General features: G+C 41.9%; 2 long non-coding RNA genes across 2 annotated transcripts; one reads left to right on the top strand and one right to left on the bottom strand.

Moving 5' to 3' along the window:
• The first annotated feature begins 27,429 nt into the window (after nt 1–27,429).
• On the top strand, nt 27,430–34,119 carry LOC102548093 (uncharacterized). Its single transcript, XR_001839828.3, has 3 exons — nt 27,430–27,563; nt 31,233–31,363; nt 33,813–34,119. It is a non-coding gene; the product is annotated as an uncharacterized LOC102548093 (long non-coding RNA).
• A 40,043-nt stretch (nt 34,120–74,162) lies between these two features.
• On the bottom strand, nt 74,163–130,113 carry LOC134480374 (uncharacterized). Its single transcript, XR_010054795.1, has 4 exons — nt 129,976–130,113; nt 127,152–127,293; nt 125,139–125,190; nt 74,163–75,662 (listed from the first exon to the last, which is right to left on the bottom strand). It is a non-coding gene; the product is annotated as an uncharacterized LOC134480374 (long non-coding RNA).
• Nucleotides 130,114–144,179: the final 14,066 nt, after the last annotated feature.

Genomic DNA, 144,179 nt, shown 5'->3' with positions numbered 1-144,179 from the left:
GAAGGGGGCATCAGATTCCATTACAGATGGTTGTGAGCCACCATGTGGTTGCTGGGAATTGAACTCAGGATCTCTGGAAGAGCTGAGCCATCTCTCCAGCCCCACTTCTGTACTTTTCACCTTGTTGACCTCTGGTCTGTGGACTGTGGACTTTCTGATACTAGAAGAATGTTAGAGACGTGGAAAGGCTCTCGGTAAAGGAGACAGAGCTGGCCATAGTGGTACAAGCTTACAGTCCCAGCACTCAAGTTCTGGAGGCAGAAGGATCATCATGGTTATGCCAGCCTGGTCTATACAACTAAGATCTTGTTTTAAATAAGCAAACAAGGACTGGGGATGTAGTTCAGCTGTGGAGTGCTTTTCGTTTCAGGAGGCCCTGGTTCAATCACTGGCACTGGAAATAATAGGCAGGCAGATATATGAGAGCTACCTGTCTACAGGCGTTATGTATTTTAAAAACTTCAATAACCATACTGATAGCGGTTTCATGGAGGAGAGACAGGAGTCTTATTAGAGAGTCCACATAAGTTCTCCAGTGTTACCTAGCTCAACATGGCAACAGCAGAATTTAAACCTACATTACACTATTTTCCCTTGTATAAGGGTTCTTATTTGAGACCCGCCTGCACCCTTATTTGGAGAGTAAAACTGATAACTCATCCCAGTGATTAGGGAAACGTCTCTAACACACAGGGTAGAAGCTGAGTTCATTGTTGTTTATCTTTTCTCCCATCACTCTCATTAAGGCTGGAGTTCAGACATTTTCTCTCCAAGGTTGTATTGTCTAGCCCACAGGATCACCCACCCCACCCCATTACCTCGACCACCTAGCCAAATGCCAACTTTTAGCTGTGATTTTTTTTGACCCTAGCCAGCCAGGCCAACGAGTGCCCCTGGAGCCAGCAGCAGAGACAGAAGCAGACCCAAACCCTTGAAGTGTCTGTTCCTTAACAAATAGTATCATTTAGACTCTCTCTCCTACAGGTCAGCCACTGTGTATCCATCCACCCGAGGTTCCAAAGGCCACCTCCTGCACTCTCTTTCCTGTTCTGGAAAATGACACCGAAACGGTAATGAGCTTAGAGGAAGCCAGACAGACAGGAAAGAAACAAGCTCTTGGGTGTGGGTGCTTGCGGAAGACTTTGGGGGACCATCTGTCCCCTGGGAAAGCGCTTATTTGATTCAGTCCTGGCCAGCAGCTATTCTCAGTCTCATTAGTGGGCAAGAAACATGGGGATTCATTTCAGAGTGGACTTTAACTCGGACAACAGGGGCGGGGAGTGGCTCCAAGAGGCTCCTTTGACAAGGGCCACTGATGATGTAAGAGGTGTTCTAGTGAGGATTTCCTGGAGCAAAGACAGAGCTGATGGATATTATTTTTAGTTAGTACTGGTATTTTTAGTGAAAGTTCAACAACTTTTCCATTTTTGGGTGTGTGGAGGGAAAAGAGATGACTTCCTAGAGATAGTCATTTCCTCTGCTGGGAAAGAGATTTAGAGGTGCTCCGGTGTTGCAGGAAGTGTCTGGGGATGGTAAACACTGCTGACATAATGGGAACACAAACTGTTGTGTCAGGGCCCACATTCCTTCCTGACCTTTGGACCCAGGTTGGAGGGGTTGCGCTTCCTGTTTTTGGCTCTTTCCACTTCCGGGATGTACTCTGGAGAATAAATCATAAGAAATGCTCGAATAAGCACATGTAACTACAGACACCAGACAGTACTCTGGTGGCAAGAAATGCTGACTGTGCCCTGGTAGCTTCCAGAACTGCTGAGTCATCTCTCCCTCTTCAAGGTGCTTTCAGAAGCCAAGTCAGGTCGGTTCCAGAGTCACACTGCCATAATGCTCGTCTGAAATCCACTTGCCTGCCAGAGATCCCCTTAGTGCCTGGATCGCATCCCTTCGGCCCATCCCACTGATCTCCTGTGACTCTGGTTCCTCCCTCTCCCTATGTGATGTCAGCGAGGACGACCATCCTGTGCCTGCTTGTGGTCTTTCCTGTGTGGTCCCTCCTCCACATATCTGAAGTAGCTGCAGTCATAGAAGACACGGGGCCAACTTAGCACGATTTCCTCTCTTCCTTTTTCATGGTAGACGCTGTTAATTGGCCATGACACCTTAACTGCCAAAGGTACACATAGGCGACCACACAGTCTTCCTCCACACTGCCCTTCAGCTCTCATGACCAATCAATTGGAACTGACATTTGACATAAAGTCAATTTGCATCTTGGTGCCCATGTTCTTTCCCTAAAAACTACCTCTGACTGTATTTCTTCACCAGCGAGAGATTTTCTGTCACTTTGGTACCTTCAAAGTGCTTTCCAAACTCCCAGCAGGTGACTGGATCTTTCAACACTCTGACTTCTCCCTCCCTGCTTTTCCCTGTAAAGTCTTTTGTGGGCTTTTTGCTCTTTTCCAAATGCTCCTGATTCCCCTCCACTCTTCTCTCTGCACAGACTCTTCTTGCCTTCGTCTTCGAGTTCCATCTGCAAAATTTCACTTATGGTTTTAAACCCTCACAGCCCTTTCTGTTATGTTTCCACGGTTTCACGGACAGAATTATTTCCCTCTCCAGATGTTTGCATAGATTCCTTTTCTTGTCTCCGCTAAGCATGTATTATGTTAGGTGTGGTGGCCATATCTTTAATTCCAGCCCTCGGAAACAAATAAAGAAGGGTTATGCACGCCAAGCCAACTCGGTCACATCTCAAAAACAAACAGACAGAAATATGCATTACTATGCAGCATACATGTCATGACTTATTGCGATCATTTGCATAATTATATTGTTATAATTTGGTTATGAATTTATTCATGAACTCTATACGTTTTCACTGCTTTCTGTGTGTTGTGTTACTAATAGGTAGATGAGTACACAGACGGAATGTGCATTATATGACACTAATAACGAGCATTATTGATTGAGTGAATAAACGATAACAGTCGCTCTAGAAGATAGAGCTCTCAGACATTCTTTTTATTGGTTGGATAATGCTGTGTGTTAGAAATATTCCATATGCTTTTGGCTAATTTCTTCTTGATGGACACTTATTTTGTTGTTGTTGTTGTTGGTGGTGGTGGTGGTGGTAGTGGTGTGTGTGTGTGTGTGTGTGTGTGTGTGTGTGTGTGTGTGCAAACACTACAACATATATTTGGTGGTCAGAGGAAAATGTGTAGGGATTAGGTTTCTCTTTCTTTGGGTCCTAGGGATCAAACTCAGGCCATTAGACTTGGTGTCCAAGACCTTTACCCCCTGAAACCTCCGTCTGGCCCATGACACTTACTTTGTTCCCTGTCTTTGCTGTTATGGTCCTCACTGTGACCAGTGAGGCACAAGCATACATAAATATCTTCACAGATGATATCTATTTTATAGGACAAAACCTCAAGAATGGAATGGCTAACATTCCAAACAAAGTATGTTTAATTCCTCTTGTCTTTCCATTTTTCCATTCTCCCCTTCTCAACCTTCCTTTGAAACAAACAGACAGACAAACTGGCCCTCAGGCTGGCCTTAACCTTCCTTGATCCTTCTGCCACTGCTTCTAGACACACACACACACACACACACACACACACACACACACACACACTCCCCAAAATGAGTGTCTGTCAATAAGAAATTAGCCAAAATCATATGGAATATTCATAACACATAGCATTAGGATTACAAGATCGAATTTCAACGCCCAGCATCTCTTTTTAAATTATTGTCAAACTCCTTTCCTAAACCACTATAACACTGCGCTTCTGCCATGCTGTGTGTATGAGTAACTTTTCTGTCCCTTGCCACCACTGAGTATGATCCAGGCATACTTACAATTTGCATTTCTAGTGACAATAAATAGCCTCTCATGTTACTGGGGGTGGGGCATATGTGGGTGGGAGTGCATGTAGAGGTCAGAGGTCAACATCAGATGTCTTCTTCAGTTGTTCCTCACCGTTGTCACAATCAGGTCTCTTAGGGAGACTGGACAGATCTGCTGGGCTTGGCTTTTATAGGTGAATGATGGGTGTGGCACTTGGGTCTTCATACTTGTGTGACAGGCACTTTACCCACTCAGCTGCCTCACCAGCCCTTCATTATTACTCCCTTTGCATTCTGTGGTGGTTTGAATATGCTTGGCCCAGGGAGGGGCACTATTAGGAGGGGTGGCCTTGTTGGAGTAGGTGTGACCTGGTAGGAGGAAATGTGTCACTGTTGGGGTGGGCAATGCGACCTTCTTCAAATCATGTGAGAGCCAGTCTTCTCCTGTCTGCCTTTGGAACAAGATGTAGAACTCTCAACTCATCCAGCACCATGCCTGCCTGGATGCTGCCTGCCATGATGATAATGGACTGAACCTTTGAACCTGTAAACCATCCCCAGTGAAATGTTGTCCTTAAGAGAGTTGCCTTAGTCATGGTGTCTCTCACAGCAATGAATCCCTAAGGCACATCTCTTTGAGCATGTAAACAATTGTCAGTTTAGTTTTGTTCTTAAATTATTTGTTCGTTAGCTCTTATCTAGAGTTTTCTTTTTAAAAATTCTTTAGATAATTACAGTTTTTACTTTCTTTTCATCTTTTCCCTTTTGCAGAGCTGAGAATTAAACTTTATCTATTTTACCCCAGATGGATTCCTTGATTAATCTGAACTATTTTAAAGAATTGTTTGCATGTTATAGGGATATCTTTTAAATATGTTTCAAATATTTTCTCCATCTCTTCTGTTGTTCTGTGGTTTTATTTTCTTAGCTCTTTTGCTATGCAGGGCCTTTATATATTCAAATATATTCAATATATTCAAATATTCTTGTCCTTTCTTATCTAATTCCTTAGTTCCCTATCTTGGGTATTTTGCTAATCATATAAACAATCTCCTGTGATTATATGTGATATATAATATATGATGAATAATGTATAATATATAATACAATGTAGGATATATACTAAATATAAATATAATATATAGTACATATGCAAACATTTTTTTCCAACTTTGGTCTAGTAGAATTTGACTGGTTTACAGCTGGTTTTTATCTGAGCTGTGATTTGATGAACTAAGAGACATTAGACTTCCTACATTCATTGTGGGACAGGTAGTTGTAGATATCTGAAAACCCAGGCAAATCTGCATGTTCTGCCTTCCATATTTTCACAGACACCTTTCATTGAGAACCTATCCAACTCTTTCAACAGTGAAAATAACTCTATTCTACATTATTAATTGCCTTTGCACCAATAAACCTGTAATATTTTATAAACATGCACTATGGCATGGTATTATGTATTTATTTGGAGTACTGGAGATTAGACCCTAGTCTCAAGAATGCTAAGCACATGTTACAACCCTATCCCCTGGAATAATTTTTTGTAAAACTTAATCACTTAGCTTCCAGCTTTTCCTCCCTTTTCTAAAAATCCTATGCCCTCATCCAAAGGGTGAAATCAGAAGTTCATCCTAAAACCTTCTCTCCCCCTCAGGATGACTCGATGAAATTCAGTAACCAGAGTCCACTGAGCTGCAGGGACTTCTGGGGAAGAGTTGTTAATTTTCCCTTTCTCCTTCCTAGACCTCTAAACAAACATTATTATATCACCAAGATATGCTACCTGCCTCCATGGCATCAATCGGCAAGTTACTAGATCCAGGAAAAAACACTAACAAAATGGAAGATAAAAATTTGATCAACATATATGAAACACCTAAAGAAACCCATGACTTTGTATACTTAATAGGCAGTAATAAAAATATCAAATTTTTAAAATGAGGAAAAGGGAGATAGCAGATGGAACAGGACGCAGTGTCTAAATGATGGATCAAACTTGGTATGACATGAATCTTTCATCTATTAAAGGAACCAGGAATTTTCCTATTAAAAAAATCTATTTTAAGTACAGATGTGGTGGTGTGCCATTAATGCCACCACTGAGAAAGCTGAGTTGGGAGTGCACTTCAACTAGTAGTGAGACAGTAAGAGCCTGTCCCAACAACAAAGACAAAAGTGTGTGGAAAATACCCATAAGCTATTTTAGATGGGCTTCCCTATCTCTTGCAACTAAAACTCTTAATACACGAGGCCTTTCTTCTTAGTTGTAATGATTTAATCATGCTTCTCAACAAATTCTCAATGTGATATAATTTCCCAATTATCATTTGTGGTGAGGTATCTCAGCTTGAACACAATCCTCCTTCATCACAGTAACTGAGAAAATCGAGAAACACTGGTGAGCAGGTGTGGGAAGCTGTCACCTAGAAACATTTGCAGAAAGACAGGGCTAAGTCTTTGTAGAGAGGTCTGTCTGAAGAGTGACAGATGCAGGCTTGGAAGTTTCCCCTGCTGAGGTGGAGACAATTCTAGTCTGGGGCTGTGCCTGGTGTTGGAGCCTTTTAATAAAGGAAACTGTGCAAGATTTTTTGAAAAGTCCCTTCTAGTGTTTTGTTACCATTAATAACCTATGACACAAGAATGTCAATTCAATGTCTCCAAAGTTGGAGAACGTTAGAGTAGAAGGGAAGAGACACGGCAGCTGTGGAGAGTAGGATCATACAGGATGGCACCGTAGAAGAATGAGATGTGATTAGTTGGGCAGATGCATGTAGCAAGACATAGCAGGACTGGCAGTGCGGCCCACAGGTCTCAAGGCTGGAGAGGGCTTGGGTGGAGAGGAGAGCTAGTGCCACAGGATAACTCAATGCCTGTCTCATGGGCCTGTGCCAGATGCCTTCTGGAGACTCCCTGGAAAAGTCTGGATGGCAGGGGATGGGGACCAAATTTAGAAAGACCTACAGTCTGGGTGACAGACGAGAGACATGCCTCATGGACTGTTTTACCATCATAAATGAGCTATAATGGCAGGTCACAACACATGGTGACTGTGTCAGGCTGCTGGGGGTACCATGCCTATTTCTTTCCTGGCTTGCTTTCCCCGGTCATACTATCTTGCTAGAACCTTGCTCTCTCTATAAAGACATCTTCTGCAACGTACACGAGGCAGAGCCTGAAAGTCCCCTTACATACTGCAAAGGCACCTTTGAAACACATTCCCACAGCTTTCTATACCTGGCCTGCCCATGTTACTCTGTCACACTCTGAACAACGTGTGTTCCTACTCCATCTTCCCAGAATTGAGCAGGACAAGAGCCCCGTAGAATGTTTGTAGAATGGTCAACTGAATTTTAAACAGTGAATGGCTGGGGATGTCATTCCATGGGTAGAGAGCACTTGCTTAGCATGCACAAGGCCCTGGTCTTGATCCTCAGTACCACATAAACCTGGGGCAGGGGAATCCTTGGTTGCATTTCTAGAAGGCAGGAGGTAGAGACGGGAGAGTCAGAAGTTCACCATGATCCTTGGCTACATAATGGGATACGTAAAACCATATAAATAAGTAAATTAATTAATTAGCAAATTAATTAATTAATACTGTTCTTTATGTGTCTTTGATGCAGAGCCCTGTGGAACCGCTACTCTATTAATAATAGTTTAGTGGGTTCAGTGCTGAAATGTTCTGAATGCTTCTGCTTTCCTGGATATCTTAGACTATCCTCCTGTTATTTTTCTCAATGGGAAGGAATGTGGCTAGAAACTGAGGGTAACCGACTAGATTTGATGATCAGTGACCTTAATCTACATTGCCACAATTGATTGTCCTTTTGTGAGAACCATTTTGCTGAGGACTTGGTACTTACTTCACAAACAAAATGCCTCATTCAGGAATGGGAATTGGGGTAGATTCTTCCCCAAAATTGGATGTCAGTGGATTGCTTTCCTTCATCCATGCATTAGTGTATGAGAGGAAGGAATCGTGATAGAAGAGAAATGACTCTACGGATGCCTTGAAGGTCAGTGCTATCTTTTGACCCAGCTCACTTACAAGTCTCCTCACTACAGCCTCACACCATGTATGTTTTACAGCCTATGTCTTGTATGTCTACAGTGGGTCTCTCTTTATTAACAAATATTTGGAAGCTCTTCCAAATTGGGATCACATCCATGTTGACTCAGTCAGCTAACTTGGTTTCCCCTTTTACACCACCATTAGCAATCCAAGGACTCCTTTAAGATAGAGAATGCCCTAAGAAAACTTAATGTCCTGATCAAATATGCAGTATTTGTATGTCCCAAGAAAATGTAAAAGAAAAACTCACAGGTTATGATGCTCATTGAAAAAATAAGAGTGGAGTTCCTTACTGAATATGAGGGGAAAAAATCCTTTGAGGTCTGAATGCTCATTTTCCTTGATCATTTAAATAGCTCTGGATGCCTTCTAGTCTTTAAATGCATTCTTCATTACTGGGGACCCTTTCCTGAAAGTGGACATATTTTATTTAGCAGTCCATCTATCTCTTCTGAGCACCCTTCACTTCCCACAACAAAGCCCGAGGACAAGTTTAAGTTTTCACAAGGTGCCTAACAGAATAACAGACCTGATGGGTATTCTGGCACCTTCAATTTTTCTCTTAGATTGTCACTCTCAAAGTCCTAACGGCATTGGCAGGAAGAAAGGTTTGCCCTTAAGGAAACAGATGCAGATCTAACACCCATACAAGGGCCCTGAACATGTCATCAGAGTGGTCCTGTGATGTGCCTCATGTGTCTGGAAGTCACTACTGAACATCACTGATGGCAGGCCCGGGCTGGGATTCAGGAGTACGGTGATACAGGACTAAGATAGGGCTTCCCGGGGGAGTGTAGCAGAAGGGGGTTTAACTGAACAAAGAGCAGAGCTTCAAGTATTGTTGGGCTGCTGTATAATAATCCTGCGTCCCAGCCCAAAATGTGCCCCTTATTTTCTAAATAAAATGATTTTTTCCAAAGATAGATGCCTTTAATGTGCCAGCTGCTCCTGAGTGCACGAGCGAGTAGTTTCTCAGGTGCAGTGTCCACTGAATCAAGGAGATCTGCTGGCAGAACGCTTCAGTGGCCATTGGATGCTGGCACTAGGGATACCTGCCAGCCCCCAACTAGCAGTTGCCCCAGTTTCTCGCCAGGCACATGCCCTGTGGGAAAATGGCGTACTCCCAGTTCTCTGGCACGAGAGTGAGATCAGCCATACACCTCACCAGCACCCCGAGACGAAAGTGAAAATAAAGTGTGAGGAATCAAAGGGAAGTTGCAGAATGTATGGCAGATGTTGTTAGGTTTGTCTAGCGAAAGCCCACGTGCCAAGCGCATGATGGATGACATTAGCAAGAGAGGTTAATAGCTCTGGACGGTGCTGCCTGGGCTTTTGAAGAGTACGCACAGAACAAATGCTAAGGCCGCAGCAGGAATGGCCAAATGAAGCAAGTGGGATTTTCAAAACAAATAGCATGTCATCTGCCTACGGAACATCCACGTAGAGGTGAAGCGAAGGCAGAGATAGTGGTCTCCACCGTTGCTGGGGCCTGGAGCCTGGGGCCTGGGATGGGGGTGGGGGCGGGGTGGCTGGAGTAGGAGGAGGGGTAGGTGGAGGTCAAGAGAGCATTCTTTGCTTGCTTGTCTTGAAGGTGGCAGCCTTTTGAGTGACAAGGAGGTCACTATGAATTCTGAAGGAGGCAGTGCCATGCCTAGTTTACATCGTGAATATTTTGGCCTTAATTTATGCTGTGAGCAATGGCTGAGCCCAGGTCTCTCACGTGCCCACAGAAGATGATTTATGTGTGTTTCATGTAGTCAGACTTTAATTATTCACATGACTATCAATAAAAAATAAGGGCAGAGCAGTGTTAGATGTGAACAGGTTAGTGGGGGCAAACAGCTGATTGTGACAAGCAGACTCTTATCGGGAGGGGTGGCAGCTGCCCTTTCTTCCACATCAGGCTGGAGAACAGACTCTTAAGCGGAATTTACACTTTCCCTCCCCTTTCTACAAACACGCAAACGGCCAACCTGTTAATCAACTCCCTGACGGCAGACAAATGTCTCTGGGAAACACATGCCAGATATCAATTGTTATTGGCCGAAACTCAGTAGCATGGAATGAATTGGCGCTGCCATTCTAGTCCGCGCAGTGCGATTGCAGATCGATAGTGAGTCACTGAGCATCCCCGTGTGAGGACCAGAATGCTGAGGCAGGGACAGCACGATGAGTTACGGCGCATATTAATCAATGTCTAACCGTCCCATCGATATGACTTCCTTCCCACAACCCGCTATGCGGTGTAACTCTTTTATGGGGGTCTCAGTCAGATTCCTACAGGTATTAATATGAAGGTTTAGAATGAATGACCGAAGAAGTCCTAGTTGGAGGACCGTCACACTATACTGGTGTAGCTTGCCTCTGAGTAGTCCTTACAGTTTATGAAGCAAAAATAAATACATAATAAACAGAGGAAAACTAAACAAGTTCATATGGAATATGGCCTTTCCCCCATATTCTTAAATTTTTTTTTCTTTTCTACGTTTTATTTCTTTTTTTTAATCTTGTCTGTTGGGGGTGGATGCATGTGGAGACCAGAGGACAACTTGCAGGAGTTAGCTCTCTCTTCCTCCATGTAGGTCCTGGGGATTCACTTCAGGTCAGCAGGCTGGTGTAGGTGCCTTTATCCACTGAGCTGTCTGGACCACCAGGCCCTGTTTCAGCTCTTGGTCTCCTCTTATCAGACAAGTTGCCAGGGAAGCAGCTGAGAGACAGAAAGAGATTTCCTAATCGAGCCAGGACAAAGGTGACTACTCTGAGATGCAGATGTTTGAGGATGAGGAGCTGGGCAGGACCTGAGCGGGTTGCTATACCACTCCCACACTGTTGCTTGCCTGGTGGCTGGTGGCTTGAACCCACCAGTTTACACAACACAATCCATTCCCTCTATCCTTGGGTAGCATTTTTCCTTGAAGATAAATAGTCCATTCTCAGTTTCTTTCTTTAGCTACTCTCCAACTCCTTCCATCAAAGTACCTTTCCCAACCCTCTTGACGCCGTCAAGACAGGAGGATGAAGAATTTGAAGCCAGGCCAGTTGACATAACAAGGTCCTATCTCAAAACAAAGGAAAACTCCCCCCCCCCTTTTTTTACGCTAGTATTTGTATTTTAAAGCCTGTCTCCTTTTTCTCATTTTTCCACCCTACTGTTTTGAGGATAAAAGAAATTGTACTTTAAGAGGAGGGGCACCTGGTGAGAGCCACAGTTGGGTTTTTCTGAAGGGGAAGCCCAAGGAAGTTGTTCTAGTAAGGCAACCCAGATTCGTGGAAGTGTCTCAGTGGGGAGGCAGTTTGCAAAGGGGAAAATGACTGGTGACATAAATGGAAGGTGGTCGGTCGGAACACACAAAGCAACAGCTGAGTGGCTTTCCCCTTATGTTAATGCCAGCCCCATTGGGAACCTGTTCTGAGGAGCGATGTGGTTTCTTAATCAACATTTCCCCAATTAGTGAGACTCTTGATGAAGTAAAGAGACAACGTAAGAGGAGAGAGAAGGCTGAGCATCCCGGGACCTTCCACAGGCTCCCTGTCGGCCCCCAAACCCAGTGAAAGGCAGGGGCCTGTTGTAACTTGAACCTATCTCCAGAGGATGTAGTGCCTCTGGCTCCTGAGAAGCTCCGCATCCCCCCAACCCCGACTGCCTTTGAAGCCCTGTGATCTCCTTCAAGTCTTTGCTGATGAGAATTATTTGGAAATGGTTGGAACAGAATGACAGCCTGTTCACCTGGATCCAGCTGAGCCCAGTGGTTCACAGGGAGCTCCGAGACTTGCCCTGATTTGAGATTCAACTTAGAAATCCTTGGTTCTTTTTTCAAACTCTCGGGAAACATTCCAAAACCAGGCTTCAAAGTAAAATTACCCACACCTCTTCCTTGAGAGTGAGCTAGCAAATGGAGTCAGGAGGCGGCCACACTTTGAAGGCTTAGGGTTTCTCTGTCAGTGCTGACCCCTGTTGTACAGAAATGAAAGAGAAACATCGAGGTGTTTATACTAAGTTACTTTTTCATAATAATGTTTTCTTGTTCATATCTTTATTTTCACTGCTAAAAGCATTCCTACCATTGTCTTGATCTTCCTAGTAATGCAATGTAAACAGTACAGATAATCTGGACTCCGACTTACAGACTAGGAAATCAAGATTCTGGCAACTATTTTTCTTTTCAGTAATAACTAAAAACCATGGAACTACACAGAGGTTTAAATACAGACACGTCTTTTTTAATGCTGCCTCATAAACTTTAGATACATTGATAAAGGAAAGTCATGGAAATGTAACTCTCGTTTAAGTGCCTTTTTTTTTTCTTTCTAAAAATGTCTTCTTAGCTTCTAAATCCAAAAGATACTAAGAAAAAGATTATGTGGTTATATCTTTTCCTTCCCCAATGCCAAGTATGAGGCAGGCTCTTTAAATCATTCAAGACAGCTAAGAAAATCTCCTATTTTTAAGTTCCCCAAGAGAAGAAGATTCCTCAACCCCTATGGGTAACTTTTCCTGGTGTTTAACATTTCTCAAAGTCAGGAAATTCTTTCTGGTGTCCTAAATCCCTGATGCTGTGACTTGAGCCCGTTTCCTCCCGGTTGGTCTTCGGTGGAGATGCTGAACAGCTGTCTGACTCAACATAAGGGATCATTTCAAAGAGAAGGCTGTTAAGTTGCTCTATAGCCTCATCTTCCACGGCCCCCATAATCCCATGCCTTTCACTAGTTCTCATAGATCTCATTTTCCAGCCCTTTAACCGCGCCTCTGCCTTCTCCCACATAACTCAGGTTGCTGTTGAGACGAGGGGAGGAGCGGGTGAAGGACATTTGTTCTTGCAGTGAGGGAATCTAAAAGCAAGAACAGGCATGGCTCCTCCTTAGGCCTGGCTAGCTCCCCCTTCTCACGTGGAAACGAAAGTGGCCCGAACTGGCACTCTGAAGTCAGATGTTCTCTAGAGACTGGATGGGATGATTAATGACTGAAATATCAAAACGCCTCCAGAATTATAGCAGGGCATTTGACAAAATCGTTCTAGAATTTATCTATGTCCAGTGTCCACTTTTTTTTTTTTTTTTTGTACTGAGAAGGACTCTAAAACTTTCTTCAAAGTTGTATTCTCAGAAAATAAGTAACTGGGTTATTTTTCTGGGGTAGAAATTTTCTGAACATCATTAGCTACTTAACCATTCATGTGTTTCTTATATTTTTGCTTTAACACAAACTGGCAATCCACTAGGACACACACAGACTGTGATGATTTGAATGGAAACAGCCCCAATGCGCTGATAGGGAGTGGTGCTATTAGGAGGTGTGGCCTTGTTGGAGTGGGTGTGGCCTTGCTGGAGTAGAGGTGACCTTTTTGAATTAGGTGTGGCCTTGTTGGAGTGGGTGTGGTCTTGTTAGAGTAGGGGTGGCCTTGTTGGAGTAGGTGTGGCCTTGTTGGAGTAGGTGTGGCCTTGTTGGAATGGGTGTGGCCTTGTTGGAGTAGGTGTGGCCTTGTTGGAGTAGGTGTGGCCTTGTTGGAATGGGTGTGGCCTTGTTGGAGTGGGTGTGGCCTTGTTAAAGTAGGTGAGGCCTTGCTGGAGTAGGGGTGGGTCTGTTAGAGGAAGTATGTCACTTTGAGGTTTCAACTACTCAAGCCAGGGTCAGTGACTCTCTTCCTCTCTCTTCTTGCAGATCCAGAGATCCAGATATAGAGCTCTCAGCTACCTCTCCAGCACTGTGTCGTGTCTGCCTACCTGCTGCCACGCGCCCCACCATGACACAAAAGAAAGAAACTTCCGAACTGTAGGCCAGCCCCAATTAAATGCTTTCCTTTATAAGAGTTGCTGTGGTCATAGTGTCTCTTCACAGCAATGGAAACCCTAACAAAGACACAGGCTGCATACAGTTCCATGACTTTCATCCTGTATTTCACATCTAGCCATTGATTCAATACCTAATCATGATAAGAATCACATTGCGATCAAGAGCACGAAGTCAAGCAGCTGTAAATAAAAGAACAAAAACTGTGCGTTAACTTTGAACTTCTTTATGTTCTTACTGAATTCCTTGTGAAATGCCTACAGGCATTTTTGGACCAGGTCTGAACACCACAACGAGGATATAAAGTCCAGTGGGAGGGATCCATCAAGGAGCGGTTATGCTTGGTATAGAAGCAAGGTTAGCCTGGGCACACAGCGGGCCTTTGACCAGGGGATCGAAACAGCAAAGTGATGCCTGGGAAGGCATAAAGGTGGCACCTGACAAAAATCTGAGGGTTGAAAATCCTGACATTGTATTTGGAGTAAGATGACTGAAGAAAAACAAATGAGTTCGAGAAGGTGTCAAGATAACTGGTCAGCATCCCGCCACCTGGCCTCAGTGGCTTTTGATAATTCACAGCAACGTGGTGCGGCTGGCCACTTTTCTTCATTTATGCAGCCAGAAACGTTAATGCTATAACGAATGTCAATTTTTATTGTGAAAGGTGATTGATAAAGAAGATAGAAAGTTTTTTTTTTTAAAGAAGTATCTATTTCATAAGACGTATTCACAAGGTCACCAAATGACCTTTCCCCAGGCAGAAAACAGTGTCTTACTTGTTTATTTTCTTCATTAGGACCAAATGACCCTCTTCAAATAATGTTGTCTCATTTCCCTAGCCTCTGGGGCTCCTCCCCAGGGGGTTCAATAAGAAGGAAAACTCTGGGGTTGCTAGTAACAACCTGAAATCTAATTCTCCATCCCTGTCAAGACTAACTGTAGGGAACCAGATTGAAAGCCCAGCCTCCCTGTTCTTCTTGCTACTGGGGCTCTGCTTATAACATACACTGAAAAGTAATACTAAAAAGCCATAAATTAGAAGGAAATACGTGAATACTCTTCACACCTCAGGACCCAAGTTACAATGTATCAAGAGATAGACCCCACAGACTTAGGGAGGCCTCATCCTGGGATCTGCTCTTATACTTAAACTCTGTTTTAAGCATTGACTGTCATGGTAACTTGTCATGGTAACTGAGTTGCTTGTACTTTAATGAGAATTCCATAGACTTTTCAAAACAGAGCTAGGTACTACGTATATATAAAGTTCTGAGCACAGCCTATGTGACGCAAAGGCTCAGTAAGTGCTTGCTAGTCTCTCTCTGTCTCTCTGTCTCTGTCTCTGTCTCTCTCTGACACACACACACACACACACACACACACACACACACACACACAGTCACACTATCATCTTATCTCAGGCAGTGTGAACAGAAATGAGGTGTCTGCCAAGAGCCAATACCTTCCTGTTCTTGGCTGTTCCTTATCTTTTGGAAGGTGTTCTTTCCTCGAATGGTTTCTTTATCCATGAGCCACTCCTGCTAACAACCATTGCCCGTGATTTTATCACCTAAATGAGTATTTGGGTCGTTATCTAAATCTGCATGAATCAAAACACGATAGAGTGGAGAAAAGAGCATTGGTTGTTGTGTTCTGGATCATTGTGACCTTGTGTACCTGGCATAATCAGACTTAGCAGGCCTGACAGATGACCCCATGTCTTGGGTTAACCTTCACTTCATATATATCATTGGTTTTTCTCCCAACAATAGTATACACAACTATAAATAAATATCACCTGGATAAGGCCAGAATGCCAGCGGACAGTTTTGTCGGCTCACAAAGAATGATACCAAACTGTCTGATGGAGGAAAAAAAGACTAATTCAGATGATTGGAGAACACTGGTTTTAGGTCGTTTGTCCCTGTACACTTCACCCTTAAATGATGTATGTCTTTCCTTGAATCTTGGGAAAGACTCAATGTGGTCTTTCCTATCTAAAGGCGAGAGGCAGCTAAGAACACACCAGGTCTTTATTCTTTTTTTTTTTTCCTTCCTTAAATCTCAGATCAAAGCAAGAAGAAAATCCCTGGAGTTCAGAGCTCCTGGGGTGCTGGAGTTTAGAATCAAATCTCTTCATAATTTTCTTCTCCAGGCACTTCCAGGGGAAAATCATTTAGTCTTGGTACAAGTGAAAGACTTGTTTGGGTTTGACCTGCTAATTCTCCCTGAGTTAAACTGCTTGTGAATAAAGAACCTTTTAAAGTCGATCCAGGCTCAACCAGGAAACTTAAGCTCATTAAAGAAAAAAGACCCTGAGTGGAATCCTCTCCACCACCCTTAAAAAAATGCTCTCAGGATAATAAGAAGTGACTTTTCAACCTAACTATACATCCTTTGGGGTGTGAAAGGGTTAGGAAACAAACCCTTGAAATAGGAAAAAAAATTATCCAACATCTTGAAATTTTCTTTTTCTGTCCCAGGTTTAAGAGTAACTTTGAAACTCATTTTAAATATTATGATATAATTACATTTCTCCCTTCTCTTTTTTGCATTCAAAGCCCCCCACATACCCCTCTTTGCTCTCTTTTGAACTCATGGGCTGTTTTCTTCATTAATCATCATTGCATGTATGTATGTATGTATGTATGTATGTATGTATGTATGTATATGTACATGCATATGTATTCCTAAATGTCTTCGAATGTCTTTGAATGTACGTTATTGCTGGAATACCCACTGACCTTTATCTGATGACCTTAAATTCACATATAAGCATGACTTATCCTGTTTCTAATATTGTAACAATTATCTCAGATAGTCATCCTGCTGAGAGAAAAGGGAGTGTTTTGGTCCATGCTCCAGTTGGCCCTGTTGCTTTTGAGCCTGAGGTAAGGAAGAAGAAACCACTCAGAAACACTCATACCGTGATAAGAATATAGGGAAGAGGGGCAGGGAGGAGAGACAGGATTGACGAGAGAGAGATTCAGAGATTTGGATGCTGTTTACCCTCACAAGCATATCCCCAAAGACATGAAAATGTTCTACCAGGCCTGACCTCTTAAAATTTTCACCACCTCCCATTAACTCCAAACTGGGGACTGACTATAGCATCAACAAATGGTCTTTGAGAGACATTCAAAATCAAAGCAGTGACATCCTCCCTTTCTTTCTTTGTGGTAGCTTTTACTGTTACACTGTTGCCAGTTTCTAGTCTTGCTAGGAAAGCATTTCTGAGCCTGCTATACTTCCTGATTTCCTACTGCACGCTCATTAATTAATTTCCCCCTTTAAAACAATTTGATGTTACTTAAAAGCCAGGCTGTGTTTTCTGCTCTTTACCTTACTCTTTGGAATAAAGGCCTAGATGTGTTTTCTGAAGACTCTGATCTCAAGGCTGCATCCTACCTGGAATTTATGGGACAAACATAGGATGTGCATGTAGAGTAGAGTGGAGTTTGCCTGTGCTCTGTGACCTTTCACAAACGCTTTCTCCTAAATGTCAATTTGCTGGTAGAATGGACATTAGATGGGGACACCACCCGTCTTCTGTCATCCTTCTGCGTGTGTATGGGGAAACGTCTGGTCCTCCATTCATATTGATCTCTTTACATTCAAGAGCAAAGAATGAAGGTAGGTGGACTACAGAAGGATTATAATATTCAGATCTCACCCCACAACCCTCCCCTATTACACATATACACACCTCTCTCCCTCTCCGCACCTCCTCTCTCCCTCCCTCCTTTGTCAGGAAGACAATATGTTTCCTGAGAAACATACCACATGCCTTTAATCTCACTCAGCACTTGGAAGGCAGAGGTAGAAGGATTTCTATCAGCCTGGTCTACATAGTGAATTTCAGGCCAGCAAAGGCTACACGGTGAGGCTATGTCTCAAAAAAAAAAATCTGAAAGGAGGGAGGAGAAATGTTTATTAAGCTACTGAGAAGGAGATAAAAAGGGGCAGAGAACACATTGGAGATGGCTTATAAGACACATATTTAAGAGGAGGCTATTCTTGTTTTAAGTGATAGTCATCGTATACAAATTGTCCTAATCTAAATAAATAAATAAATAAATAAATAAATAAATAAATAAATAAATGACTTAAGGGAATTCGTAGACTTGTAAGTAAAGACCCCTGATAGATGCAAATGCTTTAGATTGTGGCTAGGTTCACAGGGTCACGTGCATTTAATTTTCACTCCAAGCTGTGTCATGTGATCTCCCATAGCTGCAAAGAATCCTAGGAAGTGGAGTTTGTTTGATTGGCAGACTGTGAGCCTGAACAAAAGCAGGACTGGCTAGTGTGGGGCCTGGAGGCTGCGGCAGTGTTCACATCAGTGTACCTCGAGGAATCGCTAGGGAGATTGAAGGAGATGTTTATGTTGAATGCCTGATGTTGAAGGCACTTGTGTAAGCACAATCATCACATGTCTATGATGGTGCTTCATCCCTCACACGGATGTGGGAATAAACTCTGGGCAAAAAAAATCAAGCACATGTGGGTTGCTTCTACAGGGCACTCTTCCCCCATCCATCAGCACTCTCAAACTCTATTCCTAAGCCTGAGGAAAATTCACATTTTGTGCTCCAGCTTCTTTCCCTGAGTGTGCTCTCCTGGGTGCAGAAACACAGGCTTGCCAAGACCTCACTGGCTTCCTCTGGGCTTATCTACATCTGAATATAATAATACATTGATAAAATACCTTGTCAAGCTCCACAGCGATTCTCTGCCATGTAGTCTCTTTACACCCTGCTTCATAATTAAAATTGAAAGAACACAAGCCTGCTGGACCTAAAGTACAGTGTGTCTTCCATGGAAGGAACGTCATGTTTGATTTCTGGGTCTAGACCCATATGCTGGCTGGGTCCCGGGGCCTTTGTTTCATGAAGTAATTCAACCTCTTCCAATTTCTTATCAGGTTTACTAAGAGTGTGTGTGTGTGTGTGTGTGTGTGTGTGTGTGTGTGTGTGTGTGTGTTTTCTCGAGTGTGCATGCACATGTGCGCACGTGTTGCTATTTTCCAACTTCTGCCAGGGGGCTGGAGGGTGGGGAGCCTTGTGACAGGGTGAGCATTGGTAAACAACACTTATGTGGAAAGAATGACCTGGGAAAGATGCTAGACTGCCATCCATATGTTAGTAAGAAGAATGCACCACTTCCCACAGTCATTCCCATGCTATTTATGTGTGGTAGAGCTTATTTAAAATATCTTGTTGCTTGCATTTCTGGAGAACTCAGTTATCTGGGAAAGAGAAGAAAGATATACACATATATGTATCCTGAAGAACTCTTCTTTTCTAGTATAAGTTGTCTACCATTGAGTCCCAGAAGCATCTCCTGGCTTAGAGCATGTAATTCAATCATGAAGCTGTTGGTCTCCTAAATTTGGCTAGACAGTGCTTGTCTATATGAAAAAAGAAGGAAGCTGATTCTTTCCCATTTACCTTCAGCTTTCTGTCCCACCAAAACCCCAACAGAGTCAGAATCTAGTCTTTCCAAAGAACAGTTTGTCATAGTTGATGGAGAGAAGCCATGTCTCCTGCAGGCCAAGGTTCATTGCATTCTCTTCAAGAGAGGAAGACAGATGCAACGATTTGTGTTTTTGAGAACATCTCAACTGCAAAATCTTTCTGTGCCTTCCAAAACCTATCTGGTTGAAAGCCAATTTTCAGGTGTTAGAAATGGCAGTGTGAGTAGCCATAAAGGGTGCAACCAAGAGGCAGGAAGCTCATGTAAGATAAAGAATACACTTAAGTCTGGACTTTTATTGTGTCAAATGGCAGGAGCCATTTCCAAACTATCTTAATGCAGAAAGAAGAATTAAGGAAACATGTTGCCTTGTAAATGGGAGTTCCAGAGATCATTCCAAATGCTGTAGGCAGTGGCTGCCTCCATGGGCACAATGCATTTGTTTTTCTCTCTGTCCTGGATTCTGCTGGCCTCTTACCTGGCTTCATTCTCAGCTGAACTATCTCAGTGAGACAGTCCCTGGTAAGCTGAATTTATGTTGCCTCTTATGTCTGAGCAATGCCATGGAAAGAAAGTGTGTTAATAACCTATTGAAAGGAAAAAAAAGTGCAACAATCACAAAATTCATAAGAAACATGTGTTTCTTATGTGGGACAGCATAGGTATTTCATTCCTCACCATAGATGTAGGGAAGATGTTTCTCTAAGAAAGTATTTTTCAAGTCAAAAGCAGACATGCAAATAAACAAGTCCCGCTGCATAAGCCTATCTTGAGCCCTTGTTTGTATCATGCTTAACAACTATGTCATTGACCAAAGTAAGCCACAGGACCAAGTCCAAAGTTATAGGTCAAGGAAATGTTCCAAATGCTTATTGGAAGAATCCTATCGTTAAATGGCAAAAGGCATAGATATAAGGAGGCAGAACTTGAGATAAATAATTCAACGACATAAGATATCTCTTTTCCAAAGCCAGGTATAAATTTCAGGTGAATATAAATGGGATTATTTGAATACCATGCTGATTTTTAAACTAATGTGAAGGATGCAAATTGGGACCTCTGAATGGCCAACCTGAGTGGTCCAGCACATCCTGTGGAATAGATTGACAGTGGACCGCAGTGCAGTATAAATAATAGCACCTGAGAACTGTAAGCGAAGGGTGTGAGGGTATCAGGAAGAGAATGGGGGACAAGGGACGCCAAGACAAGAGTCTGATCAAGGCAACAATTTTATTTTTTCCCAAGGCTGAATTTATACCATAACAGGGGTAACAGAGGGATGGGGGAAGTGTGAAACATTAACGAAGGCCAAGGACACAATATTCGTGTGGTCAGGGAATCGACTGATGTTGACAGGATGTCAGAAAGGTCACAGGTTTGTCATATCTATTAGTCAGCAGGATGAATTTTATCATATTATTATTTTTCTTTACCACCAGATTTGTATTAGTCTTCTGCAGCTGGCTGCGGATTTTCCATGAACCTAGTCATACTTAATTCTAACATCAACAATGGAGGGTTTCAAGGGCATCACTCCCAACAGAGAACTACATGGTATGCAGGGAGACACGCACAGAGAAGAGATATGAGAAACCATGCATAGTAGTGAAGAATCATGGCTGACACTATTTGTCACTAGGAGAAAGACGGAGTCTAAATAGACATATGCAGCAGAGCTCTTATTCCTTGACCTTGCAAGGACTGAGACACAACAAAAAGAAGAGACCCACGCCAGGAGTCTTTCTCCTTAACACTACCGTCATGTTATGGATCCCCACACCTGTTCATTTACATTTATGCATTCGCCCAGTGTCTTGAATGGCATTTATTCCCAAAGGCGCCATGCTTTGGCACTCACTAATGTGTGGCTGAGCGGTGGATCTTCTAATAGGTTGAGGTGGTTACATCACTGGACTCACTACCCTCATGAAGAGTTAATATGGTTCTTCCAGGACCCTAGTTACTTCCCTCAAGAGCAGATTGTTACTAAAGAGCAATTGCCCCTCCTACCTGATCTCTCCTTTTGTGACTGTTCCTAACATGAAGCCATTTAACATGACATGATAAAGTAGGGAGGTCTTTATCAAAGCCTATCATAGTGCTACCAGGATCTAAGACCTCAAAGACTGTGAGCTCTAAAACCCCTGACTTTATATATTACCTATATTTCCATTATCAGTGGACTAAGAGATGTATGCATATATTCATATGGCTATAACTTTGCCCTTGTTATAACGTTGATATTTTCTAGTTTTCACTGTTAACTATTAAAACAACAAAATATCCTCAAATTTAATGACTTAAAGCTACAGCATTTACTTTATTTGTGAACCTACAATTTGGGCCTGGCTGATACAAATTAACTCTGTTCCAAAAAGTGCCAGCTTAAAGGCTTTCTCTGAACATATGTGGAATCACTTAGATTACAAAAAGGACATTGCTTTTCATGACCTCTTCTTGAAAAATCTCATAATGTCATCTTTATTGTAGTCTGTTCATCAAGATGATCAGGAAAAGCCAAAAATGTGTTTAAGAAGAAGATATGGTCTCTATATGATTTTAAAACTAATTATCACTCAATACAAATTAGTGAGGTTCATTATTTTCTTAGTTGAGGTTTTTATTGTTATAATAAAGACTATAACCAAAAACAACTAGAGAAGAAAAGGACTTATTTCATCTTATAAGTCTCAGGTCGTACTCTATTACTGATAGAAGGTAAGTCATGGCAAGAACTCAAAGCAGGAACCTAAAGGCAGGAACCTGGAGAAAGGGCTGAAGCAGAAGCCATGGAGAAACAGTGCTTACTGGCTTGATCATGATTTGCTCAGTCTGCTTTTTAGATATAGCTCAGCACCACTTGCCCAGGCTTGGTAGCAACAGTAGTTTGTAAAAGGAAGCATTCGTGTTTGAAAGTGATGTCTAAGTGAGTGGCAGACAAAGTGATAAATCAAAGAAAAATTTGACAGAATAGGATATGCCCAATTCTCATGAGAAGAGAAAGGAAAGGGAAGCTATTTAAGAGAGCACAGAAAGAGAGAGTAGGAAGCAGTTTTACTGGAACAGTTTTATAGAGAGAGGTTGAGAGAGAACAAGCTAGACAAAGGTGAAGAGAGAACAAGTCAGGGAATGAGAAGGAGCCAGAAGATCGGGACAGGTTGCCAGAGTTAGTCTGAGGCCAAGCAGATCAAAAGTCAGAGGTCAAGAGAGAAGCCAGATTGAATCAGTCAACTTGGAGAGGAGTTTGAGTCAGAACAGCTGAGTTGAATCAGCCAGCCAGAGATCAAAAAGAACTGGGAAGCAATGAGTTTATTCGGCAATTAAGTTTCAGAGGCTGAAAACATACTAGGCTTAGATTAGATTGTTCAAAGACCAGCAGCTTCTAGGACTAGGCCCAGGTTAGCAGAGTGAGGCAGTAAGTCTCTAAGATAACAATTGCTACAGGAGAATAAAAGTTACGTTTCCAGTGCCCCACTAGCTTGCTAAAAGGCTTGGAAGGTGAATTTTCTCAATTTAAGTTCCCACTTCACAAATGACTCTAGTTTATGTCAAATTGACAAAAACAAAAACACAAAACAAAACAAAAAACCAGGAAGGATATGACATTTTCAGGCATGCATCACTTTCGCCCCATTACTGTCTGCCTCAGGTCTTCTTCCTCCCCTCGAACTGTACCTTTTGGTAGATAGAAACATTGTTGCACAGGAGTATGTAGGACTACAAATAGAGAGGGGTTGCTTATTATATAAAATACAGTCTGTCGTTGTCCTATCCCCTTCCTGCTTTGATCTGAGTTGGAACAAAATCTGACATTTGAAGTCATTCACATGACAGTTAACATTAATTGGCTATGGAATTTTAGCTAAGCCACCTGGACCTTAGTTTCCTTCTTCCTCTCTTTTCTCTCTCCCTCTTTCTCTGTATGGATGTTTTGCTGGCATGCCAATCTGTGTACCACATACATGCCTGATGCCCAAGGAAGCCAAAAGAGGATATGGGATCTCCTGGAACTAGAGTTTCAGGGGCCCCAACAAGGATGGAAATGTTACCAAAATCAGTTCTTGCAAAAATTAAAACAAATGGTTTTGGTAAGGATCCCAGCCAGTAGAACGTAATACTCTTTCTTTCTCCACAACCCGTGCAGCTATGACCACAGTTTTTCTCTGGGTATCAGGGCATATGTAATGTCATACCCCAAGTGAGCCTGGAACTGACATTGGACCCTAGAAGCAAAACTCAGTGCCTTTGCAGTCTGCAGAGCTTTTAATCAAAGCCAGCAGATTTTAACTTAATTAGTGAGTGGGACACATTGAGGTACTAAGAGTTAAGTTTAGTTTGAAAATAGGTTTATTATAAAAATAAGCTCAAAATTGAGAATACTATAAAAACATAGATATCAGAAAGAAACAATGTGGGGCTGGAAAGACGGCTGGGCAGTTACAAGTATTTGTTCTTGCATAAGAGCCAGGTTCAGTTCTCAGAATCAACAAAGAGGCTCAGACTTACTCATAAGTCTAGTTTCTGGAGCTCTAATGATTATTTTGCTGGCCTCCATGACCAACAGGTATGCATGTGGTATACATATATACATATAAGCAAAACGCCCATACATATGAAATAAATAAGTTTGTAAGTAATGCTTTAAAAAGAAACAATTTTTCCAAATGAAGTCATGATCTAAATGTTTTCTTTCTAATACTTCTATTTGATTTGTATGAGTTAATACAAAAATGTAGTCTATTGGGCCAAACATGTATTTTTGGGCTTCGTTATAAGCCCCCTACAAAGAGTTTTTCTTTTGAGACCTCTCAAATTTTTCTTTTCTCAACAGATACAATTTTCTTTTTATGGGAGATAAAAATCTTTTTGCCAGTTCCCTTCCAGAGTCCCTCCTACTTTTAATAAGGAATTGCATTCTGCTCCGAAAGACTAACCAAATAAACATGGCCATTCTTTCTGGAGGCAGCAAACTGGGATCCTTGGAAAGCTGATAGTCTAAGCCATAGATCATTGCCTGGGCCTCTGTTTTTGAAAATCAGAGTTCCCCAGTGATGGTCCTTACACAATTGTTCAGGTCTAAAAGACATCAAGAGAAAATGATGTTTGCATTGAGTCATCTTAAGATTTGGGTTCAGAACACTTAGAGAGATATCTCTAAGTCATTCTAGAAAACAAAATATACACACTGACCTTATCTCTTCAGATTCTTTAGGTTGGGATCCACTAAGAACAAACGCCAAGCACTGACCAACACTTTACCGGGAGTTAGGAGATGCTCGGTATAATAGAGAATGAACCCACCTTATTAAGTGGTCCTCTAGACAGGCTCCTCTTTTCTCCCCAGCAGGAAAGCAAAGGCCCATGGGGAGGCTGGCTAGTTGTGAAATGACATACATTTCAAAATTGTTTTCCAGATATCCCTCAACAACTTCTTTCTCTCCTGAAGTGTGAAATTTAATTACCCATGTTAGACATGCATTCGTGATCACATATTTTTATTGCCTAAAACTCTTCAGTCTTTTAAAATGTAAGGACAGAATCCCAGTTACAGAAAAATCTTTGACATCGGAGATTTGTACAAGAAATGATTTACTGGAGGAGCTGCTAGTGAGTATTGATTTTTCCTTTTGCTGCCTTTTGGTGATGTTGGGCGTCCACTTGTTCTCGGGGTTTGCTTGTTATGTTGACCAATGAGTTTTTATTAAACTCTCATCTTGCTGGGGTCTACTCTCAAATTCATCCTAATCTGTTGCCAATCCTATTCTTTGCTGCTTCTCACAGAACATGAATCTTCCTCAACCTCTAAGGAAGTTCATGCCCTCCCCCGGCATTTTTCAATCTCGGTTTCGCTTCTCTCGAAACAGGGTGACCAGGAGTGAAAATGAGACTCAGCACAGGGACAGAGGCACACTACAGTTTCGAGAGGAAGCCAATTAGATGTGAAATGACCAGTCATGGTTTCAGCCATCTCCTCCCTTTTCTGAAGGAGATGGAAATGTCACACTAGGCTAATGGTTTTGTTCTTAGGGAAAGCTCAAGTTAGCCTCAAAGTGGCTACGTCTGACCACGAGGGCAAAAGGACAGAAGATGCGCCCCACTGGAAAGTGGTGATATCCATCTGAAGTGTGGTTGCCGAAGCTCTTTGGAAAATTCGGTCTGGGTATCAGAACACAGATAGGGACCATGTACAGGTCTAGGGGCTGTGCCTACAGAGGAGAGGGCAGACGGCCAGGAGTCAGGATAATAAAGAGGGCATAGATACGTGATGCTTTCGCAGAGCTTAATTTGTGCCAGGGACTACTTGGAAGTTCACGAAGTGGTTAACTTAATTTCCCCAAAGCCTTTAAAAGTGGGAACTGTTATTATGATCATTTTATAGAGGACATAGAACCTTGGAGAAACTTTTCTATAACTCGATAAGCCAACGATTTAACTTTAATTTCTTCCATACTATTAGGCCCTTTGTTTTAAATTCATTCTTTTCATTTAACCTCCCAAATAATTTTATGAACACAGCACACTTCCTCTTACAGGCAGAAACTAAGACCCAGAGAGGTGAGCTCACTTCTTCGAGTTCACATACATGTAACCCAGAGTGAACAATCAGGCCCTAATCCAGATGCACCTGAGACATCAAACAGCCTTTCTCAGCACAGAGCTGATGGCTCATGGCACCCACTGTCCTCTCCTTGTCTAGAGAAAGTGAATTTGCCCATCAATATCTTGCCCAAGGCAAGGGGTAAAATCCTAACGTGCCCTCAGAACCCGCATCTTTCTCAGTTCCTCGCTTTTCTGTCTTTGGACTTCTTTAGTGCTTAACTGGACCACAGCTTTGGCATTTCGATCACTGCCCTGCCTTCTAAGGAAGCTCAAATTGCCTTGTTAGTTCTTAGAGGAAGCCGAGCTTGTAAGCAATTGCTGAGTCCAGCAATAGCACATTCTCAAAGGTCAATAATGCCAGAAAAGCCGGGAGGCAAGTAGAATGTAATGGTCTGAGGGTACTGTGGGACACCCCTCCACCCGCCATCCATTCACCACTTGCCAGCCCTGCAGCCTGCACCGTCCTCCTTCCATCCTGTACCCCATGCCATTGGCCTTTCATCTAGAATCCATTGTTTTTTGTTGTTATTGTTATTGTGTTTGGTTTTGTTTGTTTCGAGGTAGAGCCTTACTCTGTAGCTAGGCCTAGCCTTGAGCTTACAACCTTGGATGTGTGTGTCACCATGCCTAACTCCTCTCTTATGCTTTTGTTTGGTAACATTATGTTTATTCATTTATTGGGATTAGGCAATATGCTACAGCGTGTCTGTGGATGTCAGAGGACAATCCAAAGACTCAGCTCTCTTTTGAGCATGTAGTTCCCATGTTTTGAATTTAGGCTCAGTGCACTTTTTACCTATGAAATATCCTATCACCCACTCACCCACTCTTGATGGGTCACCCCATCATATCAAAGTCTCTGCATCCCATGAAAAGGAAACCCTCAGATGTCATGGGGAGGCAAGAGCTAAACCTCTTTTAAGAAGTGCTCACCAAGGACAGTACTGGTGTGTGGTGTTTCACAGAAGTTCATTCATTATTAAGATCTCATAGATGTGAGAACTGAACATCTGGGCTACTAAATAACTTTCCTAAAGCCAATAGAGAGTGCCATGTTTATTGTTCACTTAAAGTGCTGCTCTGAGGAGCGCCGGACCCCAGTCCTATCCAGCACTCGGGTCTGGCTTTTTCCTAGGACTGCATTCCTGAAGACAATGAATGGGTATTTTCTACCTCTCTGCCTTGTCATTGAGGGACCGTTATCTGTGTCTTCCGTTCATGATTTCCATGCTGTCTGTAGGACTTTCCCATGAGGAAAAGGACCAGGAGAACAAAAGGCCTGTCAGTTATTTCCCTTTCTCTTGGTTTCTGGTGTCATGGAGAATATAGTTGTCAGCCTCTGTTTGCAGTACGTGTGGCTAAATTTCTCAAACCTGCTAACTGAAGTCCATGTATGGCTGAGTCCAGTGAGCAACAGAACAAAAAGCTACAAATCATTTCTATAGAACATTAATCGAAGGCCTCTGGACTGTAGAATCCTTCTCTCAATTAGAGAGCTGTCTCGGGAGTAATGTTCTCTCTAAAAATCATGATATACACAGCTCTATAAATCGATAGAAGACTTGTGACCATTAAACTTAATTGATACTGAATTTAGAGGAATGTGTTTCAATCATGTTGCCATTTTATTTGAAAATTAGTTTCTGGAATTATCTCTTCTCTTCTCTTGACATTCGAGGACATGTAATGCCCCGGAGTGACATATCTACAAGCAAGGGGGACGCAGCTCTGAGCAGAAGGCCTCAGAACAGAGCAAACAAACAGGAGATGTTTCCTGATGCCCTGTACAAGAAGATGTAAGACAGGAACATAAAGGTGGGTTTTAACTGAAATCAGAGACAACTTGTTTTATATTGTACTCCACGTTTCTCACCAATCATGCCCTATGTCACTCTACAGTGTGTCAACGTGGGAAGGGGGCCACAAGGATGGTGCTAGGGAAATAATTGACTTTTAAAATATGTTCTCAGACATGTGCTGGCACAGTTGTTTCCTTGAGATCTTTATCAGAAAGAATGCTAAGGAGCTGAAGTCTGCGACTGGCTGTGAAAAGCATCTCTGCTAAAGAAAGAACAGGGGTTGGAGAGGTCTGTCAGTGCTTAAGAGTGCTGGCTGCTCTTCCCGAGGTGGCTAGCTCCATTCCACCTTCCTACATGGTGGTTCCCAAACACCTGTAATTCCAGTCCCAAGGAATTCAATGCCCCTTTCTGACCTCCTTGGTGATCACAGATACATGTGATCAAAACACCCAAATATAAAAAAATAAAATAAAAACAAGGGGAAAAAGTTCTTTGAAAGTAAAAGTCAAAGACAGCCTATAGTTAGGGTATTCTCGGGGCATATGTTCATACATGACCTGAAGTCACAAGCCTCATTGTATGAAATGCCCTCCCTCTACATGGTCGTGTCATGTGACCTAGAGCCCTCAGTGAAACAAAGTCAAAGAAAAAAGTACTGGAAAACACACAACTGGGATTTCAAACTGGCGCAGCCACTGTAAAAGTAAGTGTGAGTAACTCTCAAGAAAGCTAAAAATAAATCTACCATTTGGCCCAGCTGTACAGCTCCAGATACCTAGGCTCAGCTATGACTGTTTGCTCTCTATTCGCAATGGCTAGAAAATAGATACAACCCTAAATGTGCTTTGACTGACAATGGATACTCAAAACCTGCTTCATATATACCATAGAAAACTATTCTGCTGCAAAGAAAAATGAAATCATGAACTTTGCAGCTCAATGGATAAAACTAGGAAAGATCCTACTGAATGATGTAATCCAGACCCAAAAAGGACAAACATCACAGGTTCTCTCTCCTCAGAGTCTCCGGGCTCAGATCTTTAGATGTAAATATTCTAGAATAGTTGCAGAAAGCAGGGTACTTAGGAAGGGACTATGGCCAAGGAGGAGCAGGGGACAATAGGGAGGGAAATAGCAGGCTACAAGTGATCTGATCAGGAAGTGGGAAAAGGGAGGCTTATTTTGAGAGTGAGGGTGAGATAAATACAGAAGGAGGGTGGAACAATAAAGATATCTGAATAACAATAAAGATATCTGAAAAATCATAAGAAATCATACTATGTTTTTTACAAAAATTCCATTATACATAGAAGTCAGTGCATAAAATATACATATATAGTTTAAGTAAAAATTTCTCATCTGAGCTAACAATGCTCCCTCTAAGAGCCAGGGACAATAATAAAAACCCTAACACCATCCACGAGGAGCCTTCTTTTGAGTTGGTCGGGTTCTCTAAGAGATTCTCAAATGTCACAGGCTATATTGCTCTTGCCCTTGGTTGCCCTCCAAGAGCTGAAAGGGAGGTTCCTATGCCTGAAGACTCTGCACACCTCAGAAACAGGGCCCGGAAGCTCCTAAGCTGCAACTGACCTGAGAGCCTCCTCCCTGAGGACTAGGTTTCACAATAACAGAAGGAGCCGGGCAAGCTTATAGAGGAGAGACAACCAACAACCTTACCCAACTATGACACCTGTGAATCACAACAATCAGCAAGTCACAAGAACCCTAAAGGTGACATAGTGGCACACATACCCCGGCAGCAACCACCAGCTCTCTAATTGGACTTCAGACCCATTCAACAGGCGAGAAATCTGATACTGGAAACCTAGCCAACGCTGGAAATCTTGGAGAACCTATTACTGCCCTCTCACTAAACCAGCATAATTCCTAATGACATGCTAAATACTTGTTCTTACACCTACAAATAAATATATTCCTCCCTACCTCATAACTGAAACTTACCTGTGCAACAGACAAGAGATTACCTCAGAAAACCACAACCAATCAAAATGTAAAGTTGTGGAGCCCAGTCCCAGCTGGGACATCTACAAAAACTCCCATAGTTAAGGCCAAAGGAACATTTCACGGGAGATGGAAAATTTGTAAGAGTCAGAGGATCAGAGAGTTTGCTGTGAGATTGTATTTCGCCCATAAAAATCTCACCAACATGGCTGCCTACACATAAATAGTATGAGGAAGATGGTCATAAGCAGGCTGAAGGCTCAGGAGTCCTCTGCCCTCCAAATAACAGACAACTATGGAATTCAGAGTGAAATAGAAATCATCTTCTTAGGGAGGAGGGTACCAACTGGTCACCCAGTGTCAAATGGTCATCCCTGAAAACAGACACACACATATATTATACCAACTGACAAGTTTATATTAAGAATACACATGCACATACATATCCATGTACATATGCTCCAACAATTAATGAAAAAAGAGGCTATGAGTTTGAAAACAAAAAGAGCAAGGAGGGCTATGAGAGGGTTTGGAGGGAAGAGAGGGAAGAAATGATTTAATTACATTATAATCTCAACAATAAAAGAAAAAAGTAAAAAAAAAATCCACAACTGCTTGCATCTAAGGTGCCCAAATGCATTTATTTTATTACCACATTCCAAATGCGTTCATGGGAGATAGAAAATTTGCAGGAAAAAAAAAGACCTGGCTTTCTTTTATTGAGCAAAATAATAAACCCACGAGAAAAATGTTTTCCTCAAAATCTTCTGCAAATGCGTTATGCATATGGTAATATTTTCCCAAATGGGCCATTCTTATGCCTCGTATAAAGGCCTTGCTAAACATATGGTTCTTCTTCTATCTATTCTATTGCTGTCTAGAAATGCTATCTTATCTATGCCAATTATTAATGCCACAGAACTAGGCTTTCTTCAAACCTTTTTTCTCTGAGAATTAAAATAGGTGATTGAGGATCATTGACTTTCTCATTGAAATTTCTCTCATTTTCCTTACCCCTCATTTTCTGTTTTAAACTAGTTAGCTAGTTAGTTTTCTGTATATGTTTGTGTGCCCATGTATATGAATATGCACCACCTTCATCCAGGAGCCTGCAGAGTTCAGAGGTCATAAGAGGCATGGGATCCCCATAAACTGGAGTTATATATAATTGCGAACTGCCTTGTGGGGCCTGGGAACCAAGTCTAGGTCCTCTGCAAGAACGGTTTGTGCACTTAAACCACTTGAACCATCTCTCCAGCCTGACCTCACTCTTTGCCTAATACTCTGTAAATACCAAAGAATATATGTCTTTCTGGCTAGAAACAAACCTATACTGGAAACATCTCCCATTAGGACAGTAGTTTTTATTTACGTTGACTGGCTATTTTACTCTATATAAAGGTACTGGCTTGCTGTAAAACAGCTGGAATATTCAGTTAGATAAAATTAGATAGTATAATGAATTTACTTAACACCTAAATACTTAGTTATTAAATTTTCAACTTTTTAATACATTATTTTTTTGTTAAGGTGACCATCATAGAATATAATTTGAGATAAGACAGTATTTTGAGTCAAGCAGTGAATTTATATATCTGAAAATTATAATATCCATGCTGGTAAGCTATGCACTGTGTACCTCACTCTGTTTCTCAGCACGCCGGACCACTGCAGAAGACATCACCATTACCAAACAGATGATATGTAATATCTTTCATTGCAGGAGCACACAATCCAAGAGGGACTGAATACCGACAGAAGAGACTGCTTTTCTTCTACTGTGGAATATTAACATTTGTCATAAGAACAATGCTACCAAAAAACAAAAGATCAAGGGCGAATTAATTTCCACAGGTTTGGGATAGCCAGATAATTCTTGATTGGTGGGAGTAGGCATATGAAGAAATTTCTAGCCTCTGGTGTCTATAAACACAGTAGACATTAGATTCTTTAATTAACATGGATTAGAACAATACGTAAACTTTTGTAAGCAAGGAAATTGATTCAAATTGAAGTACCTGGCTTTGGGGAAAGAAGTGTGCCGACTAGGTCTTTATGACTGCAGAACAGGAAATGAAGAAGAGAAAAATGAAAGTCAAATCAAGGACAACATAGGACAAGTTTTCTGAGCTATGAGGACAAGGGGGCCTTTATTTTTAGTCATGACCTGGAGCATTAGTAAAATGTACATTGTTTGTAAACAACTCATTTATGTCATGCTCAAAAGAACTTCCTTTGAAGGAATAATTGATTACACTATAAAAACGGTCTGATTGCCAAGTCTGCCAACAGACTTCCTGGGTGCCCCTTTTGCCTCATGACACCATGGACATCACTGCTTTGGAATGTGTGGGTTGTTGATGCACTGCCCCACATAGTGGTCATTAAACTGTCTTCATCTCTTCATAACTCTAAGAGAACTTCTAGGTGGGCTATCAGACTAACCAAGCATAGGTCACATGTCCACCCCTAGTTTTCTAGAACATATATCCAGCCTTCTGTATACCAACTACAGGTGTCTCCAAATAAGAAAGGGAATTCATTAGGTGATCAAGTAAATTCAACAAACGTTCATTGCAGTATTACAGATAACACCATAGACTGGTGGCAGGTCGAAAGAGTAGAGGCAATTTCTAAGGAAGAATGCTCAATGTCTCTATGAGGGGAGGAAAGAATGTAAGGGAGGGAGAGACGGAGAGAGCGATAAGCATGAGCATTATTGTCAGGAAATCACTTATACATTTCATTTGCATGTGTACTCAGAGTGTATAAATGCATATTCAAATTACATGTCATATGTAAATAGGCAGCTGTAACTTTTGTTATAAAAATTTGTATTTAAAGAATTTTGGTAGCTTATTTGGTGGCAGTTATTAACTCTTTGTAGTCAACATGGAGCCAAATAATTTAATTCTTTTCTGCGTGACTAGGTCTGAGGTTTCAATGAGAATAATATGTTATATAATGTACATAAGCAGGATCAAAAGAGTTTATGTACAACCCTAATGTGTCTTTAGACTATTCTACACAGAAAGTACCAAGGATACAATAAAATAATGCTCAAAGCAGAGTCCACAATCTCTATTAGCATTGACATGGTCATTTTAGCACAGCTAAGCAGCTTTGTGGCTATAAATTTGAATCTTAGAGAGACAAGCAAAGCGTTGTTACTACTTTCTAATTTGAACAGAATGTGAAGTTGATGGCAAGTGAAAACTCACAAATACGCCTGGAAAATTTATAACATGAAACATTTCAGCCATTGCCAATATTTAAAGGTTATGTCCATCATGTTGGGAAGAGGCAAAAGTTTTCACCCTTTCCAAATAATTGGGCATCACACTGATGGGTAAAATTGTGCACGTCACTGATTCCTGCACCAATGCAGGGAAATTGACAGACACTGTTTAAAAGAAGCTAAAGTTTCTTTGCCTCGACATGTCGCGCCAGGAATAATTACACAACTATTTTGTTACCCTCAGCTCTGTGCTGTGTATTATACCAGCCGCTGATTCTCCCAGAGTTCCTTTGTTTGTTTTGCATAGCACAGCAGTTCTGGGAGATGGTATTTGTGAAGCGGTTGATGCTAGCACACATCATAAATAAAGCCAGAGCTCAGTAACACTGATAGACCCTGTCTTTACTGCCAGGGGAGCATTTACATTTGACTCTCACTCTCTGTTCATTGCTTTAGAAGTCAACAGAAAATTGTAGGCTAATAGGTCAGAAGTCAAACAATGTTTGTTACAACTATCAGGTAAGCCTATACTAAGTACATTTGAACCGACATCAATAAATTCTTTAGTACCCACTGTGCATGTATGTCTGTAGGTGCACGTATGTATGTATGTGTCCATTTGTGTGCATGGGTAAGTATGGACATATATTTGTGTATGTACGTGTGTGTGTATTTGTGTGCATGTGCATGTGCTCATGTTTGTATGTGTGGGCTTGTGTTTGTGTGAGTGTACATGCATGCCTGAGTTTGCATAGGAGGCAGCAGGCTCAAGATATTCAGGATATCTTTAGTGATATCTGCTCTTGACAGATGATATTTTTCATACAGCATTTCACATGTGCAGAGGGATTTTTCCAACATGTGTTAAGCCCCAGAGCATCGGTATAAGGAAGGGCAATCTCGAGTTATTTTTCTATGCACAGGGCACAACAATTAAGAGGCTTAAAGAGGTCTGTAAATGGGTGGCTAAAGGATTAAAGTCTAGAGGTTTCAACCCTACTATATTCTTTCCAAATCCACACTTGAAAGAAGTTAATCTTTCGCTTGTATTATCTTAATCTATAGATCCCCACGTATCCAGTGGGACCAGAGACTAAAGTGAGATCCCAGAAGTTGAAAGCATGTGTCTACCATGTGACTTGAGTGACAGAAGAGTCCTCTCATCTGAGTGGTTTGTGCCACTTCATGCCACCACCAGTCTAGCTCACTCATAGCCCTAGAGAAAGAAGCCTGAAAATGGAGGGCCAAAAGACACCAAACCTCCTTCCCATGAGGCCACAGGAATACATGTGTCCGCATAGCCTTGGCAGGCTGATTGTGAAAGAAGACAATGTCTCCAGTTAGGAAGATAATGTATTGGAGTAATAAAGAGCATTTTGACTTTTGTCATCAGTGTTAACTAATACTGAAGGGCAGCTGTAGCTATTGAGCTTGCACAGGTGCAGGGCAAGGCTGGGGATCTTGTTCCATATTGCAATAATTATTACCAGGCAAACCAGTTGGAATGAGAACCGGATGCCTCTTATTCTTAAAACTCACTTCAGACATCCCTCTGGAACTGACAAATTGCCCAGGTGAAAGTCATCTCCTGCCAGGTTTCTGCAATTTTCTCAACTTCACACAAGTTTTCATTTTCTTGTTTCTTGTCATGAACATAGAAAAAGGAAAAGGGCCACCTAATACCGTTGGGATGGCATTTGCAGTTCTGCTGCAAACTAGGAGTGCTGGACAAGGCAGGAGAGGGTTGTCTTTTACAACAGGAATTTGGAACCTGTCAGCTGCTCTGTAGCAGGCTGACAAATAACGGTATGGGGTGATTTCTATCACGAATGGGAAGCACTTTTGTTCCACAGCGATAGCAAGGCATCGCTGACTTAATAGTACTCTGTGCCAACTGGGCACACTTCCTCAGGAGGTAACTAACACAGGTCTGACAGCACAAGGGCAAGAAGTAAAACCTTGCAGTCATAAATTATTAAGCATTTTTATCCCTAGAAGATGAATCAAGCAAGCTGAGTACGGGTAAGCAAATGCTCGCAGAGATCTGACATTGCTGCATTCAGACAGCCATTCTCTGCTCTTACTAATGAACTTAACGTACCTGTAAATACGTGTAGCTGTAAGAAGCAGGGTGCAGTGTGCAAGTGTGCCAGCAGTCAAGCCATGAAAGCTTGATGGACTCTTTAGCATTTTGGTCTGGGCATCAAAGTTCCCATAGTCAGGAATGCTGAGCTTATTATCCTTTGCGTAGGTGGTCAGACCAAGTGGAAATTGGCCTATCCATCTCAAATCCCCATAGCAATTCTTTATATAATAAAGTAACTCTTAAAGCAGTAAGGGTAAGAGTTGATATTCAACTCTTGTTGAATATCAGTGAACCTTTTATTTCAAGAGATTTGTGACTGACAGAAATGTGTTTGGCATAGGTAGGAGAAGGTTTGACTAAGAGTTGCTGAACTAAATAGGGGTTTGCTTTACTTGTATAGGAAGAATTCTGTTTGAGGCATATTCTTGTCTCATTTCTATTTTTATGATAAAATACCCTGTCAAAATCAGTTTAGGGGAGGAAGGGATTAATTTCAACTTAAAGGCTACAGTCCATTGGGTTGGGAAATTCAAGGCAGGAACTTCAAATAGCTAGTCACATTACACTCACAGTCAAGAGCAGAGAGATATGGGTGTATACATACTTGCTTGCTTGAGCTTGAACTTATCTTGATTTCTCTATTCTTAAATAGTTTAAGAACCCAAGCCTAGGGAATGATATTGCCCACAGTGGGCTGGGTCTTCTAACTTCAATTAACTTAATGAAGGCAAGCTCTTATAAACATGCCCACAGGCCTACTCAATGTAGACAAAGCCTCCTTGAGACACTTCGTACATGATTCTTGGTTGTGTCAAGTTGACAAAATCAACCATCCCAGAAGTGATGAAGTTTGGTATTGATCCCAGGGCATCATTAAAACAGTCTCTACAGCAGTGGTTCTCAACTTTTCTAATACTGCGACCATTTAATACAGTTCCTCATGTTGTGGTAACCCAAACCCATATTTTTTGTTGCTTCTTCATAAGTGTACTTTTGCTGTGGTTGTGAATCATAATGTAAATACTTTTGGAGATAGAAGTTTGCCAAAGGGGTCATGACCCCACAGTTTGAGAACTGTTGCTCCACAGTGTCTACTTTTCTTCAGCACATTTGACCCAATGTCTATGGGTTCCTGGTAAGACGTCTGCTGTAACCTCACCCATCATGTCTTCATGAAAGCATGGAAGATAAGGAGCAAGGGGATTGTTATATTGTTATAGCTGTCCCTCTTACCTAGTCCAGCTTTCTCAAAGACTCCCACTGATTTATGACTATATTTCATCAAACTCACTAGGCCATGCACCACTGTAAACAAATGAAGCGGAAAGAAGTGCCAATTTTATTTTGATATTCTTTATAGTAGTATTTGGTGTCAATGAGGGGGCAGAGTGTACCTGGAAGAGAATGGGGGACAAGAGATGTGAAGAAGGATGCCAAGACAAGTCTGATCAAGGCGACAATTTTATTTTTTCCCAAGGCTGAATTTATACCATAACAGGGGTAACAGAAGGAGGGGGGAAGTGTGAAACACACGCAGGCCAAGGACACAGTATTCGTGTGGTCAGGGAATCGACTGATGTTGACAGGATGTCAGAAAGGTCACAGGTTTGTCATATCTATTAGTCAGCAGGATGTTGGTTTTTCAGAAAGGTTACAGGTCATCACATTGGGTATCTTAACATCAGATGTTATCATATCATTATTCATCCTGACCACCACATTTGTATTAGTCTTCTGCAGCTGGCTGGGGATTTTCCATGAACCCAGTCATACTTAACACTAACCATAATAATAACATCAATAATGGAGGGCTTCAAGGGCGTCGCTCCCAACAATTTGGCAAGGAAAGCACAGGGTTACATTCGGGGTTAAGTACTTAACAGGGTCTTATCAATGGGTCCAAAATATAATCACAGGTTTTATTTTTTAAGACACTCCTTTAACTAACATCTCTATACTTACCCTTCATATTAGCTATGAAATGGCCTCTTTTGGGGGCATACTCTCTTTTTAAGATCCATTTGCATTACAATATGCAGCAGAGGAGGGGAGTGAGCAGGGGGAAACCTCTAAAGTCCCAGAAACCTGGAATGTGAGAGGCTACCAGCTCTCAATGGGGATGGCAGTAGACAAAATGCCCAACAGTAGGGACATGGAACTGGAAGAGACCACCTCCAGTACATAGACCGCCTGGCCACCAGTTGAGGCAGGGATTTATCCACCCACCTTCAAATGTTTTAACCCAGATGTTTTCCTGTCTAAATGAAATTCAGGGACAAAAATGGAGCAGAGATCCATCCCATGCATTCATGCCAAATCCTGACATACTGTGTGTGCAGACAGGAGCCTGGCATGGCTGTCCCCTGAGAGGCTCTACCAGCAACTGACTGAGACAAATGCAGAAACTTACAGCCAACCATTGGATTGAGGTCACGAACCCCATGTGGAAGAGTTAGAGGAAGAAGTAAAGGAGCTGAAGAGAATTGCAACCCTAAAGGAAGAACAGCAGTGTCAACTAAACATGATCCCTCAGAGCCTTAGCAACTAAACCAAGAAACAAGAAACATACATGGGCTGGTTAATGGCCCCAGGCACTGCCTTGTATGGCCTCAGTGGGAGAGGATACACTTAAACCTGTGGAAAACTTGATGCCCCAGGGAAGAGAGATGCTGGTAGGGGTGAGGTGGGGTGGGTGGCCAGGTGGGGAGCCACTTTCAGAGGCAGGGGAGGAGGGGTGATGTGGTGAAGAACTTGGGTAGGAAGGACCAGGAAGGGGGGCAACTTTTGGAATGTAAATAAATAAAATAAGTTAACTAAAAAAGAAAGAAAAGGAGCTAGAGTTCAAGGTTAAATCCTGAATTCTCAACTCATCCTTCCTGGTCTTCCTGGAGATCTTATCCAGACAATAAGCTTCTCAATCATTACATTTGTAAATGTAAATTTCCAGACTGGACTACATCTCTAGACTTCAGAAATGCTATAGGACAGCAGTTCTCAACCTGTGGGTCACAACCACCTTGGCACATCTCTAACTCCAAAACTATTTACATAACAGTAGCAAAATTCATAACAGTAGCAAAACTACAGTTATGGAGTAGCAACAAAAGTAATTTTACAATTGGGGGTCAGCACAACACGGGAACTATATTAAAGGGACGCAGCATTAGGTAGGTTGAGAACCACTGAACTAGATCACAAAGAAAACTCAAATTCGGCATTTTTATAAGTGAGCACTTGGTCTTCACCTGTTACTTCTCCAAGCCTTGTCCTCTTTCAAGGTTAACTGTTTAGAGGTCAAAATCTAGCTGCAAAGGCCCTACTGTTATTTTTTTCTCTCCTAGATCCGATGTTTTATCTCCTATAATTATCTTCTCCATCTTCATAGCTGTGGTCCTTGCTATGCCACTCCGCTCAGAACTCTAACGTCTTCCTCCTGTCCATTCCCATCCTACCTACCCCTGAACACAGTCTCTATGTATTTGCTGGATGAACCCAAGTCTGACCCGAATTATTTTCCTCTTCCACTCAAAACCTTTCAGAAAATAAGAAGCATATCCTGACGTTGGTTTGAAGACCCCATCGGGATCTGCAACTGTTCCTGTCTCCACGTCGTAGTCTGCTTTCTTCAGAACACCAGATACATAGGCCTCCTTTCTCTGTGTGGCTCATACCTTTGTGGCTATGGATCCCGCACAATGATGTTCTTTCTTTGAGGACTGCTGTTATTCCTGTCTTCTTTGTGTAGAGCTAATTCCTTTCCTTTCTTTGGACATCAATTCAAACACTGCTTCTTCAGGAACATTTTCAAAGAATGTCCTCACAGACGTGTCCTATATGGGCGTTATGCCATGGCAGAACGCCTCCTATAATAGAGCACACCCACACTGTCATTTTGAATTGACCTTGCAATTATTTGGTCAAGTGACTTTCTTCACTAAGAGAATATGAGCACCGTGAGTCCAGGAGCAATGTTCTTCCTCTGTACCCTTAGACCTTAGCATGATGTTTGATTCTTTTTTGACAGCTACTACATTTATTGGATTAGATGGGAAAGGGGAGCGGTGATTAGCCAAGGCTCTTTTGCAATAGCTCCCATTTGCTCTTCATTTGCCAAAGAAACATTAACTTTCCGATAGATTTTTTTTGTTTATTTTGAAACTGTGGTTTAATTTCAATGTTTCTTCCTCCCCTTTCCTTCCCCCAGACCTTCCATATACACTTCCCCACCCTTGTTCAAATTCATGGCCTCTTTTTTCACTGATTGCTATTGCATACATATATGTATTGGTATTGCACACATGTTATATTTAGGAATAGATTGTGCAATATGTATATATACAATATGTATACGTGTTCAATATGTATATGTATATTGTACACATGTATTCCTAAATACAATGTGTTGAGACCATATAATGAGCTTGTATGTACATTTTCAGGGCAATTGTTTGGCACTGAACAACCAGCTGGTGTGGTCTTCCATGAAAAAGGCCTTCTTCCTCCCAGCTGTACTCACGTGCTTGTAGTTCCTTGTGTAGGGTTGAGTCCTCCTGCAATTTCCCCACCCAGCATCCCTGTTCACTGGTGTTTCAGTTTCAGCTCATGTTCGGCTGACCATGTTGTTGAGAATTTACAGGAATAACTTTTGGTATTACTAAAAGACACAGTCTCACAGCAAACTCCCCCATCTTTCTGCCTTTTAGTCTTCTTGCCCTCTCTCCCACACTGTTGCCCAAGCCTTAAGTACAGAAGTGTTTTGTAAATGTATCCACTGAGATGAGGCCCCACAACTCTGCATTTTGGTTGGTTGTGGTTTTCTGTAATGGTTTCCAAACATTTATTAAGTACCTACCATAGAATCGTAATTGAAGTAGAAAGACACACGAGACAGGGTGCTTGTGGGGGCTGCATTCAATTGTGAGACAGACATAATCAACTGAGAATACAAGTTGAAAGTGTACATTTCTACCTACTTCAATGCTCAGACACAAACTTGACAGCGGAGTCCTTCCCCTATCAGACAGAAACATGTCCTAGGGACTTGCTGTCTTTGTTTGCTGTCAACTCCAGGCACTTCCCTACCTCAAGACTTCTTGCTTCGATTATTTCAGCCTGGGCCCATAGAATGCAATTATTCACCATTAAGTTGGCTGCTTCCCAGTGAACTTACAAAGGGGCTAAAGCTCATCCACAGGTTAAGCTTCTGCACTAGGGAAACCTGTTTGTAGGCAGGTTTTTGGCACCTACTGTTGCAGCTGGTGTATTTATTTTAGAGGTTTCTCTCATTGAGGAAGAACTTCCTAAAAATGCCCATAGACTGCAAGTCTTCTTATTTTTAGACCTGAAATAGTTTCTTTCCTGCTACCATGGTACCGGCCTTGGAAGAAAGTGGTTCCTGAGACAGGAGACAAACTTGTCGGCAACTCAGAAACAATCTATCATTTCTCTGAAAGTAAAATAGATTCCATAGATGGCTGAGAAATAAATGTGCTACAAGGGGCCAAACTACAGTGGTTTTGTAGTTTGCTATGTATTATGAATGAAGTTCGGGGAATTCCCTTGTAGAATTAGGTGATTCCTTGTCACAAATCTACTTTGATTAGGTGTGCAGAGCCTTTGGCTAGCTTCTTTGATAGATGTAAAAAATCCGTGTTACACAGCCCTAAGTTCTCTAGGGACATGGCTTTTTAGCATCAGCTACCACACCTGCACATCCTAGGAATGGTCTCAGTGAAAGAGTGCACATTCCCTCTGCTGTGGACATGTACCAATCATTGGTTGGTTGTCATATGAACTTCTTTTATTTGCTCCTCCCCCTTTAAATACTTCTCTCTTTAGGCCTCACTATCTGTCGCTCTATTAGAAGAACAATTACCCATACTGTTTCTCAAATTGAAGCTGGTTGGGAGTGAAGAGTCCACAAGCTCTCTCCTTCTCTAGTGAGACAAGAAAGACCACTAGGATCTGACTGACACACTGGATGGTGAGAGATGCGGTGACACTGGACCGCCAGCTTAGTGCTGCTGAAGGGCAGGGGCTGTCTTTCTAGTCTTGTGAACCTTCAGATAGCTGGATCCTTGCCACTACCGTGCTACTTTAGACTCATAGCATGAACATAAACCTCATGATCCTTCCAAAAGGTTCCTTATTAGGATGAGGTTGGTCAAGATAATGAGGGTAGTTTCTATAACTTTCAGTTCTCAAGGGCTGAAGAACTTACACACACACACACACACACACACACACACACACACACACACGTGAGCGCCACTTTATTTTATATTTCATTATGACATTTTATCCACATGTGCCACCAGATTTTGTCCTTGCTCTCCCTGTCCCCTTTGCCACTGCTGGCCATTTCTCTTCTTTCCCCAGATAATGCCCCCTTCTTTATCTAATGCCACATTTTTTCCATTACTCTCTATCCCCTACCCTCTTAAAACCTCTTATTCCTCTCTCTCTCTCTCTCTCTCTTTATTAACTTGAGTATTTCTTATTTACATTTCAATTGTTATTCCCTTTCCTGGTTTCCCGGCCAACATCCCCCTAACCCTTCCCCCTCCCCTTCTAAATGGGTGTTCCCCTCCCCATCCTCTCCCCATTACCGCCCTCCCCCCAACAATCTAGTTCACTGGGGGTTCAGTCTTGGCAGGACCAAGGGCTTCCCCTTCCACTGGTGCTCTTACTAGGATATTCAATGCTACCTATGAGGTCAGAGTCCAGGGTCAGTCCATGTATAGTCTTTAGGTAGTGGCTTAGTCCCTGGAAGCTCTGGTTGCTTGGCATTGTTGTTCATATGGGGTCTCGAGCCCCTTCAAGCTCTTCCAGTTCTTTCTCTGATTCCTTCAATGGGGGTCCCGTTCTCAGTTCAGTGGTTTGCTGCTGGCATTCGCCTATGTATTTGCTGTGTTCTGGCTGTGTCTCTCAGGACTCTTATTCCTCTCTTATGATCCCCTTTATAGATTCATTATATACACGCACACAAATATGCACATATACATATACACTTTTACCTGCATATATATGTTCTGCTTGTGAGACAAAACCAACATTATCTGCATTTCCAGGACTGCCCCTCCCCTTTAACATGATTTTGTCCATCTCTATTTTCTTCCAAATGTCCTAACTTAGTTTTTCTTTACAGCTGCATAAAGTTGCAGTGTACCACTTGTCCTTAAAGAAATCCATAGAGGTATGATTCTGTACTATGAAGAAATTAAAAAAAAATCCTGGTCATATGTAAACACTTCCATTTTCAGTGGAAAACTCCAATGTGCATTTTACAATACATTGTAACTTAGTCAAAAATGTGTGGCCATATTGAATGAAATTGGTTATGTGATATCCATAATAAATATTACAAATATAGTAATTTAAAACAGCAAAAATGATGCTGGAGTGATAGCTCAGTAGCTAAAGATATTATTTTAAATATAATATTCAGGTTCATGAGGACCTGAATTTGAAACACCACCGTTCATATGAAAGCTGAGTGCAGTGTCATGTGACTGTAATCCACGTGACAGTTTAGTTAGCTGGAAAACTTTGAGTTCAGTAAGAGACTTTGCCTCAAAAAATAAAATGGGGGATGAGGAGACAGCTCAGTGGTTAAGAGCATGTGCTGCTCTCGCAGAGAACCAGGATTTGGTTCCCAGAACCCACATGGTGGTTCACAACCATCCACAACTCCAGTTCCAGAGGATTCAATGTCTTTTTCTGATTTTTGCTGGTACCAAGCACACATGTGGTGCACATACATAGATGTAGGCAAAATACCCATACACATAAAATAAATGAGTCTCAAAATCAGGTGGGAGACATTTCCAAATGCATGTACACAACTGCATACACACATGCATTCACATGTTTGCACACATGTAACCCACACATACGTTAACACCTAGTATTACTGGACAATTTCTCTCCCCTGTCTATCATATAGACAAGAATCTCAAGATATTGGCCAATTTGAGCTTTCATCTGGTGGTTCTGGAAGATAATCTCCTGAGATCATGTATGTGAGATTATTTATGTTGCTAGCAGGTCTTACATTCATGGGATTACTTATCTAAGTGCACCCCCCTACCCCCATTCCTTACTGCAAGGTGGACAGAAATTTGTTCTCAGCTTCCGGAAGTGGCCCACGTTCTCAAGCCCCACCTTACCCCCATCTCTGAGGTCAAGAGAGGGCTGAGTCTTTCTCACATGTAGATCTCCTCAGATGTATCCTCCTGCTCTCCTGCACTCTCCCATCTGCTACCCCTCTCTGTCTCTTCTGTTGAAGAGCTCATGGGATTATATTGGCCCATTCTGATCATTCCAGAACAGCTGCTCTGCCTTCTTGTCCACTGGCTGGTAACATTAATTGCATTTGTAAATCTCCTTCACGATTCTTAAGTTTTTGATACTACAACCAAGGAATATTAAGTTTGGGGGACATCTTTAGAATTCTGACTATCACACTGAGTTCATGCTCCGTGATTTTTACCACCTGACAAAATGCTTCCAGGAAATAAAACCAGAACAGAATGATTGTAAACATATGCTTTAAAACATCTTTATCAGGGTTGGGGATTTAGCTCAGTGGTAGAGCGCTTGCCTAGCAAGCGCAAGGCTCTGGGTTCGGTCCCCAGCTCCGAAAAAAAGAGAAAAAAAAAAAAAACAAAACATCTTTACCAAAATTATATTAAGCTAGGTAGAGCAAAACTGCTCACAGAGAGGCCCATCATTGCTGGATGGGTACAAAGCACACAAAAGAAAAGAATCTGATCTCATTAGACATCGTCACTCAATGGTATAATAACACTTATTTCATTTTATTTTGTCCAGAGAGTAGAGTCTGAGACAAATTACCCCAGCATATTTCATAAACGCATTCCTTAAAATGAGATTCCAAGTTTCAAGCGATATATGAGTTGACTTTAAACATTATGTTAAACACTTTTGTTTAAGTATTTGTATATTTCTTTTTTATGCAATTTCACCAGGGATTTAGCTCAGGAAAAATCTCAATTATTGGTTTCCTTGAAAGATCACGGCAAAGTCAGTTTACTTGGCATCCTGAGAAGCAGAGGTGATGGGCTGGGATGTCGAAGTGAGGATGGAGAGCTAGGTATGGTGGTGAGCGCTGTAATCCCAACACTGAGGAGACAGAGGTAGGAGAATCAAGAGTTCAAAGCCACCTTGGAGTATACAGCAGGATGTGTCCAAAAGGAGAAACAAAGCCACGCTGGGGGAAGGGAAGGAAGTCAAGGAGGGACATAAGTATGTAGGTGATGAGTTGATCAGTGGTGCACTCAACAACCGCTGGACTTTGGACATGCACCTCAGTGCTTTCCAGGAGTGATGGGACAAAGCTTTTCATCTATGGACTCCCATTCTCCACTAATCTGTGATGACTTCACACTGCCAAGTCCCAGGTTACATGGGCATTACTGAGGAGTAATGCAAGCTGGAACCGGGCCAAGATGTTAGGACTCACGGGGCTCCCCATACTACAGCAGTGGCTAGAGTCAGAGGCTGGACCAGCAGCAGCTGAGTGAGAAAGCACAGGTGTCCAGCATTATACTATAGTTTCCTTTAAATGCATACTTTATGTAGACACAGAATATAAACATACAACTGCAGTACATACAGTGCAGTGTAGTATTCCGATATGCACTGATCCAAACCATTGAAGAAGCAAAGAAAAAGGTGGGATTAAATGTGCTAGAAGTTATGACTGAAGGAGAAAATGGAAGGGCACCAGGGGAGACTGTGAAGGCATGGGTAGGGGAGGCAAGTGTGACCCTGAGTGGAGACAGGCAGGGAAGGAAGGAGGATCATGTGATCAGTTCTCAGACCATGGGTTAGTTCTAGACTCTGTTTGGGTTGCCGTTGAGAGTCCTCAGGTCCAGCCATACTGGTTTTATCCCAATCAATCATCTGTACCCTGGCTTTCATTCTTTAGGTTTCACATTTCCAGCCCCCAGCTCCTGCTTCCTGCGTGCCAAGCAAACTTCCTACTCTTCCAGCTCCAAAGCACTCAGTCAGCAACACTCACAGTCGACATCTCTGTCAGCTGAGCCACATTAAAATACTCTCACTTGCAGAAAAACATTACCACTGTAACACGGTACCATGGGTATCTGGGCCTATTTGAAGAGCATCTCCCACGAATGAAAGCAGATGTGGAAGAGTCATGTTCTCATGACTACCTGTGGTTGACATTTCACAGAGGTGTTAAATGCATGGCTGATGTTTTGGAAACCTGGTTTCTGCTGAGAAACAGATATGCTATTCACACTCCTTCAAAGTGGTGGTCCTTAGAAACTCTAACCAGAAGCAAGGAGACCCTTGTGCTCCCAAGTCAGAGAAACAAATGACTTGGGGGCATTTTTTTTAAAAAACAAAGCTTCAATACTTGGCAAATGCATGTTTCTTTTCCTTTTCTTGCTTTAATTTCCACATTCTGACACTCCCCACCCCGTAACTCCTCAGGGACTTCTGCTTTTCCACTCACTTGATGATTCTCTAGTCAGCACAGGGGCTTCCTTCACATAAATTTGAATGAAGGAAAAGTAAATGTTGTTAACTGAATATCAGGAGCGCCCTTGAGGAGGTAAGTGTTCTGAAGGACTTGTTTGTCTGAAATGGAGGTGTATTATGCTGAAAAGAGCAAGTTTATTGAGTAGCTGCTTATTTAATACCTCCTTTGTTGGGGCAAGTATGTCTATATTTGTTTAATATGGATAAATTTATTTTATCCATTCTCTCTGTGTCCTATGTGCAGTGAGTAGAGTGGGATCCTGTATCTGTCATTATAACCCACTATAATCTTATTTATAACCAAACCTGTAAATACAAAATAAGTCACATGAATGATCCTAAGGCAAAGCCATGTGGTTTTCCTTGCAGATGATGTTAAATTAGGAAAAATGTGGAGTGATCTAGGAATTCCCCGAATGCTTGCGGTGTGTGAACATCTTGTGAAAAACATGGATCTATTAATGTATTAGTCAGACAAATATTGAGAGGGATGGGCAATGGGCTTCAGCCAGCAGAGGCTTTGAGGAGGGCAGAGGAGATTCAATTTCATTGCTTTTTGGATACTGTCCCTGAGCCATCGCTCCTTTTCACCTTCTGGCATGTCATGTGGACTTGCAGAAGACAAGGATGGGATTTTTGTAAGGAGGTGCAATTTTAATCCCTTTCCCGTCACACCAAGTAGATAACTCAACATGAAACACTCGGGAAAGGGCTGTAAACTTCGGTGTATCATGTAGCTCTGTTAAAACGTCCAGATGTGAGCATTCAGATGCTGAGCTGTGCGGTCTGGGTTACTGGGTTGTTGTGGCAGCAGAAACATAGACATCATTTCATATCAGTTTTATTCTTCATGCTTGGTTGTCTCTTAAAATGTGAATCAGAGAATCCTCTAGAGGCAACCATCTGGGTGTAAACTCTGGCAAATTTGCCTGTCCTCAGCCCCAAAGGATTGCCAATACTCATCAAAGTCTGAGGTTACAGATGTACCTGTCCACATCTCTCCTCTTAGAGAGCAGGATTTGGAGTGGCCAAACGTGAGTTTTTGAAAAGTAAAGACATTGTCCAAGGTTATCTTGTGGGGCTAGTCAGAAATAATAGACTAGAATTAAAACCAATCCACCTGCCTTTTATTTCAGTATGTCAATGTTTCAATCTCTCCCTTGGACATTACTTCTGTACAGAACTCACATCCACACAGAGTTTTCTTAAAAGGCCTATATTTAAGGGTACTTAGTAGCTCAGCTATTCAAATGTCCCCACTCCAGTTACCGCTGCAGAGAAAGAAAACAAGGGGAGAATTTAATGCCAATTGAAAGCTGATTCAGAGCATGTAAAGGTGAAAGTGTGTGGTCCGAAGGCTTAGCTGCCTGTTGAGTTATTTTATTCAATAACTCAAGTAGCCTGTTGTGAGCCATGTTAGCACTATTAACACATCTGGAGCTGGTGGTCATACATTGGGGACTTTTTAGAATGTAAAAGTAGCTTTGTAGGCAAACTTGTGTTCAAAAGAAATACTTTGGAAGAACAAAGGCTAACTTTATAGAGTACAACCCTCTCTCGCTGACTCAGTTCCACTGGGCTTTTGATGGAGCGTGTGTTAAACCTATACACTTATGTGGCATAGTAAAATTTGTTCTCCTGTTCTTGATTATGTGTGTATGTGTGTGTGTGTGTGCACATGTGTGCGTGCGCGTGCATTTTTTTAAGTAGTCCTTTGGATCTCTGAGCAGATCCAGATCAAACAAACTAATGTGACAGTCAACAGTGGCTAGCCATACTCTAATGACTTTCTATTCCCAAAGCTTCTCCCCCCCATCCCTGCCCCAAGCCACCAAAGCTAACTTGTGGGATGGCACCTGTTGGAGCCTTATCCCAGGTTGCTGATTGTTACTTACTTACTACATGGAACACGGTTTCACTCTAAAGACTTCTATAGCTTCTTTTAATCATTTAAACAGACCAGAATCTGGTAGGAGCTGACTGCTAGAAGTTAGTAGCCGGAGGTCAGAGAGAAAACAGAAGGTGTTGGAATGTGTTCTGTGTGTCTGTTTTCATCTACCCCTCTGCATCTCCAGGTTTCTAAAAGTAATTTCTAGAACAAGAGTACATGATGCCTGTCAGTTGGGAGAATCTAAATTCCCACACTGAAGGTTTAGCTCTTAGCCAACAGTCTTCTCTCTACTGTGACTCCCTTTTGCATCTGGTAACTGTGTGCACAGGCTAGCAGGCCCAACGCCCAAGAAAGCATGATCAAAATGGATCAGGAGCAATGAAGTGAAAGAATAGGTATGTTCTCGCAGGCTTTATTGCTGGGCTGTGCATTGTGGAGCTTCTCTGAAATAAAGGCAAGGGTCATGGGGCTTGAAGTCACAATTTACCCTTTGTTTCCTTCTCTAAGGATCCTCTTTCTTCCTTACTGCTTTTCCAAAGAAAAGTGACAGTCATGGGCAAGGATAATTTCTGAACCAAAACACAGTTCACCCTGAGACAAAACAAAAGAGAACTGAAGGATGCTTATTCAGGAATTTATTTCCAGAAGTTGGAGAGGCAAAGGATTAAAGACATCAGGATGCCAAGAATGTGCTCACAAGTCACTGACCTCTAAATAAACACCTGGGGTCTCCCAGATGTCCAGGTACCCTGACAAGATTTAGTACCAAGCTACAGTAGCCTGGTGTGGCATTGGCTCCCATTCTGAGGCAGTGTCCCTGGAGAACCAGCATAGCCAAGTGTTATCATGACAATGTAACCATTTGATCTGACATTCACAGTCAGTTCCTACCAGGATCTGGTCTGTTTACATGATTAAAACAAGCTATAAAAGTCTTAAGAGTGAAACCATGTCCCCCAGCCATGACTGAAGACTGGTTTACTAGAGACAATACTCTAAATGTTGGCTCTCAATTATGGCTTCCTTTTTCTCAATGTCTGAGGAGGCTGGAATTTCTCTCAGTTGACTCCAGGCTTGTGTGACTTTGTGAAAGGTGTTTTGTCCTCAGGAATATTCTAGTTCTAGGAATATTTATCAACTGTGAACCACACCACCTCCATTTTGTCATACTATCCTTTGGAGCGTTCAAAGCACATTTGGACAGTTGCCTTATTAATGCTCCTTTGTGGAAAGTCCCTAAAATAGCACACACCTACTTAGTGTTAGAGGCCCTCCTAACTTTTCTTTTGCTGTTTTATGAGTTCTTCTTTCTTCTACCATTCTCCACCCTTTTCTACCCTTTCAACCCCTAACACTAGATAGGAGAAACAAAAGGATAGAAATGACAGGGGGCAACATGATTGTTAGACTACTTCCTGCTGATTTGGGGCATCCAGTTCTTTGGGGCAAGTTTTGATGTTCATTGTCAGGATATATAATTTCTTCTTGTTGTTTCTCCTTTGCACACAATTACTTAGCAAACTGTGACCAACAACAGCCAACAATCCACCTTCTCAGGGACCTAGCATGCATATACCCTCTAAAAGGTCCCTGGAATTCCAAACATCACACAATCCCAACTGGCAGAATCACTTACCTGGTAAAGCACAAGGTAAAGCATAGTTAGCTGTGGACAATTGCAGAAGGCCCACATCCTACACCTGGGATTAAAAGGAAAACATATCTTTAAATATTTGTTTCTTAAATAAATCAAATTTTCAGAATTCTCACTGGAGGCCTTTGTCTCACTGATACAGAATGTGGTAGTTTAAATATGCTTGGCCCAGGGAGTGGCACTAGTTGGAGATGTGGACTTGTTGGAATCACTGTAGCTTTATTGAAATAAGGGCATGGGGCTTTCAGACTCATCCTAGCTACCTGGAAGCTGGTTGGTCTTCTCCTAGCAGCCTTCATATGAAGATGTAGAACTCTCAGCTCCTCCTGCACCATGCCTGCCTGGATGCTGCCATGCTCCTGCCTTGATGATAACAGACTAAACCTCTGAACCTGTAAGCCAGCCCCTATTAAATGTTGTCCTTATAAGAGTTGCCTAGGTCATGGCGTCTGTTCACAGCAGTAAAACCCTAACTAAGACAGAGAGTAATTTGCTGACCCCGGTTTGACCTTGCAAAGCTATTGAGATCTGACAGGATCAGAACAGAAGGTAACGAGGCTACAAGCTTAATTAAAGGAAGAGTTTTGTTCAACCCATGTTCCTCTCCTGCTCCTCCCTCCCTTCACCCAGCAATGCTCACATTTGCCAAGAAAATCACATTGAGGATGAGATTATGACCTAGTGATCTCATTTGGGATAGGACATTGTCTCATTTCAACGGGCTGGGAAAGGCAATGTCTTTTTAAGCTCTGGAGGAAATTTGACTAGTGACAGAGCAAAATTTAGCCCAGACTTTTTGCTTTTCCTATTGTTTTCCAAGACAAGAGGTCCCCAGCCAGCTATGTCAGGAAACCTAAATACTTTCCAAGTCTGTAATAAACAGCCTGCTGGAAACCGTGCCTCCTCATCCATGAATTAGTGTTATCCATATGTGTCCTAGAAGTAAGATGTAGACATACAAGGAATGAGAAAATTATATGAAGTCTTCCTATTTCAGTGTGTGCTTTATTCCCCCAGGCAAAGAAAGGATTTCTGCCCTCTTCACAAAAAGATGGAGTATTCAACCCCTTATACCTATTACTCAGTATTAAAAAAGATTTGGCTACTAAATAGCCTTTAAAGTTCATTCCTCTCAGCTTTCTGTTCCAATATGCTTTTGGTCACTTTCATTCATCTGCTCATGGCTGGCTGCCTGGATTAATTTTCTGGACTGAATACATTTTTTTGCATTACCAACATACGGTGACAAATAACCAATCTGACTCATCAAAATGCATTAGAATGCAGTGTTCCAGCTACTGAAGGACATTTGAAATTCAGCAGTCTTCTGATTCTTACTGCCAGTGATGGTAAAAAAAAAACAGCGAAGAAGTGAAGATGATACTTGAACCCGTTGTGTGCCTAGAATCTGCATTAGCCATGCTCCTGCTGCTGGTCCAAGAAAGCTTGGACCCACCTCTGTTTGTTTTGTGCCTCTTCACGTATTTTTCAAATTAAAAGCTGAAGTGTAACTGGAATGATTTCTGAGAATCCTAGCGTTGCCCAGACTAGATCAGTTATCCCAAACAGCAGCAAGGGACTATGTTTGATACCTAGTGCAGTTTCAAGTATTCTAAATATACCGTTTCTTTTCTAGGCCTGTTTCCATATTATGTACTCCAGCATGGGCCTTCTAAATCAGGATGTAGTTAAAATAAACCTACATTAGATGCAAATGAATATGTTGCAAAGACCATGCAAGTCTCTAACCGAGCACAATGGGCATCTATTGAAAGAATCTCTTCATATATGCAAGGAGTCACTGGAAAGTGGATTCATACAGTGTCTCTTTGAAGAAAAATAAGAGTGATTTTTACAACTATGTGTTATCAAATACATGTTGGGAACAGTATGAATGCAAAGAGCTGTCACGGGGTCAGAGTTCCAAGAACATTAAACACAATTGCTATATGCAATTGAACATGCCTTGAACCTTTTAAAAGTTGATATGCTAATGAGTGGCTTGTGATATATATATTTTTTCAAATAGTAGTTTTTCTATGGTTTAACCTCATTCCTTCTCAGGGGTTCTTAGACACCTATGTTTCTGTCATTACATGCTTGGAGCTCTTTTTTGTACAAGACTCATCGGATTAAGGGCCTCCTGAGAATCCAGGAAATGCAGGTGCAAACATTTCCCACAGACTTTCTTCCTAAACTTAAGTGACCTGTTCTTTCTCCTCTTCTTTAATACCAAAAGAGCAAAGCTTGCTCATGGTTCACCTCTGAAGGGAGAAACCTCTCTTATAAAACACTACGGAGCCCTTTGCCATCACAGCGTGTGAAACAGACACAGGTGGGCACTCGGCTCCTTGCACAGTGGGGCCCAGAAACTCATTTTCACTCCACGAAAGCTCATGCCTGTGCCTCTCAAACATTGCTGAGGAGAAATGTTCTCCCAATCCAAGTGAGCATACCAGGCCTGCAGCGTTTGGTCAGCTCAGTGAGAGCAAGAGCGATTACAGGAGATTGTATAGCTCAGCGTGTCAGCCTGTGGGAGTTTGGGGGTCTGGGCTTTGGCTGCCTATGTTTAAATCCTCCAGCTTCAAGCACTTTACCATTTGTCTAGCTTTGGGAGCATTTGCTTGATCTTTCTGCACCCCTGCTGCCATATTTTTGGTGGTGACGATAAAGAATCGTCTTGGGAATACCTATGAACCACTCTGCAAGGCACTGAACCAAGAGTTAACCTTCACACTTGTCAGTGTCACGTGGAAATATTCAGGCAAAGGGAAAAATAATGAAGTACAAAATGGTACCTCCTCATTTCAGGGATCTACAGTGCAATTGGAGCAAAGGCAAATATAGCCACTGTATAGGAACGGCTGTGGGACCCCAGAGGGTGCAGATTCATTAAACTTCAGGTCTTGTCTTGTTCAGGAACTTCATTTTTATATGAGGCTTTCATTTTCTTTTTAAATGTTGTGTAACAAATACCAGAGATGTTGCAATAGGTGTACATCATGAGTAAACAACGTATTTTTAAATGTTTTGTAGAGAAAGTATCCATGTTTTTTTTTTTTTTTTCTGTTTGCTATGTCATGTATCCTAAGTAAATCAAGTAAGTAGTATGGAAATGGAAATGCTTTATTAAAATACTTTAAGTGCAATGCTATTATAATTGATTTTAAAAAAAGAGGAGGGAAACATTGGCTACAACACAGATAGACTTAAATTTGGATTAGCTAGGACTAATAGCAAGATAGGTCAACACTGCTATTGCATGGGGTTGGGGTTCTAAGTTTCTTAAAAGGGTTCTGTTAGAGAAAATTCTTTCAACACCATGCCATGTGTGTGCTTTCTGTGAGAAAGTATCCAAGCTAGCTAATGCATTCTATATTAGAAGCATAACTTATTTCCTTCCATGACTAAAGTTATACCTTCAGTTCAGACGAGTACAGCAGCCTCTGTCATGAACACAAATTTCTGTCCATTTGCAAACTCCTTGAATACTGAGTTACATTTTAACATATCTAAAAATCTGATTGAGTTTGGGAAAATTTGAATTAGAACTCAGCAAATTTTAACACCAATTGGGTCTGATTATTTGAAGAGTTTTGCTATTTTTGTTTCGAGCGTTCCTTGACAGAGGCAGAATAGACTGGGAAGATGGCTTTGATCTTGTCAGTCTCTCCTTGTCACCTCTATGCTGGGTAAAGGGTGTCTCTTGAGCAAAAGAAGGTAGGATTTTGAAATACCATCTATCTAGCCTATGTAACAGTGACCCTGCTTGTTCCCTCAATAAGATTATGCCAAAGCAGCCGATGACTGGATAAGAAAATGCCTCTAGCAGAGGTGAGGGGCCCAAAGGGCTTGAAGGAGGTAAGCATATGTCATTAGTCAGAGAATTCAGATTAGGTGGTAATTTTGGTCTGAAAAGAAATCATATGTCTCAAAGGTATAGCAAGAAAAAGTTGAGTAAGTTCTGGTGGGGCGGAGTTGGAGGAGAGCAAGATAAAAAGACCAACTTGGGGCCAAGGATATGAGAATGTGATATAATGAATAGCTATTTGGTCTCTCCCCTGGTTCTTGGCATGCAGCTCCCTAACCCTTTGAAACTCCTTAAATGATGTGTCATTTTGTGTGTTGCTGAAATGACTGATGTCTGGGAGCTCCTTGAGAGCCTCAGGATAGGAACTGGTTGCCAGGGGAACCAATCATATCATTAGAAGGTCGAAACTCTCAGTCCTACTCTCAGAGCCCCTGGGAGGAGAAGGAACTGAAGGTCAAGTTGCTTGCTAGTGGCCAATGATATAATCAAGCTTGCTTGCATGAAAGAACCTCTGGAAACATTGCCAAAGCTTCAGAGGGCTTCTGGGTTGTCAAACACACTGAGGTGCCTGGAGGGGACATAGAAAGTGCTCATACCTGCCTGATAGCTGTACATCTCTCTCTTATAAGTGTGCCTTTACTGTATCCTTTATTATAGTGTGCCGGTAATCATAAGTCAGTGTTTCCTTGATTCTGGTGAGCCATCCTAGCCAATTAATCAAGCCCAAGGCAGGGGCCATGGGAATCTCTGATTTGTACTTGGCCAACCAGAAGTATAGCTGCCAACTGACTACTTGTGACTGGCTTACAATGTGGTGCAAGCCTGGGGGGGTCAAGCACTAATCTGTGAGATCTGAATGTCTCACAAGAGAAGTATACCAACAGCGTTAGATTGTGAGACACGGAGTTGGTGTTCTCTAAAGAACTGTCTGATGTATGTGAAGAAGCCATGCCCCATCCCCCCAACACACACATGCATATGTATATAATATGGTGAGTAGGCAGGGGTAAAGTCTTTAGAATTGTACTGAGTATATAAAGCATGAAGATGTTGGTTTTCACCTGTCTCAAAGAGGATGAAATCAGAGAAACCATAGAAGGACACAGACTGAAAATGGAAGAGAAGCCCGACAAGGATGACGTTAGCAGCTAATATTGATTGAGCACTCGATGTGTGTTCTGTTCAATGTGCACAAGGGGCTGTATTCTCTTGGTTTGCATAAAGGACCTGTTAGCTTTTCGGGCCATATGGTCTCTATCATAGCCATTTGGCTTTGCCTTTGTAGCATAAAACAGCTATAGACAATATGAAAATGAGCTGGAATGGCTGACTTTGGCTTATGGTAGACCAGTAGACCAGATGTAGCCCAAGGGCCACAGTTTGGCCCAGTCACTGCTCTGGGAGGTAGGTGGTATGATTCTCTGCATCGCAGACACGCAGAATGGGCCTCAGCTGTGTGGAGGGAGAGTGCTTTAGTTCCTGTTGGTAGAACACTCATAGAGGGCAAGGACGAGCTGCACCCAGAAGAGAGACCTGTAAAACGTCCAGCAACTAGAGTGGCTGACACTATGCACAGGGAGCCAGCAAGCACCTGACACCTCCACACTGTAACTGGAGATCTCCAGGGCCAAAATCAGAATGGCTATTTGCGGGATTTGTGAATCCTGTAGTTTGGGAGAATTCTGGGACTGAAGACATTAGGAGGAAAGGCACTCGTCTGGTGGGGACTTCAGCTGCATCCTTTGGAGACACATCTTCCTGATCCATTTCTCTCTGAGAAGACATGGGGACTGGTGTTCAGTAACTGGTCACAGTCTTCAGTGACAGACAGTCTTGCCAAATGCCTCTGTTTTGCCTACTAACAAGTGTACTGTCTTGGGCATTGGACAGATGGGTCCCTAGCTCTGAAGAGCCTGGAATCTAGAACAGGAGGTGCAGCAGATTTCACATTAGCACAGATTTTCTGAAGTGGCTCTGCGTCTGCGTCTTGAAGATGAACATATTGGATCATATATTTGCCTTTGAAGTCTTGTGTTTGACACTCCTTTAAGGTTACAGTCCTCTGCTGCTGCCTAACTTTGGGCATTTTCAACCTCACACTGATAAAGTAAGTGTCAGAAATAAGAAAGAGGGCTGGTGTTTTAATTGACGAAAGTCGGAAATCTTCAGTAACAGACACACAGAGAAAACATGGGAGAAAGCATTTGTGAGCCCATGCTTCTGAGTTCTGCCACAGAACACCAACACCAACACCAACATGACAACGATTTCACCACTACTGGTCAGTTGTTATAGCTGTGGGAATCCATAGATGTTGGTCTACAGTTGGGACAAGCCTCACGTTGTCTTTAGTAGCTCTCATCCTATTCACCTCAGAATAAAACAAGAAACAACGCACAAGTTAAAACAGCGCTCGCAGTCTGCTAACTTTTCCGAGAGCCCCACCTTGTTTTAGAGCAATGCAAACACTTCCAGCTGGCATTGCTTTGGTGCACCAGGGCACCAGAGCTAGGGCTTTGCTTGAGAATGAAGAGTCCTTGTTGGTGCTTAGTAGAGCTTTTAATTGGACGTTTCTGACCTGAGTCTTCCATAACCCCCTTATGTTTGAGGTGTATGGCTAGTGTGGATTCGACTTTGAACTCCAGTAATGTGCAGTATAGACAGATCCTGTGGTCAATATAAGAGGCCATGAGCCATATATGGTTGCTTTGAGAAGATTAAAAGTTTGTCTCTCCAGTGGCCTTAGCCACCTTGGCTGACTGCCATTGTATGGTGGCCACATTGGAAGCCCAGACACGGAACATGTCCACAGCCTGAGGAACTTCTCTGGGAGGGTATTATCAGCATAGACTTGTCATATAGACGCTCACCTTGTAACTTGTCCTTCTGAGATCCTACCTTTAGGAACTGACAGCCACGGGCCATTATGGCGCCAGTATGAAAATCATTCCTGTCTTTACTGCACTTCAGCTATCGGGCTTAAAACCACATATTAAAAAGGTAAACCTGCATGAAAAAAAAAAGAGAGAGAGAACAAGAATATATAACAAAGTACAACAAAACTCCATCATGACTATTTCAAAGGATGGGAATATGGGCATTCATTTAGTTTCAAACTACTTGTAATGAACTGTCCGGCAGTTTTGTCTGCCCTCCACCCCTACAATGTAGCCCCCAAGAGGCACTTGCTGCTTGAGTTCCTAGAACTAGCTCTGCCGGAAGCTCAATCCAGTCCAGCTGGACTTCCCCATTATATGAGCCATTTAAGCTGATTTGAATTAGGTTTTATTGCTTATCACCCAACAAATAGTAATTTGCCACTTTCATGATTTTCTATACCTTCTACAGTGTGCATGCATTACTCCTAAAAGACGAAAATATTAACATTCAAAACTTACACACAGTCGACAGCCCTCTACTGTGTTTTTCACATCAACCATGCTCTGGTATTCGAGAGCTCTTACAGAGCGGCATATCTGAATAAACCAAAGCTGCTTTGCAAAAATCCACAAGGACCATGGCAAAACCTGCCAAGATAACTTTGTTTATTAAAGGGAAATTTGAGACAACTGTTACTGCTGAATTGTTTTGGAGTTCTGGCAGAAAAACTCCCCCAAATTCTGATTGGAAGGTCTTTGGTAACTCCTATGGTCAGAGTGGGTTGTAATATACAAAGTAACATCTCACTTGACCAACAAAACACACATTAGCATAATTTATCATTAGAGAACATTCTCATCTGCTAATCTGGCTCAGTCCAAGGATACTAAATCACAATTTTCCATTCTAACAAATGAGCCTATTTGCAAGTCTTCTAACACACATAGGTTTGGCACATGAAAGGAATCTACATGACTTGGCTCTAGGCGCTGGCTAGGGAGCTTGCCCTGGGATGGTATTTTGGTTGGCGATGCTACTGAGATTTTGAATCACCCCATTCAAAAGATCCTTCTTCCCTCTTAATTGATTGACTGGCAAGAGAGTCACATGAACACTTATAGCTCTTTACCTTTCTATTTTGAAACTCCACTAAGCATCTAATGTGTGTGTCCCCTTACCTATAATTGTTCATGTAACTGGTGAAAAGCTAACAGAAAATGGCCCATTGCTGAGGGCTCCTTCTGTGTTTCTGGGCTCTTTTGTGAGTGTTTTTGGCAGTGGGCTTGACTAGGACTTTGAACACATTAATCCTTCCCTTGAAGTCACACATTCCACAGTTTGCTTGGAGGTGGCAGGATAATGTTGGCTGGAATAAGTTGCCGGCTGACCCAAGCTCCCCGAGGGATTTGTCACTGGCTTGCTATAGCAACCAACACCATGGCTTTGTGCTCCCCCTTCCAAGGGGGAAGGCTGACCCTCGGGCAGGGTCATCTAAGGGTAGGACCACTATCTGCAGCTGTGCAGAAGGAAGTGGTGACCTAAAGGGATGGGATGCTCCTCACACAGCCCCTCTTCCTACTATTGTTTCTCTACGGACTTTCCCTTCTCAGCTCCAAGAGGCAGAACTCTTCTTCACCCCTCCAAACTGGCTCCCACTCCATAGAAGTTCATGTCCCAGGTTCCCAGTGTGGCTTGCCAGTTCTACAATGTCTGTGGCTTGTGTAAATTTGGTATTTCTCCCAGCTGTTGTCTTGTCCAAACAGCACCACTGTGGTCAGGGTACACATCTGTCAGGAGGTATTTAAGCTTGCTATCTCTTTGGCCCCTCAAGCCGTCTGAGGCTTGGGCAAGGTAGGATTATCCCCAGTGTTTGTAAATGAAGACGTTGTTGTATTTCTTTCTTACTTTAAATCTAACAAGACTTCCTTGTTTTTCATTTGACTTTATAGTTCCAAGATTTGCAGTGAATGAACGTCCCAAAGGAAATAAATGGTGGCAGTGCTCCGAAGAAGTGGCGTTAAAAAAGTTTTTCAGGGTGCCTATCATCAAGAACAATTTTATTAATTATCTATGGTTGGGTATTCCTACTCAATTTCTTCAAGTGATATTAAAATAAATGTGTTCTTATTCTGGTTTTCACTGGGAAAAATAGTCATATAGTCTGAATTTTGTCATAATTGTTAATGATAATATTAGACTATTGTGGTTTTTGTATGCTAGATACTATGTTAAGTACTTCAGGCAGAATAGAATATAAGATAGTGATAGAGTCTGAGGGTTGTGATAATTAACAATAATTGTTACTGTAATGTTTTCATGTATGCTAGACCCTGTGCTAAATAATACAAGTAGATTTTGTCATCTAAACCTTAAGAACAATGCTGCAAAGCAGCTCTGGTTTGTTTGGTTTGATATTGAGACAAGGTTTCTCTGGGTAGCCATGGCTGGGATAAGAGGCTTGCACCAGCACCCTACACAAAGCATTCTTTATAAAGACAAAAGTGACTATAGCAGAAGACATGTGAGAGGTGGTTGAGCATTTATTAAGAGCATGGAACTTGTCAGAACGCAGAGAAGAGTCAGTTTTGTGCTAGACCACCACTGGGACACTACTTCTATCACAGCTCTAAAGCTCAGGGACTGTCTCAGAAGAGAAAGCCAGCCTTTCCGTTGCCTTCATCTCTTGGTTTTTCTCTTTGAAAAATGATGACACCTTAAAGGCTATTCTAAGTGTGAGTGAGATCATCTTAAACTGTTAGTTTCTAGCATACTGAAAATGTCTGGTAAGTGTGAGCTTGCTGTATTGGGTTCTAAATTGAAATACTATGGAGCCTATGCAACCATAAAGAAGCTATTCTGCCCACACCAAAAGAAACTTCTGGTTGCCCACCTAATCGGTGCTCACTCTGTTGAAGTTTTCAAGTCTGTTTGATTTTAGAAGTAGTTGTCCATAAATAATTCTTTGTTTTATTTCTTTTTAGGTTAATTTGTTTTATGTGTATGAATTTTTGACAGCATGTGTGAATGTATACCACATGAATGTGGCTGGTGCCTAGAGAGGTCAGAAGAGGACATCAGATCCCCTAGAATTGGAGTTACAGATAGATCAAACAATTTTGTGGGTGCTAGGTCTTGCGCTTGGGCAATCTGCAAGTGTTCTAAACCATGGATGCATCTCTTAGTTCCCCCAAATACTTTCTTTCTTTTTTTTTTTTCTTTATTACTTGTATTTCTTTTTTTTTTCTTTTTTTTTTTTTTGATTTTTTTTTTTTTTATTAACTTGAGTATTTCTTATATACATTTCGAGTGTTATTCCCTTTCCCGGTTTCCGGGCAAACATCCCCCTCCCCCCTCCCCTTCCTTATGGGTGTTCCCCTCCCAACCCTCCCCCCATTGCCGCCCTCCCCCCATAGACTAGTTCACTGGGGGTTCAGTCTTAGCAGGACCCAGGGCTTCCCCTTCCACTGGTGCTCTTACTAGGATATTCATTGCTACCTATGGGGTCAGAGTCCAGGGTCAGTCCATGTATAGTCTTTAGGTAGTGGCTTAGTCCCTGGAAGCTCTGGTTGCTTGGCATTGTTGTACTTTTGGGGTCTCGAGCCCCTTCAAGCTCTTCCAGTTCTTTCTCTGATTCCTTCAATAGGGGACCTATTCTCAGTTCAGTGGTTTGCTGCTGGCATTCGCCTCTATATTTGCTGTATTCTGGCTGTGTCCCCCAAATACTTTCTTAGACATGGTAAAGGAAAAGATTTATAAAAATTCTTTGTGGGTGAGACAGATAGAGCTTACAAGATGATCACCTGTCAATGAAGTCAGCCTTGCTGCTGACTTAGAGCTCCTCCAGGTTGGTTTTTCTTCTTGCAAACCTTTTTCTGTGAGGGAGGTGGTGTGCAAAGTAAAAGTGATCAGGTATCTCTCTCTCTGAAAGGCCAGAGCTTTTAGAACAACAGTTCTCCACCTATGGGTCTCAACCACCACAGGGGTCACATATCAGATATCCTGCAGATCAGATATTTAAGTGCAATTCATAACGGTAGCAAAATACAGTTATGAAATAGCAACAAAATAATTTCACGGTTGGGGTCAGCATGACATGAGGAACCATACTAAAGGGTCGCAGCATTAGGCAGGTTGACAACCATTGTTTTCGAAGAAGAGGCAGGATAGCATGGTAATCAACAGAGACTTTAGGAGTTGAGTGCCAAATGAAGGCACGGCACCCTACCCCACTCCCACAAGTGGTTAGAGAAGCCCACCGGGCAGGAGAGGAGGTGCTCAGAGTCGAGGGACATCTGTCTGCACAGTGCATGAGGGCGCTCGGGAGGTTTGGCATGTGCTGGGAAAGGGCTGTGGGCGGGGCACCGATACACAAAAGCACACCTTGGAGCCGGGAGAGCAGGTGTCTGGCACCTCAGATCTGCAGCCGGTGTCTTACTTCAGCTGACATTTCAAAGGCATAACGTTAGTACACATCTCTGCCAAGGATTGCGATACGAGATTTAGACAGCCTGGGCCAACCTACCCGCTCGGTGTGGAAACTGGGTTTTACCCATACAATTAAAGAGAAGGTAAGAGGACCAGAGGGAAAGGCTGCCATTTCACTGTGGTCAGTTTGGACCATAAAGTTTGTTTTATAACAGAATTCTGGCTTGCCAGACTTTTATTTTCCTGGAAAAAATAAAACAAAAACAACCTCGGCACAGATCTTACCCTCTCTTTTCCCATCTAAAATGACACAAACTTTGCTCCACTGGCCACCACCTGCCATGTTGCTGGTTGACCTCTGCAAGGTCAGACATCCACAGAGGAGATGAGCATGCTGTCCTGTCTGAGAGGTGATGAAGAAGAGTCAAAGTCGAAGGCTTGCTCTTCTTTGTTTAACGAATGTCAGATCATGCCTCCACAGCGCTCCTCTGCACGCTTGGTGAAATCTGCTCCAGTTGACTCTAGAAATGGATTGGTACGAGCAGGCCTCTCAGGACTCCTGCTTGGAATTTCATTACTGAGATTCCTCAGGTCATTTCCCAGGAAAGATATCACCCTAACGCCGGCAGGCCAGTCACACTCCACAACACTCCACAGGGCTGACTCTCTGAGCCACCTTGTCAGCCAGAGCTGTGAGCTACACCTTCCCAGTGCTTCCGACGCCAGCAGACACATTGGAAGTGAAGGAGTGCCATTTTTCTTCAAGAAAAATTTGTTTCCCTGGAGACAGGAGTGCTAGCAGCCTGGAAGGGTCCTCTGACTGGAACAGAATTCCCATTAACAAAGACTCTGGGGGACATGATGGTGAGAGTTGATGGCTCTCCTGAGCCAAGGGGGAGATGGGCCCTTGGTTCTTTTCATGCTGCTTAGTGATCTGTGTAGGAGTATTTACTGCTGAGAAAGGCATCCTGGCAGAAGCACTTTCTTAGATCATGATGACGTCACCATGTGACAAAATAGAAAAGTACAGGACAAGCTCTCATACAATTTAGGTATAGCCTAGACCCAGAAGTCACCTCTTGCAAAAATGTGTGCATATAAGCTCTGTAGTGCCTCATGCATCCTAACTGATGGGGCCTGGGTTACAGTTTTGGTATTTGTCTGCCAGACACATAATTTATTGAACATTAGCTTTTATTGATAGTGTGAGATCCATAGTTCTCATGTTAGTGGGCACTTTAATAAGGTGTTCTCTGAGGAACTAAGCAAATGGGACCCGGCTCTTGTCTCAGAGGTGTTGAGTGATCCGAGTTCCCATAGCTGACCCCTAGCAGGCCTAAGCCTATATATTTTCCTTTCATATTGGAGAGAGTGACTAGGAGCTCTAGTTGCTATATTTTTTCAAGGCCATTTAATAGCCAAGAGTCTCTATGGCTTTTAAGAGCCTACATGCCTCCTGCTTGAACTGGCATTTGGTCTTTAGCTGTGACTTCAAAGTTTCTTTAATCCTAAGCCTTCCCTAGTGATGAGGGAGCTGCTTATCCCTAAAGACAGTGCAATTGAAGAGGCTCCAGCGATGGTCCCTATTGAAAGGCTCTATACTCGCTCTGATGGCTTGTATCAGTTTAAATGCTGCATTTTGGAAATCATGTTTTATTTTCCCAAGTCTTGATAGTGAAAAACTAAAAGAAGAAACTTCAAATGCGCTTAAAACTAAAGACCTTTAGTAAATAGTTTTGGAAACTTAGAAAAATATTCAGAGAGCCCACATCATTACACATTTTCATAGGGACTGTGGGTATGTACCCAAGACCTGCCAAAAAATCAAGCCAGTTAAAGTCCATGCATAGAAGGGGAAAGACTTACGAAGCCCCACCTGTAGCTGAGAAGCTGTCTGCAAACAATGACCATAAGGGGATAGCCAGTTCTCTGCAAGGATCTGGGCACCTAGAGGCTGCCTATATCCTGTGGATGGCTCTGATTATGCCCATGTATATAAGGGCAGCACTAAGTGAACTCAGTTAAGGAGGGAAAGGTAGCAGGAGTATGGGGAAAAAATGGAGGGTGGGAATGGGTGGTAGATTTATCAAAACACATTACATGCCCCTATGAAAATTTCAGACGATTAAAAATAGTCAAATGACTGTGAATTCCTTAAGAATGGGCATGCTGGCACCATTGCCCTCTAGTCCTTGCAATGATGCCACCTGCCTAGCGTGTGTTCATGGTGTGTTTGCTGGACAAGAATCCACACTTCAAAACTGTAAATTCCCCAGCATCAAAACCTTTTACAGTACGTAAGACCCCTGGCTGCTCTGTCTACTGGCCGTCTGACCAAGACGTTGGGTAAACAGCATTCTATATTTTAGATCTCTGAGCCCTGTCTGAACCCCTGAAGAGTTGAAGCCGAGGTCATTTTTAGGTTTTAAAAATGGAATGACTCTGATGTCTATGCCCTCTGTCTCCTGACTATTACACCAGGAACTATTCAAACTGTCCCATGTTTGCAGGCATGCCCATGAAGCTGAGTCTGGGAGGATAAATATAAACGAAGGTTTCAGATAGCCTGCTGTCAGTACCAAATGGGTTAAGAAAAACTGTCCTTCCTCAGAAATGAGGATTTTGGAACTACAAGTAAGAACTGAGGGCTTGTATTCTATACAGAATATGTCTTCCCCTCTGAAAAGGGGACCATCAAAATTAGGATTGCTTCCCTGAGCTATTTTGGCTTACTTCCTCTTCTTTCTGAAATATCTTAAAATAGAATTTGAATCAAAGACTTTTCTACATCAAGTCTCTCAAAGGATTTGGTTGGTAGTTGGTAAGTAAGGTTTTAAGCTGCCTTCTTTCATGTGCAAATGGTTGTTAAAGCAAGCTGCTGTCTCCCAAGGCAAAGTACCCTCCTACTCATTCATTCACTTGTTCATTCAGTCGTTCATTCATATAAAATACTTAGCTTGATATCTACTGTGATAAGCTCCTACGTAATCTCTCAACGGTGTAAAGTGACAGCAAGAACTAACATCAGAAGGCTGCAAGCCAAACACTCACGAACATGCAAGGCTTAGGACATAGCCACATTCGGTCAACATATGACCTCCCTCCATTGACACAAGGGACCTGGCCTGTGTGTCAGAAGCTCCCCAGACATCAGAAGACGCTTTGACTTCCAGTCACACATAGGAAGCTGTGTTATTACCGAGGAGTAGCCTTTGCCATTCCAGAGAGAAAGCAGAAGGGATGGGGACACTAATCAAATGTCACCTTCATGTGGCTGCTCAATTCTGAAGGAGCTCATGAAGGAAGGCACAGGAAGCTGTTATTTAGGGATAGAAAGGAATAAAAGCAGCAGGAAAAATCACCCACGTCCAATACCTCAGAAGCACTAGAGGGTCAGTAACATCAGTCGGAGTCTGGGTTTGGCATCTTCAGGAGGATAAAAATCTTCCCAGTGCCCCCTCCTATCTAATCCTCACCTCTAGTGTATTAGGATCTCTGTTATCAGAACTGGACAGGAAGGGAGAAGAGATGGTGCCGAAAGAGGATGAAGTGTGTGTGTGTGTGTGTGTGTGTGTGTGTGTGTGTGTGTGTGTGTGTATTGGCTGCTAGGGGAAGGAAAATATCTGTTTTCTTTGGGATGTGATCCTTGAGAAGTTGACCGTGCTCCAGTGGAGGGCCCCGTGTTCATGTTCATATTGGTTGCACTAATTAGACTCCATGTGTTATAAAAAAGAAGAGAGAGAAAGAAGACCATGAGTGGAAAGGAAGATAAGAGAGGCAGTTCTTGACAAGGGACAGTGCAGGAGGAGTTGGAGGTGACTATGACGGAAATACAGTGTATGGACGAAATCTTCAGAGAATCAGTTACAATATTATACTTATATTTAAAAGGAGGAAGAGTAGCGCTGTCGGGGAGAGTACATCAGACTCCACCTAAGAAGAATTAGAAAGGACAGAGGAGACGTCAGGGGAGTTTACTTGAGTGAGAGGAAATAGTGCACTGGCTTCACATAGAGACATGCACCAAACTATTTACTCTCCTCTCCCTGCTTTGTCAGCAACACTTGGGCCACTAACAGTGATGGAGGATGGGTAATGACCAAGTGGCTCATTCCCAGGCTCTGGATCCTGACTGGGAGTGAGCAGATGAGCAGACAGCAGCCTCCCCAGGCTGCCATGTGGTAGGCCTGGCTCCATGAAGAACCCTTTGTTCTTCCTCTCAGTAGCCAATACAGTTGCTCTGTGTTTTATTTTCAATTAAATTCCTACTAATCCCGAACTACAGAAACACATAGCTGCTGGAACGCCCCCTCCCTTCTGAAAACAACATGGTCTGTAGAGAGACCTTTCATTGTACAAGCCCCGCCTTGTACACGCCATAAAAGACGCATATGCCACCGGTTTGCCGACAAGGACTTTCAAAAAGGTGCTTAATGGGCCCCTGGACCCCGGGCTTCCAAGGCGGCCTGTGAATAGAGCCTCTTGTTAGGGTGGTTGCTATAGCAAGCCCTTGTTTTTAATTCAATTGCACAGTAAATAATACTTTATCCACAGTGGGACACAAATGGTCACTATAAATTGCCTACCCTTCATCTGGTCAAAAAGAGGCATTTGTGCTTTGAGGGATGGAGCAGAGCACCTGCGTCCTTCGCTTATTTAGAGTTCTGCCATTTTCCCACCTGGTGAGCTATTGAGGCTTAGTGAGTTGTAAATACATGTATCCCCCCTGAAAATCAGATTTATTAACATTAAAGAACATTTTAAACAAACACCCCCCTGTTTGTTTGTATTGGAGTCTAACTTGTGAATTTCTACTCACTCACGGATTACCCCCCCCCCCCATGCTCTACATTCCATGACACTGAAGAGCTGGAGAAAACACCACAGCACTAAGAAATAGAAAATGTGGTTTGGTGAGCTTCTACACCACATGATAAATAGTTGACAGCCTTGGGACTCTCCGATTGTTCTGGAAACATGAAAAAATGGGGAGTGAACCGAAAGAAATCAGAGGGGTTAGACAAAGGGGGTACCCTCCTGGTAACTCACAGCTGGGGGCGGGGGGTGGTCAGGAATTATATGCTGCTGAGGACTAAAAATAAAAGGAGCATAGAGGTTAATAAAATGGGGACATAGTCTTCTCTCCAGACACGGTGAGGTGAAAATTACCTATCACCTGCTGGAGTAGATGTGCGAACAGGCCAGTGACCGAGTGTGTGGCAGGGAATATTCTGTACCTGATAAGCAGCCTGAAGCAGGCTCTCCAACAGGCTTCCGGGCAGAGCAGCGTCTTGAGGCAGCCTCATCCTCATTAGAGGACAACAGCTGTTTCTTGCTATAATTAGCTCACAGTTCAATAGTTAGCGCCAGTCTCTTACACCTGTATCGCACACAACACGGAGATTACAGAAGCACATGTTTTTTTTTGTTTTGTTTTGTTTTTTTTTTTCTTAAATCACCTCCACTTACACACGTTGTTAAGCATCTAATAGAAAACAGCGTCCCTTCCCTAGTTCCTTCCCTCCTTGGATCGCTTTTTAAAAGCAAGTTGGGGAAATCTGGGTTTTTTTATGGGCCCCAGTTCCCATTTCCAATCTCACCTCCATGCTCCATAGAGCCCCTGAATTAAAGAGGGTCTCCAGCGCTGTCAACCAACCCACCATGCATCAGGCCATAAAATCTTATTTTCAACCACCTGCGGGATGATGGAGGGAAGAGGAAACTGAATGGAGAAAGGGGTGGGGGTGGGGGTCAGGGGCGATCCAGCTGGCCGCTGAAGATGGCTTCCACAGAATTCTTTGCGGGGTGGAAGGGTGCAGAATCTCGGGTCATTTCCTGCCGGGTCTGAGCTGCATGTGGAGAGGACCTCCATAATCACGCTGTCTCACAGTTCCATTAGTGTCAGAACTCATTAGGAGACCAATCCACTCGGCAGCAGTGGGCATACAAAAGAAAGAGCGGGCCAAAAAGTCTACAGACTGACTGTTCTGTAGTTGTTAGAACAGGGGTGGGGGCGGGCAGGGAAGAGGGATTGTAAAATTCCCGGCTGGGTAATTAGAGTCAGCAGGGAGGCAGGGAGGCAGTGGCAGGCCTCTTTTGTCTCTCCTGGTGGTTTTAAAAGATTGGCCGGGGTGAGAGGTGTGGGGTGTGGGGGTGGGGGTGATTGGTGGATTAGGGGGTGCTTTTTTCTAGGTGAGACCATGGGCCCACCGTCATCATTCATAAGGAAAAAATGGTCATCCATTTGCACCTCATTTCTGAGTGACGCTGAGGAGACAGACTCCGGGACCATTGTTACTGAGATCTGGGTAGAGCACGGAGAGGACGTGGGGTAGTTAGTCACCTTGGGTGTGCTTAGCTAAAAGCAAATGAGCAGACATCCTGACAGTCTGTTCTGTTGGGGCAGTTTCAAGCACCCTGTGCATTTGACAAGGGAACCCAGTAAAGGCTGTGGAGGTGTGAAAAGGTATGGCGGTATTATTCTCTAGAACAACTACCTTGGGCTTTCCAGTGTGTCTTTCAAAACGTCAATAAGGTCAATGAGGGTTACACAACAAATTGGCACAGCTCGTCTGTCAAACCGTAATGGCAGACTGGGAAGATGACTCCGTTCTTTGTAAAGTGCTTGCAAGGCGGTATTACTGTCTAGCCCAGCTATCTTTGGCTTTCCAGGATGGCATTCTGATTTTCCTCAAGTTCAACGGCAGTGATTTAGGCAAAATAGACACAAAACAGCTGTCTCTGGCTGTTGAACTTCTCTTTCATGGCAGTTCTGTCAAATACAAAGGCTTACCCAACCAAAAGGGAATGTAGACGTTTAGTAACTGAAGAGTAATCTATACGCAATGAAATTCACTCATCTGAAGTGTGGAATCGATGAGTTTTGACAAATATGTGCCTTTGAGGCCCCGCATTCAATCCTTAGACCCTGTTTTTGTTTTTGTTCTTTTTTTTTTTTTTTTTTTTTTTTTTTGTGAATAAAGCCTGCAGTAAGTGGCTGGCACTTGTAACCCCAGTGCAGGAGAGGTGTGGGGAGGAGGATTTCTGGGGCTCCTTGGCCAGCCAGCCTGCCTAGCCCACTTGGCAAATTGCAGGCCAGCGAAAGACCCTGTCCCCTCCCTCTGTCCAGTAGGGTAGATAACACTTGAGGAGAAACATTTGACATTGTTTTCAGATTTCTACCACGTGCACCCACACGCACGTGCATATGCAAACACATGAACATACACATGTGTGTGCGCACACATAAACATGAAGGCATGCTGCTGCCCTGCTTGGCTGAACTTGACTTTAACATGTCTGTCCCATTCTTTAGGCTTCATATAAGAACAAGACCAAAACCCAGACTATGGAATATGAGGGATGCACTATGGAGAAGCCAGTTGGTTGCTGTTATTCCGTGCTGGCTCATTGAGGTCATCATTCAAACTTCATTTTCTTCTATCATTCTAAAGAGAGAGAGAGAAAAAACCGGCCTAAGAAACCATTTTGAAGTTTTGAAGCCAGAGCCTCATTTTCACAAACACCTGAAACCAAACTGACTGCTCCAAGTCTGCATTCCGTTTCTCTATTTCCTTTGTTTAAAGTCTTGACCTTAACTTTGCTATTATGCATTTTGGGATTTCTGGAGCCCAACTTTACCCAGAGGGATAACAAGGAAACAAATACGCTTAAAAATACGTTTTCTGACCTAACCCTACATCCCAAGGTCACTACTGAAACACACCATATTGAAAATCTGCAAGGTCTTAAGGCCAAGCTCATGGGAAAATCAGAAAAACTAGAAGCTGTGAAGGACACAGATCTGCTGAATATATTAAGCCTGTGTGTGTGTGTGTGTGTGTGTGTGTGTGTGTGTGTGTGTGTGTGTGTGTCTAGTCCTCTAAGGTAAATTTATACCATCCATACAGATGTACTCTTTTCTGTTTATTATCCCCAACTGGGCAATGGAGGTTAATGTCGTGCAAAGGAGAAAAAAAAAATCAAGACTTTGACAGCACTCCCTCAATTTTATTTTAAAGCAACACAAAGAAAATGAAAGCTTGTTCATTGGGGCCAGCATTTCTCCCTCCCCAGTTCCACCCAGACTGGATCATCTTAAATCTGATTTGGGATTTGAGTGTTATTTGGATTAGCTCATTAGTGGAGCACCATTCTGACAAGCCACTAATCTGAGGCACTGGTGCACGGCACCATGACAGTATTATGCTGAAAATGAGAAATCTAATGAGATTGGACAGGTCCTTGTGCAAATGATCGGCCGGTATTTTGTATGACGGCCCACGAGCTTGGAATGCAGGATGCGGGCAGATTGAGGCATCAGACTTCCTTGACCTACGACTGGGCAGCTCTAGAGCCCACAGGTAAAGTCTACTGAAAGACAGCAGCTATGAACCATTTCTGAGCAAGGTCTGGGGAACCCCAAACGATGGCCCAGATTAAAAAGTGATAAATATACCAGGTGATGACATTGGGGGTGGAGGTATTAGCTGTCGGAGAGAGAGTTTTCTGGTGAGATCCTGATAGGTTCTGGTGTCTGTGGAGCACAAACAGGTGCAAACAGGAGCAGTCACAGGGCAAGAATAACTGGAGGCTGGGGCTGGCCACTGAGCACATTCCAAGGGTGCTTGCCCCGTACAGGCAACGAAACCCCATCACTGTCTTCCCGCTGTCACAGTGATTTTTCTCTCCTTCTTTCACTTGCAATTTTAGTCAATTTTAAGCTAAACAGAACATGCTGGCTCCCTTTTGCTTAGAAGGGGCCTGTTGCTGAGATCAGAAAATGCTAGACTCCAATAATGCATGATTTATAACGTCCAGATGTGACTAAGGGGCAGCAGACAGCACACAGTGGTTGGGGACTTGATGCCTCCCCCATCTCTTTCCCTCCTTGTTCCCTCAAAGAGGAAAACAAAAGTTTCCCTGGCATTTTCTTGCCTGTAAGTGGAAAATCAAGCTATTAACAGAGGCCTGCAGTTGGCCCCCTGGGATAGAGGGTTGTTTTTTTTGTTTTTTTTTTTTTTTTTTTTCCTTCATGTTGTGCTACTCTGCCACCTAGTGGTGACTTTTAGTATTCTGTGAAAGGCCTGCCTGTTAGTAGATGCTTCTCAGTTAAAAATTCTTCCTTGAGCCAAATGGAAAAGTCAAGGTCAGTCGTGCTATCAAAGGTCGTTAAAATGAACAGGTATGAAGCATAAGAAAATACACCTTTCGTTCATGTTAATAACATACCAAGCCAGTAACATGAGTCTTTTGTTTTTTCTCACCAGGCAATGACTGGTTGTTCAATGAGTGGTTGTTTAGATATAAAAGTCTAGATATATTTAGTTTAGACATAAAAAACTTACCGTTAAACTGTATATAAATGAATTGAAGACAGAACTGGGTTCTATTCAGTTATTGTACTTTACCAAAAGTATTGGAGGAGATAGTCTCTCTGAAACTTAGGCATTTTAGCTTTGCTTCTGTCCGAGGAATCTTCACCAAGAGTGGACCTGGACAGGTATTAAATAAACACCAAGCATTCTAGTCCCAAGATGAGGTAAAGAGAGCAGGGACAGCTTCCTGCTGTCATGGGATCTTAAGAAATTTCTAAAGCAGATGGAAGGATTGTGGAGAGCAGATGGAGAAAGGAAAACCTGCACGCGAGAAGTGCGCTGTCCCAAACACTTTAACCTTCACAGGCAGAACACAAAAGGCAAGTTCAAAACAGTCCCCCGAGTGCAAAAATCTAGAAAACCCGAGGTCTCAGGATCTCTAGGAGATGACTGAGAATAGGGTGTATCGATAGAATACTACATTGTCTAAGTGAGCAAGTGAGAGGAGGGGGGAGAGAGGGAGGGACGGGGAGGGAGGGGGAGGGAGGGAGGGAGGGAGCATCAGGTCTGTGAGTAGCAAGGAATAAGAGGTTTTCAAACCCCTTCTGCAGAATCCATTACGTTTTTTTTTATTATTTTATTTTGCCTTTTCTCCTCGACTCCTGAAAGGCCTTTGCCATCCAGCTGTACCCAAGCAGTCATCTATTACTTCACTTAAACACACACCGAAAGAGGTGATGTTGATTAATCAAAGCAGAAGCAGCAGACACGCTTTGGAAACAAAAAACTCAGTGCTTCAAACGCAGTGCCCATTGGCCATTGGGAGCTCTGTTGCCAGGGAGATGGTTACCAGGCATAGGTGCCTCCAGAGCGGCTGCGTTTATGGAGGGGTGGCCCTGGACAGCTTATTGGTACCCTTTGGACTGATGTCACGAGCGAAGGCTTCTCAAATATTTAATTTTCCCCGTGTGTGTTGGCAAGAAGGGACTGTGCTATGTGACTGCTTTTCAAAGGCAGGATTAAGGAAGGGAAAGGAGAGGCATTGGGGAACCGGAGAAGTGATCGAATATGCCGGAAACAGAATGTGAAGAGAGAGGGAGGGACTTGGTTCGTGGCAGAAGTCCAGAGACAGTACAGCCCAGTAAACCTGAACTAAGGTCTGAGTTGGTTGCAGGGCAGACACCTGGGTACAGGGAAGCCACTGTGGTGTGACATCTAGAGGGATGCCTCACACTCACATCACAGCCTCTCTGTGAGCGCCTCCCTTATCCACTTCCATGCTCACCCACACAAGACCTTACTTACGTCATAATACCTGACTCCAAGATAAGAAGTGGAACTGCAAATGCTGGTGTCTTTTTGACAGAAAAGGGGCTAGGATGTGTGTGTGAGAGCTTTTTTCAAACTCCTTCCTACTTCCAAATTTGTTCTTCCAGGATCTTTCATAGAAGTCGCTAGAAATCCTTCCTCCATGTGTAGCTAATATTTCCCAGCACCAGCTCCACCTGAGGAAATATTTTTGGATGAAATGTTTGTGCACAGGTGTAACTGCAGACTCAGGTGATGCTGAGAGCATCCAGGAGACAAGGAAGTAAATAATAATAATAATAATAATAATAATAATAATAATAATAATAATAGAAAAACATTTCTTTTAGTCTGAGAAAGGTAAGTGCTGAAGTCAAGACTCACAAAAACTAGAACACTGGACAGTCTGGATGGATTTCAGGTAACCTAGGATGGGAAGCCCAGTGGCCTGACGTTTGGAAACTGTAAGGGTTAAAGAGTTAGAATCAAGCAGTGTCTGGCTGTAAGTGTTGTTGGAGGGGTCACTCCAGGGACCATCTGACAGAAGCAGGTGTTTGGAGTGAGAGGTGAACTGGGTGTTTCTGAGAATGACTCCCTGTTGTGTATGTGTGTGCCTGCCTGTTAGGGAGCTCGGGGCTGAGAATAGAATGAAGCAGACCAGAAGGCGACAGGTCCTGAGAGAGGAGGGCACTTGCTGATCAATCCAGAATCCCTCAGCACTTTGTCTGGGGCCAGTTAGGGTTAATATGTAGTACATAATTAATATGGAATTTCCCGCCTTTAACTAAGAAGGAAAAAAACAGAATTATAACATGGTTGCTTTTTTGTTATTAACTCATGAGAAAGCAAATTTCATGGAGCTCTGTTGGAGCATTCCGGTGAGCAGCGAATCATCTAGAACATCGAGGGCTCTTTACCCTCAGTCCAAAGACAGAGGTGGGCGGGGTGGGAGCGGAGCCCTCCAGGACAGGGTGATGGGTTTTGCATGTGTTGTCAGGTTGCAGCTGTGGCTGGCTGACATGACAGCACCAGGCCACATGGCCCCATTAGGAAGAGGTGAGGCTGTGAATTACTTTCACAGCCTGGAAATGACTTCTCTCATTCATCCAGTGAGTTATTTACATCTGGATTGAGTGTGAGGGCCTATGAGTCTATTTCTTTATCTTTGAGGATTGGTGAAGGGTGTGTGTGTGTGTGTGTGTGTGTGTGTGTGTGTGTGTGTGTCTGGTTTATGCAGAAGGCTGTGCCATGTGAAACAGTTGAAGAGAGAGAACTGTTTCAAGGCCTCAGTGAGCAGGACTTTCTCCGTGGACTCTTCCACACAGGAGGACTGAGAAAGTAGGTGTGCTTTATCTCTGGTATAAACACTTGCCAGCCATTGCAAACCCTAGGTGAGGCCTGCAGGCGTAAGTGTAAATGCATGTTAATAGGGGGGGAAGACTTCCTTGCCTGAAAAGTGTCCATTGTCTGTTGGAGGGGAGGGCAGGCACTGTCTGTAAACAATAAATCACTTTTATACTTTGATCCAAATCACACCAAAATTGGACAAGGTATTTACTGACCACCCTGCCTCACTGGCACTTACCCAATGACATATCTGGCTTCATAAAACCTCAACCCGAGGAGAAAAGGTAACAGCCTTCCCTGCTCTGTTTAGTTATCTTAGGAAGAAAAAAAAAAGTAAACTACTGTCTTCAGTCCCATTTAAATAAAAACATTCCCACTTCCCCACCTGATTGATGCTTTTCCATTTATTTTATAATGTATTTTTCCCTCAGCAAGAGATTGTTCTCCAGAATGCTAGAAAGGAAATATTTCCCAAATCATGTGCTGGGATTGGTTGGTGGGGGCCTAATCAGATAGTACAGATGGTCAGGTGGGAAGATGAAATAGGGTGGGGGACAGCAGTGATTTGTCACTGTTCTCAGCTGTGGATAAAGACGAGATTTGCAATGCCAGCCTGCCTGCCACATCTCGCAGATGGAATAAAACTCGCTCTCTCTCTCTCTCTCTCTCTCTCTCTCTCTCTCTCTCTCTCTGTCTCTGTGTGTGTGTCTTTCTCTGCTTCTCTGTCACACACACACACACACACACACACACACACACACACTCCTACCTCTTCAGATCTATCACTGACAGAACAGTTATTAAACAAAATCTCAGCCCAGGGAATTAATAATCTCAAAGATTCATTTCTTTATCAAATCCTGTGGCCTGAAGGAACAGTACTTTGTGCTTGCAGAGGACCAAAGTACATTAATCACCTGAGGGGAAAGGAGGGGTTTCTGCTTTTTAATACTTGTCAATGAAGGGGAGGAGGAGGAAGAGATGGAGAGAAGAGAAAGGAGAGACTGGGCTTGATCTCAGAAAGTGTTTGCAAACGCACAGAGGTCAGACCTGCTTTCTGAAGAGTTCCTGGTGCCAGCGGACTGGAGGAGGGGTGGGAGCAGTAGCTGTGATGGCCAGGGACAGATTGAAAAGGAGGGACTGAAGTGCTTTCAGTATATCTCCACATCTGAGAGTCCAGGGACTCTGCCTTTGCAATCAGCCAGAGAAAGATCAAGGGGGATCAAGGAGGACAGAAGCCACAGCTGTGGTCTCTGGGCTACTTCACCACACCACAGTGAAGACCACTTTTAAAGCACAACTCCATGCTACACCCACTTGGGCTCTAGCTGTCATGCCCCAGCATGAAATCATACATGAAGGATATGAGGTTGGGGCAGGAAAAAACCTCTCTCCATTGCTCTTGACCTTATTCACTGGGACACTTGTAACTTGTCACTCTTGTGAGCCAGGAGGAGACAGAAGTCAAGAGGCTCCTGAGAAAACTCAAAGGAACTCATCTTGGTGAGGCAGAATGATTATGAGCACCACAGACTTCAGCTGTCAATTTGCACATCGCAGTGATCATCAGCACAGACAAAGGGTGTCTTCATCTAGTGTGTGCATTCCTTGTTCTGAAAGTCTGGTTACTGTGTGGAGGAGAGCACCCCCTCCTCGAGTTTTCTTCAAAGTAGCCAGGTTGCAATGACAAATCATAGCTGCTTGTTCGTTGACATTCCTGTTACTCTCAGGATTCCTTTCCCATCTTCCACTGTCAGCCTCTGCCTCCGTGACCATCTCCCACACAGGCAGCCCTCACCCAACTGCTTATATTGGGCTCCAGTTTCCATGAGAAAGTGTCTTCAGACAGCAAAAACGGAACACATACAAGGACACAGATGATTTCTCATCAGAGCCCTGTTTCCCACACAAGACCCAACCTGACAGTATTGGTTATCAAGTCACTTTACATTGGTGGCAGGAAGAAGTTAACCTTGAGGGTAGGACATAAGCCTGCCAACAGCCAAGGTCGTTTGACAGTCAGTTATTACTGCATCCAGTGTCATGGAAGGTAAGCCTATTTAGGAGTATTTGTAAGACTCCAGGGTTAGGATTGGCTTCAGGAGATGAAACTTATTCATTTGATTACAAATTCATCAATATATTGAACATGTTGTCTAGCTCATCTTTATCTCATCTTTTAAATCTTTCATTTTATTATTTATATAATATGGTATATTATATATATAATTATAATACTATATATAGTTGGAAAATAAAATATGTGTCTGGAAGTGAATCCTCAATCATTTTTCAATGGGTATTGGATAGAGAGCTTTTGAAGGCCACTGTAGCGATGGCTAAGAATGTTGGTTCCTGTTTGAGGTCATGTTTGCTTTTCTGTTGTGATACAAGCCATGACCAAAAACCCCCTGGGAAGGAAAGGAAAGGATTTGTTTCATTGTACAGCTTTCAGGCTAACAGGAAGGAAAGTCAGGGCAGAAAGTCAAGGCAGGAACCTGGAGGCAGGAACTGATGCGGAAGCCATGGAGGAGTGCTGCTTACTGGCTTGTTCCCCATGGCTTGCTCAACTTGCTTTCTTATAGCACTCGGAACAACCTTGCCATGTGGCACCAGTGCACTAGACCATCCTCTATCAGTTATCAATCAAGGAAATGCTCCAAAGACTTCTCCACAGACCAACAATGAGACATTTTCTCAGCCTATGTTCCTGTTTGCGCTTGACTGTGGCTTGTTCCCAGCTGACAGAAATCTAACCAGCACAATTGGCTTGCTGTTCACAAAGCTCAGCAACATACTTGATCCTGTTACATCTCTGCGAGATCTCCTTCTAAATAGGACAGGGTACTGTGAATATTAATGAGGAAAAATCTAGAACACACACAGAAATGTGGCTAGGGTGGTAAGCAGTTGATAAAAGGTTGATGTTGACAACCGATCCTGTATTTTGGTCAGCGTAGGTACAACCACCATACTAAATGTTGTTTTGGTTGTAAGGGTTTGGAAGTTGACTCTTTTGACCTTTCTAGGCAATGAGTTCTTGGAAAACAGTGTGAGAATTCCAATATTTATTTGTCATTTCTCTGTCTTGTTTCCTGATGTGATCCTTCACCCTGAGAAATGGCAGCAGTGATGGCAGGTCACCTTGATTCTGCCTTCCCCAGAGATGCTTCTGCTGTGTCACTACTAAATAAGAGACTTGTTGTGGCTCTAAAGATCACTCCTATGACTTCTCTTCTTAGATTGCCTAAGAGGTTTTATTTTATAGTCCAGGGAAAGTATCAGCACTCGATAATTGCAACAAAAAGTTGAGTCCGTTGCTAAAGGAAGGAGGATACTGACTAGTCAATGGCTGTCTGAACAGAGTCTCCTGTTGATCATAGGTAGAAATTAGTTAGTTTTTGATGCTTTTCGATTAATCCAGTTACAAAGGCAGTAGTTGGTTGGCATAAAACTTAACAGTGCATTTTGGGAGATGGCAAGTCTTGTTGATTGGCTAGGAACTGCCCCTGGGATGACTCAATGATGGAGTAGTTGAGCCTCAAAGTATGGACGACCAACAGCTTGCTTATCACGCAGCATACTTCAGTAAAGTCAGTGGCCATGGATCAATTAGACTGTAGTGATTTACCATTGACTGGCCAAACAGCAGGTATGATGTGGTCCCTGGGAAAAAAACAAAAACAAAAACAAAACAAGTAGGTATCACGGGGAAACAGTTGCCATGCTACAAAGTAATAAGATGACTTACATCCCTGATGCTAGGAAGTGGGTTAAAAGCTATAAAAATTCATTGAAAACAACAACAGGGATATGATAAGAATCAGAACAGGCTCGTCCTAGAAAATTACTATTTTTGCAATGCACAATCAATATTAATTGAACATAGCAGGAACAAAAAGTATGTACTATTTATACATCTCACTAGATGAGCAAATTGGGGAGTTTTTAGCCAGCAGCAGACTATTTGACAGTTTTTCAAGATTAGGTTTTGGTCAAGGGGAATTATTTTTAAAAAAGGTAGGGTTCAAGTTCTAAACCCTGGGATCCTGGTCAGATGGTCCATGATCTTTTGAGATCATAAGATACATACTTGTTTAGGTTCTTCTGTTATTTACCAAAGCTACATGATCATGAAAATACAGAAATAGTTTATTAGAGCCAGGGTAAAGGATAAGCCATGCCAGAAGGAAAAGTGATAGAAGACAGATGTTTTTCCTAAGCATCAAAACTGGATGTCCTAAGGCAAAGATGGGCTCCGTGGCAGCCACGGGTGGTCCTCCTTGCAACAGCAGAAGGCAAAGCGTGCAGATGACTTAGAATAAGACCTGTCAATGGAAGAACTACGATGTATGCAAAGAGAGAACAAGGGGACATTTAAGGATAATGAGTTACCCACTGGCTAGTAAGGAGGCATGCCTAGGGATAAAGAAGCAAGGAAAGGCACGGTGGAAAATTGGCCAAGTAGAAGTAGAACCGGGGAGGAGGGATTTACCCCGTCTGTGCTCTTAGTCACAGAAGGGCACAGTTATTCCAGGAAGAAAAGAGTAAAGCTCAGAGGAAGAGAAGAAAGAGTACATGGCCTCTCTGTTCTCAACACTGACCTTCTGTCTGGACTTCCCCCAGCAGACTGCATGGCAAGATGGCTCAGGTGGTACAGTCTACCGGAGGGTCAGTGCAGGGAAGATGAGGAATGCTGGGAAATGAATGACGTTGGTTGTGAAAGAAAATAACAGCCACATTCCCCAAGTCGGGAAAGAGAGACTAGCAATGAATCAGTCTTTCTGCGGTTCTTTTGGGGATTTGTGCACATGGTTAAATTCCTAGAGATGAAAGCGATGCTTCTAGTTTGGTGTGTACATTTGGGAGTCAGAGCTACAATGGGGTCTCCCCCTTTTTTTCCTCAATGTGTCAAATTATGATGCTCAGAGGAGGCAGAGGAGTGAGTGGACTGGTGTGTTTTGTGGTGTTGACGCAATATCAAGACCCTCTGCTCCAGTGAATCCAATAGAACCTCATTAAGAGACATAGCAAGTGTGGGAGTTTGCCCCGTATGCATAACCAGCTGGAGTCCCCGCCTCCGTCCAGAGGCAGGGTTTTGTGAGTTAATGGCGTGTGACGCACAAAAGGAGCCGTGAAGGGAGCAAATCTCTCTCTAAAGTGAACATTTTATAGAAATCCCATTTTTTCTGGGCCTCAAAGCCAGACTGACTTAGTGGATTAAGCTCTGAGGTTTTGGTACTAGGATGGATTTCAGGACAACACCAGCCTACAGATTTGAGGGGGGTGAGGGGAGACCCACAGTGAAATTCACTGGTGACTTCTGGATTATTTCCTCTGCCCAAGGCTGTGTCACAGAAGTGTGTTGAACTGACTTGGGAGGTGGGGAGGCACAGAGTGGAGGTACTGAGCTATTGGAATAAGATAACATCTACTGCCATTTCTGTTGGATTTTTAACCCGGGGCTCTTGCCTGGTGCCAATTCAGAGAAGAACAGTCTTATTTGGTTCATGCCAGTAGAATGCATTTTTTTTGTCAGTTCCAGACAAACTTTCATAATTACTTCTGTCACCTCAGGATGATTTTTCCCTCCAAGTCACTTCACACAAGTCAAAAAGCAGGTGCCTCTTGCCTTAGATGCATCAGGCTTCAAGCACCCACAGCCCCCAGCACAACCAGCTGCCGTGGTCCATATGCACATGCATTTTCACTCAGAGTGAGAGTATGTGATGGGTAATGCCCAGGGTGCCGTGCAATCAGTGTGATTCATGTGAAGACTGTAGACTAGGCCTGGCATAATTAAAGTGGCATCCTGTCACGGATGAACACACGCCCTCTGTTCCCCTCTCCCACTTCTTAGCTGAGATTCCATTTCTGGGTCTGATGATGAAAAGCAGAAGGAGGAGCTATTATAACCTTATTCTCTCTCCTTTTTTTTAAGAGATTGAACTTTTAAAAAAGCGTTTTAATTTTGAAATTTATGTTATTTCTATGAATACACTGTAGCTGTCTTCAGACACACCAGAAAAGGGCATCGGATCCCATGTTGTAAGTCACCATGTAAGTGGCTGCTGGGAATGGAACTCAGGACCCCTGGAAGAGCAGTCAGTGCTCTTAACCACTGAACCATCTCTCTGGCCCTCATAACCTCAATCTTAATTCAAAGGAGTAGTTGAGCTGTCTCTAACAATGCTCTAATTTTCTGTTTGGACTCTACAATACACCTAACCTCATAGTAGACATTAAAGGAAAGTATCCAGACTGTTTTATTCTGAGGTAGTCAGAAACAGCACAAGAATCTTGGAGGCTTTTAAAATTGAAACCATGTAAACATGTTCACGGTTCAGACACTGGGCTTTTTTATATGCCACCTCATTTGGAGCCCAGCAGCTCTAGGGCTAAGACTAAGATAGTAGCTCACTGATGGAAAAACTGAACGCTGTCTGTTTTCCATGCTGCCCTTCACCTGTATTGTGCGTGAGCCTGGATGCATAAGATGCTTCTCATTCCCCCAGCCCCGATGAGTAGCCTGCACTGCTGAGAATTGTTTGAAGTTCTTTTAGTACTTTGGAAAAGCAAGGCAATTTCCCTGCAAGGTCTGACTTGCTATCTTTTGCTGTTGTTGTTTTGTTGTTGTTGGTTTTTTGTTTTCTTTTCTTTAGGTTTTATTCTTTTAATCACTTTATTAATTCTTTGAGAATTTCATGCAATGTGTTTTGATTCTATCTCCCCTGAAACTTCTTGAACCTACCTTCTCTACGGTCAACTACCTAGCAACTTGGGGTTTTCTTTCCTCCTCCTATCCTGGCCATGGAGTCAAATTTGTGTTGCCCGACTACTTAGTCCTAGGAGTGGGGCTTGACCTGGAGTGTGGTGACCCTACCAGGGGTCATATCACTCAAGAGAACTAACTTCCTCTCTCCCAGCAGCTATCAAATGGCCATAGCCTCAGCTAATGGTAGAATTTCATGCAGCCTACCCTCATGCTGGGATTTTGTCTGGCTTTGCTTGTACATACTGGATATCTATCCTTTGGTTGCTCTGATTAGTCCCACAATGATGTGCTTCTTTATTCCATTGACGAATGTTGACTCAGTATTGGGCTGAGTTGATATAGGACAACCAACTGGAAGGCTTTTACATTAGTCTTAAGAAGAGAGAGCACAAGTTTAGGCTTGGAGAGTAATAGTGAAACAGCAAAGAGTATGCATTTAAGAGCTATGTTGGCAGCAGATCTGACAAGATGAGCTTTGCGCCAGGTTCTGAGCTTGGCCCTCAGGCTATAGTGATAAATAATACAAATGAGATTCTCACTTTTCTCTCATTGGGGCTACATTGTAATAAAAGAAAACAGTAGATAGTGACATACATTTTAAAACACAGGGGTTTTTTATGTCTTAAAAAAAGAAATGAAAGCATAGCTGAGAAAATTGGAGGAAGAGATTGGGTACATAATTGGGTGGTCTTCTCCTGGATAATACCCCACGAGGGTGAGATTTGGAGGCTGGGAAGGAACTAGACAGGTAGGGAGCTGGCAAGTACATTCCAGGCAGATGGAAGACCTAAGATGCTGGTTTCAAGGCAAATACCTCTCAGGAATTGTCAGGCAGCCTGAGGCTGCCAGTAGAGAGGGGAAGAGTTTCCACAATCATGTTCAGCTGGATGTGGTGCTAGATTTTATTCCAAATAAAACTTGGAGACAGTAAAGAACTTGGTGTAGGTCATAAGATGAGATACGATTTTTATTTCAAATTGTTACTCTGACAAGTCTGTTAAGAATGCCCTAGAGGGGCTGGGGATTTAGCTCAGTGGTAGAGCACTTGCCTAGCAAGCGCAAGGCCCTGGGTTCGGTCCCCAGCTCAAAAAAAAAAAAAAAGATTCTAGAGTTGAGTCCATAACCATCATGGTGGGGAACTTCATGGTGGGAACATAAACACACACACACACAGAGAGAGAGAGAGAGAGAGAGAGAGAGAGAGAGAGAGAGAGAGAGAGAGAGTCTAATTGAAAATGCTGTAGACTTTTGAAAGCACAAAACCTGTTCCCAGTGACACACCTCCTCCAGCAAAGCCACATCTTCTAATCCTTCCCAAACAGTTTCGCCACCTGAGGACTAATCATTCAAATATATGAGTCTATGGCAGGCATTTTTGTTCAAACCCCGACCAGGAGAAATCAAAAACATATTTCTGTTGTCAATAATTGGATGGAGAACAAGAAGATTTAGTGAAATGAAGAGGGAGGCAGATCATAGGTTACAACTCGTTTCTTCCATTCTGCTTGATCTATATTCTAACATCACATTATATAACAGCCCTAGATTGAGAGTGAAAAGATATGTACGTGTTTCCAATTAGCCCAGGAATCTCAATTAGTTCACCATACTTCAATTTTCTCATTGTTGCTTTGGACTCCAACAAGCAAACCATGCTTTAAATTGTATTTGTGTATCATGCGTGAAGCTGAGGTTTCTCAGATTCAGTACTACTTTTTGAGTACCAAATCAGGAGGAAGGGACATCAATACTTATAGCTTAATAGTAATGTTGGTGATGGAATTTGGGTGGCAAATCATTTGGTCTCCACAGTAATAGTAGCCATAGACCTCCTGCTAACATGCCAAAAGAATCACTGAAATCCAGAACTAGAAAGTTTGATATGTATTACTGTTTGTTAAGCACCAAAGACTGCAACTATTGGAGGATATTAGTTAGACATAGTTATCATATAATTAATTTCATTTGTTGATTTGCATAAAACACTGCTTATAAGGTTTTTCAACTATAGGGTATGTTTACATATACCCTTCTGTCCTGAGACTAACATTTTGCAAAGGCACTTTGAGAAGTGTAAAGTGCTAAGCAAATGCAATGCTATTTATGCTGACAGGTCAACAAATTCAATAGTGGGGAAAAGGATCTCTTCTCCTGTGGTAGGCACCGTTCGAAATTCTGGGAGCCCTTTAGACTTTGGATCCTTATGCTTTGACAGCACAGGGTGTCCTGTAGACGTACTGCATTGTGTTTGTCTGTTTTGCTGCTAACCTTATCCCAACTTCTGCTAAAGAGGCAATCTTACGTAGGTGATAAGTGCCATGACTTGGGTTACTGATCTGCTCAGAAGAGGTACTGACTCCAAGCCATCAACTAATCCATGGGTTGGCCAGCAACCTGAGATGCCTCTGTCAAGCCAAGTTGGGTATCTATATAGCTACTGAATTTTTCTTTGTGATTTTTGGATCAGAACTACCTAAGGACACGAGAAAGTCCTTAGCAGATGGAACTGAAATGATGCATAGGGACAAGCCAAAATGTCAGGTTGGGACCACTAGAAGCTCAAATTATGGAATAGTGGAGAGAATGAATAGAAGCAGTATGGTAAGGGATCCCTTCCACCACCACATTTTGAAATGACTCCATTAAACCCTCATTTCTCAGTGACCTGTTAGTTGCCACCTCCAATAAGATCTGTGCTTGTCATCCTCACCTTTGCAGAAGTAGATGGTCTTGTGTTTTCTTTGGAGCTCTCTTCCCTTAACCCTCAGCTCCTCTCCTAATCCTTTGCTCCTTCCTCTTTTTGTCTATTTTTGTTTCTTTGAGGATCTCTTCCATTTTCAAACAAGGCAGTATATGAAAATGGTGCAAGATTTATTCTTAGGATGGGTTAAGACCTAAGTCTTCCATTTCTTTTTGATTGTCAGAATCCACACCTATCCTCTGATGTTTTCATTGCCACCCTCACCCTGATTTTCTGATCATGAACTTCATTTTCTAATAGCTCAGGCTTGAACTCATGACAATGACATCTGGATTACCTTTTGCCCTGCTGCCCTGCTGTCTTCTCCTCTTTCTGTTCTCACTGATGACCACCATGCTCCTCCTACATGTTATATTTTCAGTCTTCATAATTATATCTTAGGTGTGAGGGTGCTTTGTAGATGGATCCATTGTAGATGGGACTGGGCTCCACAACTCTAAATTTTGATTGGTTCTGTTTTTCTGTAATAGCCTCTGTTTCAAAGAGGGGACAAGAAGGAAGAAGGACAGGGATTACACTTATTTGTCTGTATAAGGACAAATGTTTATAGATTGTTGTTAGATGCTTGTTTAGTAAATTAGTGATTGTAGATTCTCCTTCATGATTTCACTAGCACTGATTAGTTAGTGGAGTTTCCATTACTGGTCATGGTATTGTTCTTATTGACAGGGTCTTAATTTCAATTGGAGAGCTTTTGATTACTGCTAAGATATTTGTGCCACTTTCTACATCTGTAGGGCTAGTATGACACTATTGTATTTTTAGGATTATTGTGCCATGCTAGCCATTGATATGGTTTATAGGCATGATAGCTGGGTGGAACTGTTGACTGCCCCTTCCCTGTGGAAGCTTGGATGGTGCCATCTGGTACCATGAAAGCTATTCTTCAGGGAGAGAGCATTCAGGCCGGTTCTAGCTCAGGGACCTTTGGCCCTGATACATCTATGTAGCACTCCCATTCTTCAGGATCAGGGGACATTGCAGAAGAGGAGGCATAAAGTTTGAAAGAGCCAGAGGAGAGAGCCGGCTGTGAGATTGAATCTCCTAGTAACATCAGAAGCTATACCCATAAAAATCTCATCAACATGACCACCCAAATATGGGCTGAACAAAGGGGACACCAACAAACATGCCCAACTACATAGAGGCTAGATTTTGAGGCCTCAGCTCTACATAGAGAACTACAGACAACCGAGCAGAACGGGGAGCAGGAGAGGCTGCCCTCCCCAGGGGAAAGGACACCAATTGGATATTATGTGCCAAATGGTCAGCCCTGAGAACATGCATACACATAATATGTTGCCCAACAGGTTATATTTGGGAATATATGTATATTTGAATACTTATATGAATGCAATAACAATTTGATGAAAAAAATCAATTTAAGGGAGATTGGAGAGGAGTATGTGAGAGGGTTTGGAGAAAGGAAAGGGAAGGGAGGAACACTTATTGTAATTACAATCTCAAAATATGAACACCCCCAACAAATAAAACCTTACCCTAAATCTTGAAAAAAGAACAATAGAAAAACAAACTTGGATTTTAAGTGTGTGACAAAATGTCAATGTTTTTAAATTAGGTGATGGTTATAAAGATTCCATGTTACTATTGTCTCTAGTTTTTCTCTATGTTTGAACATTTATATAACAAAAGTAATATTAAAAATTAAAATTGAGTGGAAAATCCATCTTAAGATACTTCTGTGTGTTGCATTATCGTTCATTGACTCAACCTTCCAATCATGTGACCATTTCCTTAAGAATAGACATTGTTTAAGTAGCTTCATTTTTAGCTCCTCCCCACCCTTCCCCCCATCCCCACCCCCACCCTTGCTCTCTCCCTCACACACACAGATTTGTGACTGGTATAAATGTATTACACATAGGAGAAACTAAGTACTTGTTGATTTTTAAGTAGAGACTTCATGAAGTTCCCCCTTTCAAATAATACAACTTGCATGTAAATGCATTGAATCTTTACCTGCAATTTCAAGGTAGAGAACTATTTCTACTTCAGGCGAGTCTAATACCCTTGTACTTGCTGCATTTAAAAAGACTGCTCTACTAACACCTACTTGCAATCCTCAATCTACTATTTAAAACTTTTAATGTGTGCAAGCTTATTCAAGCAGGGGAAATTTTCAATTGTAGTGAAGGAAAACTGATCTTGTGGAGTTGTGCTATCTTGGGCATGTCATGTGGTTAAGAAATAAATAGGTTTACCAGGCAGGGAGAACATATTTTTGACTAAGAGCAAAGACATTTGGCAAGGGAAGGAAAAATCTTGAAGGGGTGGGGAGGGGGCAGGAGGCAGATGTTCTTTACAAAGTAGCTTGATCAAGATGAGGCCATTAGTATAACACGAAGACCAGCCTGACACTTACCCTTTCTTCTGAGGCCTTAATTGGGCCTGTGAGCATTCTCAAAAATGGTAAGATGTCAACACTCATGAAAACAGAACAATTTATTCTGGAAACTTCTACATCAGATACGTTTTTAAATGTTGTTCTTGCCACGGTTCATAGAGAGTAGAGAGAACTTACATGTTCTTGTTGGAAGGAACAATTGTACTTCCGTTTGTAACAACTGAATATTCCCCAAAAAGAATAGTCTTGGCCTAGATATTATTTAAAGTCATTCATAATGTAAATATTTAGTGATTCTTTTATTTCAGTAGTAAAGTTAATTTATGGAGCCTCGTCTGAGTCAGACTCTCCATGAAGGAGACATTAAACTTCCCCCGGGCTACTCCTGTTCTCAATGTTCCCAAGCCATAGCCAAGCTTACCCAGAGCAGTTACTTCTCACTAGAGGTGGCCAAGAACCAGCAAAGGAGAGAAAAGCAGTGGGAGCTGGAGGGGTGTCTGAGGGCATACCCCTCCTGCACCTCAACCCTGACGACTTCACATTTATCTCTTCAAGATACATTTTTGTTTAATGAGAGAATTCTGTCACTTTCAAAAGAAAAATGAGAAAAGGCAGGGAATTTGCGAATGTTAAAAACCACAGAGCTGGTGGCTTGGGTAATCTTTGCTGGCTTCTTTCTGCAGCATGCTCTCTGGAGAAAGACAGCTGGTGAATGGTACCTCAGAAATATGACCTAGAGACTTGACTTTTGAGCTATCCCAGGTCACAACAGTGTTTTGGTTTTTGGTGGCAGTGGTGGTGGTAGTGGTGATGGTGGGTTTTGTTTTTGTTTTTTGTTTTCCTTTCATTATCTGCTACCAGGTATTCCGGAGCCAACGGAAGTGTTTATCAGTAAGCATTTTATTCTAGACCTATGGTTACTGCAGGCATCTGTCATTTAATAAAAGAAGAAGGAAAAAATCTATTTACTGGAATGGAGATTTTGCCTAAGTTTTATTTATGAGACACTTAGGAAAGGACAGGAAGAAATGTAGAGTTGGATAGACAGTATACAGCTGGACTATGAGACTAATACACAGGGAAATGTTATGAGACTGAATACAAACTCTATCTCATTACATGGTTTACAATCTACAAGATACTCACTGTGTATTATCACACAACACAACACACACACACACACACACACACACACACACACACTTCTTAAGCTCTGGGGCAAATCATTCATCTGCAGAACCCTCTGTCAAGACCACCTACAAGCAGCCTCTGCTGAGTTATTCCCACTGTCTAGCTGCTTCTTTCTTGCATCCTGGCTAATGAAATCTTTTGGAGAATCCTGTAGTTTGGGGCTAGGAAACACTTCCAACCTGGCCTTTGTCTCTTTTTAATGATCCTATTTATCCTTCTGACCATGCTCCAAGCCTGCCTTTCTGCATCAGATCTATACCATTTTCTTTACCTTTTATACATAGTTGAATATAAATACTTGATCAAGATAATATGTTCCTACTGTAATCCATAGAACCTTCTAGATACAATCATCCTGGAATTTCTGGTTGAGCTCCAAATAAGCGAGAGAAAGGAAAATTTGAGAGTCACATAGGGGAGAGTATGAAGACAAAGGCAGAGTGTGGATCATGGAGGACACAAGCAAGAGATGCCCAAAGCACTAGAAAGTGGATCCTTTCCTTAGCCTTTGGGAGTAAAAATTCCTTAAAAATACATGTCATTAAATTTCTGCTGTTTAAAAATGGGAGATTAAAATTATGGGTCTTTAAAAGAATTTTAACTTGTAGTCATTTGATGCAATCACACACATACACACATACACACACATACATACACACATACATATATACACACACATACACACACATACATACACACATACATATATACACACATATATACACACACATACACACATACATACACACATACACACACATATACACATATACACACATACATGCATACACACATATACACATACACATATACACATATACATACACACATACATACACCATATACACATACACACATACACATATACATACACACATACACACATATACATACACACATACACACATACATATACACACATACACACATACATATACACACATACATACACACACAACACACATACATACACACATACATATACACACCTACATACAGACATACACACACATACACACATACATACACACACATACACATATACATACACACATACACACACATACACATATACATACACACATACACACGCATACAGAGAGAGAGAGAGAGAGGGAGAGAGAGAGAGAGTCCTAACTTTCTGCATAGTCATCTTTTTTAGCAGTGGATGCTATTGATTTCTTTTCTAAGAAATCTTTTCTAAGGCTGTCCTCCCCAAACCCTCCCATTCATCTTTTCCTTGACTTTAAGGCGTGGTCCCTTATTCCCCTGAGCTGGTGTAGATATTTAAACTTCTAGACATCTCCCAGATGTGCAAAGCCACTGGGTGCAATCATAAGAGAAGTCGAAGTGAAAAGCTAGAACAGAAGACAATAATTAAAGAGAAGCAGAGGAAGAATAAAAAAGTAGAATCACATCAGAAATGTAGTAGCAGTCTATGGTCACCCTCATGTCTCATCTGTGCCCCACTGAAGGGTTGGAAAGACAATAAATTCACTCTATTGCCTGCAGATACTCAAGAGCAATATTAGTTACCAGGAAACTAGGAAAAAGTTGGCCAAGAGACTTGCCAGTATTCTCTTGTTGTTGACCCTCTCCTCCTGTGTGGCCCATGGCCATTGTCTCCATTTTAAAACTGGCCCTCTCGCCAGACCCAGGAGTTTTCTTTTTGCTCTTGACATTATTTCCCAATGGCATTTTCTTGTTCCTTTCAAATATGCTCAGGTCTTCAAGGTCTCTCACATTGCACTCTCCTAGACTGTTATTTCTTTGTCCCTTTTCCAAGAGAGTTATCGCCTTCTTAGTCCTTAAATATCAACATCTCAGAGGTTAGCCCCTGAGCTCCCATGACTCAATACTTTTGCTACCATCCTCAGTAACTCATATTTTTTTCCAGGTATGTATGGTAGAAATTGGTCTAAATCTGTAATTAAAACCCCCTTTGAACATGTAGAAGACCAAGAGGAGGAGGCGAGTTGCCCAGGGTTGAAAACTGGAGAGTACCATCCTGCTTCATAGGAAGCTACCCATGATGCATGTAGAATGGCATCTTTTATTCTTAGCATGTTACATAATTGCTTTTAGTCCCCAAATGAGTGCTTTATTGTGTACCTTGCTCTACAGCTGTCCATGTAGCCCGATTGTAGGAATTGTTATCATACCACTTTGGCCACAAAAAAATATATAAAATCTTCATTTATAAACATGGTCATTTTAATCATAATTATATCACTGTGGCCAAGAAGGTATTTTTGAATCAAATTATATTAAGCCAATTTTATTATTTGATCAGTTTTTCTATATAAAGCACTTAAACAATTTCCACTCTTTTTTTCCAGTTTCATTTAACCAAAATTGTTTTCAAAATCAATTTTGAAATTTTATGATGAAGATTCAATTTACCCATCAGCTTTCTCCCACAAACATATCAAATGTTGCCTATTATCTCTTCTGCTATTATGAGTTTCCCCTTATGACTCTCATTCTCCTCAGTATAATTGTCCAGGGTCAAATTTTACACATAAAATTTTTGTTTAAAATATTTCATTCCTGTTACTTTTTAGCTAAGGAAAATTTGTCTCATAGGCAGCTTTAATCTAGTTCATGTCAGTTGTTCTGAGCATGTCTATTTTATCTGAAACTCACTTTTGAATTTTCATTGTTGCCGAAGAGATGGGTCCTTCAGCTATTTTTATATTTATTATTATTATATCATTTATTTGTCATAAATCCTATTGTTTACAAGCTTCACCCCTTGCCCATTTTGTTTCGTGTTTTTATCTGTGTTATATTAATTATAGACAAAAGACTGAAGTTTTTCATTTTGAGAATCCGGGCTCAAATGCCAGGGAAAGTCCCACTGAGCTGTGTTCTAGACACTTGGGATATGTCTGGGGAAGCAGATAAGCCCTTCTGCTCTTAGGTAATTTCCTTCCTGATGGGGGTGAGAAGACAGCACACAAGCAAACAAACAAATGTGAAAAAAACATATTGAAATAATGACTGCAAAAAACATTAGCGCTATATGACCGTGACAGTAGAGGCGTTGTGTGAGCATGCTCGTCCAGGAGAGACAGGGGTAATCTGTGAGCTGGGACCTGAATGAGCTGGTTACACAAATAGGAGACGTGCCTGAACAATTACCTTTGCTAAAATGATTACTTGTGTTTGCTGCTCCTCACTGTCCCCTGGTGTGGGCCATGTCTGATGTCCTTTGTGGGACTGAAGGAACAATTATGGAAACATGTCTTTTATTTGTCTTCCATTTTGCCCTTCACTACCAGGCCATCAAAAAAAAAAAAAAAAAACCCTTCGGATTGATTGTTCTTTAAGATTTTGTATCATTAAATATAAATGAGATTTAAATATGGATTTTCTTTCTGATAAAAAGTACAATTTTAAAGCTTAGGATACTGAGTTCTTCCTCGAATCACACGAGACTGAGGCTCTGAATATGAATGTATCCCTGGAGGGCAACTGTGGGCCTCTCTTTCAGTGGAACTTACAGCTCACCAGCAGCTGCTACACACACTCTCCTTAGCACCCCAACTCTTCTCTCAAAATAGGAGGGAGTTTTGGAGGAAGGAACTTTACTTGTTGAATAGCAGAACAAACTCTTCTAGGAGAGGGAGAGGGAGAGGGGAGGGGAGGGGAGGGGAGGGGAGTGAAGAAGGGGGAGAAAGAGAGAAAGAGAGAGAGAGAGAGAGAGAGAGAGAGAGAGAGAGAGAGAGAGAGAGAGAGCAGTTAATAGCTAGCCACACACAGACAGACAACATGACCATCTGCGGTTTAAATGGCAATCCCAGTTATGTTTGTACTTCCCCAAGGACATTAGCTCAAAAACATGCTCTGGTCCTTCCTGGGGCCTGCAAGGATCCTCAGTGAGGAACAGTGACTTTCGGCTGCACTTTCTCTGAAGAGATAAAGAAGCTGTCTCATCTGACCCTCCCTCTCCCCTTCCCGTTCTTGTGATGTATAAATTAGCACATTCATGCCCTCTGACATGATAGCTCAGAGTAAAGGATAGGTTTTGTTTAGAGAGACCATTTAAAACAAACAGATGAACTACACACAATATTTTTCCTCCTAGAAATCTGGACTGCTTTGCATTAACATCGAATCATTGAAAGGGCTCCAAGGTAAACTGTATAATACAACGTAGACTGCCAATGCTTAAATCTTTTTCCTTATGGAATCACAAGTAACATGCTTTAAATAAATAAATAAACACAGCCTCTACTTAGGAGTTTAGATTTATGTGTTGTGGTTACATATAAAACAGCAGGAGTAACATTTAAATCATTTTGGTTTTGCATTCTCAGTGAAAAATTTGTCACGGTGAATACATACCCCAGGGAAACATCAGTGTTTGGGTGACTTTTCTGTTACTGTGAAACACTAGCAAGTCACTTGCCCACTGAACTCTTGGATTTCCTTTGTACGACACAATATACTCCTCTGCTTGTCTATATCTTATACCCATCATGCGTCAGCAAATCCTTAAGAGCTCAGAATAGAAAAATAAGAATGATGTGGTTTATACCCTCAAAAATTCATTGGCTATCTAGAGGGAAGCACACAAATGAGCAACGAAATGGTGTGTTCTGTTAAATACCCCAGTCTGCGCTGTCCTTCAGTCACTGCAACAACATCGTGTGACAAACACTGTCGCTATACACAATGCAAATCCACTCTTCCAAAGCTCAGGAGGTCAATGAATCAGCTCCTTTGGGAGATGTTGTAAGAAAATCCAATTTGTTGTCTCGCCCAGCCTACAGAGGCTGCCTTGTCTCATAGCCCTCTTCCGTCATCTTCACGTTGTTCTTAAATTCTGGCTTTACTACCACAGCCTGTTTTCAGACTTTCCCCCTCTTGCCCTTTTCTTATAGTGCCCCCTTTCCAGCTTCACTCGTGTAGGCTTTGTGCAGGCAACAATGGCCACTGTGCGGTCATATATGAGATGGCCCTGTCCCTTCCCAAAGACGCTGATTCTCACCATCCCTCCTCAGCCCCTGGTGCTCAGTCTTTCTGCTTCCTCTTCCTTGATGATCCCTGAGATTTGAAAGAAGTAAGTGTGATATAGATAGACCATTGAAGCTGACCGTGCCACCAGTCACGGGTTCTCTGCACTGCAGTCATGAAGTCTCTGCACTGCAATCAGTTGTGCGCCTCTGCGGTGCAACCACTATCCATTCAGAACTCAGCTTCCTCCGAGGGGAGCTGAGCTTCATTGCTCTCTGAGTATAAAGGTGGATATTTAGAAGGCAGCGTGCTGCTCTTAGCAAAATAATAGAAGTCAGCTCTCCCCTAGGACATACCCAGCCGAAGGTTTTGGTCCAGTTTATAGGACAGAACTAGGCATGGGTTCTGTCCTTGAGTGGAACTTAACTATAAGCAGAAAGTGGCTGCCCCACTATATTTGTGCTGCTAATGCACAGATGGACAAGCCTATCAGGCCAGTTGTGATGGTGGCTTTGGATTACAGTGATTGCCCATGAACACTCTAGGAGAGCTCCCTAGTCCTTAATTTAGGCACACCCGCAAAGTCTCCTTCCCTACGGACATATCCGCAAGCTCTGGTTTTCTAACACTGACAACCCTGCAGGACCATTTTGTCTACCCTTGAATTTATCATAGTATAAAGAAGACACAAAACGTCAAAATAAAGACATTCTAAATTTAATGGGAATCAAGGTAGAGGCAACACCGATGGGGGGGGGGGTTGAAGGCAGGATGGTGTTTTGTCTGATAGGCTTGGGAAAGAGGGGTTGTTTTAAAGGACTAGGAGTTACAAAGTCTCAGGTAGAAACTCTACTTGAGATCACACATGTCAGTCGAGGAAACAGAAAGCCCAAAGACATAGTCTGCATTAATCAAAGGGTAATGAAGCCCTAGAGGGTGACAGGTCACACGGTGCTAGGATCCCCACCCTTTCTGTTCATCCAAACCTTGAGAAACACACCAACACTTACATATATGCTTAGGTCCAGATGGCTGGGATTTCTGCCTGCTTTCCAATTTCCATAAAATTAATGCAAACTTAACGTGGAAATCAACCAATTGTGAACTGGCAAAGTGTAGTGTTTGATTTTTCACTGAGAAACACAAATATCCTTCCAAAAAAACTTCAGAGGCCTTCTGGATTGATGGTTTGGAACAGGAAGAAGGATATAAATAAAGATAATGAGACACACTCATTTTTTAAATGACAACTCTATAAGCTCAGCGATTTCTTTGTAGAATATGAATTGGCAGGTGTCAGTGGAAAAAACTGTCTGACTAGGAAGTGGATGTTTGTTGAATAAAACCCATTAATGCTTATAGAATTCACTGTCCCCGGGAGAGCCTGTGACAATATGATGTTCACAGAGATGTACTAAATGGGCTTTTTATCCATTATTTCAGTCACTGGTGGGAATAGGGCCAGATTTGACTTATTATCAGCAGCCTGAGAACTCCATAAATACCGATTTAACTGATAGGCAGGACATAAGGAGTTCTAATTGTGCCACAGCACAATGGTGTTACTTAACTGTGACTGCATGGATGTCCCGATGTTTGTCACTCCTACCCTCCCTTCATGAAAATTCAGAGAATTAATCCTAATTATTCCTAGTCTCTTCCTCAGACCTCTCCTTGGAAGTTTTACATCCATGTACAGGTCTTTGCCCTGAAGTGATGGCGACGAAGCAGTGGCAGTTTTACCCACTTGCTGTAGGCCTTCACTGCTGAGAGCTGAGTGAGTGAGAGCTACTCATTTTAAGAGTAACTATGCTTGCTGCTTAGTTTAAGAGATCTTACTACACCCAGTTTTTCCTTGATTTTGTCTTTTGGGTGAAATGGTATAAATTGTATGGGTATTTGGAGTAATAGGCACTTCACTAAGTCAAAGATAGAAGTTTCAAGAAAAAATAATTTCCATCACTAAATTATGGTGAATTTAGACATTTAATCTTATTTTATTATCAGTCCAGAAGGAGAGCTCTTGTCAATACTTTGAGGATGCTAATGTTGCAAAGAGATAAGAATGATGAGGCAGGCTGAATCCAGAATGGAGAATTTCCCTATTAGTCTGCAGGCTGTATGCTGACTGGAAAATTAGTTCCAAATGGACTAATGTTTGGGAAGTTTGTGCAGCCAAAAAGAAATAACCCAGGAACATGCAGAACTGCAAACCAGAAACCATGTAACTTGAAGTTGCTTTGCGCCTAAGAGAAAAGTGATTCAGCTAAGACAACATCCCAGAATAAATGGTGAAGAGAAGACTAGAACATTCCAATAATGGCCAGACAAGGAGCAGAAGAATCCAGGGAGAAGAGAACTCTGGGGACAGATGGTGAGAGGCATGTACTCCACTTCTAAAGCCCTAGAGTGGAATTGCACCCAAGAATTCAGACCAGACAGGACTGAATTTTGCCTTCTCTATATTAAAGATGGAGGGGGTTGCAGCATGGACTGCTATGTTGAGGGCATCTGGAAAGTATTAGCTCTAAGTAATATTTATGCTACCATTAATAGTAATAATGGAAGTAATTTTGACTGGATTGTGCAGCTGGGCAGACAGGGTTCAAAGCTGACTTTTTCTAATAAGCGAACTGTGAGTCGGCTTAATCTCACTGGAATTCAGTTTCATTGAGAATAATACCATCTTGTGATTTGTTGGTAAGAATGAAACAAAAACAGTTTTGGGGAAGTGTTTGACCCCTGGCTATGCACAGTGAAGGCTGGCTTCCTCTAGGGCTCAAAGCTTTAGCATTTTTTAGGTACTAGACTGGAGTGTTCATCTGTCCTCATTGTGTCTGTATTCTTGGTTCTCTCACATCCTTTCTGAAGTTTCCTACACTTAATCTTTATGGTACGATGGAGCGTTACAAAGGACTGATTGATAGGCATGGGCTTTAGCTTCAAATTTAGGGAAGTTAGCAAGCACCATGTATGCCTGTGAGCATACATGTGCGCGTACACACACACACACACACACACACACACAACACACACATACACACACACTCTCGATGGCTTAACATTTCAATTTTGAAACTCTAAAATATGAAATGTACCCCAATCTGAAACTTCTTGAGTGATTACATGAATGCACAAGAGGAAAATCTCATACTTGAGGTCATGTGACTGGTACAGTCAAAACAGGGGTACACTAAAAATTTTATAAAATTACCTTCAGGCTATGCATAAAAGGAATATATGACCCATACCATATTCTACATATTCAGATGTTCTAAACTCTGGAAGAATTCTGAAATCTGAAATACTTCTGGTCCTAAGAATGTCAGACAAGAGAGTATATATATATATGCATATGTATGTGTATATGTATATATGTAATCCAGCCACACTGTGCCTTTATAAAAATACATATTGTGTCTGTGACAAGCTTTTCCTGATACCTTTTGTCAGATGACATCAGTACAGGTTGACCAGAGTGCCGCTCTGCACAAACTAACGTAAGTTGGTGACTGTCTTATAGCTGTGGTTTTGCACCTGTAAATCTCTCCAAAAGGTGAGCATTGGGAGGCATGCTATCTCTTCAATGTTTCATGTTTTCAACAGTTTTCCTCAGAGTTTGTTGGCAGTAATTGGTCAAATAATTCCGAACTAGACTGTCAGAGGGTGAACATTTTTTAGATCTCCTCAGAGAGTTCCAGTGCTTTTAGACTTTGGGGTGAGCAGAGACAAATGGTGGTCCAACTCCAGCTTAAACAACTAAAAAGCAAAGGTTTTCAGTTCTCAGAACTGAGAAGGGCTTTGTTTCCAAACCAAGCATTAGAGGATCTCAAGGTTCAGGCTGGGTAAGCTTGCTTTCTTCCCATCTCTGAGTACACTCTCCTTGCCTAGGTTTCTGCCATCAAGATATTTTTCTCCATGTGGCTAGCAAATGGCTGCCAACTGCCCTTATCTTATATATACTTCACTTCTGCCTGGTGACATTATTGGAATAAACTAGTCTTCTTTTTATTTGCTCATGGAAATGTCCTAAGTATGACGCTGGTAGGTTCTGCTTGGATCACGTGATATGTTGTGGGAGGGACCGAAGAACAGATTCATCATTCTTGAAGCATCAGGAAGCAGGTTTCAACCGGAATACTGAGTCCTTTTAGGAGGTGAGGGCAGAGCTACAGGCCCCTACACACCAGCTTCCTGCCAGAGGAAGGAATCTTCTTCATCCCTTCCCTTAGCAGCTCGTGACTTCTCTAATGCCTGCCCAAAGGAGTTATATTGGAAATGATCAGGGCAGAAGGGCGAATGGCTCCTCAATCTTCTAGTATTTTATAGAAATAATGGCTGTGTCTTTTGTAGATTTAACACAGAATGCAGCTGGGAGATATTTGAAGAAAAAAAAAAGCTCTATGACCAATGATCTATGCCAAATCATAAAACCGTTCTTCTAAAGAAAAAAAAATAGGGATGCATCATAGAGGCAGGAGGAAGTTTTCAGTCTGGCTTTATGATGTGCTTTGTGGCTGGCTTGGATTACTGTGTTGTAGCATCTCAATCTCTTCCAGGGATCCGCCACTCCGCTCCATCTCCCATGCCCATCAGCCTGAATTCAATCCTTGGCCTGCCAGGCTTCTATCTAAGCGGTCATCTCACAAAATAACCAATTACATCTTTGACTGTGGCCTCCTGACGACTTCCTCAGTTCTGTTCCGAACCCCATTTAAAATACATTTCTCGTTTTACTACACATTCAAATTTTATTCCTCTGGTTATAGAACTATAAACGTCTGCATTTCATATAGACTCGAAATGAAGGGTATATAACTGTGTGTAAATCACGCTGCAAAACTTGCATTTTCTTCATTGAATTGTACTTGATATTTGACTGGATGAAAAGTACATTATCTGGCAAGTGTGCATATTCTTTCATATCTAAATATGCAAAAGAGGCCCCCACACAGCACATTCTTTATGCAATTGGGCTACTAAAGACCACATTTTAATGTGAAATAAAATTTCTTTCTGAAATCTAACAATGCTCTAGTGGGTCTGTGTGTTTTTTATACCCATATGATTGGAGTTAAATTTCATCTTATAAAATTTTGGGAAGTTCAGTTGTTGGGAATTGAAAAATGATCTACTGTGTAAAATGTGCAAAATGGGGGCCATAACACTGACCCTGCCTCGAAAAGGTGACCCACAAAACACAGACACAGCTTCTGGTCACACACTGGGGCGGGGCTTGTGTTTAAATTTGAGACTGGAGAGCAATACTGGGGGGAAGCTTCTGGGGCTTTGCAAAAATAGGAAGGGAGTGTCCTTCCCTAACTCCTGGCACTTGAGAAGCTATTTACTTGTTCACTTTGTTTTTTAAAGCCAACAAAACGTTCTTAAAATAAACAAATACACAGGTGCTAGCAACGTCAGAGAATAAAGCCACAGCATGGCCTTGAGAATTGCTGCTGTGGACACTACATAGCAGAGAGGGGTCCCGACACCTGGTCCTTCTGCAACAAAGAAAACCAGTCTCATCCTGAATTCTGAAGAGTAGACTAGGACCCCTGAATGTATGTTCCTATATGCATAGTTTCCCCAAACCATCTGTCAGCGGCACCACAGTCTGTGTACAAACACGCCAAGCTAGTAAGATCTCTGGAGGAAAGACGTAGAAGCGAAAGCGGCCCAGTCAGCAGAGGACTTGCCTTGCACAAGTGAAGCCCTGAGTTTAATACTCAGGATCCTCATGAAAACCCGAGCCTGGAAGCACAAGTCTTACCCCAGTGGCGGCAAAATGGGGGCGGGGGGGCAAAAATAGAAGGCTCTCTAGAACTCTCTGGAGAGATAGCTAGCGGGGTGGCCTTATCTACTTGGCTAATTCTAGACCAATTAGAGATACTATCTCAAGCCTAAGGTAGAAGGTACCTGAGGAACAAAACCAAGGTTGTCCTCAGATGTCTACATGCAGAGACAAGAGGACCAGATCTGGAGTGGATAATTCCACCTTTCCTGAACAGGGAACATCCTTAAGCAACCGATTTTATGTTTGACTCAACATAACTGCTCTAGCTTAACGAACATTCATGAAATAGGAACACACATGAAGAAACGTAGTGGGAGATGTCAAATTTCTCTTCCATTCCCCGGTGGCTGGCAAGACCACATATTTGCTCCTTCTCTCTAAATCTTGACAAAGTAAGTAAGAGATTCCCAGCAAAACACAGAGTTTTAATTGTGTAAAGCTGAGATTCCGTTTCCAGGAAATGAGAAATGTGTCATTGTTAACTCCACTGACAAAATCCACACTTCCCTCAACAACATGAGAAGTACGGGTTCAGATCACTTGGTAAGAAAAACAAACAAACAAACAAACAAAATACCCCACCCTTTTCTGAGAGAAATTTAAGCTGCAGTCTTAGTACAGTCTTTAACTTTGTCTTGAGAGGCTGCAGTACCATAGTAGCCCTACTTTTCTTCCATTTTTTTTTCTGGTGCTTTTGTCTTTCTTTATACCTTTTACTTCTTCAGCCCGTGCCTCCATTGACCAGCATAGGTGTGACCTGTTTGCTTTTTGTGCATTTATATTTTGATCTCTTCAAAAGATTGCTAGCCAGCAGCTAAGAGTGACGATGACGGAAGATAGCTCCCAAGGTATATCTTCCTGGTAGCCTTTCTGGAGCCTGCCTCAGTGTGGAACTGTCTCACAAAAGGCCACATCCTTCCTAGCACAGTTTCATGTAGAAACAGAGCGAGTGGATATGTGAAAAGTATGGTGGATTCTGCCCAATTCAGGATAACTTGAAGGCAATTTTCAAAACCACCTGTCTGCCAGGTTGGCTGAAGTTTTGCCAGAACTGCAGGAGAGAGAAGTTTGCCTTTCTCCTCTGGCCACTCTTGTTCCTTCTCCTTTCCTCCATAGATGTGGATCCTTAAGTTTTCTGTGCCCTAAATTCTGTCCCAGTATCTGTTCTAGAGAATCTGGCCCATGATTATGTTAGACTCAACTTTGAGATACAGAAACACTTATCTAAAAGCAACTTAGGAAAAAATATAAAATAATAAAGTATATTTACCCAAAGACTTAGGTGATTTAATCAAGGTTTTATCTTTATTCATCTCTTACTTCTGCCTACTCTAGCTTTATTCTGAGACCTATCCTGAGTGTGGTTGCCATTGGCATTCTAAACCTACGACTCCAGTGAGATCAACGTTCTCACAAAGTCCTGGAATTGACTTTCATTGCTGCTGGTTACTGCATCCTAAAGCAACCAGGACAAGATACACAATTTGTATTACCCACTACAAAATAAGAATTCAAGGTGTCTTGTTTAAAAAGAAATGTCAGACTTTCAAGATGGAAACAACTGCCCTTTAAATCAGTTATTGGATCCTCTGAGGACCTCTGAGGGGCACAGAGAAGCTTGCCCAGCTTATAGGTTTCTGAACCCAGATCTGTCAATCACTGTGACTGGTTTCTAAGGTTGAGGTGGATGCTCCCAAAGGAGAAATCGGAGGCATTGCTGATGGGTTTCCCAAGACCACTGATACAGCATGACAAATTTATATTAGCTTCACATGTGCGAACAGCCTCCATGATGGAAATAATAAAGTCCAGTTTCACAAAGTTTTGGCATGGAATTCTGAGTTGGATGTTTCTGGAGAGTGGCATTCTGCAAGTCACTGAAAGTATATGTCCTTTCCTTATAGCAGGCATGCAAAGAATCTTTCCTTGTGAAACTCAGATAAAACAATCTACGTAATCAATTAGACATGAGCCTATCATGGTAGGGTCTCTCAAATGATGGTGGTCATGATGGTGGGGTTGGGAAAGATACTACCCCCCCAAAAAATTATGTAGGATAAGAAAGAAACACTTGAATTTATGCCCTGATGTTTGGACTGGGAGCATCTTTCTTAACCTTAAGCTCCTCAAGAATCAAATGAGATTTCATTGTTTCTAATCTCTCCATGTTATCCCAAGGATGGTTGGAGTAGCAAGTCTGGTGCCAGTGTGGCCACCCTCTGCTAACCAGCACAAGTTTTGGAGGGGAGTTAGGGAAACCCCTCTACCACAACTGCAGAACTGGAGGATTACTCATTTCCAGGTCTGGATAGAAGATTCTCATGGCTCTGAATAAAGGCCAAGCTGGGAGGTCATCAGGAGAGCAAGCAAAAGGTAAACCCCAGATGAACCCTTGCTACCGTGTTGGAGGGGATTACAAGTCACGCTGAGTACAGTGAAACCTTAATGTTTGTTCTCATTTAAGTGTGCTCACTTCTGTTCTTTCCTAGCCTGCTTCTCAAACCTGGGTTGGAACCACGACCATTTCCTTGTCTTCAGGCCTCAAGTTCACTGAAAATCGTAAGACTCGGTTAACAACACAAATTGTCCACATGGGCAACTAGACTTCTAGGACATAGGTTCTTTGTCATAGCTCTACTACCAGAGTGGCACTCTAGTGTCAGCACTGATTTTACTTTAATGTGTGCTCATCGCTGTGTGTTAAGCAAATGTTCAATATTCGGTGATCACTTCTGCAACAGTAGAAGGTATAATAACTACAGCATTCACTAGGGTCGTTTATTTAGGTCCAACAGCTTTGAAATTAAATTATAAAAGTATTGTTGTATCATGCTGGGAATGTAATAAGCCTGTCATATTGACTTGTTTTATTTAAAAGTAAAAATGAGACTAGTTGGAAATATTTTCCAAATGATTGAGAAACACAGTAATTGATAGGCTGCTAAAGTGATTTTGCTGGAGACATCTGCTGGAGGCTTACAGGAAGAAATCAGCCGAGAGTATTTTGGATGGGATGGGGTGGGGGGATCCCCCATCTTCCCCAATGCCTTGTGTTCTTCTGTATTCCCCTGATGACCATCAAATCTCTCCCTGGTGTAATTAGCAAGAGACTAAATCAGTTTGCTGAGATACTCAAGGAAAACTTGAATTAGCTTGACATTTGTGGCCATGTCACCAATGCTGATGGATTTCCATAATCTTTCTGGAGCAGGGGTGGGGCTGGGGGTGGGAGGAAAAGCCCAATAGTAGCTATAGTTGGTGTCAGTTCAGATTGCATAGAAAATTCAACCGGAGGCCAGAGAATGACCTTCTGACCAGTTGTGTACTTCTTGAAAGTAGATTTCCCACTTTGCCTTGACAAGCAGAAAGCTTGCAAGTTGTAAGGACACGTGGAAAGGTGAGTGGCAGGGAAATTTCTACATATTCTAAGTAAGCAACATAACATGAAACACTGAGGAGAAAAATCTTAAACCGAAATTCCATTTAGCTTAGAAATTGTAATCAAGACCCAGAGTTGGTTATAAAATCATGATTATTTCCATTACTTTTAGCATAATTGGGAGCACTGTGGACCTGATCCATCAACCCTCTGCACCTCCTTTAGCCCCCACACCCTGCTTTAAAGAGCCCAGCTCTTCTTTGCCTAGAATTCCCCAATCTGCACACCCTTGGCAGCACTCTAATCCCATGTAATTGTATTAGTCTCAATAGCAGATTAGTGCTAAGTGCCCCCACAGAAAGGGAGCTGTCAGCTTGGCTATTGTTTTTCATTTAATGTGATTCTGCCACAAAGAAGAAAGGCAGCCAGAGCCTTCCATCTCAAGTTACACACCACAGTTTCTAAACCAATTAAGGGGAAGGGATTTACGGTCCTCAGGATTAGAGACTCTGTTTATATTATCCTATATTTCTTTTCATAATGATCTCCATTTTGTGTCTCTTCACAGCCATCTCTCTGGCTGGGATGCTGCAGCTCACTCCCCTGAGCAGCTCTCTGTGCACTTCCCTGGGCTTGCTGTCTGAGTATAGTCACAGAGCTAGTTTAATTCTCTCTGATTGTTTTAATTAGGTTTCAGAATCTTCGTGCATTCGCTGTCTGGAGAACCTGAGTAAGGACGATGCTGGTACCAGGCCCAAACCTGACACGACAGAGCAGTGTGTTTCTGTGAGAGCAATCGTTCCAATTAATTGAATTAAAACACCCTGCAGGGTGTCTATCAGAGGAATACCTCTTGGCTCTCAGACAGCAAATTGGTCAGTATCCTGATAAATACAGTGAAAGGTGCCAGTTGGTTTTTCCTTCTAGAAATCTATCTGGTATGGAGGGTGGAATGAGACCTCATTGAAGCAAGGAATAAAGTGGAGAGTGCTATTTAAGAAAGAGTCCCTGCCCACTTTAAACACCCTTGGTTGGGTGTGAGGGTTGGTGCGAGGTCTCCCTTTACTTCCCCTTTCTTGAAGTAGGCTCATGCCTCAAAAAGTCCAGCTGATTTTCTCCCACCCAAGTGGATGTATAATTTTTCCCTTGGCTGGTACTGCAACAATGAAAACCTCACTCAATGGTTTTCTATTAGAACCAAATGGATTTGGGGAGGCATTTTTACTCTTAATGGAGCTTTTCTATTGAATTCCATTTTTCAGAATTTTATTTTAGTTTCAGTTGAATATTTAAACAGGTTTAAAATTTAAATATCTGTGCTGAACAAGCCCAGATATATATTTTTTAAATTGCTGTAATACTTCACTGAGTTTCATTTTTAACCCAATACAATATGCATAATCCATTATGTTAGCATTACATAAGTTAGGAATGCTCAGACACTGGGCTCGGGTACCCATTTACACAGTTAAGTCATACGGCTGCAGCGGGCTGTCTTATCAAATTATTTTTATAACAGCTTTGTTACTAACCAAGCATAAAGAGGGTTCTAAAATTCAACTCAGGGCTCATTATGGTAGGAATACCCATTCTGATTAATGAAACTTTTATTTAAGGTTTTCCTTAAATGAAATTATTATATTCTAGTCTGTTAACATGATCAGAAAGAAAAGGCTAGGTCTCCTTTGGGGGGAATCATATTTCTATGCCTATTGGTTTTGTAGACTCTAGCTGTTTCCCAGGTTTTTCTTAGGATTACTTTGGCTCTTGGAGATGAACAAATATTTGAGTGTTCTAGGCATATTGGGGAGGGAGGAGAAGTAACTGCACATAAGTAGCACCCAGTTCTCAGGGAGTTTTGTTCAACGAGAACCAAAAGGACTCTGAAGAGTGTACAGAGTGTAGCTGGAAGTTTTGCATGGCTTAGGCTTCCTGGGCTTGCAGGAGTCTCCTATGACTTTGGGCAAGGTTCTTGTGTACCTAGGACACTTGCTCAATGACTTCAGCCTTGCCATTTCACCTCTGCTTTATTTTTCCTACCTTTCTAATGGAGACACTAACTGCAGCTATCTCACCTAAATAACTAATATTAAACAAGATAGCATAATGCCCTTAACCTCATGTGTGCAAAGGCCTCAGTTAGAATCTCCTGAGAACAGAAGCCATAGCTCAAGATCATATATAGCCAAAACTGTGAGCTGAAAGCAAGGTGCGGATATGAAGTGGGAGGTGAGCTCTCAATAGAAGAGATGTGACCCTTTGCCCTTGTATTTAGGGGCAAGCTCCAGCAACTTCTCCCATTGCCTGCAGCCAAGTCCAGGGCAGTCTTTCAATCCATCCAGGAAGGTTGAAACGGGCACATATAAAGAAGGGAGTGTAAATGAAACAGCTGTGACTCTTTACTCCCTCATGATATTTAAACTTAACTCGGTGTATATTAGCAGTGCTGTAGAAAAACAGCCCTGCTCCGTCCATCCAGCACAAAACCCACACTCACAGTTCATTCGCTAGGCTTCTAAGAGTCTCAGGCTAGAGCAAATTGGAGAAATTGATGTTTACCCTGAAAGCTCGTACCACACACTATTTGTAGCTGCCGTTGCCTTGGTACATGTCTGCCAGCGTGCCTGGACTTAAATCCCTGCCTGATAACCTTTAACTCTTTGCTGGGAGGCAAAATCAATCGAAGGCAGAACTGGGTAGGAGATGGAGAGGGAACACACAGGGGCTCAAGCACACACACCACATCTCTCTCCAGACTTTAACACATTCTGGACATAGTCCAGCCGTGCTAAATAGCCACAAATTCTAAAGTCATCCCCGTGCTGACATTTCTAAAGAGTTTCTGGTCACTGTAAGAGAAAAAGCATTTCCTGGAAATCAGGCCGATCACCTTGGGAGGGTGTGAAAAAGCTGAAGTAAGTATATTTCTGACACACTCACGTCCCTGTGAACTCAGTATGCAGGACTGCAGCTACAGAAGGCTGCCATCACGGCTCGTCCCCCACTCCTGCCACCTTTCTCTCTTGCTGTCTTCTCCCTTAAGAGACAGCCCATTGATTAATGCCTCAAAGAGCCCAGGAGCTTTTGCCTTCTAATGTGCTTCTGTGTATTGGCTGCAGGTGTCTAGCTGCCTGGAAAGACAGTGTGAGGCGTTTTGATGTATGTAAATTATGCCCATACTTTGAGCCTAGTCATTATTATAAAATTTATAGAGGATAAAACACAGGCAGCCATAAAAATAGAATTTTTACTTTGATCGTGACAAAGTTATGGGCTCCCTCAGTAATTAATCTTTTATAGGTCTTAAAGATGGCTGCCAATGTGAAGGCTTAGCAATCTTCCTACCGCTGTCCAACTCACCCCACAACAGTACAGGAGCAAATGGAGGCTCCAGAGAAAGGTAATGACAGGGACAAACCTCCCTGCTGAGTGGTTTCAGAGTCCACATTCAGGCAGGGCAAGTAGAGCTGCACAGGTTGTAGCCTCAGCATCTGAAGCACACACCACACCAAATGGCTCAAGACAGTGGCCAGAGACAGGAACTGGTTGGCATTCCTCCTGCCTAGTGGGTTACGCTCCCTGCCTTGCCTGAAGCTGCCTTTAAAGTGACCATTCAGACATTTGCCCATAAAGTTGAAGTGATCCTCACCCCCTTCCTGTCACATTCTGCTTGTTGTTAGCTGTTTGCCCCTGCCTATGTCTAACACTTTAACACCCTTCTCATGTTCTGGGGGCAAAGGGCGGCCCTCTGGATTCATCCCAACCTTCTTGCTCAGACCTGTGAGTGATAAATCTTTGAATTTATTTCTTCTGTGGTAGTTGACTTTGTGTTTTCCATCTGAAGAACTAGGAAGAACACAGTCCTGGTTTCCTTCCCGACATACCAGGAAAGTGCCAGAGTTCATTTTCTGTGCGAAGGGTTGTAGTCACAGGTCAGGTACCTGGGCACTAGATCACCAGCTCGGTAGCAGAAGTGTCCCATGAAAAGCAGATTTTAAGTATCTTCAGCACCCCTAGGCATTCCTTTCAAACAAGATTGGGAGCTATTCCAGTAATGGGACCCCAGTGTACAGGAGTCCTCAACATATACAAGAATAAAACAAATATACGTGTCGAAAACAGATAGGATTCAAAACCGAAGATGACTTGGATGGTGCCTGTCATCTTGGTTTGTCTCTCCTTGTTGGGTGCCCTTAGCATGTCATTGAACTTCCTTGAACTTCTTCTTCCTCAATTATAAAAAGAGGAACTTTAAAATTCTCCAGACTTCGTTCCATCCTGACCATTTTATAAAGAACTATACTAAAACTCTCACTGTTTTGTAAAGTAGAAACATCTTAGAAAGTGGATGAGATAGGGTAGGCAGTGGTAAGGGAGAATAATCCCCAAGTTGAAGAAAACCAAAAAATTTTAAATATCCCGAATAAAGAAACTCTCTTGTAACTGAGCAAGGTTCTTGAGGTCATAGGTATGTTGGCACCCTCATCTGTCACATAAGATAAGTAACAGGTACAGCATCTACCCCAGCAAAGGAGACAAATGGTAAGTGCGCATTGCACACAACATGCAAAAATCCCAATGACTGGGCAGGCAGGCTGTGCCTTGACAGTTGCTGGTTCTGTTTCTCTGTGTGGTCCTTCCAGTGGTTTGAAGGCTCTCCACAGATCAGCACAATTCTGAGTATACCACATACCTTTAGTAATTCTCGAATCAAATGAGCAGTGTGTGTGTGTGTGTGTGTGTGTGTGTGTGTGTGTGTGTGTGTGGTGTGTGTGTGTATGTGTGTGTATGTGTGTGTATGTGTGTGTGTATGTGTGTGTGTGTGGTGTGTGTGTGTGTATGTGTGTGTATGTGTGTGTATGTGTGTGTGTATGTGTGTGTGTGTGGTGTGTGTGTGTGTATGTGTGTGTATGTGTGTGTATGTGTGTGTGTATGTGTGTGTGTATGTGTATGTGTGTGTATGTGTGTGTATATGTGTGTGTATGTGTGTGTGTATGTGTGTGTGTATGTGTGGTGTGTGTGTGTGTGTGTGTGTGTGTGTGTGTGTGTGTGTGTGTGTGTATTAGAGAACAATCTTGGGTGCTGGTCTTCACCTTCTACCTTGTTTGAGATGGAGTTTTTTGCTCACCACTATGTCTACCAAGCTAGCTCGCCTGTGAGTTTCCAGGTATTCTCCTGTCTTGCTACAGGAACGCTGAGATTTCAGGCACATTCTTCTGTGTCTGGTTTTATGTGGGTTCTGGTGGCTCCAAACTCAGGTCTTCATATTTGCATGACAAGTGCTTCACCCACTGAGCCACCTCTCCATCTCTCAAATTATAAATTTTACCACCGAATCCTCATTATCTTCAGAGTTTCAAGGATCAGAAGCTACCAAAATGTTGAGCTTACAAAGGAGAGAGGGAAAAAGGCTCTCCACAGGTAAAAGCCTGAGAGCAAGACCCGTGGAAACACAGATTCTGTATTCACATGAGTTCCTGTGAGCTAGGAAAGTTGACACACTTTCTGCCAAGATTCACATTAGCATATGAAAGGCTCTGGTTACCATACAGCAAAGTAGCAGAACTACATCAATATTTGGTGTCTTAATACCCTCAGGTGTTCAGCTCTAAGTAGGACATCTATATCACACACACACACACACACACACACACACACACACACAGAGAGACAGACAGACAGACAGAGACAGAGACAGAGAGAGACAGAGAGAGACTGAGGAACATCATGGAAGGAGAGAAGGTAGCAAGATAGTAAGAGGCAAAGGTAATGGATCTCAGTAGAAAAATAATATTTGCTGGACATGACAGGGTTATTGCGTATATGAATTCATGTCTGTTGTCACTGCCTGCAGAAGACTTGCACAAGATCAAGCCAGTCAAAATCCCAGCGTGGTTGGGCTAGAAATTCATGGACGCCTACCCACAGCTGAGTATCTACTTGCAACTGATGACTGCTGGGGAAGGAAGAGATGGTTTTCTTCAGGGCTGTAAATCATTCTAGGCTATCCATTGGTCCAAGAGATGGTCTGTCTTAGCTATGGCTTTTATTCCTATGACAAAACATCATGATCCAAAAGCAAGTTGGGGAGGAAAGGTTTATTTGGCTAACACTTCCAGATCACAATCCAACATCGGAGGAAGTCAGACAGGAACTTAATCAGGTTAGGAACATGAAGGAAGGAGCTGATGCCGAGGTCATGGAGGGTGCTACTTACTGACTTGCTTCCCATGGCTTGCTCAGCCTGCTCTATCATAGAACCTAGGACCAGCTGCCCAGGGAAGGTATGACCCATAATGGGTGATCACTAATTGATCTCATGGAGGCATTTTCTTAACTGAGGCCCTTTCCTCTGATGACTCTAATTTGTGTCAAGTTGACACACAAAACCAGCAGGTACATGGCCCTATACTGATGCATATAATAACTGCATGAAGTTGACTCAGTGGGTGTAAAACACAATGAACACACAAAATTGAAGCAGAAGGGAAAGGTGCTGGGGGGAGAGATAGGGGAGGAATTAGAGATGAGGGAATGGTGGTAGATTAGAACAAAACATGTTATGTGTACCTGTGAAATTCTCAAAAAATTTCAAAAAGTGTAAAAAATAATTATTCTCAGAAATAGCATTAGAGTTTCACAGAGCAGAGCTTTGGAAGGATGAGCTGAAATGCTGACAATGCAGTTTCTCCCTGTCACCGCCGTGGTGACCTCCACTTGACTGCTCACATTCCTCTTTAGGAAAATGCTGCCTTCCACAAGACCACTGTGAAGTTCCTCTTCTTAAGTCATCCCTGTACATTGTCCCTGAAAACCAAAAAAGCATTTAATGGTTTTGTGTGTGTGTGTGTGTGTGTGTGTGTGTGTGTGTGTGTGTGCATTCATGTGCATGTGAGTGTCTGTGTGTCTGTGTGTCTCTGTGTCCGTTCATATGAATCAAAGGAATAATACAAGCTAAATATGCCCCTTCTGCTGGAAAAGAGAAGGTGGAGAAAATTGCCCCCTTGACTATGTCTGGGTTGAGCAGTTTTCATTCTGAGTAGAAGCAACAAAGAGACAAGCAAAGGAAGAGCTAAGCCATCGACTTGCCTTTCTTAATATGACAGATGCTCTTGGTGCTTTGGTCCCACCATCATAGTGCACAGCCATGGCATGCTGACAACATTCCATCTAAGCACCTGGTTCCAGAGCTCAGAACCCAATACTTAGCAGTTTCACCATCTGTATCCAGAAGCATCAGCACACAAGGACAGTCCCCAGCAGAGAGGAGAAAGTGATCTGGATAGGTAGCCCAGCCTCCCATCTCCTCAGTGTAACTGTTCAGAGGGCATGGTTACTCTATTCTATAGCAAACCCATGGACCCACGGGTTTGTGAATGAATCACCCATTGTAGCAGTCCATTAACACACTTTAAAAAAAAACCTTTATTTTCTTCCTATTCTCTGTTTCCTTCATGTCCCTGCTTTGGCTTCCTGGGACCATTTCCAAAGTAATCTACCTGTACCTAAGCCATTGCCTAGAACCTTGCTTTGGGGAAACTCAGGCCAAAATGAACATTCCAGGTTAGTTAATTATTTTCCATTATTTGTTCCTTTTGCTCATTTTTCTTAGGACAGATAGATAGATGGATATAGAGATATAGATATAGGTAGATGCATGAAGAATATTGATGAGATATTTAATAAACAAACCAAGCTTTCATGACACAGATGTACCTAGAGTCTCTTATGTGGGAAAACAAGGAAGGGATTTAAAAGGAAAAAGTCAAAGGGACATAGAAGATGGCTTTAAAGAGCTCCCACTGACTATATATATATATGTATATATATATACATATATATATATATATATATATGAGAGAGAGAGCATTAAAGGAAGAAAATAAAATTGAATATTGTAAATCTGTATTTCTCATCACCCAAAGTGACTCTCGTGTCGATGTTTTAATATAAAATTATCAATAAAAGAACATGAAGGCAGCCTATGTTTAGACATTTTCATCTAATTCGTTAATTGAGGGGGTCTCCTTTTAAAATTGTCTGATGGGCTGGAGAGATGGCTCAGCGGTTAAGAGCACTGACTGCTCTTCCAGAGGTCCTGAGTTCAATTCCCAGCAACCACATAGTGGCTCACAACCATCTGTAATGAGATCTGATGCCCTCCTCTGAAAAGGTGTCTGAAGACAGCAAACATGTACTCATGTATATTAAACAAATAAATAAATTTTTAAAGATAGTGCTTTAATATCGCACTCATGACCTACATTAGTAGTCATCTCTAAGAGGTAGAAACAATAAAATTCTTTCCCTTTTCTCTACCTCGACTATTACATATATTTATACCCTTTCATAATAAATTCACATTTGATTTGAAAGCTTTGTGACATTTTTGCTTAAGTTGGGGTGGAATACTTAAGTAACTGAAGAAATAAAAAGCAGAGCTAGGAATCCCATGAATGAAACTGGTCCCTCTAGACAGAAGGGAGTAAATACAGAAAGAGCAAAGTTTACGGTAGCAACGAGTAAAGCCGACTGAGGCAGATCCTGGTGTGTTGAGCATGTGGGGTGGGAACTGAAATTGCAAATAAGTTACAAATTAAAACTTATTCATTTATTACTATTTCCTGTTAGGAAGCTTAAGATGTGTCAGCTGATTAAATCTCTTTAGCAAAATCACAAATGCTATGTGAATCCATGAAGAAGAAAACAAGGGGAAATAATGCAGCTGTGAGAATTGTTGCGATACGCTCAGGTGTTGAGACGTGGAAAGACCCAGTGATATTTATTTCTAATCCAAGTAAGACATCTCACGTTAGAGATGTTTTCTCAGCTCAGGAACTGCAGAACAAGGTGTCCAGGGAATTCTGGGGCCCAGGAAACTTTAATGGGGAGGTTAGCTGGGGCTAACTTCACTTGCCTGGGGGTGTTTGAGATATTAGAAAATGTAAGTAATTTCAGCTGTGAAGAATTAGATGCCCAAAGAAAGTGAGTCCCGCTGTGCAAGGCATAGATCCCCTTGATGCTCAATTATGGGTATCTGTAAAAATACCATGGGCCAGATCCCGGCATGACAAACTTAAAAGAAGGTAAAAGATTATTGACTGGCTGAGGTTTGCTGTAATCAACATTGCTCAAAATCTCATTGCCAGAAGGGCTAGGTCACTTTTCTGTGGTCAAGGACTAAACATAAAACAAAGCAAGACCCAACTCTCTTCCAAGACAAGGTGACTTATTAAAACTGGCCAAGCATACAGACCAAGGCAGGACCCTATTCTTGCAGAATCCAATAATTTCTCCCTTATCACTTTTTTCTAGGGTCTTTTCCCCTGAGGAATGGGGCAGTTCTAATTCTTTGCTATTTCTTGAAAACATCCATCTTTTCCTAAGTATTTTTTCTATATTAGCTGGTGCCACTGTGTTGTATTTCTTTCCTGTTTGCATTATGTCATATAGTCAGGTTTCAGATGTTTTCATTATAATAGGCCAAAAGAACTTGTGAAGACCACTGGTTGTACTGGTATATGTATTGTGTGTCTGTGTGTGTGTTTTCTGTGTACACATAGAACTTAAGGGACATTTCATTCATAAAACCAACAAAATCCAATTTTTATGCCATTGGTTAGAGCATAGAGACCAAATTTTTAGTTTCAGTGATATTCATAATAGTGTTTGTCTTGCTATAATACTTTACAGATGCCCTTTGATGGGTTAAAAAAACAAACTGACAACACAAATATGAACTAAAAACATGAATCTCAAATGTCTTTCATGTGCAAGGCTGCTGGTGTATATGGCAGTCAACTGAAGAGTTCCCTCCAGAGGGCGGGGCAACAGTATGTCAAAGATTCACAAGGGAGCCACATTTGTTTATCATTCCCTAAGCTGACTTGGCACCTGTTGTATGCATGGACTCTTTCTAGCATATGGGCTTACATAAGTAACTCACCAAATTTTGGCTTCTTGAAGATTACACTCTAATAAAACACTAGTAAGTAAATCTGGAGAATGAACAAGCAAGTGAGAGATGAGAAGCAGATGGCCTTTAGCTGGATGATAGTTCAATTCACAAATTCTCAGCTTGGGATGAAACCATCACATACATACGCAACCACTCTGGCCCTTCTTCAACACGGTAGTCAGGAAGTTACACGGTGTTCAAGCCTTATCATAGACTGGGCTTTACGCTAGATGCTTTTGCTCAGCCATAGACTAATGTAACTGCTCTGAGCACAGCCGAGGCAACACAGGCTGAACTATGATGTTCAGTAGGTTAGGTATATTGGATACACTTTCTACTTCCTGTATTTTCAATTTATATGAGGCTGTCATGGGATGCAAGTCATCTGTAAGGTAGAAGCATCTTGCTATGTTAGAGAAAGATGGGTAATAAGAGAAGGCGCTGTAAAGGTACCAGGATAATCTTACTGAAGAGGAATGAAAAGCTGCTTTAACAACGTCACTTTTGAGCAGACACATGAAAAATGAGATGATTTACTATGAGTAAACTAACAGTTAGGTCATTGTAAGCAGGGAGAAGCAAAATAGAGTCCTGAGGTTTGGTTGGTGTATTTAAAGAAAAGAGGTGACAGTATGGCTGCAAGCAGGTAGCGGTTAAATCAGTAGATGATAATTTCAAAGAACGGCAGCCATTGTTACAATGCATCGGCAGAGTTTTGTGCATTAAATGCATGAAGAGCCATGATGATTCCTGAACAAGGCCATAGGCGATGTTGCATGCCAATCCTCTAATGGATTCAGGCGCTGTAGTCAAATGAAGTAACAGCAAGTTTTCTGATTATAGCTACATAGCAAGATCCTGTCTGAAAGAATAAAAGAAAAGGAAAAAGTGGGAAGAGATTACTATCTCTTAGTTCTGAGTCAGCAAAGAATCTTTTCTCTAAGGTGGAAGGTTCTTTTGTTAAAGCAAAACTGGTCAGGATATTGGAGTTCTAATTACCAATTAGCTAATTTGGAGCATGGAAATCATGAGATACACCATAAGCATCCATGTGTTCTCGGCACTGCTTTAATCTCAATAACGCACTTCATTTTTCAATCATAAGCAAGTAAAACAAGTATCATTAAACTAGCTTTGTCAAGCTAGCCCATGCAAAGCAGTAATAAAATCTTGGAAACAATACATACATGTGCACACTTATGTGCACAGAGACGGTTATTTGAAGAGTCAGGAGCTTCACTGAAGGTAGGGATAGGAGGGGTATTTGCCTCAGAAGGGAGCTAGGAAAGATGAGATATTCAGGTTTTTAGGGTTCTGCCCGAAAGCTCAGCCTGCATCATAAGAAGCCAAGAAGCTTAAGAGGCAGAAAGCCACAGCTGGCAGGAAAAATGGCAATGAAACCGGGCAAGTATAGATCAAGAGACCGGGCAAGTATAGATCAAGAGACAAGCCTGTAATCAGGCAAAGAAAAAGGACTCCTGACATACAGGAAAACACAGTAGATCAACTTCTAACTTTCCTCGAGAAGCAGTGGAGGGCAGGGGACAATAATACAACATCTTTAAAGGCTGAAAAGTAATGGTAGTAACAACAACAACAACGTCAGTAATCTAGAATTCAACACAGAGTGAAGGTATCTTTTAAAACTGAAAAACAAAACAAAACAACAAAACAACAGAAACAACAGAAACACAGCCAAGTGTATTTACTAGCAAGCAGTGTGCATAAAGATGTCCCAAAGAATGGTCTCACGACTGAGGGGAAATGATGCTCACCTCTTCGTGGGACAGTGAAGATGTCCAGAAATAGAGTATATGTGGATGGATCTAACAAACGTATCTGCACATATGCATACGTATAATATAGCCCATCCTTGTTGTTTATGGCAGCTGCATCCTGTAACGTATCTCTGTAAACACTGAATTAGTGAATACTGAATTACCACTCCTAAGGGGGAAGGTGGCACTAATCTCTAGGAAGTCTCTCGTCACATTTTCATCAAATAATCAATATACAACACTGTTTTATGTGAGCTGCTATGTAAAGATAAATTAATTAATATATGTGATGTTTCATTGTAGTCAATAGCACTTTATAACTCATGCCTGAAGGAAATTTATTAGACATAGGTATTTTTCCACAGCCTGTGCATGAGCAACACTAGAAGCATGTTACCTCAGTCTTATTCTTTATACACGGTGTCAGGGGTACAAATCACCAACAAAAAAGAAAATTTGCATTCTAAGTGGACTGATGCAAACATCAGTAAAGAATTACTAAGAATAATGCAAAGGACATTAGTGTACAATGTAAGATATCAAGCAGGAAGTTTGTAAGATATCAAGCCTTGTTTGACCTCAGCTTGGAATATACAGATCAAGTAATTCCTTTTTTTCTCTTTTTTTACTATCTTCACTTCTCTGTAAATGACCATAAAAGAGTAACTAACATTGATTTTTTTTTTAGTTTAAGATAAAATTTAGTGAGAAAGTGAGTTTTCAAATACATAAAATACCATGAGTAGTAAAGACTTACTATGAATTGATACTTTCTTCTTGAAAAAAATATGTGACTTGCTAAATTATGAAGTGTGTAGTTTTATGACAAGTAGTCAACATAATAGAAAAAACTAATACAAAAATTAAAGGAGTAATAGAGCCATAGTGTTTCAAGGTAATTTAGTGTTGTGTTAAGTAATTGCTCCTAATTCTGCATAAATTATAAAACATCACATAGCATAATGCTCAAAAGCAATATAAAGAGAAATAGCTGAAGTCAATGAAGGAAACAAAATAGAATACAGAAAGTCTAGTAGCCTCCCCTATCTTTGCCAAAATGAAAATAAAAAATATTAAAATGGGCAAAATAAAAATCTAACATGCCATGGCAGAAGTAATCTCTATGATGCCAGCGTTTACACAAGTATGACTGGGTCAACCCTACAATAAAAGTCACATATCAGCAGAATGGCATGCAAGATCTACCTCAACAACACCCACACTACCCACAGAAGATGCTCGTTATTAAAAACTTCCAAATACTGTTTGTAAAATAACAGAAATAGGCAAATCACGCAAATACTAAAACAGATGGAGTAGCTTTGTTATAAAATACACAAAATAAACATTGAGAAAAGGAACATTATTGGGAAAAAGCATGTTTCTTAATAATGAAAGTATCTATCAGGAAATTAGAGTAATTTAAATTTCTGTGGGCTAAACTTTATTTCAAACCATATGTAACAGAGTATACTGACTGAAGGAAGAAAGAGAAATTATAAATTTATAATTAAAGGTTTTTAGCACTCTTAACCTCAGTAAGTTATAGGAAGAAAATAGGTTAGATGCTAATTAATCTGCATTGCCTTTGTAGAGCAGAACCCCAACAACTTCAGGATAGAAGTTTATTTTCAGGACTCATGGGACATCTGCTATGATAGACCACAGGTAGGTTTTTACACACAAGGAGCATCCACTGTAATAGACCACAGGTAGCTTATATAAACATCTTGATATGGTTCAAAACATGGAAGTTTTGTAAGAATAATCTCTGACTAAATGAAGACTAAACTGGAACTCTATAAACTGTCTAGAAAAGCTACAGCATTCAGAAATTAAATGAGAAATTTTCACATAACCTGTGGATCAAAGAAAGATTACAAGAGAGTTATGAATAATTTTGTAAAGGACAATAAAATATGGCATAAAAATTGTGTTGCATAGTTAAAGCAATGCTTACAGGGATAAGGGAGATCTTAAGTGAGTGTCTGTGTTAGGACACAAGATCTGATTTCAGTCGTCTTCAGACATTAAGAAAGACAACTAAAAAGAATTGATAGAAAGCAGAACAATATGTAATAAAAATAAAACAGAAAGGACAAAATGAAGAAAGTAATTTTAAAGACAAAAGCCATTTTAATGCTTTTAATTCAGTTGATGATCATATAACAGAGCTGATGTTGGACAGGATAATACAAATGACCAGTATCCAGAGTAAGAGCTTGAAGGGGCTCGAGACCCCATATGAACAACAATGCCAACCAACCAGAGCTTCCAGGGACTAAGCCACTACCTAAAGACTATACATGGATTGACCCTGGACTCTGACCTCATAGGTAGCAATGAATATCCTAGTAAGAGCACCAGTGGAAGGGGAAGCCCTTGGTCCTGCCAAGACTGAACCCCCAGTGGACGTGATTGTTGGGGGGAGGGCGGTAATGGGGGGAGGATGGGGAGGGGAACACCCATATAGAAGGAGAGGGGGAGGGATTAGGGGGATGTTTGCCCGGAAACCGGGAAAGGGAACAACATTCGAAATGTAAATAAGAAATACTCAAGTTAATAAAGAAAAAAAGGAAAAAAGATTAATATATAAGAATAAATTGTTTTCTACATGCTATGCTAAAATAAAAAGGTTACTATCTATAAATGTTGAGGAATTGGGAGAGCCGGAAGGAAGAGATGGGAGACAGATATGGTCAAAATACACTGTACATATGCATGAAATGTTCAAAAACGAAAGTGAATTCTACTCCCAATAAGGTAATATAAATATGCATTATAAATATATAAAAGGTGAACAACATCCATGTATTAGAAAACATGATGGACAGAAATTTAAAAAACCTAAATAAACAGTTATACCAATTAATAAATTAGAAGATTTAGTGTTTTTAAAAATACTTGCTCTTCTCTGGTTAATTCACAATTTAATATGACCACAAATTCAGAATCTGGGATATTAAAAATAAATTAAAAGCTGATTCTAAAATGTTTGTGAAAAAGAAAATAAGTAGACCATCTTATCAATTTTCTTGTTGAAAACACAAGTTCCGTGACCTACACATAGAATGTGCCTTCAAAGCTCCCTACGAGGCTGTCATAACCAATGCAGAGAGGTATCAGCATAGGATAAACAAACAGATCGATAGAACAGAATGCAGAGACCAGAAGTAAGTCCACACTTATGTTGTCGATTGATTTTTCCCCCCACAAACATGTCAAAACAACCATGTGAGGAAAAAGACCACTATTGACAATGGCGCATTAAGGAGACGAGCATCCACTGCAAAAGGAAGGAAACCCGAGCACTGGGCTTCTGGTCAAGCTACTTCATTGGCTCAGCCATTCCATTCTTCATGATTTATTTATGCAACAGAGGGGAAAGCAAACACCAGCCAAAGGATTGGTTCAGGAGTGTTTACTGATGTTTTTTTCCCCTTCACAATAGTTGATGACTGGAAACAGCCCAAATGTCTGTCAACAAAAGAATCAATGAGCAAACCGTAATGTTTTCATACAGTGAAACACTACCAGCCAAAACGGGATAAGGGAGGTAAAGCATTGCTTATATGCACATGAACAGGAGCAAAACTCACAGACATTAGGACAAATGAAAAGTACAAAGAAACCCTGTATGGTTGTGCATATAAGAGGTTCTTAAAAGAGTGAAAAGATAATGTCTACAATGACTGAGTAGTGCATGAGGGAACTTTCTGGAGAGGTAAAGGTGTTTCATCGTACAATATAGACATCACTGTATGCACATAGGCCAGACTCGTGCGTCTCAGCGTGCACACACCTGAGATAGTGTATAACAACTTAGTGGGCGGGGGATACAGAAGACTAGAAACCACCGAATGTTCAGGGTTAGAGGTGAAAGGTGAGTACAGAGAGGTTCAATATGCAATTCCATTTAGTTTGGATATGTTTGAAATTTTCAGTAATGTTTTTTAAATGTTTAAAAGCCTAAAAATCCAATAGTAGGGCAGGGACATTAAAATCAGGCCATGGCCTTAATATGAAACTTTCTATGAATATTTTATTTTATTTTATTTATTTCCTAGTTCCCTAGAGGAAAACATTCTCCAAGTTGAAATTTGCTTTATGGATTTGTTGTCAACATTTTATCAACAAATATGTTTGGTTTCTGCTGTCCAGATCAGTTCTTGAACAGCTCTGAGTAAAATCCTTAAAGGTGTGGGTGTCCCCGGGAAAGGGGAGTTGAACACTTTTTCTCAGAAAGACATTGAAGTGTTGGATTAATTTGCTTAGGATCTTCAAAGTGTCTGTGTTCTGGGAGCTTCATCTAAAATGAGGTCCCACGCAGTGTAGGTTGTGATGGACACGACTGGCCCCCATCCGCTGCCATCCTTGACTTTCCTCTGCACGGCTCTCTATCCACCTCCCTGCTCACGTCAAGAAGAGGATGTGTTCTTTTTGGGTTTTGTTGTTGTGTATTTGTTCTTAGGCCTATACAGACTCCTGTGTTCTTTACTAAAACCCTTTGAAGACAGAGGAAAATCTATCTTGTTAAAGTAACTCTTTAGCATCCACAGTTCTTCTCTGGAGAGGTTTTCTTTGGGGATGGTAATGGATGAGGCCTGTCTGATCATGACAAGAGTTAGCAGCTGGTTCTGAGCTTACAGGGACTGGGGACTTCCTATCCACATAACAGGACCCCAGGCTCTCACCTTCTGCAAGTTAGAGGGAAGGATGTCACCTGCAAGTGTCTTTTCTATTTTCTATCAAGGCCTTGCATGCATCTTTGATACTGTGAGTGGGACAAGGAGACATAAGTGGCAACCATCTAAATACTCTGTCCCAAAGTATAGTCTCTTGGCATTTGGGGAAACAGCAGAAGCAGGTTGCTATTCTTCCATGAAGCAAGCTGAGGGGGAAGTATTCCCTCCCTGCATCTGAGGGGGGAGAGACACCAAGACAGAGATGTTTGAACACACAGCCCTTCCTCGGCTCTCCCTCTGTGCATGAGAGTGCATCAGACTCTCTTCTCCAATTCTACATCTCTACAATTGTCCGTCCACTCTCCCCCACCCAGGCATACATGTGTAAAGCTGTCCCCCTTGGCTTCTCATTTCTAAAGGTGCCTGTGTCATGTACAACTTACATCAGATAAATCGATGGGTTTTCTCTTGTTGTGTCATCCTTTGTTACAGGGTCTCAGGCAGAAACCTTGCAAAGATTTAGGAAAAATGGCTAAGGATGCACTGTACTATGCAGAGTTTAGTGACAAATCAGTGCTTGCTAAAATTATAACCCTTAAGGTTACTAAAGACAAAAAAATGAGGGGGGTGGACAGAAGGGAAGAGTAAGCTTGATTCGTTTTTAACTGGTTACTTATAGTTACACACATGCACACACACACACACACACAACACACACACACACACACACTCATGAAGCTTAGTAGAATAAGGAAACTTGCCCCTCCATTCCAGTGGGATGAACATTCTGCCGTTCACTGGGATGATACAGGAAGAGTAACTAGTGACAGAGAGAAGAAAATTGATACTCAGTTCTTTCACAGAGCTGTGCCTAGCAATACCCAGAACTCCCCACAACCAAGGAAGCCTTAAGAGAATGGAGCTTTGCCCTTTTCTTAACAGGCTCAATGTATTTTTTTCAACTGTGCCAGTGACTATGACCTGTATGCTTCCATTGGGTTTGAAAGCATAATTCACTTTTATAGCAAGGCATCTCTGACTTTATCGCTTTCCTGCCTGGTCCTCCCACACCCATGCTAAAACCTCAAATGATTTAGTTAAAATTAAGTTTCCTTTTCTAAGAGGATACAGCAAATCAAAACAGGAAAGGATGGAGGAGTAGAGTGTGGACAGTCGAGGAGGCCTAGAGGGTCATCTAACCTAATTGGAGTCCATCTCCCTTCCCCTTTCTGTGTTCCCTACCAAGTAAACCTTTTCCTGATTACAGTAAACACCTTCTTAACAGATCAAACACAAGGATTCTGAAGTGAATTGTTGCTTCCCCACAAAATTCTTTATGGGAATGGCATTTCGTGCAGCAGGGCCCCACCCTGCCTCTTTTTGGTCTGCTGCTATGGTCATGTTTCATTCAGGCAGTTAGTCTGCATTTGTTCCTGTCAGACTTTCTCGGTACTCGTCCCTCAGGTTTAAGGAGCAACTCAATAGAATGAGAAGAGCCAGGCTAGAGACAGATGTTTCCCCAGTGTTTTGAAGATGCATTCTGCAAGAGCATACGCTGTATATTTCTCTTGCCCTGTCCCTGCAGGTACACTCCTCCCCCACACCTCTATGATTTGCCCTGTCCCTGCAGGTACACTCCTCCCCCACACCTCTATGGTTTGCCCCTCCAAACTCCTTTGTGCTGCAGCCTTCATGTCTGCAGTGCAGGTTTTCTGTGAAGATTATTTATTATTAATAATATAACAGTTTACAGCGTACCTCCCTCCTAGGCCTCAGTCTCCTAACGAAAAATGTCAGGCCACCTAATGAGCACCAAAGGGTGCCACCCTGACCTGAAAGGACCATCTCTAGAACAATGTCATTTTGCTCTTGAGGGCCACTAGGATAGACCTGTGGGTATTTGACCAGTTGTAAGTCTGAAGACAAACGCGGGAGACTCTCTAATTGGCAAAAATATAATTCTGACATTTTGCAAGATGGGAGCAATTTAATCTGACATCTGCAAATGACTCACCTGGACTATGCATCTCTCTGTTTCCTTGTCGGTAAGACTGACAGGAAACAATCTCTCGTTTTCTATGTCTATCTGCATCCCCCGAGCCCCTGCATCAGTTGCCTGCTTCAGGCTGCTAAGTGCTTTCCTTCAGCTCCCTGGCTTGGAGCTCTCTGAAGCATTTGGAGCTGTTGACCACATGCATTTCAAACTAGTTAAAACTTTGGCTTGCAGAATTCTAGGATACCCACTCCCCACTCCTTAACTGCTCGCCTATCCTGTCTGCACTCTTCCTTACAGGCTGCTAATTTTCTGTTGCCACGTTTTTGTCTTTTCATGACCCTTTCTAGATTTTTCTTTTTCCTAATCATAACGACAAGGATCAGGGAAATTCCCACACACCTGCATTTCCACATCATTTCTTCCCATCTCATAAGAGCCATGTACACTGGGTGGAATGTCCCATTACATTCCATTAACACCATTATATTCCACGTCCTGCCTGTCTAGATAGTACATTCCTCAAGGGCAGGGACTACTTCTGTCTTAGTTCACATTCAGTACCACGTAGCACATGGTAAGAGCTGTAGACGAGTGCATTAACAACTTTAACTATAACTATAATATATACTACTGTATTTTACACATAACCCTGTTGTTTAGAGAGCTTTGACTTCAGTCAAGGCATAGGAAACATTTAAATGGCTGGCTTTGAGTCTCTATCTTTTCACGATTGTAAAATAAACCAAACTCCCTTTTTTTTAATCACTGTGCACAACTAATAGCTAGTCTTCATCAATTCATGAACAAAGCTATAGTTTCCCAGTTTGCCTAATTACTAACAACAGATGGAACATTCTAGAGCAATATGTGTTTCTAGATGCCAGTCTAATTGTGCAGCATGTCAATAACTAGAGGAAAGGTCTAGAAATCCTCTTCCTCTGTATCAGTGTAATCACGTGACTTACGTAGTGCTGCCAAACCAGGGTTCAACTCCCTAAAAGAGAGGAACGTACAGGAAGCCAAAGAGACTCAACCGTAGAGAAGACACAAAGGACGAGAGCCCCAACTGTGTCTCTGGTCTGAGTGGTTCTCCTCAATACAGGAAACACAATGTTAAATGAAGCTAATGCCTCTTAAAACGGGATCCCAGGTTATCAACAGAACATAGAACTTGTGAGAAATGGAGATTCTTGGGCCTGATGACAGACATATCTGACTTGAGTTTGAGTTAAACCTGAAGATGAAACCCAGTCGCTTGGGCTTCCAGGTAATTCTGACCTACTTTAAACTCTAGAATGCTGTCCTTGGGTAACATCCAAAGCAGGATATATGGATTCTTATAGCAATGTTTTCTAGCACCTAAAAATCACTTGAAGATAATTTTCCCCCATTCAGAGCCAGTCCTTCATAAATGTAGGTTTTATCCCTTCACAAACCAGATAGTTCATGTTATCCCCCACAACTATTTTTACTGCTCCATTACATGGCCTCAGTAAAAATGTTCTCCACCACATTGTTGCATCCAAATCAGCATCTTGTAACTTTGACCATTTTGTGTAAATTTATCTTAGCACCGAGCTTGATGTTCACGAGTTCAGTAATCATTAATCAAATTTAAAAATTTTAAGTTTAATAAAACATTTTTAAAATGTGTGGTTGCCATAGTGCTTTGGTTAGAGTCATAGTGGAGAAAAAAAGGACTTATTGCTGGCTTGAACCTCTGTGTTATCCATCATGCCTATTTCATGCATTTTGTCATAGCCTTTCCATTTCTTTCTGGTTCTCTTGCCTGCTGCTCATATTCGAGACACATCCCTAACTGCTTTTCATTTCATCTTTATCCAACTACTTCTGTTCACTCAGATTTCTAATCCTGTCTTCCAAATAGTTTATGATTCTTTCCTCCAGTTCACTAACACCTACAGGTGTAAATGGTGGTTTTCCCCTTTAATTTTGTCCCAGGATTTGTCTGACACCTCATTCCCCATCTCCATCTTCCAAGCTTAAGTCAGAGTCAGTAGACACAGAGAAGAAAGAGAAATGTAGCAGGGTCCGTGCCAAATTAAATCAGATGTGTGTGTGTTGGAGGGTAATCTGTTATTAATGTGCATTAAGCATTTGGGCACACTAAGTGCTCAATTCATGTCAGTAACTACAATAATACGACACAACTTGAGGAAATGGTATTGTGTTTACACCCTCCCTGCATGGGTCACTATTCAATACGGTCAGTTGGACATTTGGACTCAGGCCAGTGGGTACCCAGTCTGGACTTTGCTAAGAGGTTACTGCAGATGTTATTGTCCAGGAACCCCTTGTAGTTCTGTCTAGCACCCAGCAGGGAGATGCAATTGTCCAGCAAACAGATTTAAGAAATGGAGTCTCCCAGGAAGCATTTTAAAAACTAATCCTTCCATTTTTTAACAACCACCACAAAAGAAAATCAAGAAAAATGCAGTGCACCATGAGAATCAGTTGAGATGGAAAGTATTCAATAATTTATACCACTTCTAAAGCATTGCTTTCCTATAAACTTTTACACAAATTGAATCTTCATTTTTATATCAAAGAACCTTCCTACCTCATCACTGTGTGGCTATTAGATACGTGCTTAGTTAGCTGGATGACTGGGAGTAAATGCCGACTAATGGGTTAGTCTTTCCACAGAGAGAGGACTCTATGGAGGCTATATATGTAAGAGAAAGAGCACCACACTTGGCATCAACATATCCAGGTTAGATGACAGCTTCCAAAACTCATTGATTTCATGATGTTACATGAACCTCAAACTCTCTTAAAGCTTCAATGGCTTCTTCTATAGAATAGGAACAATGATTTTCTCTGTACAAATTTACACAGCTATTTAGAGAAAAATAAGAGGTAATATAGACATGTTAGTATCTATGCTTGGTTTTGCTATAATATTATCATACAACAAATAATCTCCAAATGTTTGCAACAAGAATTATATCTCCTTCATAAGTTTTTGGACAAGTGGTGGGCTCATTAGATCATGACTGTACTTGGGTTCAAGATTGCTTCAGTGCGAGCCAGGCTGCAGGTACAATGGGTCTTTCCATTCTTGTGACTGTCAACTACAATGCAAAAGAGGACTGGAAGCTTCCTTTGGGTATACAAGACTGAGCTTTAACGTAACACATTTCTCCCAGAAATATACATTCCACTAGTTACATGGCCAAGCCCAATGTCAATGGAGCCATCAAAACATCTCTAGACCATTGGGAAGATATGCATGAGTGGAGGGAAAGAATCAATGATGAACATGAGTAATATAATCTATTGCAGTGGATAGAATTGTTCTGGAAACTACAGAAGTCCATTCAGATATTGAGGTAATAATAACAATTACTTTGGCTTTAAAAAGCAGTCTGAGGTTACTTTATAAATGATGTGATTTGGAGCTTTGTAGAAATAAAAACATTCAAGCATAGGGTTCTTCTTGTAAAACCCTCTGGTTATTTGTGAATTCACAAACCATCCATTTCCAGAAAACTATGCATGTATCTAATAGACAAAAACAAATGGTTGAGAGATGTGATGCAGGTCAGGATGTGATCAAGGAGTACAGCTTCTAAATTGTTCTCAATTCTTCCCAGGAGCTACATTGGAGATGGTGGATTCCATGTGCTCAGGATATACTTCAAGCCAGGTAACATGAAAAGCCAGCATGATTTCCTTATGTGGTTGGTAAAATTGCCCTTTACAACACTGGCATCCACGTCTAACAATTTTACAATGGATATTATAATGACTTGTCATCCTACCTGCACTCTATGACTTGAGAAGGTACAGGACATATGCGATCTCCTTTGTTATCAGGCCAAGGAGCACATGCAGAACTAAGCTGAGGCACTCTGCCTACTTTCTAAGTGCTCCTTAAATTTTAACCAGCAAGTGCTTATAAACTGACTAGAACAGTAGTCCATAGGTTCAAAATATACATCAACTTAGAAAGTCATAGAAGTTAATCAAAATTTATAGGATTAATTTTTATAATGACATCTCAGAAAATACAAGTGACAAGTTGCATGGGTAAAGTGGATCAACTAAAAATAAATGTGACTGGAAAAAAAACACGGGTAGTTCCTATTATGAATTTTCCAGATAACCCTGATCCCAGATTCCATAGAGTAGCAAGCAGGCCCCACCATGGAGCCAAAATGAGCACAGACAGAATCCACTCTTACGTATAAGGATAGATAAAGAAGGAAAAAGAAGACTCCTAACACCACCTCTGCTTCAAGGGAGGCACCACTATGATGAACAAGGATTTGATGCAGAGGTGGGAAGGCTAGGATAACAGAGCAGGGAGTGTGCTATGGAGAGACAGGACTCAAGATGAGATGGTGGTGACAAGTGAGAGAAAGGGCTGAGGTGAACATGATGTCATTTCCCAGTAGAAATGGCAAGATGGTGTGCAGCAGCCTGGAGCTCATGTAAAGGCAGACTCAGCCCCCAAACTGATGCCTGGTAGCAGGACCCCTGTCTCAGAGGCCCAAGATGAGAAAAGAACCTCCTTGAAGGACCACATATTATGAGATGCCACCAGAAGCCATGTAGGTGTCTGTACTCCATGCTGCTGTCCCAGGCCATGATAAAGCCTGAGCCCCACATGAATGAATGCAGTCTGTGCCTCTGCATATGCCTTGGTGATATCCTCCGGTTTTGCTGCCTTGGGGAGGTTTGGTGGGGGATGTTGATGCTGATGCTAATAGCAGGAATAGCCACCTAAGGCCATGTTGAAGCCCATGGTCCATGCAGCCTCTAAAGGCCACGAGTGGGTCAGTCATCCTGATATGACTGTGGGTCATGTTGATGTCTGTGGCTCAAGTTACCACACAAGCACATGGTGATGTCCCTCTCTGGGCTGCCACCTGAAACCATGTTGATGTCTGTAGGTACACAAGAGAGCTGCACTCGCCTCTCTCTGGCCACAGCAAATTGATGGCTTCTGGAATGGATGCAGGTGATGAAGGTCTCATCTAACCTTGGGGGGCTGGCTACTAAGAATTTGACTATGCTCCAGTGAGTATATGGACAACATAAAATGAACTTTCTTTTCCACTTTCTTCTTTTATTGGGGGGTCATATGGGAGGGGATAGACATGAGAGTACTATGAGGTGAATACAATTGGGGTGCATGATGAGAGATTTCCCAAGTAATCAATAAAAAGGAAGGAAAGAAATTTAAAGGGAGATTTTCAGTATAGACAAGAATTATTGAAAATATATTTTGAATGAAATTTGTGCTTCATGCAATATGGGGATGATATAAACATGAAGGACAGCTCATTATCATGAGCAACATGATTGAAAGGAATCTGTGACAAAGAATACAGGTGCCTTTCAAAAGTATAGAACTTGCTTTTAATCTGGGCCACGGTCAGTTTCCAGAAATGGAGGTAGGTTATGGACATTCCTACCATTTTCTTTACTGTCTCTAAGCCTTCTTGGGTCCATGGAATGACTATAACACCTTCTCTAAAGTAGAAAAAACACATTTAAATGGTTCCTTGTAATTACCATCTTTATTCTCCTATGATTTCTTCCTGACATTTGAGTACTTCAGGAGGAAAAGAGAAATAGTCCGGCAGGGTTAGACTCTGATTGGCAATAGAAATGAAAACCAGGAGATAGAGGAGAAAAACATGAGGCTGGCAATCAAACAGAAATAAATTTAAATACTGACTCTACCACTAGGTCTTCTCTAGTGGAGCCTTGCCTTGGTTTCCTTGTCTGTCTAATGAGAAAGTCTGTTTGGTAGGGTTGAGGTAATAATGCCATAAGCTACTGCAGATGGAAGTGGGAAGCCAGTGCCGGGCTCCTTAAAAACAATAAACCGCATCATACCCTTCTCTTTTCAACTTAATAGACATCTCTCTCTGCGTGTACACTTTTTCTAAATAGAAATTATTATTTCTAAATGAGAAGCATACAACATTTATGCAACAGGATATTGTATAGTGATTTCTTTTAATCTGAGAAAGTTTTACAAGTTTATACAGCTATGAAGGAATTTATGTAGTCTTTGACTTTTAGTTTTCATTTTTAAAGGAGATAATGGATATTGTGTTGTGAGTAGTAGATAATAAAAGGTAGAAAGAGAAATTTAAAATTGTATGTTAAATATTCTTGGATTCTCAAACATGTAAAGTGGTTTGAAACATCAAGGAATACGCAGTTTTGGTAATTAACCCAAACAATTAGCATTCCTGGCTATTCTTCAAGTCCTAAGTGAAACAAAATAGAAAAATAAAGCTAGCCAAATATGATGTATTTCATAAGCAAATTTGCTTTTAGGGAAATGTAATGTTCTTTGGTATGGCTTACATCTATCCAAACCTATAAAGTCGCATAGCAAAACTCTCCAGAAAACTGGGGGGAGGGCTTAGTCAGTGGAGTGTTTGACTTGTAAGCATGCAGAACCTACAGTTTGACCCTCCAGAACCTACAGTTAAAAAGCTAACCTACTGTACAACAGAACTCTAAAACATTACAGACTACCGCTGTTGCTCTTGGCTGTCCCACAGAGATAGAATGTAAATTCCTATTGCTGAGAGAATAATGCACTCAGACACAAAGCCCAAAGGTCTCTGAGCTGGAACTGACCTGAAGGCCTCCTCTCTTAGCATTAGCTTTCATAGTAACAGGAAGGACCACGAAAGCTTCCTAAGGAGAAGGAAAGCAACCAACAGTCCCACTGAGCTGTGGCATCTACGAACCACAGCAACCAGCACAGCACAATGGCCATAAGGGTGCAGTAGTGGCACACATAATGTAGCAGTAACCAACAGCTCTCTAATTGAACTTATACCTCCTCAATTAGAGGGAAACCATTCCTGGAACTGAAAATGAAGTTAAGTGCCCAGGGTTAGTAAAATTTGGTGTATGCCTTAGTCGGTGGTCTATTGCTGTGGAGAGGTAGCGTGACCATAGCAACTCTTATAAAAGAAAACATTTAATTGAGGCTAGCTTACAGATGCAGAGGTTTAATTCATTGTGATCATGGCAGGGAGCATGGCAGCAGGGAGGCAAGACATGTTGCTGAAGAATTGGCTGAAAGTTCTACATCCAGAGCTTCAGGCAGTATGAAGAGAGAGACTCAGAGCTTAGAATGGACATTGTGAAACGTCAGAGCCCACCCCCAGTGACACACCTCCTCCAACCAGGCCACGCCTCCTAATCTTTTCAAATAGTGCCATGCTCTGGTGTGCAGGTATTCCAATCTATGAGCCTATGGGACCATTCTCACTCAAACCACCGCCATGTACTTGTACATATTTGTAACCCCAGTACTGGAGACAAGGGGATCCCTGGGGATCATGATGAGATCAAGTCAAAACAGCAAGATGAATGGCACCAGAAGAATGATACCCAAAGTTGCTCTCTGACTCACATTTACACCACACACACACACACACACACACACACACACACACACACACACACACACACACTCCACTGTATATGTACTTACTCAAACATGAAAACTCAAAAATCCTTAGTAGATTCAGGATGAGTGTTTCCTCCTTCAGACAAATAAGATGATATGAATTAATGCATGAAAGCCATACCCGGTACAAAGCAAAAACAGAATTAATGTCAGTTGCAATAGCAGTATCATTAATATTGGCTGACTTGGCCATGGGAGTTCCTTGAAAATAGCTGACTAATCTCAATACTAGTGGAGCCCAAGCTTTATGATTAAAAGATTCAGGTATAGTGGGCAGGTCTATGAGTGGGGATGGAGAATTAACATTTTGGCTCTGAACACCACAGCTTCTGGTACTAGGGCACTGCTCCTGTTTGTGGTTGCCGGGAAAAGTGAACTAATGTGACAGCCATTTGTGGATTCTTTCCAGAGTGCCAATATACTGGGGACTTTATTTTTCTCAGAAGGAGGAAATCTCTGGCTCATGTCCAGAAAGACTGACAGGAAAGGTCCAATCAGTCCCCGGGGTTTAGAATTTTAACCCTCCAGTTTCTACAGGAAAGAGATCTTTTTCTTTTTCTATTTCTTTCCTTTATTTTTTTTCCTTTTGAATTTAGTGGCAGAAGAGCCATGGGACATAGTTCAGAAGAACAACATTAAAAATTAGAAAGGATATAATTGTCAATGCTCTACAAGTCTCGCTACTTCACCATCAAATACTACAAGTATGCAATGCCTGTGCCCACATGAGTATGAACTGGGAGTATGTCATTTCCAGGCACATTCTCACAACTGAAAATGGGGTAGATTTTTTCCATCTATCTGTTCATGCTGGAACCAGAATTAGAACTTTGACTCCTAGTAAAATCTTCGTCTAGCTATATTGGTCTTTATGGTAATAATGGTTCACAAACCCATACTATAAGAAAAAAGCCCAAAATTACCTTTGTGAGAGAGTTTTTAAACTTAACCCACACAACACACACACACACACACACACACACACACACACACCACCACCACCACCACCACCAACAACAACAACAACAACAACAAACAAACAAACAAACAATTTTAAAAAGTGTAGGACCTCAGGGTTTGTCATGGTTAATCTCCATGGCCAACTTGATGGGATTTATAATCACCTGGGAGACATAGCTGTAGATATGTTCATTAAGAAATTTCCAAAGAATTTACCTGGAGTGAGAAGATTCATCCAGAGTGTTGGCAGCACCACTCTGTGGCATGGGTCCTGGAAAGACTACTAGGTGTACTACTCATGCCTGTGCTTCCTGACGTCAGAAGACCAGTTGTTTCACATTAGTTGTTGTACTTTCCTACCCACAATAGACTGTATATTCAACCTATGAGAGAAAAGAATCCTGTTCCTCTCTTAGGTTGCTTCTAATCAGTTATTTGGTCATGACGAGACAAAAATAACTCACAACAGTGAGAAATTGTTGCTAAATTCTCAAGGAAAGACATAAGAAACATCTACCCATCCTCATAAGGTCTTAAAGACAAAATAAGGCATGACTCAACAAATGAGTTTATTGGGCTGATTTACCTTCTAAATGGGTATGAATGTTTCTTCAAAAGCTATAGAGAGGAAAGTTTTTGCCAGGCAGGGATGAGGTCTTTCCTATATGTACATAGACAGAGTCTCCTTCTACTAAATTTCTTTGCCTACATACTTTGGCCTCATGCAATAAGGGCAGAGCTGAAAACAATAGGTGGGATACTCAGGCGAAGGTCTCTCTCGTGACTCTCCATAACCCTCTATGAGGGGTGTCATCAGTCAGCTAGTATATTTGGAGTGATCTTTCTGAGGTGAGCAAGGTTGAATGCCTCAAGGGCAAATGTTTAACTCAGGGACCAGTCCTATAAAATAGCAAGGAGTGCAATGAGCAGGCTCATCTGCCCTTCTATTTTGCTAACTCTCTCAACTCCTTTCTAAGAGATGAGGGCCCACAAGCAAAACTACTTTTTCTGAGAGAGACAGACACAGACAGACAGAGACACAGACACAGACAGACAGACAGGCAGAGAGAGACTCACCATGTAGGTCAGACTGGCCTCAAACTTGTGGTAATCCTGCTTTACCAATGACTTGCTGGGAATACAGCATGAGACACCATGCCCAGTTAACAGCCAGAACTCTTCTTGACTTCTGTGTAAAAACTTGAAACGAAACCCTTTCCTAGAATGTAGAACAACCTGGATTCAGCATTGTAAAGGAACAGAAAGAAGAAAGGAAAGAAGAAAGGACACACACATAAGCCCACACACAGATGGAGAGGGAGAGCTAAAGGGAGACTAACAGACAAACGGACAGACAGATGGCTAAATTCAAGGCCATTTAAAAAAGAACTCAGTAAGTTAGACTCCAGAGAACCAAATAACCTTATTAAAAATGGGGTACAGAGCTAAACAAAGAATTCCCAACTAAGGAATATCGAATGGCCAAGAAGCACCCTCCCAAAAAAATGTTCAACATCCTTAGTCATCAGGAAAATGCAAATTAAAACAACCCTGAGATTCCACTTCACATCAGTCAAAATGGCTAAGATCAAAAACTCAGATGACAACAGATGCTGGCGAGGATGTGGAGAAAGAGGAACACTCCTCCATTGCTGGTAGGACTATAAGCTAATACAACCACTCTGGAAATCAGTCTGGAGGTTCCTCAGAAAATTGGACATAGTACTACTTGAGGACACAGCTAGACCACTCCTGGGCATATACCCAAAAGATGCTCCAACATATAACAAGGACAAATGCTCCACTATGTTCATATCAGCCTTATTTATAATAGCAGGAAACTGGAAAGAACCCAGATGTCCCTCAACAGAAGAACGGATACAGAAAATGTGGTGCATCTACACAATGGAGTACTACTCAGCTATTAAAAACAACGACTTCATGACATTCTTAGGCAAATGGATGGAACTAGAAAATACCCTGAATGGGGTAACACAGTCACAAAAGAACGCACATGATATGTACTCACTGATAAGTGGATGTTAGGCAAGAAGCTCAGAATACCAATGATACAACTCACAGACGATATGAAGCTCAAGAAGAAGGAAGACCCAAGTTTTGATGCTTCAGTCCTTTGTTCAGGGGAACAAAATACTCATAGGAGATAGAAGGTAGGAGGAACTTGTGAGAAAGAGAAGAGGTGGAGGGGAAGGGGGGAAGGATCAGGTATGGGAGGAGACGGGATGATATACAGAGGGTCAGGAAACTGAACAGAGCTGTGTAGCAATGGGGGAAGGGGAAATGGGGGTAGCCACCAGAAAGTCCCAGATGCCAGGAAAGCAAGAGGCTCCCAGGACCCAACGGGGGGGGGGGATGAGACTAGCTGAAATGACCAACAAGGGGGAGGAAGAACCTGTAGAGACCATATTGAGAGATTAGGCAAAGTCCCTGGTGGAAGGATGGGGTCACCCACACATCTTCAAATTTTTAACCCCGAATTGCTCCTGTCTAAATGAAATATGGGGACAAAGTGTGGAGCAGAGACTGAAGGAAAGGCCATTCAGAGACTGCTCCACTTGGGGATCCATCCCATATACAGCCACCAAACCCAGACACTAGAAGTGCATGCTGACAGCCTGATAAAGCTGTCGCTTGAGAGGCTCTGCCAGAGCCTGACAAATACAGAGGCGGATGCTCACAGCCAACCATTGGACTAAGCACTGAGACTCCAATGGCAGAGTTAGGGAAAAGACTGAAGGAGCTGAATATGTTTGCAACCCCATAGGAAGAACAACAATATCAACCAACCAGACCCCCCAGAGCTCCCAGGGACTAAACCACCAACCAAAGAGTACACATGGAGCCACATATGTAGCAGAGGATGAGCTTGTCGGACATCAATGGGAGGAGAGACCCTTGGTTCTGTGAAGGCTTGATGCCCCAGTGTGGGGAATGCCAGGGTGGTGAGGTGGGAGTGGGTGGGTGAGTAGGGGAGCACCCTTACAGAAACAGGAGGAGGAGGAGGGGATTGGAGGTTTGGGGGGGGGTGTGAACTAGGAAAGGGGATACCATTTGAAATGTAAATAAATAAAATATCTAATAAATAAACAAAGCAGCATCTGACCCCTCCCAGTTGCTTCCTTGACTCTGGAGGACTTGGGTAGTCTGCCAAGTTTCAGGGGCTGAGTGCATGTGGTTCTCAAAGCTCTAAAGATGGCATCCCATTTTGGGAGGGCATAGTTCTGAAACTCAATACAGCCTCAGAAGGCAGCTGCCTAGGCCTGGCCCTCAGTAGTGACATGGGGTGTCTTGGGTGTTTTTTTGTCCTATACTGGCACTGTCTCAGTGAGGTCCATATGGCCCAGCAGGAACTATGCCCCCAGGGGAGTGGGGCCTGGTGGAATCATTGGATATGATTCCACTTTTGCTAAAAACACATTTTCCTCTCTACTTCTTCAGCTATTTGTTCTCTGTCAGAGACTTCACAGGTGGCCTTGGCTCCTAAAAGCCAGTCATCAAAAGATCATGATCAAAGAGAGCCTTTAGCCAGACTATGGACCACCTGCCTGGAGAACATTGCAGTCAGCACCTCCCCTCCTCCATTTGCAGTGTCCAGAGCTTCACATAATTTTCTACTCTGCTCTCTATTGCAAGCTCCAGGCACTGGGCTGTGTTATTAGATTTAAGCATCCGGGTCAACAGCATACTTTGCAACCCACCCCCACCCAGTCCCGATCCCCCAGCTGGGAGGGTCGTCAGTCTCCTCTACACTGGATATTTTCATTTCATCCCCTGTCTTCCTCCTTCCGAAGGCAGTGGCATTAAGCCTCATTAGGAAAAGGCAGCTGAGAACATGAAGCACGGCTTATCACAAAACCAAAACCTAAATCTTCGCACTCACCAGATCTGGCACGGACTTGTCTACCCCAGGGCTTCTGTGTGCCTGGAAAGAAGGAGTTCTGCTTTACAGCCCTTATTCCCCTGTGGCCAGGGACAAGGGGCTGTTAAGATCCGATGTGCTGCCGAGTTAATGCTTTGAATTTACAAGGTCTGTTTGTGAGATGCCCTGCAGCTTGATTTCTCTCTCTTGGTTGCAGAAAACCCCTGGAAGGTTCAAGGATGGGACTGGTACTAATAGAGTAAAACGTCAATTAATTGCGGAGCACGGAGTGCAATATCCTCTTTGATACCAGAAACTAGGTGAACAGAGGTAGAGGTAATCTAGACACACATGGAGGCACTTAGGATGTCAGAAGGAGGGAGTTACAAAAATAAATTAGTTAAGCTAGCAACAAATGAGCTGGAAATGGAAAACATGCATCTGAATCTCTTGGGTCAAAGGTAGAGAAGGGAAGGGATAGGTTCAAGGTCGGCAAGAGAGAGCCCGATTTATGAAGGGAAAAGAAAGGGGCAGAAAGAGGGGGAGCCTGGAAGGTTTGCAGAGCAAAAGGCTCCCTCTGAAGTAATGGGAAAACACCAGAACAGGGAGGTCTGAAGGCAGATTGTGGCCCCAGGCATCACATAAGAAGCATCTGAGACCCCAACATCTACATGAGGCTTCCAGCATGTACCATCCAATGGCCTGCTTCGCCTATAGAAGTGGGAAGAGCTGTCAAGATCCATTCTGATTTCTGTTCAAAGGACAGAAATTGCTTAGCCTTCAAGAGTTAACCCTGCTAGGGCCTGGAGAGGTGACTCAACAGTCAAGGGTTGCTTACTATGCTTGCAAAGGACCCAAGTTTAGTTTCCAGCCCCTGTGCTCCTTGGCCTACAACTGCCTTTAACTCCTGCTCCTAGTAGCAAGTCTTTGTTAAACTTAACTTCTTAAAGGTAGTTTTTGTCAATTGTCTTCTCTCTCTCTCTCTCTCTCTCTCTCTCTCTCTCTCTCTCTCTCCTCTCTGTCATATATGTGTGTGTGTGTGTGTATTATGTGCTTTTTGTTTGATTGTAAGAATAAGTTAGTAAAATTGTATTGATGGCTCACTCTATCTCTCCTTGGATTTATATACACTTCCTAAGAACAGTTCTAGATTCTCCTAGTTATACAGTTTCTGCCACTCTAGGAAATATGGAGGAGGAGCCTGAATCTGACCCCAGTGGCTTCCTGGCCTTCTTCTTCATCCTGCTGACTGCTGAGAGCCAACTCTACTCTAGAAATGGTTTTGTGCCTCAGTTACAGAGAAAGCATAGGCAGGGGGAGATTGACTAAAGCGTCTGTCACACTGATAAACTGATGAGTGAATTCCTAGAATTCTGTTTAGTTTTGAAGAAGGAAGGATTATTTGGAATTTGCCATTTAGAACTGGGTTTCTAAAACAGGAATGAGAGGTAATAGCAAGGAAGAAAAAGCAATGGACAAAGATGTATCTAGAAGACTTAGATTTCCTGATTTGGCCCCTGTCTGAGGAATGGACAGGCCGAGGCTACAAGCACTTCACGCATCTATTCCATGGTGGTATTATTCATAAGGCTTTGGGTTTTGTTTCCATTTGTTAGATTTTACAAAGCAAGTTCACTCATTTGACACGTGCTTATTGAGTGTCTTTGTGGGAGCCAAGGTGGGCTCGCATTATGCACTCTTTGACAAAGAAGTCTCTTTCTCCATGTTTTTATTGGTAACAGCAAGGCTGAGGTTGAATGTAGATGAATGTGGGCAGAGGGAAATTCTTCTAACACAGGCTCGTAGGCCACAGACTTAGGAAGGATATTAATAGTGTTCGATGTTATCTTTATATCTGACCTGTGATTTCATACCAATACCTCCCATTAAATATGTTCATATCCTTGCTGCCTGAGAAGATGCAGAGTTTGTAATTCTCAGTCCAGTAAGATCTACTCTATTGTAGCTCTCATTGTTAAAGAATACTTCCCTACACTGAACTAAAAGTTACCTCTTTATGGCTGTTTTTAGTTGTTTTTCCAACTTTGACTACTCAGAATCTTATTTTCTCCCACATGGCAATTGGTTCCTTGCAGAAACATAATTCTCACGCTCTTTAGATCCTCTCAACATCTTCTCCTCTCTAGACTTGGCCTGCTTGCTGTATTCCCTCATGCTTCCCTTGTGAATGATGTCTTTCAACTTTTGACCTTGCTGACTGACCTAAGATTCACCAATGGGCTTCTTGAAGGTATGGCATAAAACATTCCAAATACGATTTCTGAGCATCTTAGACCATAATGGGGACATTGATTTTCTCATGCCCTTCCATGATTTACACAGAATGAGTGAGGATTTGCTTTTATTGTTATCTCCCACCCAGTTGGCTTGTACCCAGCTCATTGGAAACAGTGGTGTCAGCACGGTCATTTGCACAGGTCTGTACCTTAGCCGAGTCTGTTGACTGACAGTGTAAGTTTTCCTGAATCCAAAGTCTTCACTCCCTCCATTCTTAAGTTTCAGTCTGTGAAAACAGCCGGGCTATTTCAGCTGATTGGCTCTGCTTCAGAATGGTTTAATGACTGAACAAGATGGGTGTCTTTCCAGTGTCATTTCTTACTCTGTTAGGCACCCGTGTATTTCCTTGACCACCTTATACTTACTGTTCAAAAGACAAGGGCTCTAAATAGGGTTTTTAGATGGGGATGCCAAACTATCACTGAAAAAGCATAGAACGATTCTCCATCCTGGACACTGACTACTGACAAAGTAAGCAAGTGAGCAAAACCCCATCGATGGTACACATCTCTCCATCCAAGACCACAGGCCCACTCCATGCTCCACCGTGAGAAGCCAGTTGGTGTTAAAGTTTAACACAGCCTGAGCTATGTTTGAAAATTATAGATTAGGCCTTCTAAGAAACATTGATAAGTTTGCTCAAGACTTCTAGGAAGATAATTTTGACCCAACGATTTCAAAGTCATTTCTAGGCATGACCTCCTCCTCCCAGTGTAGCCTAAAATTTCTAACTTACTTATGGGCTCCATTTGGCTTCCCATTCTGTAGCTTATTTATTTATGAATTGATACCTCTGTATGAAAAAGATAAGCTCGTTGAAGTCAACCATCATAGTTGACTTATTTCTTGCATACAAAATCTAATTTCATACTAAATATAAATGCTCAATAAGTAGTTGTTTCATAACTAAATTTCTAAATAATGTAGGCAGAGACTACTAATCCCAATTTAAAGGGGGGATTTTAGGACTGTGTCACATTTTGAAGTTCCAAGATGAAACCTCATAACTTTATATTCTTCTTTAATATTTAAAACAAACTTCCGTTCCTCAGTTTCACAGTTTCTGAGTAAGACGCATTTTTTTATTTGCCTTTAAGCTAGCCTGGGGCTTCTCGTTTGCTACAGAAAAGTCTTTTCTTGGTACATTTTCTTCAAAATCAGTTACATTTTCCATCTAACCTGCAAGAGACAGTCAAGGTCTCCCAATCTGCAGTAATTATCTTGACAAGGTCAGTTAGTGTTTTAAAATATGGTTTGACCACTTGACCTTCTCCTCCTCTTATTTCTTAACAGAATGCTTCCCAGCTCCCATTGCTGTGGAAGCTGCATTGCCCCAGAGGGAAAAGGTGTCTCTGTAGATGCCAAAAGAAGTCTTCCGGCAGGAAGAGGGGGTTGGGGAACAGTTTTATAGGTGTTCTGGGATGCACCTTAGCTCTAGGCCCCATCATTCTGTGACTGCATAATGTTCCAGGCTGCCTGGGACTCTCCCATAGCAGCTTAAATGCCTGAGGGAGCTGCTCAAGTGCCAAGCTTGAAGCTTAGAGGCAGAAGAAATCGGTACAAATGCGGAAAAGCATCCCTTGAGTGGCAGACACTTAGAAAAACCACCACCACCAAAACAAACAAACAAACAAACAAGTCTCCTGTTAACCAGTGCAAAAGATGGAAATTAGACGGAGCTTCAGACAAACAGGAAGTCTTTGTCTAGTTTGTTTTTGTTATCCCCAGCACTGCACAATGCTTAGGGAGTGGGTAGACCTACCTGCCTGTGGAATATTCTGTCTTTCACTGCTTTTATGAAGGAGAATGATGTAAAGACATTTTGTTACTATGCTTGCTTTCCTGGTATTTTTCTTAGTAGCATCTAATATGAGGGACACGATTTTTGAGATTCATCTTTCAGAAATCATTAGTTGTACATTTTTTATTTACAAGTGATTTTCAAGGCTGCCCTTCATATCTGCATCTACACGTAAGAAATTCCTTAGGGCTATAAAATTGCCTGGTGTGGGGTGGAAAGGAGCTGAAGTCAGTGGGGGTGTTGTGGGGGGGGGATTAAATAAATGGCAAATTAGTAGGTCAGGACCACATTCTCTTCTCTTTCTTGGAACCCTTCTGTTCTAGACCCCTATACTCCGCATCACCCTCTAACCCCCATGGAACTCTTCTCCCCATTAAGCTCCTTGAAAGGCAGAGCAGGTGACTAGAAAAGAGTGTGGCAAGAGTGTGAGAATCACGTCTCTGACATCTGAGTGCAGCTGGGCTCTGAACTCTGCAGGGTCAGCCACTTCCTCCTTCCTGTATGTGGAGGTCATCACTGGGCCTGGCATGGAGTTGGTCGGTATCAGCTGTCTCTGGTGCAGGCTGCAAGTTCAGTGGGAAAAGGTTAGCACTAGACTGGAGAGTCAGGCGCAATTTCATTCCACAGACTCGGCCGAAGTAAGAGTGGCTTACATAACCTCTCGGCCTACGACACCTGCCACGTAACCTAAATCTCACAAATCATAGGCCTAGGAGAAAGAAGATTAAACTTCTCTCTTCTCTGGGAACCAGCACAGGGAAAAAATTAGATCCTGGAGGTAGCTTTCAATATTGATGGAAAGGCTGGCCTGAAGAACCACCTTAAATCTTATTTTCTGTTGTCTCTCTCCAGGGTCCTGGGATAATTTGTAATTCAAACTTGGAAGGAATCCTAAGTTATTTCCTTCAGAGTTATTCTTTCCACATGTGAAATGAAATAATTAAAACACCTCATCTGCTTTTAGAACTCGGGTTTTTTTTTTTTTAAGCAAGAAATTGCTGATTAAATCCATATTTCTCCCAATCTTCCACTAATTGAATTTAATGTCAAAATTATTTCTTATGATGAACAATGATTTTGCATACAAACAGATCTTTGAAAGTGGATTTTAAAATTTATATTTGTTAGTAAATCATGATAAATCTGTCACCCACATCCTTATTAATCAAGATAAGCTCTACAATACTTGAAGCTAAGAGGACTCATGTCTCTTTTAATTCACTTGAGAAGTATTATTCATGTTATGCCACAGAGTGTTACAAATAGCGGAGAAAGGATCCAAGCACTGCTAAGTGGACACTTGCAATGTTCATTGATCTAAATTAACAAAGACCTTATAACTATGTCTGTTCGTGATTACTTTGGTTAACATGTGTTTATTATATGATGTCACATTTATCAAAGTAAAATCATCTGAATCTAAAAATGTCCATAATATTAAAAAAGAAAAATACATTGTCTTACGTCCACTTGGAACACGAGGAGGTTTGACTTAGAGAGAGGCGGGGTGGTTAGCACACACTGTGAAGTGGATGGAGGAGCTGGTCAGCGGATGCACAGTTTTACTTCAGCAGAAGGGTAAAGGCCAAACATCTATTATCCAACACTCTCACTAGAGCTGGCAAGAAAGTACTGTATTTGATGAGGAAATGTTTATCACTAGAAGCTCAACTTAGCCATTCTATAATGCAAGTATATGTCAAAGCAACATGTTATACATGATAGATTGATGCAATGTTCATTTTCAATGATTAAACAAAACCAAAAAAAAAAAAAAACTTCTGTCCCAGAATCTTTCTAAAAGTCTTTTCAACCAAGAAGCTTGCTTTTGAACAGGTTGTAGCATCCCTGTGAAGGCTGCAGGTCTTGAGTATTTCTAACTTCTCAAAAATTTAAGAATAGTCTTAGGTTACACTTACCCAAATCCTGCTGAACAACATCTTTGGGAGACCCTCCACTGCTGACCTCAACCCTCCAGTACTATTAGTCTAGGTGACAGTCTTTGTCCTACCTACTTGTACTCTCCCCAACACCTTAGTGAGTAACTGCAAGCTCTCCATAACTTACTTCCTGTTTGAATAGATGATGCTGTAGTTACTGGTCAGCAATCATGAGGAAACACAAAGTGTATGTGTTGTTCATTTTTATCTGCTTGAATAAGAGTTGGCTGGAAGACAGCTTTTGGTCTTCATGTTTCTCCAAATGTGAGACTTTTCTTCCTCAGCATCACCACACACACACACACACACACACACACACACACACACACACACACACAGAGAGAGAGAGAGAGAGAGAGAGAGAGAGAGAGAGAGAGAGAGAGAACTGGAATCTGTTTGAAACTGCTGATGAGAATCTGTCACCTGAAGAACACAGCATTGGCTCCTCAGTATGGAACATGAAGTCCTGGTCCCCACACTCCACAACTGTCCATCTCACCTGTTCAACCTCATGTCTCTGATGTACTGTGTTCAGGCTACTCCAAAGAGCCAAGATCAAGATCAGATAATGTCCCTACAGAAACTTTCAATAGTGAACCCATGAGCATTCTTTAGGTGACTTGATTTCATGATTGTGACTGCTGACCACCTTTTGGAATCGTTTGGAGTGCTTGTAAGACTGGCTGGGTGCCAGCTAAAACAATGAGCTTAAAAAACATCTTTTAATGGTAGATTGTAGAATTTAGTATGGCACTGTTGTAGAGTTCTCTAGATAACTATAATAGGTAGCCATTGCTTGGACCCCCCAATATCTGTTGCTCTCTCTATCTCTATGTCTGTCTCTGTCTCTCTGTATCTCTGTCTCTGTCTCTGTCTCTCTCTCTCTCTCTCTCTCTCTCTCTCTCTCTCTCTCTCTCTCTCTCATGTGTAAATGACCTCATTTCTCATAGTGCCTACCTTTTGTCCTTTTGATAGCTGTCATACTGCCTGAGACATGGGAGGTGTCCAGCCATTCTTTGTAAATTCAAAGTAAGTAAAATATGCATGAGACAAAGCTACCTTGACATAACTTAGACAATTCATAAACTTGCTTTTGTAGTGACTCCTGTAACTGAAAACTTTGTATGAAGTTCTGATCCAGAGCTCGAGAATAAGTGCGCTTGGCTCTCCCTGCTAGCATGAGTCGTGATTCTAAATGAACATCAGCAGTGAGTCAAAGAATCGCCTCTTGTGAGTATGTTTTGTAAAGATGGTTGTCACTTCTTCTAAACTCTGAAAATCTAGTATGTTGTTGTGATAGGTCCAAAACTATGTATGTTTAAATAAAACAAACGAACAAAAACTTTAGTGGAATCAATGGAAAATAATCCTCAGAGACATCTAGAAAAGAAATTTAAGGACTGGGCCTTATATAACGTGGTGTTCCTTCCTCCAGAAAATATAAAGAACCTACTCCATGCCTCTCTGTGAGGATCTGGCTGACTTCACTCCACTGTGCCCCCTTAATTGACCCTGGGTGCCAGTTACAGATCATGGTTGGCAATGTGCCACTGCTCCTGGTAGGTGGCTTCCACTTATTAGATGACCTCATTTGCCCTCAACCCAGCCCTCTGATAGATATTGAAGCTTCCTGTTAAAAGGACGAAGTCTTCCCTAAAGCCTGAGACGTAATGAATGATAAGTGCTGTTACTGCGTGTGGCTCTGAGCGGGCATGGTTTCATCACTTGACAAAAGGGACCAATGCTGCAAACTAAAGCAGAAGGAAATGGCTGGCATGTTTTTAGACAAGAGAAAGTATTTCCTCATATAAAAACCTAACTTTGTTTAAGTCCAGACACTATGACCTTTTGAAATGCATTATTGACAATCTACTTAACACACAAATTTAATTTCTTTGCTCCAGACATGATGGAGGGAAGGCATCCTCATTTCTATCATAAAGATTTTAGGCATACTATTCAAATAATGCAATCAGTTGAAAATAGGCTCCTTGAAAAAATATTTTAAGCTGTCTATTAAAGCATCAAGTATACTAATGTATAAACAATCTTTTGTTGGTTAAATACCTGTCAAGGCCAGAGTATGGCTCAGTTAACTCTGCTGCACCCTGGAGCCATAATCCATTTCTCCTCTTCTCACTCTGCTCCTCTGATCTTATAAAGGGTTATATTGGTTTTTTTTTTTTTGATAGCTTTGACCTCTATACTTAGAGAATGGTAGACAGCATCTAATTTGTGTATTCTAATTCCATTTCTCCTTAGAGGCCTTTTCTTGAGACATTTTTATTTGAATGACAGCGCAGAAAGATTTCTTGACTATGGTTCACACACATGAAAGTGTGACATTTCCAAGGGCTGGCTTGTGACGCTTCATGCTCACAAATTTCACATCAGTATGAGCATCCTGAGATAGAACAGAGAGTGCACCCCATGAGAGAGGCTGCACCATCACTTCTCTTTCAGTGGCAGATCGGGAGAATATTTTCATTTTCTTCTGACCCTGAATAAACTTCTCTGGTCCAGTGATCATGAGCCCATTGGGCAGCTTCTTCACCATCTTAACAATGCAACACCACTGTTCATAGACACCACAGCCTTATAACCACCCCTCCATTGACACACTAATTCTATGCCTGGGGATTTTTCTTAAGAAAATAATCAAGATGTTGTCTATTTCATTTAGAAGGAACTTAAAGACAATCATGAAGATTTTGTTGAAACATTATAAATAAGAGTCTGCCCCCTTTAATTTGTCAGATTATGCTAATTTAACATAATTAGTATTTAACTAATTTAACATAATAACAGACTTCGTTAAATTATAGTTCAAATAAAGATTGGAATACTTTGTAGTTTGTACAACATTATAGGATGAAATTTTATGGCATAAAAGATGTTTGCTTAGTTAAAAACTAGGCAACAATAATATGAGTTTTAAAACAAGTCATAAAAGACTTAATATCTATGTCAGAATGATAATAAACAGAGTTTAAAATAGTAGTTCCCCTTTTGAAAGAAAGGCTATTTCTGAGATGGCAGAGACCAAGTGTGCTGTGAATACTTCTGCTCTGAAATTGATTAAATGAGTTTACTAATTTTTTTATAGCATACACATTGTTTTGTTATATATCAACCATTCTACAATAAAACATTGAAATTACAAGGGAAATATATCTCTAGTTTTGGGCCATTGAATGCAGTTGTTCCAGTTATCCTATGACAGGGGTATCAGGGTCCTGGCAAGCAAATGTTCCAGTTCAAAGGACCTGGTGCCCTCTTCCTTGTTTGCATAAAAGAATTCTCTACTTGCCAAAGCATGCAGCTACGGGGGCTGAATCTGCCCAGAGAGGTCACCTCTTTTTCAATTTGATGCCCAAGGTTAGACACATTATTCAGTTTTGCACACAGGTGTTATACATTCAGGCACAGACATGCATGTTTGTATAGGTTAAAGCATACTCACATTCAGTCTGTGCACACATACACATACACACACACATACACCACACACACACACACACACACACACACACACATATATATATATATATACATATGCACTTAAACTCAGAATGTAGTAATTTTCAGTTTCACTTGCTGGTTTTGTGTGTGTGTGTGTGTGTGCGTGTGTGTGTGTGTGTGTGTGTGTGTGTATGTGTATGTGTTTTCTTCACCACACACCACTCTTCACATAAAAATAGTCAAACAACATTTTTTCAGACAAGATTCCTTTTTCAGAGAGATGGCTAACGCTAAAAATATGCATTTAGAGGTGACAGTAATACACTGGACAAGTTCACATCTGGCCCATCCTCTTGGCTTACACACTGCTCTCCCCTACCTCCTTCCTTTCTCAAAAGACGGACTCTCTCAGAAACAGCGATCTTCCCACCGTTAGAGCCCATCTTTTGAGATATATCTGTGCACCACCTTCTACATATGAAGACTTTGGCACTGAAAATATCAGTGATACCTTATGCAAAAATTGAAAGTAAGGGAGTTGAAAAGGAACTCCCAAAGTTAATAGACAGTTTTAAAAAGTTAGGTACATAGCTAATTTAATCTATAATGTGTGGGTTTTCATGTGCATGCATAGCTAACAGGGTGTGCAGAATCTACACGGAATGATTTTTCTTTCCAGACAATAATGGTTTTATTGTTTTTTTCCAAATTTAAAAAGGTAATATATGTATGGTCACATATTTTTTAAAAATGTGGAAATAGCTTTAAAAGCAACCTATGATATTTGCCCCTCTAGTGAATGGCTAACATTCAAATGTTGATTCATTCTTTCAGAATTCTTTTAAATATACCCTACCTACCTTTTATCTAGAATGTTCAGTGAGTGAGGGAATATGCTAATCTGTTCATGTTATATTTTTAAAGCAATCTTAAGAAACAGTTACCCCAACTTAAGACATTGTTAAGAATTATCTCCTTATGAAAAAACTAAAACTTGTCACGTAGTCAAGAACGGAATGAGAGCCAAAGGGAAAGTGGTTGTCTCCAAAGTTTACAATATGACAAATCAAATTAACGCATGTTTATACATCATGATGTCACCAAAGATATATATATATATATATATATATATATATATATATATATATATATATATATATCTCCAGAAGACTGTGACCCTATTTGGAATTATTTGGTTATGGGTATAACTAAATCCAAGGATCAGGATCTTCACAGAACAAAAGAAAAAACAGAGACAAAACATCTGAACTTCTCTTGATGAACTGTGATCCACAGTTATATTGTGAAACACACCCTTTCTTCCTCAGGTTCTTTTGGTCATGGTCTTTGTTACAGCAATATGAAGCTAACTACTGCTTTCTCCTAGCCATTATTCACCATCAAGATGTGAATCAAGGGCTTAGTCTGCAAGATGCTAGCCTTGGAAACAAAAGGACCTGAGTTTGATTCCCTGAAATTCACTTACAAAGCCAAGGGTGGTGGTGTTCACTTCTAATGTCAGCCCAGGGGCAGATTCCTGGAATTTACTGGCCAGAGAGTCAAGTTTACTTGGTGATCTTTAGGCAAGTGAGAGGCCCTGTAGAGAAAAAATAAAAAGCTCAGACATAGAGCCACCAACCAGGCAGCATACACCAGCTACTATGAGGCCCCCAACACATATACAGCAGAGGACTGCAGAGTCTGGACTCAGTTAGAGAAGATGCCCCTAACTCTCGAGAGACTTGGAGCCCCAGGGTGTGGGGAGGTCTGATGGAATGGGGAGGAGGCAGGGACATTTTCTTGGAGATGGGAGGAGGAGGTATGGGATATGGAACAGTCAGAGGGTAGACAGGGACGGGGATAAAGTCTGGGTTGAAAAAAGAATAAAAAAGAATAAATTTTTTAAAAAAAGAAAAGAAAAAATAAAAAGAACGGTTTCCAAGGAAAAACACTTGGCAATGACCCTTTGGTACCTACATGCAAAAGTACTCCTGTGTATGGGTATCTACACACACACACACACACACACACACACACACACACACACACACACACACAGTGGTATTCTCAGACATTGTAAATGAATTAAGAATATATTTCAATGATGAAGCTCCTAACTAGAGTGGCCTTGGGCTCAAGTATCAGAGCTGAAAATAAAAAAATTACAAAGAAACAATGATGCTGCCACTACCAAGTTCAAGTTCAATAGCTTGTAAATTAGAGTCTTGAAGTAAAACTCAGGAGATTCGGGCCAACTAGAATAAAGAGAAGCACAGCTTCTCTGTATCCACCGATTTAACTACAATCTCCCTCCGTGTAAGAGGGGCCATGCATTCTTCACAGGAAGCAGAGTCTATGTTGTAAGTTGGCTCATCAGAAATGCTCTCTATAAAGACGCCCAATGATAGCCTGGCACAACCGGTACTCTATAAATACAAACCCCACTATTAATAGGACAAGGATAACCTTGTCATGAATGTGGCTAGTTAGCACAAGCAACTGAGAGTTCATCCTACCCAGGAGTCCAAGGTCATGGTTCAACCCCAGTTAACTTGGCTCTGCTCCACAGTCACAGATTGCATCCTGGCTCTAGCCAGCTGCCATCTAGGCAGCCTAGTGGCTGCATAATTAAATCATCAAGTGCCATTATCACGACCATCCAGAAGGACTTAGAAAAGATCTTTCTACTGAGAACATTTTCAGAAAATGAGGAAGCTGGGAAGATAGGGAGCTTCTAGGGAGATATGGATCCTCTGAGGGGAGAGAGAGAGAGAGGTGGGGGATATAAGGCATGGGTAGTCTGAATTCTGAGAGGAAAACACAACAATGGCAAGTGTGGGCCTGTTTTTACTGCTATTATTTCTGGCAGCTAGGGTCCAACCATCCTTTTGCTGACAGTGAATTGACTTGTCCAGATAGACAAAGGCAGCAGAGTGAGATACAATGTGTCCATTATCATGGCTATAACCAACTGTTAGAGGATAAGAAGTTGTTCCCAAATCTTATGAGAGAATCTTCATCAGAAGAACTTCTTAATAAAATGTGTAACCTTAAACTTCTGGGGTACAGTGGCTAATGGGAGAGCAAAGAGTTTTGCCTTAAGAACTCACTTATGAAAGCTAGCATTGAGAGACGTTTCCATCGTGTTCCTAAGAAGCAAGGTAGGGGGACAAGAAGTCTTCCTCTTTCTTTTCTCAAAAGACAAATCTCTAGAGAGATTAATCTTTGAATGATTATATAACAAGACATCTATTTCTGAAAATAAATGGTACAAATGGGCAAGATCTAGAAGGGTTAATTTTTGCTCTTCTTCTTCATGAGGAACATGTACTAAAGAAGACAGTTCTGCACTCACACATCTGCCCTCTTGGGAGGACTGTTGAAGGATTTCCATACCACAACAAAACAAAACAAAACAAAACACCTCAGAGTAATAGACTTACAGAAGAGACTGTGTTCAAATCTAAATGCCAAGGAAGAGGTTGCTTTCTTTAAGACATAACATGTTTGTTCTTTGTAGACACCATGAAACGTCTTTTGCATTTTGTTCTGTCTGTCTGTCTGTCTGTCAGCTCAGAAAAGTTTGCAGATTTAGTTTTAGATGTGAGAATCTGCAGCTGGTTGGGTAGTACTTTAGTTTGTGCCTTATTTTCTTTTTTTTTTTCTTTTTTCTTTTTTTTTTTTCGGAGCTGGGGACCGAACCCAAGGCCTTGCAGTTGCTAGGCAAGCGCTCTACCACTGAGCCAAATCCCCAACCCCTGTGCCTTATTTTCTTAATCAGTCTACATATTTTTGTCTGAACTTATATTTTGGGTTTGCTAAAGTATTTTTTGATTTCTTGAAGTTTGTTTTTTATTTTAATTTCAATTGTTTCTCTTATTTTTTGAGATTATTACATAATTTTCTTTCTGCAAACCATCCCATATATACTTTTCTGTTCGTTTTCAAATTCATGGCCTCTTTCCTTACTAATTTTTTTTACAAGCATGTATATGTTTATGTGTATACATACACTCCTAAATACATAAATATACCTTGCTCTGTCTGCATCATGTTACTCATAAGCACATGTTCAGAACTGACCATTTGGTATTAGATGGCTATCTGGTGAGCTTTTCCTTGGGGAACACTATTTTTCCCCTTTTCAGCATTCCTTTGTCACCTGTAGTTCTTCTATGTTAGCATGTCTGCCTATGTTGCCCTTTTTCAGCTCATGCTTAGACAGTCGTGCTGTTGAGACTTTATGGGCATAGCTTCTGACATTACTAGGAGACACAATCTCACAGCAGACTCTCTGATCCTCTTTCTCTTATAGCCTTTACATCCCTCTTCTGCAATGTTCCCTGAGTCTGGGGTTCAGACGTTTTTCTACAGACATATCAGTTGGTGCAGGACTCTACAAACTTGTATTCTGATTGTGGTTGGCTGTAATGGTCTTTGTCTATTGTGAGGAGAAGTTCCCCTGATGAGAGATGAGTACATGTATCTGTGGATATAAGGACAAATAGTAAGGCTGTAATTAGGCTTTACGCTGGTTTAGTAAAGTAACAATTGTAAGTTCTCCTCCTAGATCTAAAACTTTGCTATGCCTGGGTAAGTGGTGAGATTCCTAATACCAGACATTATTTCCCTCTTTTTGATCCAGTTTTAAGTTTGATTAGAGAGCTTTTGGTCACCATCAAGATAAGCATGCCACTACTGCACTCCTAGGGTTAGTGCCATGC

Source organism: Rattus norvegicus, chromosome 9 (genome assembly GCF_036323735.1).
Source record: "Rattus norvegicus strain BN/NHsdMcwi chromosome 9, GRCr8, whole genome shotgun sequence".
NCBI classification, from domain to species: Eukaryota; Metazoa; Chordata; class Mammalia; order Rodentia; family Muridae; genus Rattus; species Rattus norvegicus.
This window is presented reverse-complemented; position numbering and strand designations above follow the sequence as displayed.